This window comes from Nesoenas mayeri (assembly GCF_963082525.1).
Source record: "Nesoenas mayeri genome assembly, chromosome: 1".
NCBI classification, from domain to species: domain Eukaryota; kingdom Metazoa; phylum Chordata; class Aves; order Columbiformes; family Columbidae; genus Nesoenas; species Nesoenas mayeri.
This window is the reverse complement of record NC_137541.1, coordinates 42,278,253-42,391,088: the sequence shown is the minus strand read 5'-3', so window position 1 is coordinate 42,391,088 and position 112,836 is coordinate 42,278,253. Positions and strand designations below refer to the sequence as shown.

General features: G+C 45.5%; 21 protein-coding genes across 21 annotated transcripts; 11 read left to right on the top strand and 10 right to left on the bottom strand.

The window, feature by feature from the left end:
- Window positions 1-5,143: 5,143 nt before the first annotated feature.
- LOC308044428 (histone H1.01-like) lies at window positions 5,144-53,610 on the bottom strand (the record flags this gene model as incomplete). The annotated part of the gene is made up of 2 exons (XM_080351155.1): window positions 5,144-5,776; window positions 53,554-53,610. The coding sequence occupies 2 exons, from the start codon at window positions 53,608-53,610 to the stop codon at window positions 5,144-5,146; spliced, it is 690 nt and encodes a 229-aa protein (XP_080207281.1).
- Window positions 12,303-12,752, top strand: LOC308044571 (histone H4; the record flags this gene model as incomplete). Its single annotated transcript, XM_080351342.1, has 1 exon — window positions 12,303-12,752. The coding sequence occupies one exon, from the start codon at window positions 12,303-12,305 to the stop codon at window positions 12,612-12,614; it is 312 nt and encodes a 103-aa protein (XP_080207468.1). The 3' UTR covers window positions 12,615-12,752.
- Window positions 13,716-14,105, bottom strand: LOC308044520 (histone H2A; the record flags this gene model as incomplete). Its single annotated transcript, XM_080351260.1, has 1 exon — window positions 13,716-14,105. One exon carries the CDS (start codon window positions 14,103-14,105, stop codon window positions 13,716-13,718), a length of 390 nt encoding a protein of 129 aa, XP_080207386.1.
- Window positions 14,925-15,335, bottom strand: LOC308044478 (histone H3.2; the record flags this gene model as incomplete). Its single annotated transcript, XM_080351211.1, has 1 exon — window positions 14,925-15,335. One exon carries the CDS (start codon window positions 15,333-15,335, stop codon window positions 14,925-14,927), a length of 411 nt encoding a protein of 136 aa, XP_080207337.1.
- LOC308044512 (histone H2A) lies at window positions 16,608-16,997 on the top strand (the record flags this gene model as incomplete). Its single annotated transcript, XM_080351246.1, has 1 exon — window positions 16,608-16,997. One exon carries the CDS (start codon window positions 16,608-16,610, stop codon window positions 16,995-16,997), a length of 390 nt encoding a protein of 129 aa, XP_080207372.1.
- LOC308044581 (histone H4) lies at window positions 17,850-18,410 on the bottom strand (the record flags this gene model as incomplete). The annotated part of the gene is made up of 1 exon (XM_080351353.1): window positions 17,850-18,410. The coding sequence occupies one exon, from the start codon at window positions 18,408-18,410 to the stop codon at window positions 18,099-18,101; it is 312 nt and encodes a 103-aa protein (XP_080207479.1). The 3' UTR covers window positions 17,850-18,098.
- On the top strand, window positions 26,765-27,820 carry LOC308044438 (histone H1.03; the record flags this gene model as incomplete). Its single annotated transcript, XM_080351166.1, has 1 exon — window positions 26,765-27,820. One exon carries the CDS (start codon window positions 26,765-26,767, stop codon window positions 27,422-27,424), a length of 660 nt encoding a protein of 219 aa, XP_080207292.1. The 3' UTR covers window positions 27,425-27,820.
- LOC308044528 (histone H2A-IV) lies at window positions 28,444-28,833 on the bottom strand (the record flags this gene model as incomplete). Its single annotated transcript, XM_080351269.1, has 1 exon — window positions 28,444-28,833. The coding sequence occupies one exon, from the start codon at window positions 28,831-28,833 to the stop codon at window positions 28,444-28,446; it is 390 nt and encodes a 129-aa protein (XP_080207395.1).
- On the top strand, window positions 29,171-30,026 carry LOC308044555 (histone H2B 1/2/3/4/6). The gene has a single exon (XM_080351321.1). The coding sequence runs from the start codon at window positions 29,182-29,184 to the stop codon at window positions 29,560-29,562; it is 381 nt and encodes a 126-aa protein (XP_080207447.1). The 5' UTR covers window positions 29,171-29,181; the 3' UTR covers window positions 29,563-30,026.
- Window positions 35,884-36,928, bottom strand: LOC308044501 (histone H2A-IV). The gene has a single exon (XM_080351234.1). It carries the CDS (start codon window positions 36,598-36,600, stop codon window positions 36,211-36,213), a length of 390 nt encoding a protein of 129 aa, XP_080207360.1. The 5' UTR covers window positions 36,601-36,928; the 3' UTR covers window positions 35,884-36,210.
- On the top strand, window positions 36,937-38,113 carry LOC308044545 (histone H2B 1/2/3/4/6). The gene has a single exon (XM_080351295.1). It carries the CDS (start codon window positions 36,955-36,957, stop codon window positions 37,333-37,335), a length of 381 nt encoding a protein of 126 aa, XP_080207421.1. The 5' UTR covers window positions 36,937-36,954; the 3' UTR covers window positions 37,336-38,113.
- On the top strand, window positions 48,686-49,366 carry LOC308044421 (histone H1.11L-like; the record flags this gene model as incomplete). Its single annotated transcript, XM_080351143.1, has 1 exon — window positions 48,686-49,366. One exon carries the CDS (start codon window positions 48,686-48,688, stop codon window positions 49,364-49,366), a length of 681 nt encoding a protein of 226 aa, XP_080207269.1.
- Window positions 50,076-50,516, bottom strand: LOC308044537 (histone H2A-IV; the record flags this gene model as incomplete). The annotated part of the gene is made up of 1 exon (XM_080351280.1): window positions 50,076-50,516. One exon carries the CDS (start codon window positions 50,514-50,516, stop codon window positions 50,127-50,129), a length of 390 nt encoding a protein of 129 aa, XP_080207406.1. The 3' UTR covers window positions 50,076-50,126.
- Window positions 50,875-51,314, top strand: LOC308044563 (histone H2B 5; the record flags this gene model as incomplete). The annotated part of the gene is made up of 1 exon (XM_080351332.1): window positions 50,875-51,314. One exon carries the CDS (start codon window positions 50,875-50,877, stop codon window positions 51,253-51,255), a length of 381 nt encoding a protein of 126 aa, XP_080207458.1. The 3' UTR covers window positions 51,256-51,314.
- LOC308044457 (histone H3.2) lies at window positions 52,771-53,255 on the top strand. The gene has a single exon (XM_080351189.1). The coding sequence runs from the start codon at window positions 52,799-52,801 to the stop codon at window positions 53,207-53,209; it is 411 nt and encodes a 136-aa protein (XP_080207315.1). The 5' UTR covers window positions 52,771-52,798; the 3' UTR covers window positions 53,210-53,255.
- Window positions 53,611-53,791: 181 nt separating the features above from the next.
- LOC308044467 (histone H3.2) lies at window positions 53,792-54,276 on the bottom strand. The gene has a single exon (XM_080351200.1). It carries the CDS (start codon window positions 54,246-54,248, stop codon window positions 53,838-53,840), a length of 411 nt encoding a protein of 136 aa, XP_080207326.1. The 5' UTR covers window positions 54,249-54,276; the 3' UTR covers window positions 53,792-53,837.
- A 1,314-nt stretch (window positions 54,277-55,590) lies between these two features.
- LOC308044549 (histone H2B 1/2/3/4/6-like) lies at window positions 55,591-56,071 on the bottom strand. Its single transcript, XM_080351312.1, has one exon. It carries the CDS (start codon window positions 56,044-56,046, stop codon window positions 55,666-55,668), a length of 381 nt encoding a protein of 126 aa, XP_080207438.1. The 5' UTR covers window positions 56,047-56,071; the 3' UTR covers window positions 55,591-55,665.
- A 280-nt stretch (window positions 56,072-56,351) lies between these two features.
- LOC308044490 (histone H2A-IV) lies at window positions 56,352-56,765 on the top strand (the record flags this gene model as incomplete). Its single annotated transcript, XM_080351223.1, has 1 exon — window positions 56,352-56,765. Exon 1 carries the CDS (start codon window positions 56,376-56,378, stop codon window positions 56,763-56,765), a length of 390 nt encoding a protein of 129 aa, XP_080207349.1. The 5' UTR covers window positions 56,352-56,375.
- A 495-nt stretch (window positions 56,766-57,260) lies between these two features.
- LOC308044447 (histone H1.11R-like) lies at window positions 57,261-57,981 on the bottom strand. Its single transcript, XM_080351178.1, has one exon. The coding sequence runs from the start codon at window positions 57,974-57,976 to the stop codon at window positions 57,332-57,334; it is 645 nt and encodes a 214-aa protein (XP_080207304.1). The 5' UTR covers window positions 57,977-57,981; the 3' UTR covers window positions 57,261-57,331.
- A 23,005-nt stretch (window positions 57,982-80,986) lies between these two features.
- APOLD1 (apolipoprotein L domain containing 1) lies at window positions 80,987-81,751 on the top strand (the record flags this gene model as incomplete). The annotated part of the gene is made up of 1 exon (XM_080363069.1): window positions 80,987-81,751. One exon carries the CDS (start codon window positions 80,987-80,989, stop codon window positions 81,749-81,751), a length of 765 nt encoding a protein of 254 aa, XP_080219195.1.
- Window positions 81,752-87,922: 6,171 nt separating this feature from the next.
- On the top strand, window positions 87,923-95,743 carry DDX47 (DEAD-box helicase 47). The gene is made up of 12 exons (XM_080363627.1): window positions 87,923-88,023; window positions 88,738-88,831; window positions 90,251-90,439; window positions 90,635-90,706; window positions 91,220-91,338; window positions 91,838-91,909; window positions 92,013-92,129; window positions 92,287-92,433; window positions 92,733-92,870; window positions 94,255-94,325; window positions 94,863-94,992; window positions 95,087-95,743. Exons 1-12 carry the CDS (start codon window positions 87,928-87,930, stop codon window positions 95,204-95,206), a joined length of 1,365 nt encoding a protein of 454 aa, XP_080219753.1. The 5' UTR covers window positions 87,923-87,927; the 3' UTR covers window positions 95,207-95,743.
- The last annotated feature ends 17,093 nt before the right edge of the window (window positions 95,744-112,836 follow it).

The following is a 112,836-nucleotide window of genomic DNA, read 5'->3' as shown; positions in this document are numbered from 1 at the left end:
AACATCTTTGTGCTTGAACTAACATCATTCAGTCTTTTATTGAAGACTAGTTTCCAATTTCCTCTAACAAATGCAGAAACTATTTTATGTTATTATTGGAATAGTTTCACTTGAGATAAAACTCCAACTTTGATGTTTTTTTTCAGAAGTGAGCCTCTAAGAGAGACTTTTTATTGTTTTTCAAAGATACACTGAGGCCACGGAGAACAAAATCTTACTCTCACATGACAACTACAGAAAAAGACACAGAGACACACAAAAAGCACAGGAGTAATACTGTAACACTGACAGAGAACAGAGATAAAGAAATGTGTACAGAAATTACCTGATTTTGTGGTAAGCTGACAGACTATCTGGTTTTGTTGTGATTAATGCCCAAGAAAGATTCTGTAACCCCATAATACAAAAGTGTCCACCAGTACAAAGAGATTCATTTTTCTGTGAGGTAGTAACTTCAACAGAATTCTTGCCAGGTGACTGAGAGTTTCTGCTGCTATATGGAGAACTTTATCTAACTCAGAGATTGTTTTGCAATTATTTTCTTTCTCCATTCCTACCTTCAGGGCTGAAACATCACAAGCTTGCAATATCACTATTTACTTGTTAAGTAAATCTGTGAAATAAAAATCTGACCCCATGGAAGCAAGAACAAATGAAAACAAATCTTCCTTGTAATAATTTGAAATCCTGAAGCTCTTTTTTTGACCTTCCTCCTATTTTTGAGCAGCTTACTCAGGATTTTAAATTAAAATTAAAAAAAAAAAAGTGGATGCTTGTGTTTTCTGTCTTGGTATGGCTACTCAATATATACCAGCCTTTTTTGCCTCCTGTTAAGCCGTCTCCTCTTTGGCCACTAGCAGTTCAGTTCTCCATATCAAATAGTTGCACAGAATCACTGATCATTCTGATTCTAACACAGTTCCCAGGTCAGAACTATTCACAAAAGAGTGTGTTTAGTGCCTGAGATCCTGAAGCTCTGCTTGCTGTAATACTTGTGTTCCAAGCCGTGGTATTCACATTCCTTACAGTACATAGTGTGGGGATCTGTCCATCCAGTGTGGGCATTGTAGAAATTTATTAAATTCATGCCAGAACATGCGTCAGTCTGAGCACTTAGAAAATGTGGAGCAGGCTAGGGCCATGACATAGAGTATATAAAAAGTTCAATAAATAGATGCTGCATGGCCACAGAAACATTCTGTGATATAAAAATCTTGTTGAGATCTTATTTTGGGCTATTAATACAATCCCTGAATATGGTAAGAACTATTTGGGGAAGCTTCTACTCATTGGTTCTTAGAAGAGGACACTCAACTAAAAGAGAGACAGAGATAAGGGCATGATGGACAAGGAATATACCTTGGGTCCATGAACTGATCATCAGTACTTCAAGAAGACAAAACAAAACAACATAACATTAGGCTCTCTTAATTGTTTTGAGGTTTGACTTTTCATTAAGTTTGACTTTTCATTATGTGCACACATCCAAGTCTTTTCAAGCTGCCCTGAAAGTTTCATCATGGCACATCTTGGCAGATACTGAGCAGAGCTCACTTCTTTTCTTTCTTTGACTTTCATAACAGAAGAAAATTCATGCCCAGATATCCAAAAAAGATGTCATACAACAAAGTGAGATGAGATTCCTCTCCACTGCAATCATAAATCACACACTCGAACCTCAGCTTAGCAGGTTAATTAGAAAGTTGAACCATGTCAGCAGAATATAATCCTGATTTCTTTCTTAGGATATCTACTTTTCTTATAACCAGAATACAAAATTGCTTAAGTAGCCAAAGAGTGACCTGTTAAAGATGATATGGGGGCCTGGCAGAGACACATGGTGATCAGACACTGTGGCACTGACTCAATGATTTAACATAAGCTATTTCTGAGGGAGAATCGGTCTGGAGTTGTGCACATCCACCCCTATAACTGAGATGAGTGGGAATCCACGGTGCTGGCAGTGCACAGGCTGAGAGGAATCAGGAGGGGAAATTATTAATTAAGGTGCACTGAATAATATGCCAGTGGTGCAACTGGCATGATGTCACCCTTGTCCCTGCAAGCTTGTTTTCCCCAGGCCACTCTTGCACTGTACTCCTCTGTTCCAGCTGGGAAAAAATTTCCAGTAGATATCTACGTTACCCTGCCCATTTCAGCTTTACAAATTAAACAGATGCTTTTGTTGTGATGTTAATTTTGTCCCTGCACTTGACAGTATACCCAGGGCAGCCTATATAGCTAGTCCTTTCAGAATTCCTGGGTATAAATATACTTCCTTTCTGTAGTGTGGAACATTCTTTTACATTATTTGGCAGCTACCCCCAAATAAGGCCTATAAAGTCTATTCAGCTGAATGTGCAGCTATAATACTCTTCATTGCAGAATAAGTTTAATCAAACTCACCTTTAAAATTGTATTTTATTCTTTTAGTTGTATTATTTTGTTTGAATAACCTATTTTAGCATGAGCAGCTAAACTTGGCATGAGTGGCCAGGCTCACATATTGTGAGCCTGTCTTGACCTGCTTCGTTACAGGGGGCCTTGAAGACCAGTACCAGCAGACACTGCAAACCATCTAGAGAAGAACAGCAAAGAAAAACTGTCTGGAGAATGGAGAAAGAGAATGCAACAAGACACAAAGAAGCCCCCAGACCTAGAATTACTATTGGACCAAAAGGTGCATGGACTGCGCAGGAAGGATACATGAAGACCACACCACATAGATTGTGAAGGTTTAAAAGCCCAAGCTTCTTTGTCACAGGGTCCCTCCTCTTGAGAGACATCCAATTCAGACTGTTTCTTTGCTGTGCCTTTCACTTTTTTTTTTTTTTAATCTTATCTTTTGATTAAGTTATTATTTTAAGCACAAATGTCTGAGACTATGCTATGAGAAACCTAGGGTCAAGAACTTTTCTTTAACATTCTTTGCTTGTAAAGGTATTTTTGACTAGCGGCATTGTACTTTGGTTGGTGTTCTCCATCACCACTTGTGTTCAGTGATGTGCTGATCCTCTTAATCTCAATCACTGCAATATCTGGGGTGGGTACCTGCTCCAACTGATTTTTCTTAAAAAAACAGGTATAATAATTTGAGTTTTCCCTCTTACCTCTAAAAAAGGTGAAGAAGCAGCCTGACACCTCCCCAGGGTGAGCAGGGAGGGTAAGTTGCAACAGGACAAGAGTCAACTGCTGTCATTACAGGCTGAAATGTTTATTTCAGGACCATCTTGTAGAGCTCAATTCAGTTAGCAAGGATGCATGAGATACAGTTTTGTCCATGCTACTGTAATTGGGTTTTGCCATTTCAGGCTCAGCTGTAAAGAAATAAATTAAGTATGAATGTCATGTTTGCTATAGTAGCATACCTGCTGTTCAACTGTACCCAGCCATAATCTCCTCCCCTTCAACTATTTACAACAGGTTGGAAAAATCACAGCTGACCCACTCTCCTCAGGTGAGTGCACCTACTTGGGTGAAACCTTTTGAGAATTGGCAGGTGTAACTCCCAGTAACCTTTGCTTATGGCAACTATGAGCCTGGTAGGCACATCTCCATCTCAAACAGAAGCACAGGCATGTGAGGGCAGAAATTCAAGCTGTTGGGATGAAGGGATATATCCCGATAATTTCAGAAGAAGGAAAAAAAAAAAGAGAGAAAAAGAAGTGGGACGTGCATGCAGGTGTGTATTTTATATGCAGAGAAAGAAGTCATAAACCTGAGCAAGGAGTGAAAAATCGGATGTATCCTAAAAGCCAATGCAGACGAAAAGTAAGAACAAGAGGAAAAGAACGGTGTTTCAGGAATAGGACTTAAAAAGAGAGGCTATGTTTTGCATTTCTTTCCCTTTTAGTTCAGGGATTTAGGACGTGAACAGTCTTTGCAAAAACACGAATACCGATGAAATCCAATCCCACCACAGGGACCCCGTTTCCGGGTAGTCCCTTCAGATATAGGAGATTAACAGCTATGGAATTAGAGGTTTGTTGAGAGCTGAGTAGGCAATCCCACGAAATTCCCCGTCCTCCTGCCCGCTGGGAAAACTGTCGCACCAGGAATGTGACTAAAGCGAGGAAACAGCCTCTCCCCGCCGCTTCTCGGCTGCTTCTCCCCGCTGGCGCCCAGGCAGAGATAGCAGTGCCAAGGGCATCACTAGAGTGCAGTAGAGGCAAGGGAAGGAGGGTAAGGCCGAGTCACAGGGAAAACAAGGCGGCTGCAGGGTTAGGGGCGAGGGAGAGGCAGGCCGGGGCAGACGAGAGGGAGGCTCGAGCTCCGCGAGTTCCTACCGCGCCCGACGCTACCTTCGAGTTGTCGAAATGAACCCCCGGCACCCGGTTAAGAACGGGGCCCCGGGAGCTTCAGGGCGCAAGAAGTTGAGCATCGAAACTGAGGACCAGTGGGCAGCATCAAGGATGCTCAAAATACAGCTCCCATGCCTGTCAGATCCCATTCGCCCGACGATTTCCAGGGAACTGACATGTTTGCAAGAGACAGAACTGGACTGGAAGTGAAAAAGCCCATAGGACGGAAGGCAGGCACGTACCCAGGAAGTTCAAAAGCCTCTTCCGCTGACTGACAGAAAAGAAAAAAAAAAGAGGGGGGGAGGGAGGGCCTGTTTAACCCGAAAATTGCTGTGAGCCAGAGAAGGCCGAGAGTCGCGGCCAATCTACGAGCAGCGCGGGCTTTTCGAAAGCTGTAGAGCTCCGGGGAGAAGGCGGGAGCGCTTCCGAGCGCGGTTGTCTCCCGGCAGGGAAACTACGGGGATCCGCAGCACCCACTTACGCACTCCTGCCTCCCTTCCCTAGAACTGAGGTGCCGTGAACACTGCCCGATTTCCACGGGGACTTTGGGCTCCCATCGGTTTCTTGCAGCTAACAGGAAGCTATTTGCTCCTACGCAAATGGGATGTGCTGAACTGAGCTGCACCGCGGTTAACACTCCTGCGGTGCCACGCACCATCTGTGAAGAAAAGCGCTGAAATTTGTGCTGCTATCGGATCGACGCAATTAGGCAAAAATACCACCAAAGTGAAAATTACACAGAGACACAACACAAAAAGCGTTTCGGCTCTTCTTCGGGAAAGCTTAGGTGGCTCTTAAAAGAGCCGTTGGATTTATGTACAAGGCAAAATAATTTTTCAGGATTATTTCTTTTTGGGGGCTGCTTTCTTTGCCTTGGCTGCTTTGGGCTTGGCTGCCTTAGGCTTAGCTGCTTTAGGCTTCACCGCCTTTGCCTTGGCCGGGCTCTTCGCTGCTGATGCCACCTTTTTAGACTTAGAAGCCTTAGCTGCTTTCTTGGGGCTCTTAGCCGCTTTCTTGGCCGCCGTAGCTGCCGGCTTCTTGGCTTTCTTGGGGCTTTTCTTCGCTGCCACAGCTTTCTTAGGCTTCTTAGCGGTGCTGGCAGGCTTCTTTGCCGCTGGCTTCTTGGGCTTGGCTGCGGCTGCCCGTTTTTTGGGGGCTTTTTCCTTCACTTCCCCGGGTTTCTTGCTGAGTCGGAAGGAGCCGGACGCACCGGTACCTTTGGTCTGCACCAGGGTGCCCTTACTGACGAGGCTCTTGAGCCCCAGCTTGATGCGGCTATTGCTTTTTTCAACATCGTAGCCGCCGGCGGCCAGCGCTTTCTTGAGCGCAGCAAGGGAAAGCCCCTTGCGCTCCTTGGAAGCAGAGACAGCCTGGGTAATCAGCTCGGTGACGCTGGGACCCGCAGGCTTGCGGGCTTTGGAGGCGCCCGCCGCTTTCTTCGGCTTTTTAGCTGCCCCAGCCTTGGCCGGGGCCGGACCGCCAGTAGCCACATCGGGCGCGGCGACAGGAGCTGTCTCTGACATGTTAAGTTTTGCAGAGTCAACGCAAACAATAGCAACGCGGTTTCCGCGTCCCCTTTTATAGCAGCGCCGGGCGCACTGATTGGTGCAGCCCGCCCCGCCCCACCTCTCGCCGCGGCGCCCGTTGTGTTTCTTCCCGGTCCAAAAAGGGCTTTTTCCATGTGAAATTTACTGCCGATCCACCCCGTTTCTTCCCGAGCGGGGAGTGGGACGTCTCTCCTACCAGCTAATGGAGTTTCCCGTTGGAATGAGCAGAAACGAAGGAAAGGCAACCCCAGAAACTCCGCGGCGTGGAGCCGCAGGGACCTCGGCAGAGAGAAACTTTCGTTTTACCTTTTAAATTAAAATTACACCAGCAGCTAAATGGGCACAGCTGGCATGAAACCTTGTGCTTTAGAAGTTCCTCTCCAGACTAGGGCAAAAAACAGAGTAGTTTTAACCCTTGGTCTCAGGGTAAAATCATATTAAAGCCAAGGAAGTAACACAGCTGCGCGCCGTGATCCCAGACGCGTATGCACAGCTGGCTCCCACAACAAAGCCGCTTCCCTCCGAAATCACAGAAGCCCATTCAATGCCACTTCAGCGGCCACAGTATCTCTGCTAATGCCTTCTGGAGACACATTTATGATGCTTTAGCAGCGTATGTGAAAGCCGGTGTTACTTTCCGTCTGCTTAGGTGCTTCATTGGAACAAAAGCTACGCTCTGAAAGCTGATGTTACTGTCATTGCACTTCAAACGTTACGCTAACAAAGTCGCTTTCGTTTGTTAAGCTCAGTACTCAGAATAGCTGCAACTGCAATATATGAGATTTTAGTCTTTAAACGTGTGAAATTACTTGTCTTTGCATGGTCGTTTGTTAAAATTGATTGGGAAACAGACTTTGGGGTGAAACGAAATTTGCACTGGACAGGGGGTTAAACCTGAAAATTCGCTTCCTTGAGGGTATGTTCAATCGGGACACTATTGTGCAAAGCTGATGTTTCTGTTTTAATGAATGAACGTTAACGCTATAACTGTTTTTATTTGATGACTTCTGCTGATTCACCGCCTTTGCTTCTTCCAAAAGTAAGATAAGAATTTATATCTTTTAAGAGGCTTCCCTCCCAGGGTAAGTGGCAGCTCCATATTCCAAACAATGGATGAATTCTCACTTTCTTCCTTCGTTTTCAATGGCACGTTGCTTTCTTTTTTATACGAAACAGTTAACAGTCTACCTGCAATAATACTATGTTTCATTTACTAGATACCAGGCAGCTCCTTAAAACGGATGAGCAGATCTATTGAGGGCTAAAATAAATTGTAACAGGGTTAATAAAAGATGGTACAATGTGGGGTTCCCTCTGCCTGAGACCGTGAAAATATACAAATATGCTGACTTCAGTCTCCGTATGACATTTGACAAATGTCGTATTATTTTGTAATTGTGTGTGTTTAATGAATATTCTAAAGGACTACAATCAAAAGGAAAAACTAGAGTTACTCTACTAATTTAACATACCACTTTTTTTTCCTCTGCTTGGAAGTGAAATGTGGTAAGAAACATAAATTAATGTTTTGAGTGATCTGGCTGCAATAACGAGCATGACAGAACTGCAAAGTGTGAGACTGCAGAACTGTGCTTTCTGGATTGATTAAACACAAAAACTGGAAACTAATTTTAATGCCCATTTTGTCTGATGGCTACTTCCCATAATGGGGAACAACTAAGGTCTCTAATGACAGGACAACACTGTATCAGAACTGCTGACACCCTGAGGAAAAGATTTTTTCTAAACCAGTAGTAGTGACCCCATAGTAACAAGTAATTGAGATTTAAATTCCTCATAGAGTCAGTGCAGATAACATTTTGCAACTCCCTAGTCCATTGACATCTGTATATAAGTGGTTTGTTTGTGTCAAGATAGTCACATCTAAAGCTTTATATCAATTTTCTGGACACATACAACAAGGAATATTGTCATTCTTACCAGTCTTTGAAATATTCCTATTCATCTTTTTATTTCTCCCAGATTCTTTGAGGTGCAAACAGACTCTGAGGTTCCTGGAAACAAAACTAGAACATACACTTATTGCATTCTTGGTCATGATCATGTCTTGACATTTGAAAACTGGAAAGTGTTCAGAAGTTTGATTCTGATCTGTCCAACCCATCATTGCTCTATATAAGATATATTTCTGTACATTGGAAATTATCCCCATCTACTATGTGAGATATTTGTGACCAATAAAAGACAGATTGGTAGTGTTAGGCTGTGGGTTCTTACAGGAGAAAAAAAAAATAAACAAACAATAAAAAACCAGCAATAAAACACCGCTCCCCTACAATGTAGGTCAAATCAAAGATGAGCATTTGTCTCCCTCTGGTTCTTCTATTCAATTACATTTTACTTTTGGGTGTAAATATCATAATATCAGAGAACTAACTAACCAAGTATTTAGATTATAACCCAGTAAGTAGATTTTAATTTCCCAGTCACTATAGAATAAAGCTTTTTTTTTTTCTTTTTTTTTCTTTTTTTTTTTAGCCACTGTACAATATGAGTCAAAACAAAGAGCATGACCTCAACACAGCAACTTGATGCAGTCACATAAGTACAGCAGGAAGGCTTCTCCAGGCTTTGATATTCCATTATTTCTTCTTACACCATTCCATCCACTTCCCCTTCATTTTTAGAACTGACAAGTGTCAATAAAAATACTGAAATATTTTTCTAAAATGTTGTTACTTTCCTTCTAGGAAATCAACTCCAATAAATTAGCACAGCCCTACAGAGAGCTTCTACCCAGAATTTCTTTAAGATGTTCCTAGGAAAAAAATGAAACATCAACAGGAGAACGTGATGGGTTCAGGTTCTGCATCAAAACCCCACACCTGCTTTAGATCAATTAAACTTTATGCAAAATACTTACTGAAACTGGACACCTATTTTTGCTACCATTACAAAGAAGAACAGAGTAGGTAGGATAAAATGACTGTTGCCTTGTGTTTTAATGCCCTCTTTTAAAGCTATTGCTAAGCACAGGTGTTCAGTAAATCATGAATTCGTGCTTCCTTCTGCTTAAAAGAGTCACAGGCTTTGATTGTTTTCCTCTGTGCCTACCAACATTTATTTTCCTGAATAATCAGCAAATTAAAAATGTTCTATAATAAAAGTTGATGCAGGATTTTCATTACCACCATGCACAAATGCACAGCAGCAGATTTCTTCACTGTGAATTGTGGCTTCCACTATGGTGAGGCTCTTGGTTTGATTGTAAGGCAATCTCATTTTATTCTTTTGACAAGTTTCTGCATATAGGCCATAGCTCATGGTGAGACAGGGGCTACAAAATGTTCAGAAGAGTTCATATTCCACATTTGAAAGACATTTCTCTCTATATATATATAAAAAAATATATAGATATGTTTTGTTTTTTCATGCAGCAGAACATGTCTTATTGTCAGGAAATTGAACCATCTTAATGTAAACCACAGAAACATCATTCAAATACTACTTCTTTATCTTCCAGCCTATCTCCACTAGCACTCTTGAGAGGATGGATTCTGCATGCTGCTCAGCATGTAGAATCTCCAATGGACTGGAACTTTTATTTTCTATTTTTCTTTCATGTGAAGCAAGAGCAGTTTCTGATACAGCATTAGCCCTAGTTGCTGCTGCTGGAGCTGACTCAGTGGCACAAGGATGAGAATGATAAGGAGCAATTTTTGCTCAGTCAACAGTATAAATCTAATAATAAGCATGGGCTAGAAATAATTGTTTTCTGAGTCACGGATTCCCAAAGCTGATTGAAGACTGAGGTGACCTACAGTAGTTTTCTAAACACCATATTAGAGCTCCTTCCAGAACTCTAGGGTTAGGATGTGAATGGGGCCTTTTTCCCTACAAGCAACTGACAGTGTCCTTTGGAAACTTCAGATATGGCACAAGTAGATCAAGTTTTGGTGCAGTAGTGAGGATGTTTGCACATCAAGGATGTCTGCAAAACTCCTAATGCACTTCAACTTTTTTTTTTTTTTCTTTTCCTTTGTGTGTCAAAACCAGTACCTAGAGCTCCCAAACTCCACAATTCCAGTGTCTAGGTACTTCTGCATTGAAAGGATTGTGTCTCTGTCTGCTTCAAAGCCTATTAAATGAACGCTGTACTTTTAACATTAAAAAAAAAGTAACATAAGAATATTTGAAAGCATTTAAGGACATACATAGCAACAAAGGCCAGGACAGACACTTCAAAGTGATTTCTAAGGCTTGCTACAGTTAGGAGTTATTTTGAAATTCAATTTACAGCAGACATGCTCGCATTTCACATTTTCAATGCCGGTCTTCACTGATGAAATATAAAGAGGTCAATTTCTTTTTCATAACATATAGAATTTCATCCACATATAAAAATATTTTAATGCTCAATTTCTGAAAAAAACAAACCAAACACAAACAAAACTCCAAGCAACAACAACAACAAAACTCCACCAAAACAAAAAACACCAAACTCCAAACTGTGATCTCTAGACTGATGATTTATGAAGGTAAGAACAATTTAAATAGAGACAACCTAAAAGAATAGGGAGAAGAATTAAAGGGGGAAAAAAAAGTGCTTTCAGAATTTTCACAGATACTTATGTTAGCTATAGTTGTCCTATTGCTTTATAAATTATTAACAATTATTCAGTATTTTCAATGTAATATGTATTTCATTTCACATGGAATGTTATGTAAGAGAGTTCCAAGGTCTATGTAGACCCCAAACCAATATCTAAAGGTGACAAATGGGAGAAAGGTAAATAAGCATAATGTTTCTGATGTTCATATTCACTGTAAACTAGACCTGTTTTAGGTATTTTATAATGTTCTGTAACTTTCATTCCTTGTATACAATAGCCAGCATAAAAAGAAACAGAGATTGGGGTCAAGGATTTATTGCTATGCACAGATGAAAAGAAAACAAAATGTAAGATCTGTGCCCATTCATAGAAATAGTTAATGTTCACAAGTGGCAGGACAATCTATACACATATGTTGATATGTGAAAGGTAAGTATATTGTGCTGCATGTATTGCAATACAGTAATATTCAGAATATTAATGATAACGGTGTGAAGAGTAACAACAATTGAAAGGCCAGCAGATGCTCCTCACACTCATGTCATCTTGTCAAGAAAATAATGAGAAAATATATGGACAAAATGAAATGATGCCCAGCAGAGAGCAGGAGAGAATAAGACCAGTGAAGTCAAGGAATGCAGTTCCCAACACTTCTCAGCACTGTTGTCCTGGATGAGGGCCAGACAAAGACATAAAGTATCCGAGACAAAAGGTGCTGGGAAAGAATTACCTCATCATTATATTTTATACATAAGGTAAATTCTCCACTCTGGAATTATACTAATCTCATAGCTTCAGTGGGCCCTAAGTTAGAAAAAACAGAACAGCAGAAACAAGGTATAGATTTAAGAGCCGTGGTGACTGATTATCAGAGCCATGAAGTCGTACGAAAATAACAAAGAGAAATGTTTTCACTGGCAAAGTACATTGGTGAAAGGAAACAATACTATGTGGGAAAAAAAAAAGAAAAAAAGAAAAAAAGAAAAAAGTAACTGTCCACTCAGAATGATATCAGCCATTTGAAGACATGGAGGTACACATGCACACAGCTGACATAGCCATTTTTGTTGAGTTTTAGACATGCAGGACTAAATTTCATGCAGTTAGAAGACATGATGTAAATGGAAGAATGATTCTTTCTGAATATGCCAACTGGGATTTAATATGAAGCACCACTCCAGACACAGGCTAGTAAATAAGGCTCTTCCACACTTCTATACAGAAAAAGTTCTTTGCAGACTCGCCAATGATGCTATAATGCGAGACTCAGGCACAGCCAGCTTCCAGACAAACACACACACTTCCTTCTGGTATGAGAAAAAGGCATAGACTTGTTTTTCCTGATGCTTCACAGCACAGGTCAAATATGAGCATGAGGACATGAAGGTGACCTGTCAGCCCTTTCATTCAGCAGACAGTTCTCAATACGACCACGGAGTCTTTGCGATGTGAGCTCAGAACTAATGAGACATGATCAGCACGATTTCACAAGGGTCCGCGGAGGCCGCCGGCTCCCTGCACAGGAGCGAGCTCGGCCCCTCAGAGAAGGAAGGCCTGTGCGCCGCCGCCACGCCCGGAGGCGAAGATGCCGGGAAACGGCGCTTCAGGGGCACCGGGGCTGGGGGAAGGCGAGCGAGGCGGAGGCCGAGGCGGAGGCGGAGTCTGGCGCGGCGAAACCGGCCGAGGAGCCAGGGAGGAGCCCGAGAGCATCGAAAGGCGAAGGCCCCGCCTGGCCGCGCCCGCGGAGGGGGCTGGAGGCGCAGGCTCCGCCCTCGCCAGCGGTGCCCGCCCATGCTCTCAATCAGGTCGGACCTCTCGCCATAAAGACCGCGGCTCGGCGAGTCAGCGGCACACAGTTCTGAGAGGCAGGAAACGGAATCATGTCTGGCAGGGGCAAGGGCGGGAAGGGGCTCGGCAAGGGGGGCGCCAAGCGCCACCGCAAGGTGCTGCGCGATAACATCCAGGGCATCACCAAGCCGGCCATCCGCCGCCTGGCTCGGCGCGGCGGCGTCAAGCGCATCTCGGGGCTCATCTACGAGGAGACTCGCGGAGTGCTGAAGGTCTTCCTGGAGAACGTGATCCGTGATGCTGTCACCTACACCGAGCACGCCAAGAGGAAGACCGTGACAGCCATGGACGTGGTCTATGCCCTCAAGCGCCAGGGACGCACTCTCTACGGTTTCGGCGGTTAAAGCTTTTTGTTTCTATACCATCTAAATCAAAGGCTCTTTTAAGAGCCACCCACTTTTTTCTCTAACAGAGCTGTGTCATTGTAGCGGATTTGTAGTCCCTGTCAAGAGAGTTTTCCTCGTAGTGTCTAACCTCTTCCCGCTTCCCCTACCATACCCCTTTTTCCTGCTTAGGTGCAGTTGGACTGTGGCCTTGCAGTTGGGTTCTGTATGCTTCTTCAGTGCTTTCCTACTGCATCATCGACCTTCTTAGCTCTTGGGCCGTCTTTTTGTGATGGCCGCCTCTGGAAGAGCTTGCTGCGGCCTTCTGGTCTGGAAGGCAAGCAGCATGCCACTCTGACTCTTTCTGGGGCGTTAACCGATCCCAACTAGCAAAGGCGCTGAGACCCGAAGGGCAAGCCTACTTAGTTCTCTCTATCGGCTTTAGGGAAAGAAAAAAAAAGGTTCCTCTGTTGCAGCAGAATAAAAAGAAGGAAAAATGCCAAAGCCGACTCTGTCTCGCTGAGTTCTCTACCGCAGCGCGGCGGATCCTCCGTTTCCTCCTGCCCGCTCAAGACTGCAGGAGGAAAGTGCCGTGACTGCGCGGGGGTCGCTTCAGTCGGTGTGGCGTGGAAGGGGCCTCCTCGCTTCTGCGCAGGGCGGCGGAGGGGCCGGCCTGGCGGCCGCTGCACGCAGGCCGATTCTCTGTCGGCGACCGGGTTAAGCGCCCTCGCTCTTTCAAAAAGGCCGCGATGGTGACGATTGGCTCCGGACCAGCGCTCCGCTCCGCGGGTGCTCGCACCAGTAACCCCCACCACTCGACGGGGAGAGCAGCCCAGTGCTCCGCCCGCCGGTGACCGAGGCGGAAGCGTGGGCCGCACAGAGAAAAGGCGCATTTCACGGTGTGCACCTGAACTCTCCAGCATAACCGGGCCGGGACAACCGCAGAGGCGAGGGCCCCGCCCTCCGAGGAGCCAACCCTCCCCCTCCCCGGAAAAACTGACACACACTGCTCCTTTGCCGCCCGCTCTGTAGCATTTCAAACTCCTTCTCGAGACTGTGGGTGGCTCTGAAAAGAGCCTTTGGGTTTTGATTCTGTGCTCCGGGTGCTTCTCCGGGCCCGTTTTACTTGCTCTTGGCTTTGTGGCTGTCGGTCTTCTTGGGCAGCAGCACGGCCTGGATGTTGGGCAGCACCCCACCCTGCGCGATGGTGACCTTGCCCAGCAGCTTGTTGAGCTCCTCGTCGTTGCGGATGGCCAGCTGCAGGTGGCGGGGGATGATGCGCGTCTTCTTGTTGTCGCGGGCCGCGTTGCCCGCCAGCTCCAGGATCTCGGCCGTCAGGTACTCCAGCACGGCCGCCAGGTACACCGGGGCGCCGGCGCCCACCCGCTCCGCGTAGTTGCCCTTGCGCAGCAGCCGGTGCACGCGGCCCACGGGGAACTGCAGCCCGGCCCGCGACGAGCGCGACTTGGCCTTGGCCCGCGCCTTCCCGCCCTGCTTCCCGCGGCCGGACATCCTCACTCAGTCGCTCGCTACCTAGCCCCCACTGCTGCGCTAAAAACAACAGGCAGATTACCCGCGCCCTGAGGCCCCGCTCTTATATCCCTTCCCTTGGCGCGGCCGGCGTCTCCTGATAGGTCCAGGCGCCTGTCGGGGAACGCGAACCCAATGGCGGAGCGAATCTCGTTCTGACCAATAGCGAGGGGGGAAGCTTTGAAAGGCCTCTGCGCGCGCTCTCGAGTCCGCCAATGACGACGCGGGTTTCAGCAGCCGGCTCCGCCCGAACCGAACGGTCGCTCCCGCCGCCGTGACCCGGACCTGCGGGGGCCGCGCCGCCGCACTTTTGTTCCTATCTTAGTTTTTCATTTCAAGCAGCCGGGTCAGCAAAGCGCATCTTGGAAGCGCGGAGCTGAGGAGGTAGAGAGGCGGAGAGAAAAAGGGAGACAGCGTGCGTGCGTCAGTGAGTGGGACTAAAAGAGGGGCCGGGGGGATACAAGCAGAAGGGGATAGGTGGTACAGCTCTCACTATCCTGCTTTCCTAACTTCCAAAATTGTACACCCTTCCTTGCGTTGTACAACCACCGGAACTAGCACCCGCCTAAGCCACGACATAATCTTCAACCCCTCAATCCAGTGGGCAGCGCCATTTGGAAATCGCCTTGATACTCACTGCCTCACTATACCGAAGGCAATTTTATTTAGACTTTATGAATTAAGGTAATTGTTTAATACAGTAAGTGTCAACAGCCCTTTTTTTTGTTTATGGAGTGGCTCTTAAAAGAGCCTTTTTTGTTAAAATATTTTCTCGATTAGATGGTAATATTTTAAACTTGTTTATGCACGCTCGCCGCGGATGCGGCGGGCCAGCTGGATGTCCTTGGGCATGATGGTGACGCGCTTGGCGTGGATGGCGCAGAGGTTAGTGTCCTCGAACAGCCCCACCAGGTAGGCCTCGCTGGCCTCCTGCAGCGCCATGACGGCCGAGCTCTGGAAGCGCAGGTCGGTCTTGAAGTCCTGCGCGATCTCGCGCACTAGGCGCTGGAAGGGCAGCTTGCGGATCAGCAGCTCGGTCGACTTCTGGTAGCGGCGGATCTCGCGCAGCGCCACCGTGCCGGGCCGGTAGCGGTGCGGCTTCTTCACGCCGCCGGTGGCCGGCGCGCTCTTGCGGGCAGCCTTGGTGGCCAGCTGCTTGCGGGGCGCCTTGCCGCCCGTCGACTTACGCGCTGTCTGCTTGGTGCGCGCCATCGCTTTCAATAACGGCTGCTGAGGCAGCAGATACCAAAAACACTAGCATCCTGCTTACGGTAGAGGAGTATATATAGTACTGGTCGCTGCTCTGATAGGCGGATGGCTAGAAGCTAATTGTCATTGGTGGAATCAAATAATCAAAGTCCCGCCACTGGCTGGCACCACCCACATTTCTCCGCTTTTGTTCTTGCTTTATCCTGAGTGCAGCATAAAAAAAGAGCCATTTAGTGTTTTTAAAATATTATAGACTTTTTAGTGAGACACTCATTAGAGCTTTCTTTCACTGTGTTTTTTTTTTTCTTTATGGATATTTCCATACAGAGCTAAAATTTCTCTGGAATACATAGAAATTATTACTACAATATTTTGAAATACACCTGAAACACACCTGATAGTACATAAAATCACAATGGAAGGGGAAGAAGACGACCGTTGGGAAAAAATAGTACTTTAGAATCGTTACTGAAAGCTGCAATATATGAATCAACGAATCCTTATAGCCCGTATTATTTTAATATAAATACCTAAACTGTACTAACGTAGCGAGGTTCAGATTATCAGAATAGGAATCAAAGTCTATAGCTGAAATTTTGAATGTAATGAGATCGTGAGTGCAGAATCCGTGTTCAATTAGTGTCCCCGAATATGCATTGGGGTAGGGGTATGTGTGAGTGTGATAAAAGGGAGTGAGCTGTGGCGGTTTTACAGTTTTGAAAGGCAGGAAAGCTTTGGGCTGACCTGCTCTTAGAAAGAGGTTAAATCGGCCCATGGGGAAAAAGAAACCCTGCCGGTACCCGCCCGGCCCCCCTTTTAGTCCCACTCACTGACGCACGTACACTGTCTCCCTTTTCCTCTCCGCCTCTCTACCTCCTCAGCTCCGCGCTCCCAAGATGCGCTTTGCTGACCCGGCTGCTTGAAATGAAAAACTAAGATAGGAACAAAAGTGCGGCGGCGCGGCCCCCGCAGGTCCGGGTCACGGCGGCGGGAGCGACCGTTCGGTTCGGGCGGAGCCGGCTGCTGAAACCCGCGTCGTCATTGGCGGACTCGAGAGCGCGCGCGGAGGCCTTTCAAAGCTTCCCCCCTCGCTATTGGTCAGAACGAGATTCGCTCCGCCATTGGGTTCGCGTTCCCCGACAGGCGCCTGGACCTATCAGGAGACGCCGGCCGCGCCAAGGGAAGGGATATAAGAGCGGGGCCTCAGGGCGCGGGTAATCTGCCTGTTGTTTTTAGCGCAGCAGTGGGGGCTAGGTAGCGAGCGACTGAGTGAGGATGTCCGGCCGCGGGAAGCAGGGCGGGAAGGCGCGGGCCAAGGCCAAGTCGCGCTCGTCGCGGGCCGGGCTGCAGTTCCCCGTGGGCCGCGTGCACCGGCTGCTGCGCAAGGGCAACTACGCGGAGCGGGTGGGCGCCGGCGCCCCGGTGTACCTGGCGGCCGTGCTGGAGTACCTGACGGCCGAGATCCTGGAGCTGGCGGGCAACGCGGCCCGCGACAACAAGAAGACGCGCATCATCCCCCGCCACCTGCAGCTGGCCATCCGCAACGACGAGGAGCTCAACAAGCTGCTGGGCAAGGTCACCATCGCGCAGGGTGGGGTGCTGCCCAACATCCAGGCCGTGCTGCTGCCCAAGAAGACCGACAGCCACAAAGCCAAGAGCAAGTAAAACGGGCCCGGAGAAGCACCCGGAGCACAGAATCAAAACCCAAAGGCTCTTTTCAGAGCCACCCACAGTCTCGAGAAGGAGTTTGAAATGCTACAGAGCGGGCGGCAAAGGAGCGGTGTGTGTCAGTTTTTCCGGGAAGGGGGAGGGTTGGCTCCTCGGAGGGCCGGGCCCTCGCCTCTGCGGCTGTCCCGGCCCGGTTATGCTGGAGAGTTCAGGTGCACACCGTGAAATGCGCCTTTTCTCTGTGCGGCCCACGCTTCCGCCTCGGTCATCGGCGGGCGGAGCACTGGGCTGCTTTCCCCGTCGAGTGGTGGGGGTTACTGGTGCGAGCACCCGCGGAGCGGAGCGCGGGCTGGTCCGGAGCCAATCGTCACCATCGCGGCCTTTTTGAAAGAGCGAGGGCGCTTAACCCGGTCGCCGACAGAGAATCGGCCTGCGTGCAGCGGCCGCCAGGCCGGCCCCTCCGCCGCCCTGCGCAGAAGCGAGGAGGCCCCTTCCACGCCACACCGACTGAAGCGACCCCCGCGCAGTCACGGCACTTTCCTCCTGCAGTCTTGAGCGGGCAGGAGGAAACGGAGGATCCGCCGCGCTGCGGTAGAGAACTCAGCGAGACAGAGTCGGCTTTGGCATTTTTTCTTCTTTTTATTCTACTGCGACAGAGGGACCTCTTTTTTTTTTTTTCCCTAAAGCCGATAGAGAGAGCTAAGTAGGCTTGCCCTTCGGGTCTCAGCACCTTTGCTAGTTGGGATCGGTTAACGCCCCAGAAAGAGTCAGAGTGGCACGCTGCTTGCCTTCCAGAGCAAAAGGCCGCAGCAAGCTCTTCCAGAAGCGGCTATCAGAGAAAGACGGCCCAAGAGCTAAGAAGGTCGATGATGCAGTAGGAAAGCACTGAAGAAGCATACAGAACCCAACTGCAAGGCCACAGTCCAACTGCACCTAAGCAAGGGGTGTGGTAAGGAAAGCAAGAAGAGGTAAAAGACTTTGAGGAAAACTATCTTGACAGGGACTACAAATCCGCTACAATGACACAGCTCTTTTAAAGAAAAAAGTGGGTGGCTCTTAAAAGAGCCTTTGGTTTAGATGGTACGGAAACAAAAAGCTTTAGCCGCCGAAACCGTAGAGAGTGCGTCCCTGGCGCTTGAGGGCATAGACCACGTCCATGGCTGTCACGGTCTTCCTCTTGGCGTGCTCGGTGTAGGTGACAGCATCACGGATCACGTTCTCCAGGAAGACCTTCAGCACTCCGCGAGTCTCCTCGTAGATGAGCCCCGAGATGCGCTTGACGCCGCCGCGCCGAGCCAGGCGGCGGATGGCCGGCTTGGTGATGCCCTGGATGTTATCGCGCAGCACCTTGCGGTGGCGCTTGGCGCCCCCCTTGCCGAGCCCCTTCCCGCCCTTGCCCCTGCCAGACATGATTCCGTTTCCTGCCTCTCAGAACTGTGTGCCGCTGACTCGCCGAGCCGCGGTCTTTATGGCGAGAGGTCCGACCTGATTGAGAGCATGGGCGGGCACCGCTGGCGAGGGCGGAGCCTGCGCCTCCAGCCCCCTCCGCGGGCGCGGCCAGGCGGGGCCTTCGCCTTTCGATGCTCTCGGGCTCCTCCCTGGCTCCTCGGCCGGTTTCGCCGCGCCAGACTCCGCCTCCGCCTCGGCCTCCGCCTCGCTCGCCTTCCCCCAGCCCCGGTGCCCCTGAAGCGCCGTTTCCCGGCATCTTCGCCTCCGGGCGTGGCGGCGGCGCACAGGCCTTCCTTCTCTGAGGGGCCGAGCTCGCTCCTGTGCAGGGAGCCGGCGGCCTCCGCGGACCCTTGTGAAGATCGTGCTGACCATGTCTCATTAGTTCTGAGCTCACATCGCAAAGACTCCGTGGTCGTATTGAGAACTGTCTGCTGAATGAAAGGGCTGACAGGTCACCTTCATGTCCTCATGCTCATTTGGCCTGTGCTGTGAAGCATCGGGAAAATCAGGCCTATGCCTCAACCTCTTATAATTGGTCATGCTAAAGCCACACCCTAAAGCACGAAAAATGATAGATGTTATATCCAGGGAAAAGAATCAATAAAGAGGCAGGCGAAAAAGCCTTTCAAGGCTTCCAATTCAAATATATCCACTCTGACTCGTTGAATCCCTGGCCTACAAATCGCTAGGACCTAAGGGATCATTTTGATGAGACATCAGTTGTTGTTCTTACGCTCTTTTTTTCTGGCTTCTGTTACAGATGGGATATTGGCCCAGGTGGAAGTTTCCTGTGAGTTACCTGGTTCTTTCAGTATTACAATCTTAAGTCTCTGTCTGGAATGCAATTCAAAGAGCAGCACAATCTCAGGGCTGTTCTACTGAAATTGACCATACATTTCTTCCCTCTCTGGATCCATGGTGATATTCCTAATGGCAGAAACAAGTTCTGATACTACATTCTGTGTTCTTCCTCTGTCCTTCCAGATTTATGGCTTGTGTGTCCCTGATTCTGGCTCAATAAAACTAGTGTCTCTTTCAACACTCAAAAGACCATAACCAGGTGACCCTGGTGCCCTAGGGAAAAGGTGACAAAAAACAAACCAGAACAGAATGTAACAAAAAAAAAAAAAATATATATATATATATATAAGAAAAACACACAACAAACCAACCAAAACAAAACCACAAACAAAAAAAACCCCACACAAACAAAACAACAACCAAACAAAAAAAAAAAAAACCACAACAACCAACCCAGAGCTAAGACTATTCCCTCTGTTAGGATAATAAGGAAGGACCTTTTCACCCACTTAGGTTTTAGTTCTTTTTTTTCCTTTCTTTTTTTTTTTTTCCTTTTTTTTTTTTTTTTTTTTTGTCCATGAAGGATTTTTATATAAATGAGCATGCGTTAGTTCTCCAAAGTTAATACTAGTATTACACAAATGTTTACCTTATTGATCAGCAGGTCCTTTTCTCAACAGCTTTGGGTAATTTGGGCTATAAGGTTTATTTTCTTGTGTGCATATCCTATTGGAGTTTGGGTAAACCCAAGACTGCAGCTGTTTCCTCTACCTACCACCCCTGTACAGCTGGACATAGCTCCTAGCTGTTCAGTGCTGGTTTTGTGGGCTAGTTTTGTTAACCATACAATTAAACATAGGATATTACAAACTACTAACCTCAAACAGTACAGAAAAGTTGAACTTGTCATTCTACTCCTTATTTCATGTATGAATGAGCCAATTGGTTCCATTTTCTGTGTCCAAAACAGGGGAAAAAAAAAAAAAAAAAAGGTATGTCAGGAGGACCAAGATTTAGACTTAATACACTTACTATGGAAGCCAGTCCTTCTTTCTGGGACCAGATCATAAAATGCAAGTTGCAGGCAAAATAGGTGAAATGTATACTTGAATGTGCCCACACTGTATATGCATAATCTCATGAGCCTGTGAAGCCAGATTCCTGACTTCCTAGCTGTCTGATAGCAGTAGTGCTGAGTGACTGGCCTCATCTGTATATAGTGGGGAAACCCAGGCACCAGACACCTCTTCCACTGCCCCTGGCAGTCTGGATGACATCCTAACCTGGGACAGTGCTGCTCTGGCATCAGTCCATGGACTGCACAGCTGCAAAGCATGTACTGTAAAAAACATAAGCTACAGCACTCATACAGACTGAAAAACTCTTCAAAAGCTTTTTTCTCCCTTTTATGAGAAGACAGACATCTTACATTGCTGGCACTCAAGAGGTATCTTGACATACTCCTGCTCTAGAAAGATGGCACAATCAGTCTTTTCTGGGGCCAGTACCTGCTTTACCCCCACACCTCTGAGGATAACCAGCAAGGTAGCATCACCGAGGGAGAGTACCTCACATGGTGTGTGACACAGTGCTTTGGCTCTCAGCAATGGCAGAAGTCCAGCCAACACAGTGTCTGGGTGCCACCATCACTATTGTGCTGGTTTGACTGAAAACTAGCTAATTTTCCTTCATGCAGTTAGAAACCTTTAACTGGCATAACTGTCATGGTCATTGTTTGTATTTAGTTTGAGAACAAGAAGACAACACTCTGTGACAGAAATGAAATTTTTAATTGTTGCTGTCTGGGAGCCAAGAACATTCTGAACTCTCTGCCCACAGGTATGAGGCAGCTAGGAATGGTGACCTAGATGGGGTAGACCTTGACTGACATCCAGACTGATCAATAGGAATATTCCATGCCATTAGTGTCATGCTTCATATTTAAGGAGAGTTGGGATCTTCTGGCTAGGTGAGAGTCAGGAGGGAGCTGGGATGGACTGGTACAGAGACTTGTTCTGGTTCTCCTTCTGCTTTGTTTGGATGGAGTTCTGTTCCGGATTTTCTTTAATTTAACCTTTTGCCATCCTGCCATTTGCAGAAGCATGTGGGCCTTTCTGCCTTTTTCTCTCTTCTCTCTCTGGGATCAGCTGTTCAGGACCAGGGTGTTGCTTCCCAGACTGTCTGCTTGGTGTGGACGGATTTCATGAGGAATTGCATTAAGTGTATTTTATTTTATGTTCTTTTTCCATTTTCTATGTATTAGTAGTATTAGTATATTATTTTATTATTATTTATGTTTTATTTTTTTCTATTAAACTGTTTTTCTCTCAGTCCACAAGTTTCTCCTTTTATGATTCTCTCCCCTACTCGAGCATGAGGGGGAGGGGGATATGAGCAAGCAGCTATCATGGTTTTGTTGGTAGCTTGGCTTAAAGAATGACAACTACCTATGTGGTAAAAAAATGGGTTGCCTGCTAACCCAAACGTACCTGAAAGCCTGTCACATCAGGATCTGGGGTGTCACCAGCCAGGGAGATGGCAGATTGCAGACCAGCTGTGCATGCACTACGTGCCAAATAACACTTTGTCCCTCCATAGGTACCAAATGCGATTCTGGCTGGACAAGGAGGAGACACATAGATTGGTCACATTGCTTGCTCCCTCTTACCAGCATTGACAGTGAGTGGCAGCACACAAATAGGAAGGGTGGAGGGCAGAAAGCATGCAGAAGTGCCAGTGGGTTGTGAGGAGGAAGAGTGAGTTGCTCAGCATCGCTCTGTGTGAGTTGCTCACTGGTCTGAGCAGCCAGGTTTTGGTGCTGAAAGAGAGGTTGCTTTGAAAGGACAATGTGGTGGCATCCCTCCTTAGTGGAATTCTCTATTAAACATAGGTGAAAGAGAGGCAGTGTTGATTCAGGAGAAGATTATATCTTTGGGGAGCCATGGCTGATAGACCTTCCGTTAATGTTGTCTACCTTTCATGGATGGTTTGTCTCAGGGCCTGAGGTCCTCAACTGCTGTTTGATGACTGCATTCAAAGCATGCCAGGGTGGTCCAGAACACAGTTTGTGAAGTGCCTTAGGGTAGTTTTAGAAAACCAAAGTACTTCACAACATAGATAATTCTGTTATTTGATATCTGACTGACAGCGAGGACATTTTCTTTGCCTGTGCATGAGAAAAGTGAGAATATGTTAACCTTATAAACTCCCATACAGTACAGAACAAAGTGCATAATTTTTTCCCTCATTAGCTGTTCTGGGAAAGGTTTAGGTCCCCTGCATTTTTGCCCTTCCCCCCCCGCCCTCTCCCCCCAGCGCCCCCCCCCACCCCCTAGGGTGTGGTTTTGGGTTTTGACGGATGTTTTTTTTATTTGTTGTTTTGTTTGTTGGTTTGGTTTTGGTTTGGGAATTTTTTGTTTATCTGGTTGGATGAGATCTTTTTGTTTGACTTGTTTTTTGTTTTGGTTTGTTTGTTTGTTTCTTTGTTTTCTTTCTCAGGAAGGCTACCTTTCCCAGTGTCTCCTGGATATGGACAAATGCAGGTTTTGGACTACAGGTTTTCAATTCTCAAATGACATACCATGGCAATGATGAAGGAAGGCCACTACAGGTGCCCCAGGCCTTAACCAAGAGTACAAGGACGAGTGTGCAACATTCCAGAAAGCTGAGTCTACAGGGACAGTCATCTCTTGCCCTATCCTGTTTGTCCTGTCCATTGTAGATGCTTAGCCATACACTGGATTTAAAAGGTCTTGTGTGTCCTCGTTGCACTTCGGAGTCTTAACAACAGCGGCAGCATCTTTAGTACCATGTAGGCAGAGATTTGTTTGCTGAGCTGCAACCAGTTTGTAGTTTGGTAGGTACACTTTAAAATTGCTTAGCTGAGATATAAAAGCTGTTAAACTGTGCTGGCTGGTTTGATCACATGAGTTATTATGTTCATAACTTGGATGAAGTCACTGAGGGCAAGTAAGGTATGGGTGTAACACTGTAACAGCAGTGTAATCATGGTTGCAGGGACTATTTACACTTCTTTCCTGCAGAACATGTGTGCAGCAGTGCAGCACATAACATAAAGGCCCTCACCTAAATCTCTCTGGAAATTGTCACTTGAAGGAAGGACAGGGGCTGTGGTGCAGAGGCATGTCAGCTGTACTTCCTCCAGCTGTCTAACAATGGCTGAATATAGGACTCACCTACAGCAGGTAGAGCAGCCTATTAGCCACATTTGTGTGTCTAGCTTTCATGCTAATGACTTCTAACAAAATTGCCTGAGAAGGAGAGCTACTGTGCTACCTTTCATTATTGAAAACATATCCAAATATAACCCAGAGACCATTTTCTTAGGAACAAGTACTGGCAAGTCCTAAACCAGAGATGGAAATGTTTGACAGCTCTCAGATGCAGTGTCAGCTGTTGGCTGTGGTTCATGTATCTCCTTGCATGTGTCAAGAGGTCTTAATATAATAGATAACTTCAAAAGTTGGACACACCTGGGTACTGCAGGGAAATGACTTGTACAGTTCAGATTGTAATCCTGTGCAGGTTTGTAATGTAGTGTAGCCTGCTGGGGTGCCCATGAGGTAAGAAGGACTGAAGTCATTCAGATGTAGTAGACATAACAGTGATGGTCTCCCCAAAAGTATCTCTGGAGATCCTAGCGTCACTCTCCTCCTCTTTTAGTGAATGATGAAGTCTACCTCCCTCCAGTCTCATTGAGAAAGTCAAACTGTATGTCAGAGTTTACAGAATTATTTAATTCTCTCATTTGCTCAGCTGAAGATGAAACTGCTATTCCTGACCTTTATATAATCTTTCACTACATTTTTTTAGTCCGAGTACATCTGTTCATCCCTCCTAACCTATCTGCTCTGACTTAAAATTGCCAAGTGTACCTTAACTTTCCAAAATTTTGTTCCTGCATGTATTCCTTTCATGTAGAAAAGGGCACATGTTCCAAGCAGCAACTCTATATTACTAATGTTACATCTTTGCTGCAAAGCCATTAAAAAAGAAAGATCAGAGCTTCTGTGTCATGAAATTTCTGAAGTTGCTTCAGTTTATTTTAATATAGTAACTGTTGGAGATCAGAAGCTGCTACACACATTGTTAGCTGTCCCTCTTGTGAATGGGGAGAGGTGCAACTACTGGGAGAAAAGCCAGGCAGACAACTGGAATGGTGACCATTTTAGCCACCTCAATTTCAGCCACAAATAAATGTGAATCAGCACGCTGTGAAGCCACAACTGAGGGCTGGAGTATTTAAATCTCCTCCAGTGAAGGTTACTGAAGTAAACATATATAAGTTCAAAACAATAAGAATAGGCAACATGAATTTTCATTTTGCTGACATGGCACTAATGGTCTATGCTTTTCCTCTATGTGCTATGAAGGGTCTCGGTAGCTGCCAAATGCCACCTCCTTTCAATGCTGCTACTATGTAGTCAAGTCAATGGAAGGTCTCATTCATTAATCTACAAACACGTATAGGATATAGGCTTAAAATATATATATATATTTATTTTACCTCAGTTTTGGTAACTTCTTAAAGTGTATCTTCAATACCCACATCCACTAAAATACATTTAACTCCTCTATCCTTCTTTTATGTTACATAACTTCTACAAATAAGACCCTGAAAATCCCAATTTGATTAGTCCTTCTCTCAACTGCCTTCCTGTTGAGGCATTACAGAGCTCAGGTGCACTTTTTCTGCAACCTTTTGTGTGATTTTTTTTTTTTTTTCCTAGGGTGGAGGTTAATTTTTTCCCCTTCATTGCATTTATTCACTGTTTCATATTCACTAAACCCCAATTTTACAGCAAATTAAAATGTTTTCAAGTTCTATACACATTTAGTATTTACAAAACAGCCATTGCAATAAAGCAAGGAGGTGAAAATAGAATTACACTTACCTAAAACTGCCTATTCATATGATCTTAAATTTTCATTGCTAATTCCTTCTTAAATACTGTGTTTATATTAAATGTTATATCTGGCTATCTCAAAGGAAATCAGAGGGCAGGGCTAAAGTGTAGTCTTTGTGATTCTTCAATAACTTCAAAAGACTATGGATAAAACACCATTATAAAATACCTTTATATTCAGGTACAGATTAATGAGATATTTATTTCAGAGCTCTGTTCTGTTTAGCATATTACATCACCTTCCAGAAGATATCAATATTGATTGAATGCTTCCTGGTTCTTCAGGAATGCCTTATGGCCTACCTCCCCTTGTTAAAACTCAGGTTATCACAAAGACCTCTGATTTCTGTCCTGAAAGCATTTCCTCATTTCAGTAATAGCTCCAAATGCATAAGGAAGAATTAGGTGGATTATATTTAGAGTGGGAAGAGGATTCAGAATTTGCTTTAGATAATAAACCCTTGAGTAGATATACTGTGTGACATGAAACAAACAAACAAACAAAAAACCCCACCAAAACCAAACAATAATATGGTTTTAAGTTCTACTACCATAGAGAAAATACATAACGAAATAATAATCTCTGGGTAGTAAAAGCATAACTATTAAACTGCTATGCAAGCCCTTGCACATCTTAAATTAGTAAAGAGACAAAGATAATTTCAGTAAATACTACCAGAAGTTTAGGATGTTCCTTTCTTTCATGAAGCTACAGTATTGTAACATCAGATGTCTAATAAATGTTTAGTTAAAATTGAAATGCAACATGAAAAGCAAATAGCTTGATTTACTTAATAATTGGTACAGATATTCATATGGAAAACAAACAAAAGAAAGAAAACACCAAACACATGGAAGCAGGGGAAGTTTGCCTCCCTTCTACTAAAATTCCAGGAAGACTAAATAAAAAAACTGTATGTTCATAAATCTCCAATATCAATAAATTGCTTATGGCTATATAATAGGTGCAATAGGAGGTTGTACAAGACACTATTTCACTAGACTTTAGCGTTTTAGGAGGTAAAACACATGGTCAAAGGAACCGGTTCTTAATCCATATTCAGAGCTGAAAGAGGAGTTTGTGTTACTTCCTCCTCTTCAAAATCAATTTAAACTGTCAAAATAGCTTTAAAACGGCAGATTTCGACTTTGACCCCGAGAAAACCCTCTAAAGAATCAGAGTGAGGCGTTGCTGTAACATTTATGTCAAAAGGAAATTTTTAATTTGCAAGGAAAAACAAAAGTTTCTCTCTTCAGAGGTCTCTCAAGCAGCAGCACACGGGATTTATCGCTTCTCCTTTAACTCAGCTCGTGTGTTTGCGGCTGGAAACTCTCCCGAACGCAAGTACCTGCTCTTCTTCTCCCTCACCGGGGAAATGGGGCGATTTGGTGGTAGAAATTCCGGGGAAAATACACTTTTGTTAGTCCAAAGAAACACAAATCGAGCACACCGAAGGGCTCCCCGGCCGTGCAGCGGGGCGGGCTCTGCAACGCACCAATCACCGCGCGGCTCCTCTCTAAAAATACGAGCATCTGACCCGCGCCAGCCCAATTGTCTTCGTCTGCTCCGCAGAGGACGTTGCTGCGATGTCGGAGACCGCTCCCGCCGCCGCCCCCGATGCGCCCGCACCCGCTGCCAAGGCTGCCGCCAAGAAGCCGAAGAAAGCGGCGAGCGGCTCCAAAGCCCGCAAGCCCGCGGGCCCCAGCGTCACCGAGTTGATCACCAAGGCCGTGTCCGCCTCCAAGGAGCGCAAGGGGCTCTCGCTCGCCGCGCTCAAGAAGGCGCTGGCCGCCGGCGGCTACGATGTGGAGAAGAACAACAGCCGCATCAAACTGGGACTTAAGAGCCTCGTCAGCAAGGGCACCCTGGTTCAGACCAAGGGCACCGGTGCCTCCGGTTCTTTTCGCCTCAACAAGAAACCTGGAGAAGTGAAGGAAAAAGCTCCCAAGAAACGGGCAGCTGCTGCCAAACCGAAGAAGCCTGCAGCTAAGAAGCCTGCCAGTGCTGCCAAGAAGCCCAAGAAAGCGGCGGCGGTGAAGAAGAGCCCTAAGAAAGCCAAGAAGCCGGCGGCCACCACGGCGAAGAAAGCGGCTAAGACTCCTAAGAAAGCAGCTAAAGCTGGCCGCCCCAAAAAGGCAACGAAGAGCCCGGCCAAGGCAAAGGCAGTGAAGCCCAAAGCAGCCAAGCCCAAGGCGGCCAAGCCCAAAGCAGCCAAGGCAAAGAAGGCGGCGCCCAAGAAGAAGTAAATCGTACCAGAAAGAAGAGGCCTTCTCTACCCATTTTGCTATTCAACGGCTCTTTTAAGAGCCACCCACACTTTCCCTAAAGGAGCTGAGGCACCGAGGTCGGCAGTAACCTTACAGCAAGGATCCAGTAATTCGTAAGTCGTCAGAGGTCAATTGTGTCTTTTGTCCCCTGCGATTAACGAAAAAAAAAAAAGCTAACGAGCACAGTATATTGCGGTGGCTTTGGAGAAGTGTTAGACTTACATCTTTTGCCGAGTAATTGGCTTGATTATCGGGAAGCAAAGTTTTATAATAACGATTTGTTACAAAAAATGGATGTGCTTTTTTTTTAAGAAAATATTTTGTTACAAAAGTAATGCAATTACCAGGCACGCTACTACTGAGCCATGTCTAATCTCTTGTATTATCTCTCGTGTCTCCTTAAATGCTTTTATCTGTTTGGGGGAGCAGGGGTTTCCTTACTGACCCGAAAAAAGCCCTGAGCTTCCATTCCTTTTGTTCTCGATGAGAAAGAAAAGGATCTTGAAATATTGAAAAAGACCGCCCTGACTAAGGATTGGCCAGCAGAGAGTTCGGCCCGCTACCCCTCCCCCCCACCACTCCACCCCCCCTTTCCCAAAGAGGATTACGCCTTGAATCTCTGATGCTGTTCCAGCCACTCTCAGAGAAGAAAAAAGCGGAAGAAGGGGGAGGGACATGAGCTATCGCCGAAATACACTGTTACTGTTCCCATGTTCTCTGGCGTAAAGAGCTAAACAGAAAATAGCTTTGGGAAGACGTTTTGGCACGACTTCTTGTTAACGAAAACATAGAAAGTGTCGCTATCAGTACCAAACCAAAAATGTTGTTAATAAAAATTGAGGAAAAAAAAAAAAGACAAAACACGGGTTGAGTAATTCATATAAAGCAACATAACTGTAGTCCAGATGACTGAGCTCTTTCTATGATGTCGTGGGTGGCTCTGAAAAGAGCCTTTGGATTGTTTTTTCGGACGAGACACAGTGCCACTTTTCCCTTGTTCACTTGGCTTTAGCCTTGTGACTATCAGTCTTCTTGGGCAGCAGCACGGCCTGGATGTTGGGCAGCACCCCACCCTGCGCGATGGTGACCTTGCCCAGCAGCTTGTTGAGCTCCTCGTCGTTGCGGATGGCCAGCTGCAGGTGGCGGGGGATGATGCGCGTCTTCTTGTTGTCGCGGGCCGCGTTGCCCGCCAGCTCCAGGATCTCGGCCGTCAGGTACTCCAGCACGGCCGCCAGGTACACCGGGGCGCCGGCGCCCACCCGCTCCGCGTAGTTGCCCTTGCGCAGCAGCCGGTGCACGCGGCCCACGGGGAACTGCAGCCCGGCCCGCGACGAGCGCGACTTGGCCTTGGCCCGCGCCTTCCCGCCCTGCTTCCCGCGGCCGGACATCCTTACTCACTCGCTGGCTTCTCAGAGCAACCGGTATCACAGCGGAGAAACCAGCCGCCGCGCCTCAGCTATAGCCTCGCTTTCCAACGTCGCCCCTTTGCTGATAGGCTGAGAAGTAGGTCTCCTGAGAACAGCCAATGAGAAGGTGAATCGAATTCTAATCAATAAAAAATGTCTATGTGGGCGTTAGACTGTTGTCTTTTGACCAATGAGAGTAAGCAGAAGTAATTCCGTCCTTTGCATAAGGTGGCTATAAATTGGTGGCACACGGGTGAGTGCCATCAATTCGCTACTTTACTGTGTGGTTTTGTGGTGTCAAGAGCCGGTGAGAGACGCGCCTTTGCTGCGATGCCTGAGCCAGCGAAGTCCGCTCCTGCGCCCAAGAAGGGCTCCAAGAAGGCAGTGACTAAGACGCAGAAGAAGGGCGACAAGAAGCGCAAGAAGAGCCGCAAGGAGAGCTACTCCATCTACGTGTACAAGGTGCTGAAGCAGGTGCACCCCGACACGGGCATCTCGTCCAAGGCCATGGGCATCATGAACTCGTTCGTCAACGACATCTTCGAGCGCATCGCCGGCGAAGCCTCGCGCCTGGCACACTACAACAAGCGCTCCACCATCACGTCGCGGGAGATCCAGACGGCCGTGCGGCTGCTGCTGCCCGGGGAGCTGGCCAAGCACGCCGTCTCCGAGGGCACCAAGGCTGTCACCAAGTACACCAGCTCCAAGTAAATCGTGTTTGAAAATCTTTTTAACCCAAAGGCTCTTTTAAGAGCCACCTACTTTTTCATTAAAAGGGCTGTACAGTCTAACAGAGAAGAAAACTTGTCAATATCTTAATGTTCTTACTTCAATTATACTTTTTTTAAGTTCCTGTTTACAGTTGGTTTTGACAAAAAAACCCAGTTTTTGTATTTTATGTGCACAACAAATCTTTTTTTTTTTTTCCCTGGGTGAGCTAATTTATACTTAAGAGTTTCAACAGTTCTTATTTTGCATTACATTACTTTATAGTCTGGAAAGAATATTTTCACTAATGGAAACTTATCTTTGTGTATTGTTGTAAGGGCATCTACCACTTGATGGTGCTCCATCCTTTTTTTTAAATTATTTTTTTGCAGAAGTCAGAGGTGTTTACAATGCACTGTACTGGAAAAAATATTTATAGTAACTGGTAACTAGGGAAATTTATTGTAACAAGCTGCTACTAATAGACCAGTGATTAATAAAACAAATATTTTCTAAAACTTATTTTTCTTCAGTGATTTGCTTAATAGTTCTAGTGTGCATGTGATTTCTACTGCGGTATCTTGCATAGTTTTTGTGACTGCTTTAGGTTGAGAAAATTGCCCTCGTAACTAAAGGCACAAAATGAATATGGATATTATTTCTTACCTCTGACCTTTCCTGTATCATTAATTGTACTAAACCATTAAAAACTAAAAAAACAGCTGCTGTAGGCTGACATAATAAACTATGAAAGTTTATCACATAGCTACTAACCAGTCCTAAATTCTTTCAGCTAGAACCTGGGGGCTTCCTGAATCACTCTATCACATTCTTATGTAATTAGATGCACATCAAAGCCATTATCACCTTCTCTCAAAATAGATACGAATAATCCTGAGTTCCAAGCATATTCTTTGGGCTTGTTAACACACTTAATCTATACAGGGACCACAAAAATCACAAAAGTCACCCTCAAATGACTGTGAATTGCTTGGTAGTAGGGGTACAGAGGCAGGCACTGGTTCTCTCTTAAACTGGCAACCTATTTATCGGTTAATGTCAGCATAAAGGCTGATAAGTACCTCATGCATTTTATTTCTGTTATCCACGGGTTACAGGTGTCCTTCATTCTCCACTCTCCAGTAGCTTCAAGCATAGTTTAGAGAAATACTCGAATTGTCTTAGTGCAAACTGAGGCATAGTTTGTACATTCTGGGCCTCTCTGTATGTCCAGTACCTAAAAAGATGAGTAAACTATGGCGTACTCCAGTCTCTAGGATTTTGTGTAGTGGGACGTGTGGGCTGCTAGAAAGAGTCTCTAGAAAATATTGTATACTGAAAGTGTTCCTATTTAGACAGTGATGATGATCATCAGAAGAATTTGTCAGTGACTTTCATAATTTGTCATATAAAAGTCAAATTCAGTTACATTATCCTAAAATAGAAAATCCTTGTTCAAACTACAGCTAGCACAGGTCAGCACTGCTTCCTGAGTTACAGTAGGTTCCTAACAACTTGTAATATGGTAAATTTGATTTTGCCCTGGTAATTTTGGTTGCAGGCTGAATTGATTCTAATGAAGCATTACTAGTTCACGTAGCCACTCAATATTCATTGCTATAACCCTTGTATTCCTTACCCTCTGCATCTCCAATCTCTGCATGAATCATTCTAACTCAAGGCTAACCTAATTTTCCCTTGTATATTTTGTCTATGCAGTAATTAATAAGGTGAACTTTGCCATCAAACTTGTTGAACCTGTCAAATCACTGTTACCTCAATAAAACATTTTGCAGCTTCTCCAGTTTTAATAGAAAATAGTATATTTCAAAGCAATTAGCACAGAGAGAGGAAGAATTAACTGCAATTATGGAAAAATATTTGGTCTCATGTACACTTTGATGAATGCTTTTGGCCAGTAATGAAAATGTGCCTGTTTCAGATTGTAAAGGAAAAAAACTGAGTCATTGGGCTCCAGAAACCTGGTCTTGGAGTTGTGCTGTATCAGAGCACAGCACAGCTTAAGAAAAGACTCAAATGCTTCTGGAGAAAAGGGTTGGAAGTAACCCCTTCTCCCTTCCCAACTCACCTACAAGAAAGAAGATGTATTACAGTGATCAGGGCCAGCTCTCCAGGTCTTTCCTCAGGGACTGGGGGACTGGGGTCACAGAAATAGAGGCCTATCTAGGTTAAAATGCTTTGGTTTGGTTCTGTTGGGAAGTGGGTTTTGTTTGTAGTGGGTTTTTTTGTGGGTTTTTTGGGATTTTTTTTGTTTGTTTTTGGAGGAGGAGTGTTTTAATTTTGGTAAGGTTTTTGTTTTGTTTGGTGTGTGGGGTTTTTTGATGTTTTGTTTGTTTTTATTTTTTGTGGGTTTTTTGTTTATTGTTTTTTGTTTGATCTTTCTTTCTTTCTTTCTTTCTTTCTTTCTTTCTTTCTTTCTTTCTTTCTTTCTTTCTTCTTTACTTTGGGTTTCTTTGGTGGCTGAAAATAATTAACTTATTTGATTTGACTGTCTGTCCTGGTGGAGAGTTTGTTCCAAAAGCATTCCTTGTCAGAAATGATACAAAGTTTCTCCCATTCATTTTTTATCTTAGAAAACCCCAGAAAGCAATTCTGGACATATTTGCATTTTATAACTAGAAAATAAGTAGTTTGTGTCTGAAAGGAGTATCTAGGACAGCTTGGAATTTTCATCACCAGTAGAATCCATAGCCTTTTGGTACTTGTATGCCTACTTGCCTTACATGTAGATTTTGTTATTGAAAGGGTAATTGGAAAATGAAATAAATAATTCCTAAAATAAGAGGAGGGCACACATGGAGAATTATGGCTAAATTTGAACTTCAGATAGAGTAAGGGATCTTACACTACCTTTCCACAGAATCTGAGCTATGAAGAAATGCATGCATCTCCTGTATGCATCTCCTTTTCTTTTTGTAACAAGCAGCAGCCACTGCAATGTAAAACAATTTGAACACTCCACATGGTAAAGTTTTTTTGCCTTGTGCTCTTGGGACACAGCAAGATTAGCATATTCAGTCATCCCACTTAGTAAATGGAACAAGAATTACCATAGGAATGATGTATCCCCAATCTTTCTACACACTGAAATACGACTTTAAATAGGAATACCTCCTTCTCCCTTGCTCCAACCACTAGCAGACTAGACTGACTGCATGACAGGCAAACCCAGGTGCTTGGGCTCAGCTGAGCTGACTCAGGAAGCCCAGAGACTTTATCTGAATGAGTTCTACTTGCTACATGCAGGAGCTTTTAAACTCTTTCTTTTGAAATCGCTGGTAAAAATTCCATGGAAGAATTGAAATGGTCACATGGGTGTAAGGCATGGTTAGCTTCTGGAGTTTTAGCCTTAACTGCTATTTATATGTCACACAAAAATTCATGGGGTGTGGGAGTTGTACTTCAGACTTATAATGACAGCTTTTAATATTGCATTTATTGACAGGACAAAAAAATCAAACAATGAGGGTTTCTAAAACGTTGATAAAAACAGAGCTATGAACCCTTTTCAAAACACCTTAAAGGCAGAAAAGTCTTTCAAACTTTTTTTTTTTTTTTTCCATTTTTACAGTATTTTCCACCTGAGAACATTTGCATGAAACCCTATGTTTCTCAGCAGGAAATGTCACAGGCTATAAACACCAGTGCACATCAGGAAGCTTCAAAAGAACCAAGGTTCTTTTCATAGCATTTATCTGAACTAAAGTGTGGTTACCTCCACTTACCCTATGGGTTCATCTCCTGGCAATGAACGAGTTAAAAATGCTGTCGTTGATGAAAAACAAATAGCTTGCTTCTGGATTTCACATAACCGGGGCCCTGCTCTGTCCTTCCTAGTGACAGCTGACACTTTGCCATCTCCCCGCTGTTACCAGGCTCCTCTTGCAGCGCAGGAGGGCTGGAGGATGCCGTAGAGCAGGGTAGCCCACTCAGCCTCCAAACCCCGCAACGCCCCCATCCCCTTCTGCGCTGTCCTTCTCCGCCCATCCCGGCCTCCCTCCCTGCTTCTCTTCTCGAATCATCCCGTATTACACCGCACTCCGCCCCTCGACTAGTCCGTAATGGACCCCGGCTTCGCCCCCTCCCCCCGACCGCGGAGGCACCGGTCCTTAAATCCCCGTCTCTGGCACTGACTCGGGGAGCAGGAAAATCTCTGCTTGCCACGGTTAGACCGACAAACCCGGAGGATTTCGTCGTCTCTGAAGAAACAGGGGGTCTTGATGGGGACTGTCAGCTCCGTTATCCACCATCCGCTGCATTTATGCAGCGACATTTATGAGGATAACTCGGTTTCAGCGTGAACTCTCCTCCGTTAACCTTCACAAGATAAACTCGTGAGGCTGAATCACAGAGTAGAGCCAATAGGACTCAGAAGATATTAAAAGCCCTTTGAGTGTTTTTGTTATTTTTGTGCTTCCCTTGCTCAAGAAATTAAAAGCAAAATAAACAAACAAATAAAACCACCACCAGCAAAAAAATATTTGTAGGGGCGGCTGCCGACCTGCGCGGGAGCGGTCCGGGAATGGGACCCACCGTGGGGGCGGGGGATGTGCTGCTTTTTTCCAGGCCACCCGGGGTGCCATCTCGTCAGAGTTGCGAAGTGGTGCTGTTCACACCGGCTCAAGGAGGTAGATATCTTTTTGTCTCTTGATCACAGACGTTTTCACCTTCCTCTCCCATTCCGCTGTTGCAAAACCGAGTTAATGATAAAGAAATAACCGGGAATTGGTCTGTGCCTCGTATAGGAGAGAGCTGGTGTTCACACTTGCCTTGATAAGAAATATATTCCAAACTAACCTGTCCACTTACCCCAGTTTTGATAAACCACATATATTAATAATCTTCACGAAAGTATCTGGCTGTACAATGTACATTTGAGGCCTTGTGGCCCTTCTCAGTTTAGACCTCACATAATCCTGTCTTTTTTTAAGGCTTTGTTTCCCGGATCTATGATTTGAAATTAGAACTACATAATGCACAAACTCATTCTACAACAGGGAAATAAGAGGAATATCTACAAGGCTAGCAATGGATACTGTATCTTCAGTACAACTGCATTTATACTGTTGATACCAAAGCATTCGTTTGTAAGAGAAAGAAATCAAAAAAAGATTGTCCTCTTGGAAATTTCTACAGTTAAGAAACAAGAGTTTATTATAAAACCTATTACAAAATGTCGAGGTGATGTATATCTACCTAAGGGGTTTCACAGGACCCTTCTCATTTTTGCTACAATCTCCAGGTTCCAATATGAAGATAACAGTTTCATTATGTGGCAGAAAACAGATACAGAGAAGAGTAAATACTTCCCTTCCCTGCACTGAGTGAACTTAGTACCAACTCAATCTTACGAAAGCAAAACTCAGTGAATACCTGGTTCACAAATATGTTAGTCCACATCTCTCCTTTCCCTATACTGGAGAACAGAGATGGCAAAACTGTGATCATGTTGAAAACCGCTACTGTTGCCCCATGATCACCAAGACCATGTCCAGAGACTGCAGAAAAATAGCCCCAGGAAAGTCAAGCAGCTGGTGGCCTCTGTGATCAAGAGCCAGCACAAAACTGTAGGGCTCAAAAAGCAGCAAAGAGGCTCTCTAAAGCAAGACAGAAAATTGGAAGTAAGGGCAACACCAACAAAGAAAAAAGAGTTCATGGTAACACAGTGACCTCCTTGAACAGCTGCAGCTCTTCCAAGAACCACTTGCCATTTCCCAGAACGTGATGAGAAAACTCCGTGTACCTCATGGAGAAGAGGAGGCAATCCACCCAGTAGCATAAAAAAACCCCGACATTAAAATTGATAATGCTCTTTCCAGTGTAACACAGTCGCTGTCACATCAGTCATTTCACCGACAACACTGGTAACCCTGCCTAGCCTAAAATATTTCCCTAGTGCTCTACAGAGTTAACTCGGATACAGAAAACCAGTGGGACTCTCTCATATGATAGTATGAAAATGCAGCAAAAAATATAAATCAAGAAGGGGCCTGAGGCCGGGAAAATCCCTCCTCGAGAAATAATTGGTACAGGGTCACTGTTGGGACGGCGTGATTACTTCAGGGGAAAAAAAAAAAAAAAGCCCTGAAGTAATCACTCCCGCCCCTCCCCGCCCTTTCTCAGAGAACGTGAAAACTGTTTTCACAGAGCTGCAACAACGATCTGTTGGAATGATAGTAAGTTTATAGTGTTAACAAATACTGCATGGAGCAAGTAGAACAAAGCCAGGGTCTGCTTACTAAGAGGTAAAATGTTTACTCCAATGCTACAAAGCGGTACCTGCAACAGTAAAGATATCCAGACTTTGAAAAAAACATAAAAATATTTTATTAAGAATAAAATAGAAAACTATATGAACATATAAAAATGGACACCCTCAGTAGATAAATCAGATTTAACATGCAAGGTTTGAATACTTGCAGTATAACCTCTTACCAAAAAGCTCAGGCAGGCAAGAACGAACAAGAACATAGCTAACGCAAACACTTTAACAAAATCAGCTTACATGTATCTGCCTGCATCCAGCAAAAAAACTAAAACCACAGTGACTCAACTCTTTATGACCAATGTGGGTGGCTCTGAAAAGAGCCTTTTTAGTCTGTTTTCTCTCTTGTTTAGTCTTTGATGGCCTCACTTGGCTTTAGCCTTGTGGCTGTCAGTCTTCTTGGGCAGCAGCACGGCCTGGATGTTGGGCAGCACCCCGCCCTGCGCGATGGTGACCTTGCCCAGCAGCTTGTTGAGCTCCTCGTCGTTGCGGATGGCCAGCTGCAGGTGGCGGGGGATGATGCGCGTCTTCTTGTTGTCGCGGGCCGCGTTGCCCGCCAGCTCCAGGATCTCGGCCGTCAGGTACTCCAGCACGGCCGCCAGGTACACCGGGGCGCCGGCGCCCACCCGCTCCGCGTAGTTGCCCTTGCGCAGCAGCCGGTGGACACGGCCCACGGGGAACTGCAGCCCGGCCCGCGACGAGCGCGACTTGGCCTTGGCCCGCGCCTTCCCGCCCTGCTTCCCACGGCCGGACATTGTAGCGATTCAGCAATCAAAGGACAACAACAGCTCCGCAAAAAAAATAGAACAGCTGCTCTGTAGTGTGCCGGCCCGTTGGTTTATATACGGCTCGGGTGGAGCGTAAGCACCATCGCTGATAGGCTGAGAAGAAGAGGCTGTATCGGTAGCCAATGGGAATGAGAATCGAGAGATGTCCAATAGGCAAAGCTTAGTGCGGCGTGACGACTCGACCTGCAACACTCAACCAATAGCGATGCGGCGCTGTCCAGCCGTTGCTTCCTCGCTCCGCTATAAAAGAGACCTTGGGGAAGGGCGGCGTTATCTGCGGATCGTTGAGTCGTGTGGAGCGGTAGACGCGACTTCGCTGCGATGCCTGAGCCGGCCAAATCTGCCCCTGCCCCCAAGAAGGGCTCCAAGAAGGCGGTGACCAAGACACAGAAGAAGGGCGACAAGAAGCGCAAGAAGAGCCGCAAGGAGAGCTATTCCATCTACGTGTACAAGGTGCTGAAGCAGGTGCACCCCGACACGGGCATCTCGTCCAAGGCCATGGGCATCATGAACTCGTTCGTCAACGACATCTTCGAGCGCATCGCCGGCGAAGCCTCTCGCCTGGCGCACTACAACAAGCGCTCCACCATCACGTCGCGGGAGATCCAGACGGCCGTGCGGCTGCTGCTGCCTGGCGAGCTGGCCAAGCACGCCGTCTCCGAGGGCACCAAGGCTGTCACCAAGTACACCAGCTCCAAGTAAATCCGTGTTTGAAAACCTTTTAACCCAAAGGCTCTTTTAAGAGCCACCTACTTTTTCATTGAAAGAGCTTTAATTTCTGTATTTTGGTTATACTAATAGCACATTCTTTGGTTATCTTAGGGTCGTTATACCCTAGTAATCTAAAAGGCCTGGGTTATTTTAGTATATAAATATAAGTCATGTGTTTGTTCCCTGCTTGTAGTCGGTATACTTTATGGCTTTCCCCAGTCTACTGGACCCAGCCTTTACTAGTGAATCTTCACACTGCTCGTTGGGCATCTTCTCTGTGTTGTCTGTTTTCTGAGTACTGTGGCTCGACCAAAGTCTCTGGCACCTGAAATTGAAGAAGAATTAGTTATGTTGTTTGTTCTCCACAATCTAGCCCGATTTCAGCCCTGGTAATTTTTTTATCCATGTTTTTGCACCATGAATTTCTATATTTTCAGTCACAGACATAGGCTAACATAGATTTAAAGTGTCTTTGAGCATTTCCTTACTAAGGAAACTTTTAGCACTTTATTTAATTGGTCTTACCTATTTAGGAAAAAAAAATCATCCGTTTAAAAGGTATGCCTTGCGGATTATTTCAGCTTTTTTTTTTCTATTGTTTTTTCTAAGGTTTCTAGCACAAGACTGTTAATATTGTTTCAGAACAGACTAACATTCAGATAAATAAGGTGTAATCGAGCCTTAACCGCTGCGATTTCTTTACTTCTGCTGTCCCCTGGTGGGCGTTTCTGAAGTTTCTGTCACTTTACGCTTTACAGCAGCAGATTAAGAGCACAGAACCGGAGACATAGGAAAAACTGCAACAACCGATGAAAAAGTGGTCCCGAAGGAAAGTATGCAAGCTAGACTTCCAGAAGTTAAATAGCTGCCCGAAAACTCCGGTGACAAAGCCAGCGCGGGTCCCTTTTATAGCGGCACTGACAAGTCCGCTGGATGAAGCCTCACCTCGTAAGGTATTATTGATTCAAACCAAAGAAAGGGAGGAGGGGGAACTGTCCGCCCGGATGATGTGCGCTTTGATAGGGAATACGATGGTACGATGGTAAGAGTTGTGGTATTCCAGAGCGATGTGTGCTATTTTGAGGAGATAAGCGACGTGTTTCTCAACGCCACAGAGCCATATCCCCGGCCCTCTGTGTATCCTGGGAGGAAAGGGATGTGGTTTCACTTTGCTAGTATTGCTTGGCTCTGAGTGAAGTGTGATCCATCGATACAGGGCGATGGGAGTCTCTTCGGCGAACAAAGGGATATGTATTTCCTTTAGCGATGAGCGATGCATGTAGCGGCGCGATTTATTGCCGCCAGGCACAGAATGCCCTGTGTTTCAGCACTTGCATGGCACTGTCTGTGTCGGGCCTTAAGGGTAATGTGGTTTGTAGGGTGCAGAGAGACGGCTGTGTCGTACAGAGGGACTGTATGTGTGCATTGCGGGGCGCTGAGCGATGTCTGTGTCCCTCAGCACAGCAATATGTTTCGGGAAGTGTGTGTGTGTGGGGACGACGACGACGACAACCCAGCACTATGCCCTTAAGCAGTCCAAACTCTCCTCCCACCCTACACAAGGGGCAAATTATCCTGAAAGAACAGACCCCCTACATCCCATTCGTTCAGTAGCACATACACTCATGTACACAGATTTGCCACGGAAATCACCCCTCACCTAGTTAAAAGCTATACTTCAGTAATCACTGATTTTTTTCTTTTTTTTTCTGTGCTATCCTTTAGCTGTCTAAGAACAGCTTCATACAGTCCCCTCAGAATTGGAACAGTTAACAACCACGCCGAGAGTATCTTGGCATGAGCTGGGGATAAAGCTTCCCTTTGCAGTGGAGGGATGAAGCCCCTTCTCTCCTCAAAATAATAGCAACCACCACTGAGATAAACAAATGTTTTACCAAACCACACTGCATGGTTCCAGGATTTTTATAGTTGTGTTTTTTTCTTTTCTTTTCTTTTCTTTTTTTTTTTTTTTGAGATGAAGAGCATCTAAATTAAAGCCCGTTGGATTTTTGCAGATGTGTCACCTCTGTGCCATTTTTCGCCTGCTAATATCTTCCCCCTCAATAGACAATGACAGTGTATTGTGGATTGTTTGGGAAAGCAAGCTAAGTGCTATGGAAAAAGATAGTGAGAAACAGCTGGAATTAGCATCAGAATGGATGGTTAAAAAATAAATAAACGAATTACCACCTAAACAGCACAAATCAGTTTTCCTTTGGGAGTTCCTTATTAAACTTCACCTGGAAGCCGCAAGCGTAAGAATATAAAAACATACGAAACACAAAGGTTAGTTTGGTGTCTTTCTAGACAGGAGCTAAATTGTATGGAGAGCTGAAAACGAGTAAGCTGAACTCATTGCTCAGAGTGGATCTGTCAACCTGATGTTAAAAAGGAAATGGGAACATATGTAAGACAAAGAAAAAATTTGCGCATGTGAAAACAGTGGGTTTAGCACCGTTTTGTTCTTGCAAAGCACTATCTTTCCGGCAGGAACTGCCCACAGGCATACTAGGCCAGCTTTTGCCTCTCCTAACTTTTTGTGTGCTTTCAGATTTCGTGGAAGAACTGATTGCCTGAACACAGACTGACATGTGGAAGGGAAATTTCGGGCACCGGTTCCACGTGATATAAAATCGGACCCTGGGCTTGGCGATGTAGAGCAAAAAATGCCTTATTCATCATGTTAACTGTGTACAGACAGATTTCATTGCAGTTCTGCTTCTACTTCTGCATCAAATCAGACTCTGTTCCCACAACGAAAACAACCTCCTTGTTGCTGGGACCTACTTTCTTCCTTTCACTTTGCCAGACTTGAAGGTGACTTGTTTGAGGACTTCTGAAGATCTCACCCTCCACACATTAGTTTTAACTTCTTGGCTTTGGGGTAATATTTGGGCTTGGGCTTTACCTTACATGCTGTGCCTGTACACCTGTGACTCCATTGGCTGCACTTTCCTGGCTCGACCTTGTCCCAGCCTTGTCCACACAGACTTGCCAGTGATCCAGGGCTATGGCTGTCCCCAGTCACTGACACCATCCCTCACCCTCTTGCCATGTGCAGGTGCTGCAGGGCTGTGTTCTTGTTGGTGAGAGCTGCCCTGCTGTCCCTCTCATCTCCCAGCTCAACTGCCCTTGTGGGGCACCCCCTCCTACTGCTCTCCCACAAACTTTGTTGAACTTCGTTGAACTTTGTTGAACTTGTTTGTTCATTTAGGAATGTATTTACTGAAGTTAAATTAGGTAATATAAAACCTCCTACCGTTTCAAATAGCCATCATTTATACATATCATGTGTTAGTGATAGTAGCACAAATATAAGGTTTGAAGTAAAAATTCAGCCACTTCCAAGCTGTTCCTGAGGTATCAGCCTTCACTGTTGATGCTGCACTGATCACTTTTTCTAGCTCAATATGCCATCACCTCCTCAAATACCTGGTGCTGGGATAATATGAGGTTCCCCTTGGTTTGCATAAAGATGACCTATTGCTGACTTGGAATGGCAGTTCAATATTACATCTGCTCCTATGAATATTGGCCGAAAAGGATCATAGGTGTCAGTAATAGTGACCATTGGCCTATTCTATCTTTTCTTCCTCTTTCCTTCTCTTGTCCTTTTTCCTATCCACCTAACCCACCTGAATGTGCCTCCTGTCCATCATTACCCTTGTTCCAAGATATCAGAACTCTCCCATCTCCACTCCTCTTCCTAGGGAAGAACCATTTCTTCCTTACAGTATGCAAGCAATGCCTGTCATTATTGAATATGTAGCATCTGCCTCTTCCCTGTCTTGATTCTGGGTTTGTGATGTTGGATTGTGGGTTTGAGCTGTAGCAACTCAAATAAGGAGTGTGCTGAACGTTGCTATGGCTGGCCTAGATAGACAGCAGAAGCTTGTGGTGGATATTCTTAAGTACTAGAGGAGACAGACTTCATCCAATTGAACAGAGAATGATTACCACCCTCACTATCTTGTTTCAGCTGTTTGTGTGCAGTAAGGCACTAAAGACACGGACAAAGGAGAGAGCTAGTGGCAGAGGTGACATAGTGATACAAATGCGTGATATCCTGAGGAGAGAAACACATCACAGGGAACCTGTGAATCAAAGGTGAGTTGCATTGACTACATGCCTCAAGTACCTGTATGTCCTAGAAGTAGTTGGCAGCATCCTGTAGGGAAGTACATTCTGGTTGGGGCCCCACATTTTCCTCTACAGTGTTCCTACTGACAGATGAGGCAGCCAAGGTACTTATGAGCCAGGTGAAGAGAAGGAATAATCAAAAATTAGAGGTGTCATAGGTACATCCCACTGATTTTGCTGATCTCATTCTGTGAATGAAATTCAGTTATTCCATGAACACTGGGCTGCATGCAGAGCAGTCTTCTCAGAGCAGCTTCCAGAATAATCTGCAAGGCCTATAACACTTTTTTTAAAAATATTTTTGGAAGTGGGGTGGGTGGCTGAAGTCTGGAGGAAACAGCACTTAGTGATAGTAGCAAATAACCAAAGTATCTCCTAGGAGCAAAAAGACCACCATGGCTTCCTGGGTTTCACCTGGCAGGAGAGGAGTGCAAGCTCTTCAAAATGTCTGTGAAGGACCTATGGAGATCAGCTTTCTGGAATCTCAGATTTCTTCTCAGCACTCACCTGCAATAATCTACTGGTCATTTATCACAGCCTACAAGGAGGAAGGGTAGCTTAGATGTCTTCCACATACTGAGGTACTGCAGCTGATTGCACTCTTCCCATCTTTGTAGAATTGCTTTCTACCATCAATCACAGGTCTTCTGAGCCAAGGCACCAGGCAGGAAGGAAATGGCTCAGCTAACCACCCAGTTTCCATGTGAACTGTCTGCAGCTTGTAGGAGACTGTACAGGACTGTTAAGTTCTACAACAAGGTCTACTGTTACATGTTTGTCACTTCTTATTTCACCCTGACAAAAAACCAATCAAACAAAATGACACCACCACCACACACACACAAAAAAGCAACCACCAAAACCCAGACTCACACTGCTGCAGGGGCCTGGCAGGAGTCAAAACTAATATTTTGTTCTCACCATCTTGAAATGCAAACGAAAGCTTGAGCATGTGATGCAGCACTCTTGCTGAGGCTGTTTGAGGTATGGGTGGTCTAGGAAAGAGATTGCCGCCTTCTTCCCCAGAGCAACCCATGGTGAGAAGCTGTTCCCCAGTACACAGAGCAGGCAACATCAGTCCAGACCTGCTGCACTGGGAGACCCCAGATGGCAGGCACAAAGTGCGTAGCAGCAAAGAAATGTCACATTCATGTGGCATTGAAATGCACTATTTCACAATAAAGCATTGCTGTTTCCCCCAAAAGATCTCGCACATTTCCTTGAACAATTAGAAATATTGAAATTACTGATACCCAGACTTTCTATTAAACATATACTTCTGATCTCCACCTTATGTGCATATTTTCCAGACACAACATATTTTGTGTACTGTGTGACCCTCCCAGCTTGCTAAAGGAATGACTTAGGCAGAAAGGAAGATTGGTGACTGGCTGCTTTTTCTCTACTTGAATTCACATTCCCTACTGGCAAAATTAGGCTTTTTACTAAACCATTAATATACACACATACATTCATATGGTACAGTAACATTTTCATATATATTATATTTATATCACATTGAAGCATTAAATACTACACAAGGAACTTTATAATATGGCTGCTTGATTAATTGATCTGAATGGATTCTTGGAATTATCCCTTAACTGAGTGTGGAAGTTACTGAAAACTATGTGGTCTGGAATGATCCAGGAGTTATTTCACTCTTGCTTTGAACCAAAATAAAGCTTTAAAATAATCCGAATATGTTTGCAATGAGATAATGTTAAGAAAAATGAAGAAAGCTGTATCTATGGATATACTTGTAACAACTAAATTTTCTTCCTAATGCCTACCATAACTCTGGTCATGGATTTCTAATTTTAAGAGATGACTGATCTATTGGGGGATTTTAAATCTATCTGAATACAAAAAATCTTTTATCATAGGGAAGAGTCCTTTGCTGGAGACTGAAGAGTATGCCCTTGTAACCCCGTTCCTATTGAGATATCAGGTTTTCTTACTCATGTAACAACATGTCATAGTTTAGAAAATCATGATAAATCGGTTTTTAAATGAAATCCATCATCCATGGACAAAAAGTATCTCCCAAATCATCCGAAGTCTGCCATTACATCAGATTTGCATTGCCTTGAGTGACTCTGTGACTTTTTTTTTTTTGTTCCTGTACCTGGAGCACCCATAAGTCAGTACTAATTTAGCTGGATCACATATATTAGGTATGAATGCTCAGCAGCACTGGCATCAGGAAGGCCTAGTTGCTTAAGAAAATATTGAAGACACTGTGCAGCCTTAGGCAGCCCAAAGTGAAAAACATATTATTGGTGCTTTGCATCTATAGGCTTGATGCATGATCTTGATCATTTTGTTAAAAATATGCATACACGTGCTACAGTCCTGCCACCTCAGCTGCATCTGTGAGATGGATGCCTCCACCTGTCTTCCTGAGCAAACACAAACACAGTCATATTTCACTTGGTGGGATGAATCACAAGACTGGACTGCTGCAACGGATAACTATAAATAGTTCAGAAAGGACCAGCAAGGAAGGAGAGGCAAGGGGGTGGTAAAAAAAAAGGTAAAAAAAATTTGATGTATTTCACTGAGCTGTCTTAGAAAAACAGTTGAGAAATTATGGGTATAAATTAGAGGCCAGGCCAATGAACCCCATGGTTGGTATTTACTACGGGCTACCCCATCAAGTGGAGGATGTCGACAAAGCTTTTTGATTCAGCTACAGTATCACACTTTCAGGCTCTGATCCCGCTGGGAGACTTCAATCAACCTGATGTCTGCTGGAAAAGTGGTGCAGCAAGCTGTAAGCAGTCCAGGAAACTCCTGGAGTGTGTTGAGGATATTTTTTTTAATCCAGGTGAAAGACAGTCCAAACAAAGGAGAAACACTATTGGATTTTGCTCACCAACATAAACTAATTTGAGAGGTCAAGACTGGTAGCAGTCTGGACTGCAGCCTGTGCCCAAGGGATATGGGCCAGGCAAAAAGTAAAGGCAAAACCTTTTTTTACCAGAGCAAACCTTCAGATGTTCAAGAAACTAGTGGATGTGACTCCCTGGGAAACTGCCCTCAGGAATCAAGGAATAAAACAGAGCTGGCAGCTATTTAAGGACATTTTTCTTAGAGAACAATTGCTCTCAATTCCCATATGTAAGAAATCAGGCAAGGAAGGCAGCAGATGAGGATAGCTGAGCAGGGACATTCTGGTTGCAATGAAGCGCAAGAAGAAAATGCACAAGCACTGGTGGCAGGGACAAGCATCTTGGGAAGAATACATGAATGCTGTCCAGGTGTGTAGGGATGGGATCAGGAAAGTTAAGGTCTATCTGGAGCTGAATTTGACAGGGGATGTGAAGAATAAAAAGAGCTTCTGATGGTATGTTGATCAGAAAAGGAAGACTAAAGTAAATGTACTCTCCAGTAAATAAAACAGGACAACTAGTGACAACTGACATGAAGAAGGCTGAGGTACTCAACAGTTTTTTTGCTTTACTTTTCACTGGAAATGTCTTTTCCCACATCTCTCAAGTCCTTGAACCTCAAGCTAAACACTGGGGGAACAAAGTCCCTTGCATCCTTGGAGAAGATCAGATCTGAGACCACCTGAGGGACCTGAAGACACACAAGTCCATGGGACTCAGTAAGATGCATCCTGGAGTCCCAAGGGAACTGGTAGAGTTGCTAAGCCACTCTCCATCATATTTGAAAAGTCATGGCAGTCAGGTGAAACCCACAGTGACTGAAGGGGAATTTTTTTTTTTTTTAAAGATAAAAAGGGAGGCCCTGGGAATCACTGACCAGTCAGCCTTACCTTGGTGCCTGGTAAGATCCTGGAACAGATCCTCCTTGAAGCTGGAAAACATATGAAAGACATGGAGGTAACTGAGGGCAGGTATGGATTTGATGGATGGACTGTTAGATGGATAAGGACTTGGCTGTATGGCTGCATCCAAAGACATACAGTAAACAGCTCAAAGTCCAAATGGAAACCAGTAACGAGTAGTGTCCCTCAAGGATCTTTTCTGACACCAATACTGTTTAATATCTTAATCAATAACATAGATAGTTTGCAAGTTTGCAGATGACACCAAACTGAGTAGTGCAGTTGATACACTGGATGGAAGGGATGCCATCCAGAGGGACCTTGACTAGCTTGAGAAATGGGCCCATGTGAATCTCATGAAGTTCAACATGAGAAAGTGAAAGGTCCTACACCTGGGTTGGGGACATCTCCAATAGCAGTACAGTCTGGAGGCTAAATTAATTTAGAGCATCCCTGCAGAGAAGGACTTGGGGATACTGGTGGATGAAAAGTTGGATAAGACCTGGCAATGTGCACTTGCAGCCCAGAAAGCCTGTCTTGTCATGGGCTGCACAAAAAGAAGCATGTCCAGCAGGTCGAGGGACGTGATTCTCCCTCTCTGCTCTCATGAGACCTACTGGGAGTTTTGCAGCAACATCTGGGGTTCCCAAACACAATGAAGACATGAGCCTATTAGAGTGAGTCCAGAGGATGACACAAAAATAATCAGAGGACTGGAACACCTCTCCTATGAAGAAAGACAAAGATTTGGGATTGTTCAGCCAGAAGAGAAGGGTGTGGGGAGAAATTATTGTGGCCTTTCAACATATAAAGGAGGCTTATGAGAAAGATGGATATTTTTTTACCAGGGCCTATAGTGGCAGTATAAGAAACAACAGTTTAAACTGAAAGAGGGTTGATTTAATTTGGACGTATGGAAGAATTTTTTTTATTATTATGATGGTGGTGGAAAACTGAATCAAGTTGCCCAGAGAAGCAGTGGATGCACCATCATTGGAAGTGTTCAAGATCAGGTTGGATGAGGCTTTCAGCAATCTGATCTAGTGGAAGATATTCAGGGAGGCTGGACTAGATTTTTTCCAACTCAAACCACTCTATGATTCTACAGCCATTATCCAATGCCAGAACAGGATAAAAATGGGTCCTTGTATTTCTGCCTAAAGTTCTGAAAAGTTTCTGTCGCATCCAGATATTGCAGTTCACCATGAACACTACTTTCTATCTTTTCAAAAATCACTTATTTTAATAAATGTTCTGTTTGTTTGGCTATTCTTTCCAGGGACATACAGGCAGTGGAAGTAATTGTGTCTTTTATTGAATACATCATTTTACAAAGCTTTATATTAGAAAAAAAAAGTTAAGATAATGTTTGAAATAAGATTTTATTTTTAATAAGCTTGCCCATTAAATTAAAGGAGCTAAAGGACACTTGACAAAATATTTCTTACTTTCTCTCCTCCATCTGATAACTTCTGCAAGATTTCTTTGCATTTTCTCCTTTGCTGAGTCTAAAAATATCTACGATTATAAAAAACAAAATTTAGAAGTCCAACTATGTGGTCAAAATATTGAAGCACCAGAAAAAAGAGCTTTTAGAAGAGCATATAAACTGTTCTAGGACTCTGTTGCTACATCAGGTGTTTGGAAGAAGGATAGAGGCCTAGCTTAAACCTAGGAAAATGCATTTGCAGAGGATCAAAATACTTTAGAGGTAAAGCTACCAGGGGTCTGACTCTGATAGGAGTGAATAGAAGGGTGTAAGATACAGCATTTGAAGGAGATATGTATGCTACAGAACTAACCCACGTAAATTTATCCTCAATGGTATGTGTCATTGCCAACAGAATCATTTTGTGACAAAGTAGTTCACAAACCACCATCCACAGCAGGGTCAGCAGGTGAAGCCACCATGAAATTTAGCATCAGTACAGGCATTGGCTCCAAATCCACATGATCTTCTGTTTTTATACTGTCACATGTGATGTCATTCTGCTGTTTGTCTTCCCTAGACAAAAACCCCTCTGAAATGCTACCACATCTCTTGGGAGTTTCTCGCACTTGTAGGTGCACCCTAGTCATGGTAAATGAGCACCACTAACAAGCTGTTAAAACTGGCTCTCCATTGCCAAAACTCCACAAGACAGCGTGTGAAATTACATTGTCAAAATTAAAAGTGAAAGAAGTTGAAGAACTGCATTGTCAATCATATCAAGTAATCCTCAGGGTCTCCTATTCTTTCCCACGTTGTACTACATATTTTTGCACATGACACTATTCTAACTCATCTCAAGAAAAAAATAATCATTTGTATGTTCATTTATTCCACATTGCAAAACTCATGGGTTGCAAAAAGCCATGCCCTGGTTTATCTTGGCACTTCTGAGGTGTTTGATTAATTATATTGATTTATATAACTTTATTAAAGATATACGTGCAGCTTTTTAAAAAAGAACACATGAATTTTATGCTGCTGATTCTGGCTGACAAAATGCCTAAAGTACAATGTAAAAGCAAGCACAAAAAGATAAAAAAAAAATAATTAAAAAACCACCTTTCTTAAAATAAGAACATAGAAATGAATGTGTTTACCTATTGTGCTTAATCAAAAGAAGTACTTTGGAGAAGAAATTGGAATATAGTTCACTGAAGTATTCATACAAAGCTGCAGAAAACTGCAGGAAACACTGAAAGAACTTCTATATGTTCTTATGAGACATGGAAAGTACCTGCTGATTTAAGAGAGATGTTTTTCACATTCACTTTTCCGGTGAAAACCGTCTTTCTTTTACTTTTTATTAGCTCTGAGTAGAGCTAAACAGGGTACTATGTCGAAAGGTTTCATTATTTTTAAGAGATGAAGCCGTATTATGTGAAACAACTTGTAACCCAGATACAGAGCTGAGCAGTTACTTTGTGTTACTTGTGTCTTTTCAAAGCTAATTTGCACCAAGAAAATGTATCGAGTTTACCTCCATTTTGAACTACTGTGATGAAAATCCGTCTCAGGAACATTAATCCGCTGCCACTGTGGTAGAGTTGTCAGAAGGAAAATTTTAATTCAAAAGGAAAAATAAAAATCTCACCGTCCAGCGGTGCATGCAATCCCCAAACTCGGGGATTATTGGCTTGCGTGAGATTCATTTTAAATCTCAGCCAAAAGAAATGCCGAAAGTCAAAAATATCTTCTGTCTCTAGCAACACTGCTAAGAATGGGGTGTCCTGGTCACGGTTTTTTAACAAAAAACGCACTTTTTTGAGGAGGAAGAAACACAAGCCAAACGGGAGAGCGCCGACAGACGGGGCGGGGCGGGCTCAGGAACGCACCAATCAGCGCCCTCAACGCTGATATAAAGAGGGGCGCCGCCAGCAAGTCTGCAGTGTCTGCGATTGTGTTCGCGCAGCGACATGTCCGAGACCGCTCCTGCTCCCGCTGCTGAGGCAGCGCCTGCCGCCGCTCCGGCCCCCGCCGCCAAAGCTGCCGCTAAGAAGCCGAAGAAAGCAGCAGGCGGCTCCAAAGCTCGCAAGCCCGCGGGCCCCAGCGTCACCGAGCTGATCACTAAGGCCGTGTCCGCTTCCAAGGAGCGCAAGGGGCTCTCGCTCGCCGCGCTCAAGAAGGCGCTGGCCGCCGGCGGCTACGATGTGGAGAAGAACAACAGCCGCATCAAGCTGGGGCTCAAGAGCCTTGTCAGCAAGGGCACCCTGGTGCAGACCAAGGGGACCGGCGCTTCTGGCTCTTTCCGCCTTAGTAAGAAGCCTGGAGAAGTGAAGGAAAAACCTCTCAAGAAGCGCGCAGCCGCGGCTAAGCCGAAGAAGCCTGCGGCTAAAAAACCCGCAAGCGCTGCTAAGAAGCCCAAGAAGGTGGTGACAGCGAAGAAGAGCCCTAAAAAAGCCAAGAAGCCGGCGGCTGCTGCAACCAAGAAAGCAGCCAAAAGTCCGAAGAAGGTTACGAAGGCTGCCAAGCCTAAGAAAGCGGTGACAGCCAAGAGCCCGGCCAAGGCACAAACGGCCAAGCCCAAAGCGGCCAAGCCTAAGGCGGCCAAGCCCAAAGCAGCCAAGGCGAAGAAGGCAGCGGCCAAGAAGAAGTAAGCCCCTGTGGAAGAAAACTTGCTCCGCGCTTAAACCCAACGGCTCTTTTAAGAGCCACCCACATTTTCTCAAAAAAAAGCTGAAATTACGGTTTTTTTAGTATTTCGTGTAAATAATTAAAACGGGTTTATAATTTTTGGGTGTACTCCCTATCAAATCTCATAAAGCAAGGCCTGTGCCTGTGAGGAACTTTACCATCTCAGGAACAGCCCTAGATGCTGCTGTAATCAGTACTTTGATGCAACGCTGGCGCGATCGTTAGTGCCTTTTAGGATGAACATTGATTGCTTCAGGATACTTAAGTACTTAAAAGACCTAAATGCAGTTTCTCTGGTTTTAAGCAGTCTTCTATATGGTACTTAACGCTCTCTTCTCCACATTTATCTGTGCGACTACGTGAAAGGGAAGCAGAAGGGAGGGGCAAGGACGGTTTTCACTTCTGTGTAAGATAGGATGGGACAGATTTTTTTCTTTTCTGCATATGTAACTCGAACTCTGCAATTCACTTCATTACACAACCTTAGGTTCTAAGAACTGATCTTACCTGCACATACAAAACATGTTTAGAATCATAGCATTCCAAAACTAGAATTCATTAATTTCATTTTCTTTTGTCATAAGAGGCAGCACAATACCTTTTTCCATAGGAATTTTCAAACCAAGTTAAAGCAATTTAGCTCTTTAGTGATATTGTGGGTGGCTCTGAAAAGAGCCTTTGGGTCTTTCTGGGAAAAACTTCCCCGGTGTTGCTCTTCGGTGTTCACTTGGCTTTAGCCTTGTGGCTGTCGGTCTTCTTGGGCAGCAGCACGGCCTGGATGTTGGGCAGCACCCCACCCTGCGCGATGGTGACCTTGCCCAGCAGCTTGTTGAGCTCCTCGTCGTTGCGGATGGCCAGCTGCAGGTGGCGGGGGATGATGCGCGTCTTCTTGTTGTCGCGGGCCGCGTTGCCCGCCAGCTCCAGGATCTCGGCCGTCAGGTACTCCAGCACGGCCGCCAGGTACACTGGGGCGCCGGCGCCCACCCGCTCCGCGTAGTTGCCCTTGCGCAGCAGCCGGTGGACACGGCCCACGGGGAACTGCAGCCCGGCCCGCGACGAGCGCGACTTGGCCTTGGCCCGCGCCTTCCCGCCTTGCTTCCCGCGGCCGGACATTGTAGCGATTCAGCAAATAAGCAGCTGCTACACCTTCCCAAAAAAAGAGCAGCTACTCTGTAGCGTGCCGGCCCGCTGGTTTATATACGACTCGGGTGGAGCGTCAGCGCCTTCGCTGATAGGCTGAGAAGGAGGCGTTATACCGTCAGCCAATGGGAATGAGAATCGACAGATGCCCAATAGCAAAGCTTAGTGCAGCGTGACGTCATGAAATAGAATTCCTAACCAATGGCGATGAGAAGCTGTCGAGTCGTTTCTTGCTCACCTCTGCTATAAAGAGGACTCGCGCTGACGAAACGCTGTTTATTCCATTGCTTTGTGCAGTTGTTCAGTTAGCGATAGTGGTGTGTCTGCTGAGATGCCTGAGCCAGCTAAGTCTGCTCCTGCGCCCAAGAAGGGCTCCAAGAAGGCGGTGACCAAGACACAGAAGAAGGGCGACAAAAAAAGGCGTAAGAGCCGCAAGGAGAGCTATTCCATCTATGTGTACAAGGTGCTGAAGCAGGTGCACCCCGACACGGGCATCTCGTCCAAGGCCATGGGCATCATGAACTCGTTCGTCAACGACATCTTCGAGCGCATCGCCGGCGAGGCCTCTCGCCTGGCGCACTACAACAAGCGCTCCACCATCACGTCGCGGGAGATCCAGACGGCCGTGCGGCTGCTGCTGCCCGGCGAGCTGGCCAAGCACGCCGTGTCCGAGGGCACCAAGGCTGTCACCAAGTACACCAGCTCCAAGTAAATCCGTGTTTGAAAACTTTTTAACCCAAAGGCTCTTTTAAGAGCCACCCACTTTTTCAATAAAAGAGCTGATCCAGTGGTATCTTTTTCTTTGTTGTTCCCGCTTCTTCTCGGAAAAGTAATAAGTGTGAAAATATTGCTGGTGATAAAGAGCTGGAGACGTATGTATTTAGCGGGAAACAATGCGTTCTCCCTTTACCTCAGTAGAGTGGAGAATGCTCGCGATACACTGAAAATACTTCAGGAGTCTTTCACTTTGGCGACCGGCTTAGGGTGAGGTTTAACAACCAAACGATGTAAGTGTTCTTAAATGCCCGAGAAAAAGTGTGTTCTGGAAAGGCCGTGCTGCTGGTGGTTTTTTTTCTCTCTCCTGGGTGGCTTTTTAGCGAAATGGTGATACATCGAAGACACAAACGGTTCAAGATGACTGTGCTCTTTTCTGTAAAATGCTCCAGGCTGGATCCCCGCACCGTTATTATTCTCGCGGGCTACCGGAGTCAGAAAACCTGAGTGCTCTTACGGCACTCTCATCCCTGAACCGCGCCTCCCCGCCTGTGGTGCCGAGCACAGCCTACCCTCCCAGCGCTCTCCCCCGCTCTCGCCCACTTCTCCTTTCACCGCCCTGTTCCCCCACGGCCCGTAAATCCCGCAGCCGAGCAGCCGGAGGGAGCAGGGAGCGGGCGGACCCTGAAACGCGCAGCTACCGGGCTCAGTCCGACCTGAGTGAGAACTGCACAGCGATCCCTCGCTACCGGGCCCGGCACGGCTCAGCTCCCGAGAGCGCAGTGATTGGTCGCGGAGGCTTTCGCGGTACGGAGCGCATCGCCGTCTCAACCAGGCGCGCTACGCCGAAAAGAGTCGGACCTTACACCGGGTCGGGAGGGTAGTCTGCAAACGTTCTCCTTACGCGAAAAGTCGTCTGTCATTCGCGCCTAGAACGTCCCTGCCACAGCCCTGAACCATGCTCGGTTACCGAACGGGAGCAAACAGCGAGCTCTCGAGAGACAGAGGCTGCCAAGCCAAGGAGCTTTAGTCAGCAGTCCCGATGCCAGGCGGAGGGAGGCAGTTAGGGGGACCGGCTTTGAGTACAGACCGAGCGCCAGGCGTGGGGTACGGGGGCTACACCGGCACTGCTACACCAGTCACCCACGGTGGTTCACCCCCTCTGTCCTTCCAAACCGCTGTTCCTGAAGACAGACTGCGCAGTCATCCTTAGACAGTGAGGGAACTGAGGCTAAATCATTCTAGAAGTCTGTAAAGGTGTAAGAGCAGGGCCGGGGCAGACTGTGGCAGGAGTGGCGGTGGGGAGAGAGGGCCGATTCAGCGGCTCTGGAGCCAAAGTGGGCGGAGCGAGGCGGGGGAAGGGCGGGATCTCCGCCCGCGAGACGCGGGCTTTTCGACTTGCTCGCGTCGCCCAATGGCAGCGGGACTCGTGCGGACGGCCAATCGCCAGGGCGCTTCGGCTATAAATACCGCCGCCTCGGAGCGGTTGCTGCCGCTTAGTTTTTATCGGGGCGTGAGAGCGTAGAGAAGAGAGCGAAGCGATGGCGCGTACGAAGCAGACAGCGCGTAAGTCAACGGGCGGCAAGGCGCCCCGCAAGCAGCTGGCCACCAAGGCTGCCCGCAAGAGCGCGCCGGCCACCGGCGGCGTGAAGAAGCCGCACCGCTACCGGCCCGGCACGGTGGCGCTGCGCGAGATCCGCCGCTACCAGAAGTCGACGGAGCTGCTGATCCGCAAGCTGCCCTTCCAGCGCCTGGTGCGGGAGATCGCGCAGGACTTCAAGACCGACCTGCGCTTCCAGAGCTCGGCCGTTATGGCGCTGCAGGAGGCCAGCGAGGCCTACCTGGTGGGGCTGTTCGAGGACACCAACCTCTGCGCCATCCACGCCAAGCGTGTCACCATCATGCCCAAGGACATCCAGCTGGCCCGCCGCATCCGCGGCGAGCGTGCCTAAAGATTTTGCCACAGCCTTTTCACGGTTCTGGCAGACTCTGGGACAAGCCCACACAGACCCAAAGGCTCTTTTAAGAGCCACTACTTGCACAATAAAAGAGCTGTTATCTGACTTCGGAAGTTTCTTGGGAACCCGTGATTTTGCTACGTTAGATCTGTCATATTTTTCTAAGTAAGCAAACCTAAACATACACATCTGTTACTTAGAGCAGCTATAGTAGCTCATCAAAAATGTGTTTCTGCATTTTTATTGGATAATAAAAGCCTAGAATTTTATCATATAAAGCAAAGGGTTGCTAGAAGTGTATTTACATACAATGATTCTCGTTAGAAACACTACTGTACGGCCGGAGCGGCGGCAGGCGCTGCCTCAGCAGAGGGAGCAGGAGCGGTCTCGGACATGTCGCTGTAATAAGAATTCCTGCATATGAAACACAAAATGAAGAACTGGTAAAATGCAATAAAGTAAAATACAGGAAAAAAAAAAGCGATAGATGTATAAAAATCATTTGATGAACAGTGATACAACTCCTTTTATTGTGCAAGTAGTGGCTCTTAAAAGAGCCTTTGGGTCTGTGTGGGCTTGTCCCAGAGTCTGCCAGAACCGTGAAAGGGCTGTGGCAAAATCTTTAAGCACGCTCGCCGCGGATGCGGCGGGCCAGCTGGATGTCCTTGGGCATGATGGTGACACGCTTGGCGTGGATGGCGCAGAGGTTGGTGTCCTCGAACAGCCCCACCAGGTAGGCCTCGCTGGCCTCCTGCAGCGCCATAACGGCCGAGCTCTGGAAGCGCAGGTCGGTCTTGAAGTCCTGCGCGATCTCCCGCACCAGGCGCTGGAAGGGCAGCTTGCGGATCAGCAGCTCCGTCGACTTCTGGTAGCGGCGGATCTCGCGCAGCGCCACCGTGCCGGGCCGGTAGCGGTGCGGCTTCTTCACGCCGCCGGTGGCCGGCGCGCTCTTGCGGGCAGCCTTGGTGGCCAGCTGCTTGCGGGGCGCCTTGCCGCCCGTTGACTTACGCGCTGTCTGCTTCGTACGCGCCATCGCTTCGCTCTCTTCTCTACGCTCTCACGCCCCGATAAAAACTAAGCGGCAGCAACCGCTCCGAGGCGGCGGTATTTATAGCCGAAGCGCCCTGGCGATTGGCCGTCCGCACGAGTCCCGCTGCCATTGGGCGACGCGAGCAAGTCGAAAAGCCCGCGTCTCGCGGGCGGAGATCCCGCCCTTCCCCCGCCTCGCTCCGCCTACTTTGGCTCCAGAGCCGCTGAATCGGCCCTCTTTCCCCACCGCCACTCCCGCCACAGTCTGCCCCGGCCCTGCTCTTGCTCTTTTCCGGCCTTCTAAAGGCTTTCGCCCTGGCTCCCTCGCTATATAAAAATGACCATGCAGACTTCCCTACAAACAGCCGTTTAGGAGGCAGGGGGAGTGTCGGGAGCCACCGTAGGTGACCGGTGTAGCATGTCCCGTCGCCCACGCCTGGGGTTCGGTCTCTACTCCACCCGGTTCCACTCACTGCCCCCCCACCCCTGGCACCGGGACTGCTGACTAAAGCTCCTTGGCTTGGCAGCCTCCGTTTCTCGAGAGAGCTCGCTATTTGTTCCCGTTCGGTAACCGCGCTCGGTTCAGGTCTCCAGCAGGGAGGTAGAAGCGTGTGGCAGTCGACTTTTCGCGTAAGGTCGTTTCCATGTTGCTGTCCCGCCACGGTGGAAGGTCCGTCTCTCTTCGGAGGAGCGCGCTTGGAGGAAGCGGCGATGTGCTCCGAACCGCGAAAGACTCCCCAACCAATCACGACCGTGCCGGGCCCGGCAGCTGGGGAGCGCCGTGCAGTTCTCGTTCAGGTCGGACTGAGCGCGGTAGCTGCGCGTTTCAGGGTCCGCCCGCTCCCTGCTCCCGCCGGCTGCTCGGCTGCGGGATTTATGGGCCGTGGGGGAACAGAGCGGTGAAAGGAGAAGTGGGCGAGAGCGGGGGAGAGCGCTGGGAGGGTAGGCTGTGCTCGGCACCACAGGCTGGGAGGCGCGGTTCAAGGATGAGAGTGCCGAAAGAGCCCCGGTTTTTCTCCTTCGGTCGCTCGCGAGATTGCTAACGGTGCGGAGCTCCAGCCTGGCGCGGCCGGATCTTCAGAACACACTTTTTCTCGGACATTTAAGAACACCTACACACCTACATCGTTCATTGTTAACTTTCACCCGAAGCCAGCCACGAAGGTGCAAGTGACTCCTCCTGAGGTATTTTTTAGGGTACTGTAAGCATTCTCCCCTCTAAGGAAAAGGGGGAACGCGTTGTTTCTCGTTAAACACATACATCTCAGACTCCTTGCAACCAGCAATATTTTCACATTTATTACGCTTCCGAGCAAAGCCCGGAACAACTAATAACATAATGCCACTGCATCAGCTCTTTTATTGAAAAAGTGGGTGGCTCTTAAAAGAGCCTTTGGGTTAAAAGGTTTTCTAACACGGATTTACTTGGAGCTGGTGTACTTAGTGACAGCCTTGGTGCCCTCGGAGGCGGCGTGCTTGGCCAGCTCGCCGGGCAGCAGCAGCCGCACGGCCGTCTGGATCTCCCGCGACGTGATGGTGGAGCGCTTGTTGTAGTGCGCCAGGCGCGAGGCCTCGCCGGCGATGCGCTCGAAGATGTCGTTGACAAACGAGTTCATGATGCCCATGGCCTTGGACGAGATGCCCGTGTCGGGGTGCACCTGCTTCAGCACCTTGTACACATAGATGGAGTAACTCTCCTTGCGGCTCTTCTTGCGCTTCTTGTCGCCCTTCTTCTGTGTCTTGGTCACCGCCTTCTTGGAGCCCTTCTTGGGCGCAGGAGCAGACTTGGCCGGCTCAGGCATTATTACCAATGACCAAGGCGCGTGCCACAGGAAAGTCACAGATGTGCACTAGAATAACTGCGAGCGCTCTCCTTTTATAGGGAACGTATGCAAATTACCGTTCCTCTAAGCTTAATTTTTATTGGCTGAGAAAGTTTTGTGCAGTCATTTGTTTTGTAGCTCATCGCTATTTGTTAGAATTCAATCCGCGTTCCCATTGGTTGTTTTCGCCATGTCACCTTCTTAGCCTATCGAAATTCGCGCCTTTCGCTGAAAGGGAATATAAGGGCGAGTTCCGAAGTTGCTTTTATTTCCGTAGAGTGCTTCGTTTCGACTACTGATTTACTGCGATGTCCGGCCGCGGGAAGCAGGGCGGGAAGGCGCGGGCCAAGGCCAAGTCGCGCTCGTCGCGGGCCGGGCTGCAGTTCCCCGTGGGCCGTGTCCACCGGCTGCTGCGCAAGGGCAACTACGCGGAGCGGGTGGGCGCCGGCGCCCCGGTGTACCTGGCGGCCGTGCTGGAGTACCTGACGGCCGAGATCCTGGAGCTGGCGGGCAACGCGGCCCGCGACAACAAGAAGACGCGCATCATCCCCCGCCACCTGCAGCTGGCCATCCGCAACGACGAGGAGCTCAACAAGCTGCTGGGCAAGGTCACCATCGCGCAGGGCGGGGTGCTGCCCAACATCCAGGCCGTGCTGCTGCCCAAGAAGACCGACAGCCACAAGGCTAAAGCTAAGTGAACACCGAAGAGCAACACCGGGGAAGTTTTTCCCAGAAAGACCCAAAGGCTCTTTTCAGAGCCACCAACAATTCCAGAAAAAGAGCTTGGATTTCATTTAGTATCAAGTAGTGCAATTCAGCGGTGTGTTTTAAAATGCTCGGCTGACTAACAAAAACTAACGGCCCCATACACGCGACCCCCCACCCCGCGTTGTTGTGCTGCCTGGTTGTGGGGGCGGAGCTGCGGCGGTGCTGACAGGGGTCCCGCCGGTAGACCGACCCTTTCAAAGCCGCAGCCAATCCCTGCGCTGTGCTGGCTATCCAAATACGCCGTTGCACTATTCTGCTCTCCTCGGTAATCAAAGGAGATTTTACATCCCCTCTGCCGTTGCTCCGGCCGCCTGTTCCCGCACCGAAGCAAAACACTCCCAGCAGCAAATCAGAAGCTGCCTGAAACCCTCCCCATCGCCGGCGTCCCCGATAGCGGCCATAGCCACAGTGTTTGAACCCTTTTAAGACAATGTGGGTGGCTCTTAAAAGAGCCGTTTGGTTTAAGCGCAGATCAAGCACTTTCTTTCACAGGCACTTACTTCTTGGGCGCTGCCTTCTTAGCCTTAGCTGCTTTGGGCTTGGCTGCCTTAGGCTTCACTGCCTTTGCCTTGGCCAGACTCCTCACTGCTGACGCCTTTTTGGGCTTGGCAGCCTTAACCACTGCCTTCTTAGGACTTTTGGCCCCTTTCTTGGCTGCAGTGGCCACCGGCTTCTTGACTTTTTTGGGGCTCTTCTTTGCCGTTGCTGCCTTCTTGGCTGCACTGGCAGGCTTCTTCACCGCAGGCTTCTTAGGCTTGGCCGCGGCTTCCCGTTTCTTGGGGGCTTTTTCTTTCACTTCTTCAGGCTTCTTACTGAGCCTAAAAGACCCGGACGCACCAATGCCTTTGGTCTGCACCAATATCCCCTTGCTGACAAGGTTCTTTAGCCCTACCTTGACACGGCTGTTATTTTTCTCCACATCGTAGCCGCCGGCGGCCAGCGCCTTCTTGAGTGCGGCGAGCGAGAGCCCCTTGCGCTCCTTGGAAGCGGACACGGCCTTAGTTATCAGCTCGGTGACGCTGGGGCCCGCAGGCTTGCGGGCTTTGGAGCCGCTCGCCGCTTTCTTTGGCTTCTTGGCGGCAGTTTTAGCGGCGGGGACCGCCGCAGCTGCCGCCGCTGCTGGAGGAGCTGTCTCGGACATGATACCAGGGGAGCACAGTGGGAGGCAGCGGCGGCTGCGCCCCCTTTATAGCAGCGCGTCGGGCGCTGATTGGTGCGGCCCGCCCGCCCCGCCCCGGCTCTCCGCGGCTCGGCTTGTGTTTCTTTAGGGGCAATAAAGAGGTTTTTTTCTAGTTTATCTGTCATGAAATTGCCCCTTTTCTGCCTCTGGGAGTCCGTGGAAGTGCCTATTTTCGCCTATCGGTGTCCTGTGGCAAAAAGAGCGGAGTTTGGGTAGAGAGGAGACAATAAATCCCGAGTCCTGGAACCGAACAGACCTTGAGAGAGCGAAAGTTTTGTTTTTCTTTGTAAATTAGGAATTCTGCTTTGAAGTTAACATGAGACGGGAAACTCAGTGTTAATATTCAGAGGGTCTTTTTCACATCAGAGAAGAAAGTGAGCAGTTAGAGTCTCATAATTTAAAATAAAATGGTTTCAAAGAGAGTGAGGTAGCACAAACTCCCACAAGACGTGCCTCTGCTCTTACTGAGGTTTATACCTCGGGCTACTGCCAAACACTCAATTATGGGGTTTAAATTTTTTTTTTTTTTTAGACTTCCAAAGCTAAAGTTTCTGGAGACTACACGTGAAATAAGAGGCAGCATATACTTTATTTACCTCAGAATGGGATACTTTCTCTGCAACTATTCGCTGTTGTTAAGATAGCAAAAAGCTCTCTAATGTTAATGGGATAAATTGAGACATGAAGACCAAAGTTGATGTCGAATGACTGAGCTTCATGGAAGTCTCTGGCATACAGAAACAGATTGTACTCTAAATAAAGCACATAGTGCCATTTCTGTAAAATCTGTGGATATGATTCAGTAACATGGAAAAAATTGGCAGAGATCAAGTCTTCAAGATATCTGAAAGCACTATTTTATTCATATTTTCCTGCCAAGCTAGGAATAGAAATCACCATTTTTGCTTACTGCTCTTTTGCCAGGTTACAGATTAAGTCACAGCAGCTTTTCTACATAAAACCTTTTTATCACAAAGTGATGCAAAGCTCTCTGTCCACAATGTAGTGACTATTCTATTCAAATGCACATCTCCTTATCAGCTAAAACTTTGTATGTATTTCTGTCTCTCTAGCAGGAGTTCCTAATTCATTTAACTTGAACTTTAGTAGCTGTCACATAGTTTAACACCATGGTATTGCTGCATTTCAACATGATATATACAAACTTCACTTGCACAGTTTACATATGGTGCTGACCAGATGATCAACTTCACCGTTTCAACAAAATACAGAATCTATGAGTGGAAAAATATCACCTCACTCCCCTCCATCATTCCACTACAGGGAAAACAAATGAACCTCTTGAAGCTTTTGAGTGACCCTTCATTTTCAATTAATTCATGAAGTCCCATTCTTTAAAACTTTGTGTAGGCAGTTTGACCTTTTCTTGTATCTTTACGGTAAAAAGGACTTCAGGAAAATGCAATAAATACATTCCTCTCTCCCACTTACTTTTTCTTTCTAGCTCTTCCTCATGACTGAGGTCTCACAGCTGAGAAGTTATCCCTGAGACAGGAAGCGCAAATAAAATGGCAAATTCCACAAATCTGGATCTGGGCTACCCAAGCTGTTTTAGAAGCAGGATGACTTATAGAGCAATACTCATGAGGAGTTTTACAAACGCAAAGGAACTCACCTGTAAGGAAGATTTACTTCATGTAGTAGCAGGGGGCATACAAAATTGAATAGTGAAATTACTAACATCTACTAAAGTTTCCCGAAGTCAAGTGCATGGCTGTATATCTGCTCTGTCCCATTTAGGTGTGGTAAAAGCCCTGGTGTCCTTTAAAAACTAAACTTGTTACAGTGCTTGTAAGCAGAATCTTTTTATACTCACCAACTCTTCTCACATTGCCTACACCAATACCGGGGTTGGAACAGAAACCTTTCTACCACAATAAAACAATTTCTCCCTTCTCTGCAACTCTTATTTTTGCAAGAGAAACAATGCAACACAATAGCATAGAGTCATAGAATAATTTCTTTTGGCAGAGACCCTTAAGATCATCGAGTCCTCCAGTCATAACCTAAATCTAGCACTAAACCATGTCCCTAAGAGCCTCATCTATGCATCTTTTAAACACCTCCAGGGATGATGACTCAACCGCTTACCTGGGCAGCTTGTTCCAGTGCTTCACAACCCTTTCCAGGAAGAATTTTTTTCCTAATATCCAACCTTGAACCTTCCCTGGCACAACTTGAGGCCATTTTCTCTTGTCCTATCACTTGCTAATCAGAAGAAAAGAGCAACACCCATCTCACTACAACCTCCTTTCAGGTGGTGGTAGAGTGCGATAAGGTTTCCCTTCAGCCTCCTTTTCTCCAGGAGAAATCTGTAATATGATATTCTCAAGACTGTTTTCCTTACACACACATAATCAGATGGAATACAGCCTTATAGCTAAATCCTGTATAGCAGTGATAACTACAGCACCATCTTCAGGGAAAAAGCCTCTCAGTGTGTGCCAGAGAAACACTGCAGTACGTTGTTGTAGTCCTTGACTTACTCCACTTTTGAGGCTATAGATTTCCATCAAATGTTAAATGGTCATTGTGCAACTTAAGACTATATTTTGTAATTATTTAAAGTGCTTCTCCTTATTTGATTTTCCACTTATGTGTGTACTCGGTTATTATCTTCCTTTGTTGTTAAGAAGAAAATACATTCTCATGAGCATCTCACAAACAAGCAGGCAATCCATGTGTATTAGTGAAGAGATGCAGAAGTACTAGAGAAAAATCAAGGCATACAAGAAGAGCTGAATACAGTGTCACCTCATTCTGTAATGAATACACAAGGACTGTGGTTTGTCCTCCTTTCCCAAATACTGCTATTCTTTGTTTGACTGGTAGCACAAAAAGCCTGACATTAAATAGAAGACGTCATTAGTCTAGCCATGATCAAGCTTAATAAGGATATATGGAAGTACTATGTTTCCCTTCAATGCAGACACAAAAAAGGAGCAGATAGGGAGGACACTTGCTGTGAAAGATTGTCCCTCCTTCTTATGCATTTGCCATCACAATTATAGCAAGCTTTCCTGCCTTGCCTTAGAAGAGGTGACCATCAAGAACAACAGGATCTCAGTGGTATTCTATGCTGTTGGTCTCTAGAAGCTCTGTCAGCATGGACAGAGATATCTGGTAGAGTAACAAAGATCTGCCAGCAAATCCTGCACAAAGTTTCTTGCCAGTGCTGTCAATGTGAGTCAGCTGAGACTGCAGGGCTAGATCTGGAAGCCTCTTTAGAGCTCTTCCCAGCCATCATGAAAAACATAGATTGTTATAACCAGTAACATTTGCCTACTAATTTGAAAAATATACAGTAATCCAAACCAAACTTAACGCCTGCAAGACAACCAGCAATTTTAACAAGATTAAGGTAATTTTCCATTTCTTGCAGTCCCTTTTGTGATACTTCACTTGACACTACATGACAAAACATAGTAGCCACCATAGATGACATTACAAGTCCTAAGAAGAGCACCTTAGAGAGTTCCAGTGTTCAGCTCTTTGTACACATAAGGAGGATAATTCTTCCTGAACTGTTCACTCCTTTTTCTCCCCTTCCTTATGACTTTTATACATGATAATGTAACTGCACTGAGTTTATTCATGTCACATTGCCACACCTTTCCCAAATGCATAAAGCCCATCCCCATTTTGGAGATGCAAGAACTGAGAGTCACTTAATCTGCATTTCTCAAAAATGCAGTTACTTGGATCCTCTGATTTCTGTCTGGTTCAGGTTTTGCAGCCTCCTCCTGCTGAGGCACAGCTATGTGTATTAATTCTCCCCATTTCCTGTCAGGAGAAAAACAGTTTAGAGATGATTCATCTAACTTCACAGGGAAAAAAACGAAACCTGCTCAAAATGTGATGAATTTGTTTGCTTTTTTTAACTTCCAATTTGTCACAAACCCCAGCTCTTTCCCTTACACACACAGGCCAGGGCATCTATCTGCAAGTGATGTCAGGATCAGGCCTGGTGAGGGGCTCTGAGGTGAGACACAGCCCCAGCCCCAGGCATCGAGCACCCTCTGGTGCAGTGGGGCCTTGGTCAGGCAGGGCTGGAGGGAGCTGGAGACCGGCATCCTTGCAGCATTGCTGTGATAGGGACAGACAGTCCTGACGAGGGAAGAAATAGGGCCCTTGGACCTGTGCATGGTGGGGACAGCCCAAAGGAAATGCTGGGCAGGGATAGTCAGGGCTAGTGGTGCCCTGACAGGACCTCTCCTCGGTGTAGCAGGGACTGCAAGAGACTCTGAAAGCTACTGTTTCAACATACCTCTAGATCCAGAGAATAAAGAGCAATTTTGGTCAAGTTGCATGCAAATGTTTGATTGCAGTCCTAGTACACAGAGAAGTGGACTTCAGTTATAACAACACTCTACTGCCACTTACACTTGTCACTGACATTGGATGTAGTCACCAGCTTTAAGATCAAGACAGCTGAGAACAACAGTTCTCACACTTTAGTTTAGTTATTCCTAACTCTTTTGTTAGCAAACACATCAAAATGTGAGAATGGTTTGGCTGACCTTGTATCGGGCCCAGAACAGTCAGCTGGATCTGTACCACCCTTCTACCTTCATTTCATTAAACCTCATAGGGAAACATCTCGAGAGGTTTTGAACTAGCAGCAGCCAGCTTCAGTTGCCAAACTGTCCTAGATAACAGCATTTCCATCCTCTCCAGCACAGTCACTCTTGTGACTGAAAGGGACCATTAGAAGGAGCCACTTGTTCCACCTTTTAGCTGCCATCTGGAGAAAATGCTGACCTACAGCTTTGTTCTGGGTGGCAATGTACATATCTCCCTACTAACTTCGGGTGGAAACTTCCATCCTTTCCCATCCTGCTCTGAACCATGACACTCATGTCACAGGAGTGCCTTAGCCAGTCTTACTTCCTCTAAGGCAGCTGGTCTCAAACTTCTGCCTGGCATTTAGCCATTGGGGCTCACCTGCATCCCAGTGGTGCCCACCTGAGCTAAGGAAAGGATAACTGCCTTTACTTGCTATCAACAGCTGAGCTTATTAGCTGTCTTCTGATTAATCTAGACACTTCAGAACTGTCTTTTGGAGACATTTCGTCTCTCTTGAGTGCTGTGATCCACAGTTTTGGAAAAAAACTGCTTGCGGAACAGCATTCATTGCATTTAGGCACCTCTGCATCCTTCATGTAAAGATACTGCATTACTAGCTTTGTTCCTTCTTTACTAACCAATAGCTTTGACTCTTCCCACTTCCCTTCTTCCACCATTAGTGACCCACAGTGCCCAGATACAACCTGCAACCCACTTTCTGCCAAGAAGCCAGGGAGACGAGCTACCACTTCACAAAAACAAGCTCACAGTGGCTCAGTATGGATGAACAATCATCCACCTCTTTGAGGGAGAAGGGTTTGGCCCCTCTCCCTGTGTTGCTGGAGGGCAGACACTGAAGATGATGTTTCCTGCACTTTTCCTAGAGGCCGCTGGGATGCAGAATTTGCAAAGGAAAAGAACAGTTTGGCACAGATGTCCAGCAGCTGGAGCGCTGCCCTGAGCTAAGTGCAAAAATAGCTGCTGGCATCACCGCACCTGTAAAAACAGAGGAGCTGCGTAGTGCTGGGCAAGCAGACAAGAGCTGGGGGAAGAGGGACACTTCTGGTGGCTTGTTTTGCCACTTTATTTTTTAGCAAATGTCAGGTATATTATGTAAAGTGCTTAGTTTTAGGACCTTGAATATATCCATGTCTCTTGTGGCTTTTCCACTAGACTCCTCTGGTAGTTTTGAGCTGACAAACAGCTTCTAAGAGGTTTTTAAAAATTACCTGCATGGAGCAATATTCTTTCCTTATTGCTGGCATGTATTCAAATGAGAAATTCCTATGATAGCTGTTCCACCACCTCAATATTCAGAAAAAAAAAAATGTCCTGGGGACCTTACAAGGGAAATATTCCTGTTGGCCTACTGATGCCTTTTTTTTTTCCCCAAGAAAAATAAATAAAAGAATGCTATGGCCTTGAAGGCTGAATCAGTTTTTGTCACATCAAGGTTTCTAGAATGAGAAGTACGATATATACTTAAAAATGGGAAAGTCACTCCCCAGTCTTGAAGAGGCCCAGAGGAAGGGAATTTAAAATCATGGTCTGATTAGTACTACAAAAGCTGTGCTAGGGTACAGAGTAGCCTCAGGGAGCAAACACTCACCTGAAACACTCCCTTTAACAAGGGAAAGTGTAGAGTCCTGCATCTGGGCAGGAACAACCCCAGGTTCCAGTATAGGTTGGGAAATTACATATTAGAGAGCAGTGTAGGGGAAAGGGACCTGGGGGTCCTGGTGGACAGCAGGATGACCATGAGCCAGCACTGTGCCCTTGTGGCCAGGAAGGCCAATGGCATCCCTGGGTGTATTACAAGGGGGGTGGTTAGTAGATCGAGAGAGGTCCTCCTTCCCCTCTACTCTGCCCTGGTGAGACCACATCTGGAATATTGTGTCCAGTTCTGGGCCCCTCAGTTCAAGAAGGACAGGGAACTGCTGGAGAGAGTCCAGCGTAGGGCAACGAAGATGATTAAGGGAGTGGAGCACCTCCCTTATGAAGAAAGGCTAAGGGAGCTGGGTCTCTTTAGTTTGGAGAAGAGGAGACTGAGGGGTGACCTTATTAATGCTTATAAATATATAAAGGGTGAGTGCCACGAGGATGGAGCCAGGCTCTTCTCGGTGGCAAACAATGACAGGACAAGGGGTAATGTGTGTAAACTGGAACACAAGAGGTTCCACTTAAATTTGAGAAAAAACTTCTTCTCAGTGAGGGTGACAGAGCACTGGAACAGGCTGCCCAGGGAGGTTGTGGAGTCTCCTTCTCTGGAGACATTCAAAACCCACCTGGACATGTTCCTGTGAGACCTCACCTAGGCATTCCTGCTCCAGCAGGGTGATTGGACTAGATGATCTTTTGAGGTCCCTTCCAATCCCAAACATACTGTGATACTGTGATACTGTAAATGCAGGTCACCTATATTCACTATTTGGTTCTGCCCATGAAGCACTAAGCAAACCACCCTTCCTCCCTACCTCTGTTTCCCTGCACATCAGGTGATAGCAAATACCTCCAAAGTTCACTGAGATTGTTGCAGTAACGCAAATGTGAATTGTCTGTAGCTTCATGTTGGTAACCAGAGGTCCTGTATCCAAACTGATGTGATTTTTGAGTGTACATCAGGAAATAAGTCAGCTACCATATGCTTTCTGAAATGTAAAAGGTGGTGAGAAGTAGGTGGCTTGATTATCAATGCCTACTACTGTGCTAAGGAGGAAAAAACTGCTGCTGCGGAGGAGATTTTAGTGGAAGAGATTGCTTTTAGCTAGGCTTCTTCATGACCACCCACTGTGTGAAGACCTTCCAATAGAATGGCTAAAGAAGAAAAAGTGTTTCAGGTGCACTGTTTGGTCTGTACTAAAGCTGAAAGAAAAAGAGTGGTCATCTTCAGACAAGTCTCTAAAGAGGCCCGAAATGGAGCAACATATTTGTTGTCTGATCCAGCTCCCCAACTGCACTGTGTTCGAGCAATGACTGACAAGAAGAGGCCATATCCACCCTCTCTGCCCAATTCCATTTCTCCAAGTCTACAGGGCTGCTTAAAGTGTGAAAACATTTTTTTCTAGCACTCTACTGGTCAGTAAAAAAATCTGATCTGTACAACCACTCAGTCTCTGATATGCTTCAAATATAAAATAATGCCCAGCCTAGAGGGGAGCTCTAGGATACTCCAAGAGATGCTATCATGTATAGTTCTGTTGACTTTTCTTTAAGTTTCTTTCAGAGAGGCTTTGTCAAAAGCCTTTGGAAATTCAGTCAGATCACATCAACCAGGTCACTCTTTCCCACATACTAGTTGATCTAGTTAAAAAAAATACAAGAAGTTTGTAAGGCAGGAGCTCTCTTTACACGGTAAAGCTATGCTGACTTCATTGAAAATCTCTGTTTATCCAGGAGGCTCTTCTGGGCCAACAGTGTGTCTGACACAGTCAGGAGTTTTACAGAACAAGAGTCCTATTGTCTGACAGGCTCTTGGGGAAAATTTTGGCTGCTGCTGAGACAGATGGAGGATTTAGTACTAGTTTTGATTTTTTAACTAGCCGATCTTCTAACCCCTTTTTGGACAGCTTGGGTATATTTTTATGCTTAATCTGCCAAAATTTGTGAGTTTTTTCTGTGCTTTTTACTCAAACACACCTACAGCTTTTTGAATGATCCTTTCCTACACTCAATCTCCCCTTCTGTTATCAGCACCTTTTCTGTTATCTTTCCTTTTTTTCAGGCCTTTCTGGGTGGGTGGTAACCCTATCACTGTGTCCCCAGTATGGTCATTTCAGCTTTCCCCACTCACCTGTGAGGATTTAATCCTTCCAGGTGTTCCTTTGAGTTTCTTTTTAACAAGCTCATGGTTTGCAAAGTGCTTCCCATATCAGTAAAATGTGCCAGTGCTCTTGTCTTGTTTCCCAGGCTTCAGGCTCTGACATTGAGAAAATCACAGCACTGATTTGGTTCCTTGGCCTTCTCTTTGAATGACAACCCTCTTGCTTTACTCTACGTCCTGATGTAACCTTCCATAGAGGATACAGAATTTGGTATGTCTTGTCCTTGGGAACTCTGTCCTGAAAAAATGTCACCACTGGATGGCTTTCCCCTACCCCTCAGTTTAAAAGGTCTCTGACAACCTCCTGCATGCTGGTAGCCAGAAGCTCATTTCTCTTTTGATCCAGATGAGGTTCATCCCTCCTGTGCAAGTGCTCTGTAGTACAGAAATCTTCCCAGCTCCTGCTGAAACCCTATTCTCAGCCAGGTTGTGAAACTGCCATCCACATCCCTCTCTGGTCCCAAGCAGCATACTGGGAGCTTTTCAGAAGGAGGTGAGCATCAACATTCTGTTTTCCATCTTCTTCCTCAGGAGCTTACACATTGCATCCAAAGCTTTTCTCCTTACTTTCCATATGACACAGATACTCAAGTAGACCATGACAATGCGTCCCCTCTCTGGCTTACCCTAGGACCCACCCATGTACCCTGTGAAGTTTGTCATCTTCAAGTCCTTCCCCAGAGCAGTGAGAAACTCCTCTGGCCCTCCAGCCTTAGTTCTTCCTCATCTGTGTCTCAAAACAGGGAGTTAGACTGGAAAGCTGGATGCTGGATCTAGAATGTGTGCACAAAGCAGGGATGGGTCAAGTGCTAAAAGAGCCCTGTTGGGGATACTGCAAGGAACATGCGCTGTAGAAGAGGATTCTGTATATGTGGTGTGGAGCAAGTGTGAGTCACAAAACCCAGTGTGCATGTGGGAACGGCATACTTCCGCCTGGCAGCTTGCTCCGGGGTTGTCCTTTGGACCAGTCCTCCCAAACCATATGGATGTGTCCTCTAATCAGGAAGAGAATAGGTAGAGTGAATGGGAGAGCTCATATGGTGAGGATATAAACTATAGAATAACCTGGGAAAAGCTGTCAACACCTAAATTAAACATGTAGCCAGCTGTAGCCTGTGAGAAAGAAGAGAAGATTGCCTTCCATACAAGCATCTCTTCTGCATAGTACTTGTATGGACCATGATCCAGATGTAAGCAGGAATAAGAGAAGTTGTCCTGGGCAATCTAATTCTTCCCTAGTGCAGGTTAGGGTTTCTCTTTCCCCAGAGCAGCAAATGTCATCAAGCACAAAGGAAATACTGTTGTTAAAATGTGTTTTTACAGAATATTCCTTCAATTTTTTTTTTTAGTCAGAGGAGAATCTCATCTCACCACAGCAATTTCCAGCTGCCAGCAAAGCATCTTCTGACAGTGAGAAGCAAAGTGTGAGAACCTCTTCAGGGTTGCCCTCAGTGACAGCAGGGTTTATCTTCTCTCCATCCAACCTGTGACGACACAAACAGCTTTACTGTCCTCTAAAAGTCTCATCCTAGGCCCAGCTCAGCTAGGCTCAGAAGCCAAGTGTCTCTTTACTGTTTGTGTCTGGGGTTGGTCAGACAAAATCAAAGAATAGCTAAGGAATTATTGTTGTTGTTGTTGTTGTTATTATTATTATTATTTTGTTTGTTTGCTTACTTTGTTTGGTTTAGAGGTGAGCTGGGTTTCTTTATATTACTGGACTGGTTTTTTTTTTTTTTTTAAAAAAAAGCATACCTGATCTTTTCAAGAGCTGCATTTGACCAGACGCTATTAGAGAGGTTTATTACCCCTCCAAGCCTTTGTACCTCCCAAAATGGTGCCACTTTAGAAAGTTTTTTTTAAAACTGCATGTGTTTGCAAACCAAGGGGTCTCTCAGCTGTGCCCTGCTGTTACAGCTGCTGCTAATTATGCAGGGTGTATCTGCAGATGCAGGGAAGCGCATTCTCTCCCAGGTTTCCTTTTCTCCCTCACATGTCCTGATCATTTGTTCAGAAAGGTGCAGGAAGCAGACTGAATCCACCCAGGCCAAAAGCATCTACTGACCATCCCTCTACTCTCATGAAATTGCTTCAGGGACGCTGGGCAGCCGAGCACTCAGGCACTGCATGCATCTGAACCAGGAGCCTGGGAGAAATGCCAAGTACTCATCCCCATCATGTCCTGGCTCTGCAGCTGGGCAGCCTCTGCTCTCCCAGAAATGCAGTCATCACGGGAGAGATTACTTGCTCCTGCCACATCTCCCATTAACAGATTGAGTCCTGTGCTTGAAAGATGCCCTCAGGTCCTTCACCAAACTACCGCCTCCTCTTCACAAATTTCCCTTCAAAGAGGTTTATACTACTGACAGCTATTCTTTCTGATCAGGTCTGGGGAATGTGTAATAATTTCTTAGTCCCTCGCACCAGGTTGTTAGGGAGTGGCTTAAAGATAAAGGACATGAGTCCATGGAGCAGTTGCACTATCAGAGTTTGTTCTAATAAGAGTTGTGTTCTGATAAGTTAATGGTTTGACATGATTTAGGAGCCTAGCATAACTAGGCCTCAATGCCTCAATAGGCCTCAGCAGAGACTGCTGATCATGAGGGAATGGCAAGGACACTGTGACCTTGACAAGTCTTGTAAACAACATCAGGGGGGTGGGAGTTGAGAAGGTGGGAAACTCGCATAGTTAGCTAACCACAAGTGGGAGGGTCATTGCAAATATCACCTTTGGATCTAAGCCAATCAGCAGGTGACAAGTATGCATAATTATCGTAATCTGTATAAATAGGTGTCATTAATGGCAATAAAGTTGAACAATGCGTTATCACTCATACTGGGCCGGCTTAGCTTGTTCCTCGGCTGCTCACACCAGGTTATGATTTAATGTTAATGTTAACGAGGGTACAAAAAGATCTGTCTGGCCTTTAGTGAAGAACCATTTCCCATTCTCCCTTAAGCACACTGGCAATAGGACAAAATGGTTTTGATTATTGTTCCGAACCCTGATGGGTTACCAAGAGGAGTCACTTTGCAGCTACCATGTTTTGCAAATGGAAAAGTGAAGACCTGGCCTGAAATTAAAAATTCTTTTTTTTTTTTTGGCTTGGGAAAAATAATAATTACTTTGGAGGGCAGGGGGTTTGTGTGTGCTTTTTTGTTTGGTTGTTGTTTGGTTTGTTGTTTTGTTTTCTTGGTTTTTTTTTTTTTTTTTTAGTATGTGTGTGTGTTTCTGTTTGTTTGGGGTTTTTGTTTGTTTTCATTCTGATTTGGCTATTTAAAACTGAATCGTAGTCCCCCTGGACCTAGAACAAACCATTAGGACCGTGATGCAGTGACGTTATCGATCATATGCTTTCTCCACATTCTAAGTGCAGCTCTGCAAAGCCTTGTATTCTTCTGTACATGTCTGGCTTGTATATGTCCCCTGCTAATCCTAAGAATGTGACTGATAAGTTGTCACTCACAAGCATGAGGGGGGACCATGTGTCCCACACCATGCAGTGCAAGATCACCAAACCCATAGAGAGGGGAAACGCAGAACTTTTATTTCCCAGGTCCCACAGAACTAGAATAAGGGTCACTCTCTGAAAGTAATACATTAACTGAAAACAGGCAAAATAAAATACCATGAACAAATGGGAACTTTTGGACTTTGCTGATCCAGGAGGCAGCGGAAACAGCTGGTGTCAGCAATGTGAAAAGGAATCGAATAAATCCATGGGCAAGAGAGAGCTGCTGATGGGCAGGTGTGTATGTCCACCACCCCTGGCCCAGGCCTGTGGGTGCTGGTGGGCTACACAGGGCACTGCAGAGAGCAGACAGGTTCCTGTACTCTTCCGAAATAGTATCTCCCACTGGCACCGTAGGACACTGAGCGCTGAGTTACAGGGACCATCTCTGTCCCAGAGCAGTGTTTGTGGGACAGGACATTTGAAATTGGAACACAAGCCTAACAAACCTGGAGGACATTGAATGGGAAGGGAGAGGGATAACGAATTGGTGTCTAGAATAAGTCATGTATTATAGAGCACGTGCCTGAAAGAGATGGACTGAACCAGCCTTTGGGGATGGCTGTTTCTTCTCCTATCTCTAGAGGGAGCTTCAGGGAGTGAATAAACGGGCTGGGTGACAACCTCTGCAGGGGGCTGAAATTAGGTGAGATACATTCCTACCTGAAGCTCAAGGTAAAAGTTTTTAACTTCTCCTGGACTTTTTAGGCCCTTATGTTTCTGCCATGTTTCTACAGTGCCAGATGGGAGAGTTAATAAATGTAATGAATTTCATGATTTTGTTTCCATGACAGTGCATTTTTTATATGGAATGTTTCCTGCTGAATCTTAATCCTGGCAGTAAAAGCTTAACAGTATGAAATTACTAAAATAAAATAAAATAAAATAAAATAAATCTATTTTAAACCAACAAAAACAACAACAAAGGTCTTGCCAGTGTTTTAAAAAACTGAGAGGAGACCTGAAAAATTTAGACAAGTCCAGGATTTAATCTTCCACCATAGTCAAAACCGCTTAACTTTTGGTTAATCTTCTTCTTCAAATATAGCACCAGTTTCTATGTGGACTGTGGATAAACTTTCTTATTTGATTATGAAGGAACGCAACAGTGACACATGACTGTGACCATCTCAGGACAAGTCAAATTCCCCTTTATGAAATGTGGAGGCTTTGAGCTGAATATTCCCTACACACATATTATGAAAAGTCAGCAGCATTGGTAAAATTTGTGTGGGATTAACAAGAAGACCTGCAATGCAGCCTTCATCTATCCAAGTCACTCTGTCTCCAATACCTAAATTTGCTTACAAGTTATCTAACTTATTTTTCAATTAAATGCTTGTGTATTATTATGAATATTAAATATCTCTCTTCACTTGCTGCAAATGATGTATACTAGAAAAGCTGGTTAATTTGAAGAAGCAAGAGAAGAATTACGGTTAAATAAAAAGCACAAATTCTAAAAACTTACTCTTTTTCTTTAATATATTTAAAAAGAAATACTAGAGTTGATAAAAATTGTTAAAAAAAAAAGCAAAGTTTTCTTTAAAAAATTTAAGTCTGTCAACGCACTGAGACTCCATATCATCTTATGATGTTTTGGTTTTATTTTTTTGCATTCTTGATTTGATATCAGAGCAGATGCCTTTTTTAGCACATTTGGAATCGCACTGCCCAGGTAGCTGGTAGGGAAGCGCACAGGGTTGCAGGGCAAACCCCATCACTGCAGCCTTCCAGCATTGGCCAGAGGCACGTACAGAAAAATGATCAGGTACTTTTCATTGTGCAAATACAGGATGAGACCAAAACCAATTTTCCTGACAAAGATACATTTTCCTAACCCTTCCCTCCACCATGACCAATTAGTGAATTGTTGCTTGGTGTCCCCAAGCCTATGAGTTTAGCTTTCCTAAGAACCTTCAAAGCTGAGACTTGTTACCTCACCAGCAGCCATACAAGAGCAATTGAGAGCAAGACTAGAGGAACAAGAGGTAGTGAGACTGTCTCTGTTAGAGATCATTAACCCTGACAGCAGTTTGCCACTGGCAGGGAGCAAATAGGGGAGCCAGGTAAAATCTCTGTCCTGTGCTGACTGATGGAAACACAGACACTCAGTTCCTAGCTAATAAAGGCTACGTCTACCCAGGAATCTTATCCTAAGGCTCCCAAGATGAGTTTTGGGGATTTACACCAGAGTCTTTTCAGCCTATTAGTTTTCCTGGTAAGGACGAGTTGTTGGTTCTACACTTCCCATCCAAGCTTCCCTTCCAATCCAAGCTGTGGTACTGGAAACACTGCCCAGACCCACCAGCATGCAGTACAGAAATGCCACCGAAGGCTCCTGCACCAGCAGCTCCTCCTCCTGCATTGGAAGACATGGACATCAGCCTAGCAGGGAGAAGACCACAAAGCAGTACAGGAAACCAAAGATTGGCTAAACACTGCAAGATTCACACTGGCAAAGGGGAATAAAAAACCATGAACATCTGTGCCTTGTGTTTCAGTTGCAGGACACAGGGATTTGTTTTAGCCTGGCTCCCTACAGAGATGAGGGTTATGGAACAGGGCAGTTGGGAGGTTTTTTTGACCAGTAGCTTTTGAGCTTCCTAGGTAATCTCAGCCAGAATTTGACGAAGCAGTCAAGGTTTCAAAGACTGACTTCTTGCAAGTTTAATGAAAATAAGTAGTTTTGCAGGTGAGAAGAATCCAGACTCTTGTTTCCTCTGAGAGAAATGTTGCAACATGATCTCAGTTATCAAGAAGGCCACCTAATTTCTACTTTTCACCCAGCTACTAGGTTTCTTTGCAGTTCTGGAAATATGGTAATGATTGTCTATTCTCTACAGTGCCTGAGGGTACAGGTAGCCAGATGTGCTCATTGTGGGTCTTCTGCTGCTACCGCTGAGACACTGAACAAAGAAAAGTCCTCCAGCAGCAGGAGTCTCAGCAAAACCTGTATGTGGCCGCAGTCATTTCAGCTGTGCTACAGGCAAGGCTGGAGGCATATGGGCTAAGTGGAGAATTGGAGTTTTTTTGTGTGTTGGAGAGCCCTAGGCCATACAGCCTGCACTGAAACATATACCTAAAGATGGCAAATGGCAGTATAAGCTGGGCTGTTTAAGTCCATTGCAGAAATTCACTCCAAATAGATGTCCACAGTATCACAGTATCACAGTATGTTTGGGATTGGAAGTGACCTCAAAAGATCATCTAGTCCAATCCCCCTGCTGGAGCAGGAACGCCTAGTTGAGGTCGCACAGGAACATGTCTAGGTGGGTTTTGAATGTCTCCAGAGAAGGAGACTCCACAACCTCCCTGGGCAGCCTGTTCCAGTGCTCTGTCACCCTTACTGAGAAGAAGTTTTTTCTCAAATTTAAGTGGAACCTCTTGTGTTCCAGGAGGTGCTCCACTCCCTTAATCATCTTTGTTGCCCTACACTGGACCCTCTGCAGCAGTTCCCTGTCCTTCTTGAACTGAGGGGCCCAGAACTGGACACAATATTCCAGATGTGGTCTCACCAGGGCGGAGTAGAGGGGAAGGAGGACCTCTCTTGATCTACTAACCACCCCCCTTGTAATACACCCCAGGATGCCATTGGCCTTCCTGGCCACAAGGGCACAGTGCGGGCTCATGGTCATCCTGTTGTCCACCAGGACCCCCAGGTCCCTTTCCCCTACACTGCTCTCTAATAAGTAATTTCCCAACCTATACTGGAACCTGGGGTTGTTCCTGCCCAGATGCAGGACTCTACACTTTCCCTTGTTAAATTTCATTAGGTTATTCCCCTCCCAACTCTCCAGTTTGTCCAGTTCCCGCTGGATGGCAGCACAGCCTTCTGGCGTGTCAGCCACTCCTCCCAGTTTAGTGTCATCAGCAAACTTGCTGATAGTACACTCTATTCCCCCGTCTAAATCGTTAATGAATATATTGAATAATACTGGCCCCAGTACTGACCCCTGAGGCACTCCACTAGATACTGGCCTCCAACTAGACTCTGCACCATTGACTACCACTCTCTGGCTTCTCTCCTTAAGCCAGTTTGCAACCCACCTCACTACTCTATTGTCCAGACCACACCTCCTCAACTTAGCTGTGAGGATGCTGTGGGAGACTGTGTCAAAGGCTTTACTGAAGTCAAGGTAGACCACATCCACCGCTCTGCCGTCATCCATCCACCTTGTTACATTCTCGTAAAAGGCTATGAGGTTGGTCAAGCATGACTTACCCTTGGTAAAGCCATGCTGACTGCCCCTAATAACCCTCTTGTCCTTGATATGCCTTGAGATGGCACCAAGGATAAGCTGTTCCATTATTTTCCCAGGGACAGAGGTGAGGCTGACCAGTCCATAATTACCCGGGTCCTCCTTCTTGCTCTTTTTGAAGACTGGAGTGAGATACTTGATCTCTGCAGGCACTGGTGGCAGTGTTTTGACAAGGCAATTTAGGATGGTATTTTTGTTACATGAATGCTTGCTCACAAGGCACAAACAGGCACAATTAATGCACTTGGCTAATATCATACTTAACTGGAACTAACAAGACATTTTTCTGTCTCACAGGCTGTCCTGTTCCACTCTGCCCTGCTCTTTGTAGCTTTCTCCAAACCCAGCTGAAGGCGCACACACACACACCAGTGACCAGAGCCAAGAGCAGCCTCTCTCATTCTGGAATGCTTTCAAAAAATTAATTTGGATCTACTGATAAGATTACTAAAAGCTGATGCAGCCCTTTTTGTTCTAATTTGCTTTATTTATTTTATTTTTGATCTATTCAGGTTTCCACAGAATCACAGAATCACAATGTCAGGGATTGGAAGGGACTTCAAAAGTTCATCTAGTCTAATCCCCCTAACGGAGCAGGAACACCTGGATGAGGTTACACAGGAAGGTGTCCAGACGGGTTTTTTTTAATGTCTCCAGAGTAGGAGACTCTACAACCCACTTGGGCAGCCTGTTCCAGTGTTCTGATACCCTTATTGAGAAGTTTCTTCTCAAATTTAAGTGGAACCTCTTGTGTTTCAGCTTGAACCCATTACCCCTTGTCCTATCATTGTTTGTCACCGAGAAGAGCCTGGCTCCATCTTTCTGACACTCACTCTTTACATATTTATAAGCATTAATAAGGCCACCCCTCAGTCTCCCCTTCTTCAAGCTAAAGAGCCCCAGCTCCCTCAGCCTTTCTTCATAAGGGAGGTGCTCCACTCCCTTAATCATCTTTGTGGCCCTACGCTGGACCCTCTCCAGCAGTTCCCTGTCCTTCCTGAACTGAGGGGCCCAGAACTGGACACAATATTCCAGATGTGGTCTCACCAGGGCAGAGTAGAGGGGAAGGAGAACCTCTCTGGACCTACTGATCACCCCCCTTCTAATACACCCCAGGATGCCATTGGCCTTCCTGGCCACAAGGGCACAGTGCTGGCTCATGGTTATCCTGCTGTCCACCAGGACCCCCAGGTCCCTTTCCCCTATGCTGCTCTCTAATAGGTCATTCACCAACTTACACTGGAACCTGGGGTTGTCCCTGACCAGATGCAAGACTCTACACTTTCCCTTGTTATATTTAATTAAATTTTTCCCCACCCAACTCTCCAGCCTGTCCAGGTCTCACTGGATAGCAACACAACCTTCTGGCATGTCAGCCACTCCTCGCATCTTGCTGTGAAGAGTTAAGATCTGTCATCCATTCAATCGACCACAGGAAAAAGAAAAGAAGAAGTAAAAAAAAAGACACCTTTTAGCCCCAGGATCCAGCAGTTAAGGTTGAAAGTACCAAACATGACATAAATCCTCTTAAATAGATGATATTTGAATGTAAATTTACTTTAATTTACTCAATTATTTTATCAAAACAATGTTAATAAGGGAAGCGTGTCTTTGAAACTCCAGCTTCAGAAGTTACACGTTTACATTCAAATGTAACATTGCAGTAGCTCCAAACAGCTTCAGAATAAGCACTTCTGCTATATACCCCTTCTGCTGGAGAGAACAGGAGCAGAAAGACCAATCCTTTCTGCCAAAATCCACTGGAAGGAAGAGAGCTGAGGCAATGAAACATCCTTCCTTCCCCTTGTTGGTCATCTGCTCCCACAAAATGCCTTCAGGGCAGATTTTGCATGGATCTGGCTTCTGCCCGTTTTAAGAGGATGTGGCTAGATAGGAAAGGGTGGAGTAGAGGGACCATTTTTGGCCAGGGTAGTTGCAAAACACCTGCTGTGCCCCTTCCACAAGAATGAAGAGATGGCAGCAGTAGAGGGGTTGGGTGAAAAGATGCAGCAGCCAGGATGGTGGGGTCCCCACTGGTTTGCAGCACTGCCCAGTGAACGTCAGACCTGCCCCACAAGTCCTGAGATCCCTGGTAGCTAAGATTTGCTCTAAGCGGGCCCCTGGGACCTACTTGGTGACTTGGCAGACGCGCTCACATCTGGGTGTGTGTGCTAGAAGCACTGAAAGCCTTTTAGTCCCTGGGCGGTGCTCAGAGAAGATGCTACTCTCCCATCCTGTTTCCATTCCCACCTGCTCACGTTGCTGGAGGGGGTCGTTGTAATTATCAGTGGAAGAGAAGACCAGAACTCTTACCATAAGGGTGCTTCTGAGAGTGTCAACAGGGTCAAAAACGAATCACAACATACTGCTGTAGGGTAACTTCCTAGGTAATAATGTTTCTTGTTCTAATACACATTTATTTTAAAAAATAAAGTTGATATCTGTAGTTCCTCATGGGATGTCCTTATTTTCTCAATATGCATCTCATTAATGCAGTGGGTTATGGGGAAACATTCCCTTTGGATGGTGAAGGAGCCCAGGAATGATCCCTATGAAAAATCATCTAAGCCTGAATCCAATATCTTGTCTTGTGTGAAGTGCAAGTCTCTCAACAGGCAAGAAACTCTGTGAGGGGATACTATAAAATAAGTGAATTATATCCTCTGCACTGAAAACATGTCCTTACCCACACACTGAGCAACACAAGGGTTTATGGCAACTTTTTGCAGCTGAATGTATTGAAAGAAGAGCCCTGGGAAAGGGAGAAGAAAAAGCAAAACACTGTAATCTTCTCAGGCTCATTCTAGACATTTTTTAAAATTTTCTTTTCTTTGTTATTCCATTCTTACCAAAACTCACTGTTCTAACAAGAACATCTCTGCTGGCACAAGTCCTAATGTAGATGCAGTTACATTAAAAAGTCTATTCTATTTGGGAACGTGTGAAAGAACTCTTATGTCTATCAACTGCAAACCTTCGCCAAGGTAGTTGGGCTCCAATTCAAGCACATGTTTGCTAAAACAAAGGGAAGGGCTAAAGTGCAATTTCCTTCAGTGTCAAAATGCACCTTCCTGTTAATGTGCAATATGTACAAAGTGTAACAGACCAAAATTGCTTATTTAAGTGTCTTCAAAACAATATTTTATCTTTTCAGTTTTGTGGCAGGTTGAAGTAGCTTTTTAATGCTATTTATTCATTTGTTCATGTCCCATCTCATGCAGGTCCACTCTGACAATACACTTGACATACTATTTCACAGTCATTTTAAGATGATGTAAACCTGATCTGTCATTGAAATGAACAATCTCAGCCTTCTCCTCTCTCTGTATTCTCTGTTCCTTCCTAGGGTCAGCTCCAGCAATTGCATGAATATACATCTCACACATTCAATAGTGAAGACTCAGAACTCAGTGACAGCTAGGTAGCTTTCAGACTAGCCAGGCCAGGGGTACACCAGGGCACAATCAGAGGTTCCCTGTCAACAAACAGACCCAGAGAGTAAGAATCCACCAAACAAGAAAGTAGATGACCCATCTTCAAGCACAACTACTCTAAACAGATGCCCCTCACAGCACAGGCTGGAGTCAGTAAGAACACACGTTGCTTTGGTTTGAGGTGGGCGACACCACTTAGTGTCACCAAATAATCCTTTTTTTCTTGGAGCCATCCAAAGTATCTGTCTTTGATTGAAGCTGTTGCTCACTCAGTGTGAAAGGCAGAGCCAGGAATGTCACTTAGGCTGTTCTTCCCCAACACCTTCATCACTTCCTCCCTCTGTCCGCATCTGTACGTGGACACAACTGCCAGGCAACAGCAGGCAGCAAAAAAGAGAATCTCAATGACTCTCTTGTTCTAATCATTGATTGCTGGGCAGGCACCTTAGGAAAACAACATGATTGTTTCTCAACTATCATGGTGCACATGGTTAAGAAATAGCGCAAAACCACCCCTTTTGGAGGATGCTGTATAGTTTTATCTTCTCAAAGGAGAAGGGGTGGGAATTCAGAGCAATAGTCTTGCTGCTTCCCTTTTATGGCGCAGAGCACAGCTCCAGCTTTCACACAGCACTGCTGTGCTCCAGCCAGTCACATACTTGATTGTCCCAAAGAGCTGGGATTTTAAAAGTACACTAGTCGTGAATGAAGTAGCTGGCTGGCTGATGCTCCACTGGCTTGAGACGTGTGATGGGGGGAAGCTTCAGTCATCAAGCAATTGGCGGCTTCAGCAGAGAGTAAAGTCAGTTGCTATTTCAGGGAAAGGCAATGGTTCCCTTGGGGGAATGACTGCACTAGCTCAGCGCCAGGAATAGGCTGAGATTTTTTTTACGATTTTTTTCCCCCTACACTTCAGGAAAAGCGAACACACAATGTTCATTCGCAGGGGTCGTTTCCTGAACATGATGTGTGCTCGCTGTCCCGCAGGTCATTTTCCAGTGTGTCACATCCTTCTGCACAAGGGAGAGCAGGAAATGGCAAACTCCCAGTATGAGGCAAAGCATTCCCATCGCAGCAATTGGTCCACAGGAGCTATAAATTGGTCTCCTCCAGAAACAGATCAAAACTCGTCTTTGGGGAAGTCTGCTGGAAACTAAAGGTAAGTTTGAACAAGCATTTTTGGAGTCTCTCTGAGTACTGTATTAGGAAAGTGTCTGCAAGTTTTCGACTAATGTATACCTTTATTGTCGGGGATATTTTTTCTCTAAGAGCAAGAGTTGTTGGGGTTTGTTTTTTTGTTTGTTTTTGTTTTGTTTTTTGTTTATGGTGACATAAATCAGTGTATACAAGAGACATGCATCACTATATGGTTTATGCTATATATTGAATGACTGTTCTACTAACTGCAGTGAGATGGCCACTGTTATTAGCTGAGACTGTTCTCAGCAAGCAAATCTTCAGAACAAATTGTTAAGAGGCTACAGGAATTGATATATTTAATGATCATCATATTGATCTGTTGTTGAGTTATTGATGAAATGCTCATTGTTCATTTCAATGCCAGTATGCATTTAGTTTAGTGTTAGTCCTCGTGCTTTCGGTTTCATCTCTGACTATAATGTAAAAAATCAGAGGGCACCGCCTCCAGCTACTAAAAGCTCAATGTACTAAGTGGCACAAATGGTGCAATGATACCAAGAAAGACTGGGGTTGTTGTTCTGAAGGGCATAGAGGGATGTCCTAAAGGATTCTGCATGAAATGGATTAAGACAAATAGAAGGGAGAAAAATTACAGTGAGAATTATTTTCATATACACTTTAGAATGGAAAGACCCTTATTGGTAGGAGGTTTCCTCCTGAAACATAGGGATTCTGCAGAATGAAAGCCCCAAGGATCCTAACTATATAGTATGCCTGTGAGAGGGATGGGGCATCTCCAGTTCACACAGTACCAAAGACTTAGAAAAGGTGGCTGCAGCAATGTATAGTTTTGCTTAGTTGGCTCTAGGACAGGGTCTGTCTGCTACAGAGACTTCTGTTGGCTATGAGGGCATTATGGACTGCAAACAGCTGCTTAGCTCTATGTCTAGACCTTGCTAGGTGCAGAGGCAGCACAGCCTTGTGCACAGTGCAGTACTGTGGAGCACAAAAGCTCTGCTCCCACTAGACAACTGGTGATGCTACATCACTCCTGTTGCCTCCTTTGCCTCAGTTGCCCTATATGTAAGCAGGATTAAGGATGCTGCCTTCCTTTGCAATGCACTTTGCAGCCCTAGAGTAACCTTCAAATTGGAACATTTCTTTCTACCCTTGTGACAAAGACCAGAGAAAGCAAAGAGAAATCACCTAGCACCAAAAGCCTGTAGATTCACCCTCTAGAAGGAAAGACATTTTCTGCTGTCTTGTGAGGGGAGGTTGCCATAGCCAGCAGTTTTCAAGCCTTTTCTATTCACAGCACCCCCTGTATTTCCTCTGTTCTCTCATGCTCAAGGGATTATGCACTGAAGGTGGGCTTGCTTTTCTGGTGTGCCCTTCATGAACCTTTTAAACAAGGTCCATAGGTCTCCCTGTCACTGGGGATCCATCACCAGAGGTTGGACTAAGCACCACAGAACAATGATTCCCGTCTTTGTCCAGATCCTGACGCCAGGTTACAATAGGAAAAAAATGTGGCAGGTCCTTGAGTTGCTTAGGCATAAAGAAAGGAAGGATGTTCACAATACCCGTCTGAGGCGTCAATGAGCTTCTCACCTCCTAGATAGAATAGCCAGACCTTGACTCCCCTCTGCAGCTTCCCTCTGTCCTCCTTTAATGGGAAATGACCCCTAAATAGCAACCTGGGATGGGTAGCTTTCACCTCCTCAGAGCCTGGCCTTTCTTGTGAAAGATGCCCTTGAATATTGCAAATCCTCTGAATGCCACCATAAGGACAACACATTAGTTCCGGCAACATTTCTACTCTGGGCACCAAGTCACTTAATCTTAAAGGAATTTATGTCCCCAAGGTTGGAAGAGACATTTTGTGTCTTCACAGAGGTAATAACAACAGTACCTCTGACCCCAGCCCTTAAGATATTTTAGTTTTCTCAGGGAACAAGAAAAATATTTAAAAGTTGCTCTGTTTGAAAGTTACAGTGGAAAATGGTAATTAAATGTCCATATATGTATGTGCATGCGTGTGTGTGTATGTGAGTGTGTACGTGTGTGCAGACATCAAACCTTTCATGAAGCAAGGTGAAGGAAAAAAAAATTGGCTGGATGCCATCCCTGAAAGGGTGGTCCAGATTTATCATGTCTCATGTTCGTTGTTTTTTTAACATAAATCCCAACCAATTTTTTTCTGTTTCTGGACAGAAACCATGGAGAGAAACGGTGCTGCCTTTCCCCAAACACTAGACCCCACGCACCACTTCCACATAGAACTACTGGATCAGAGACGGAAGCTGCGTGGCCAAATTGCTCACCTTCACAAGGTAGCTCGTAAACTCAACAAGCTCCGCAAAAAGTCCCTGATTGCCAACGTCAGTGGGAGCACCCTGACTGCCGCAGGAGCAGTCACAGCCATCGTGGGGCTGTCCCTCAGCCCAGCGACGATGGGGGCCTCTCTCCTGGCGTCGGCTGTGGGTCTGGGTCTGGCCACTGCTGGAGGGGCCATCAGCATCAGCTCCGATCTATCCTTAGTGCTCTGCAATTCCCGAGAGGTGAGGAAGGTGCAGGAAATTGCAATGACTTGTCGGAAACAGATGAGGGAAATCCTTGGCTGTCTGGAGTTCCTCCGACGGGGGCAGGGCCCGGGGGACCCCATGCTGCGCCAGTCAGAGAAGAGAGCCTCCATCTCCTTGTACAACTCCGTCTGCTTCATGGTCTTCTGCGGCTCCCACAGCTTCCTCGTGCCAGAATACACAAAGGAGGTCACAAAAGTGAGCCAGGCTGTGCTGAAGGCCAAAATCCAGAAGCTGGCTGCCAACCTTGAGACCTGCACCAGGGCAATGGATGAAGTCTGTGAACTGCTTGAATCTAGGACAGAGTTTTCCCCACAGACAAGGAGGCTCAACTTGGGTGCTAAAACCACTGCTGAGACCCCCACGAGCATCCAGCTGAAACAGCGTTTTCCACTTAATTAAAACTGGGCTTGGAGACTTTACAGTATTGTCACTGTTAGTACTGTTACCTCTTGCTGTTGTGATATTGGTGGTGCTCACCCACACAGGTGTGCACATCTCTCGTGTGCCTTATTTATATCCGAACACAAACTCCTTCATGATAGGAAGCTAAAGCTTACACATGTACATACCCCACATCACCTCACAGTTGCCACTTGATTCGAGCTGGAGGTTATGATGGATGCATGGACTTTTGGCTACACAGCAGCAGATCCCAGAACCTGCAGGCAGGGTTATGCGGATGTTCCTTAAACCCATGTTTCCCCAGCCATCTCCCCATCTCTGCTTCCCGAAGGCAGGAGGCTGTTTGAATCCCTGCAGTCCTGGTGCCGACCTTGGACTGTAAACAATTTACCAACTTATGAATATTAGAAGAGCTGGGGTACTCTCAAGAAGCCAACAGCTGCCAATTTCCAGTAGAGTACAGCCCCATTACAAAGGTACATCTGGAAAGGCTGTTGAACAAAGCAGTTCCAGATATGACGGACTGTATGGAGGGCTCATCATCCCAGGGTGAAACAGTGAGGCCAGAAATTGTTAACCCTTCTGAAGAAAACTCTCCAGGCTGAGAACTGTGATGTTTGTGTTCTATTTATTTACACAGGATTATTTTACATTTTTTAATATTGTATTTAAAGATGTATATTTTTTTTCTTTTAAAAAGGAGGACTCCAAAGGAATGCAGCTGTTCTTAGAGGCAAAGAAAGTCTGTGGCATGTGAGAGCAAGTTACCTGTTCTTTGGCTGTGAGGGAGGGCAAGTCCTTGTAGGAGAAGGAAAGTATGACCTGAATGCTGGTAGATATAAAATAGATTAAACATGGTCAACCAGTGACAGATCTTAGGAACCAAAACAAGGAGAAGGACACATCAGTGACTCTAGTACCAGAGCCTGCCTTCAGTGACTGGTGGAAGAAAGCAGTTGTACCTCTGGTAGCAGGGAAGGAAGCGAATGTTGGTGTTACTGGCCTGAGCTGGAGCCCAGCTGTGATGGGAGCACACCTGGTGGATATGCTGCTTTCCATGCAGCTGAGCAGCCTGTGAGACCCACGGAGTTTTGTCTGTGAGGGTGGAGGCAGCATACATGGAGAGCTACACATACTCCTAGCAATGCTTCCCAGAGAAGGCTTTGTGTTAGCAAAACATATACTGGTACTAATACTCAGGAGGGGTGCAGAGGAGTAGGATGATGCAGTGACAGAGCACTTACATAACAGGAAGAAGGACTGGGACCCTGTTTCAAGTGCCTGTTCTGCTAAATATATCCTTTGTGATTTTTGATGCCTTGGTGTCTCTCCTCTGTCTAAAACCAGGGATAGTAGCACTTCCCTACCTCACAAGGATGTTTCTGGAACAAATATTGCAAATGCTCAAGTACTGTGATGATGGGGATCATGTCAGTACCTCAGAGAGGTACAAGGAAGAGACCCCGGAAACTGTCTTGAGACAACTAGAGGAGTTACTGCAGGGCTAATTCCACCTCCACAAGTATGCTCCAGTGGTAAGGGAAACTTCCCTGCAGATGCATGAATCAAAATCATCAGAAACCCACTCTAATTGTGTAACACCGAGCGGACTTTTAGGAAGGGCAACACTCTATCTCAAAAAGCTTGAATCCTTGTCCTTTTTCTCTCCTCATGACATCAACATTTGTTTTTGCACATAAGAACAAAAGCTTTGGTCCCTTAGAATGTGACTCAGATGTTTGTAATGCCCATGCCTGTTTGCCAGAAATGAGCAAGTACACTGCTGATTTGATTAAATGAATATGAAGCACTTCTGTGTCAGTGTCTCTTTGTATATTTGCATATGATCACATTCGTTCCCTCTGTCTGACCCTGCTTGATTTCATGTTCCAGGCACTGGAGCCAAGGAATCGATGGTAGAAAATGGATGTGTTCAAAATGGGAGAGTGAAAAGTGAGGTGATTAGTTCTGTGCCACACAGCTGGCATTTGTGTATGAGTGTATATGTTTATGCCTCTGTGAGTGCATACCCTGGTATGCACATTAGCCCACGTACACTGTGCAAACATAGAGGTGCATGTGTATAAGCACATAAGTGTGGTTTTGGAATGTGAACTGCACACTATGCAAAGGCAGACACGATGGTAAATTTATCTTAGTAATCTAGTATAGCACAGCTAACTCTACCAGATGAGTTATGACTTCATCATACTTCTGAGATGGCTGGTTTTACCATCACAGAGAAAGTTATACAACTTACATAGTTCTCCTACCTCCTCTTCAGTTTTCTAGTAATGCAGCTTTGTCCACATGCCCACACACAGGGAACAACATAGGGAAAACAACAGATCTGAATGGGCTGACCTGACTGGCAGAAGGATCTGACTTCAGTAGTCCAGAGCTCCATGAGGGCTGGTTTGCTCTGCTCAGCACAGCACAGCACAGCCCTGCACTGCAGTCACAGCCACTGTTTCAGCCGCTGGAACAAAACAGAAACTTTTCCTTCTGTTCTTAGCCACACAGGCAAAAACCCTCCTGATTCAGTCCTGTTTTTCCCTAGATTAACCCTTCACTCGAGGTCAGGATTTGGGTTGCTGTGCAGTGCTGCTGTGCAAGTGTGACTGAGCCCAACATACCACAATTTTCTGGACAGGTCTCAGCTACTCTCCTCTCCAGATTTCTTTGCTAGAAACGCAACAGGAGGGTCAGGCAGAGAGTGGGAACTGCAGGCTGGAAGATCTGTAATCCTATACAAGACACAGGAGCTGTGTGAGTTAGCTCCAAGCTCTTGGCCACCTTCTAAGGTAGGTGGTCCTGTGAATCCAAGTCTGCACCCTCATACTTCAGCTTCATTAATCTAGGAGCTAATAGACAGGGCAGGAGCTGATTGGATCCTCCTTTCCAGTTCCAGGCATGCTGTTCTGTTTCACCCATGCAGCCAGCACTGGATCTCATGTGACACCCTGGAGAAACAGCTTTGGGAGTTGTGTTGGCAGAGATCTACCATATTTGGGAGGAAGATTCAATTCCTACTCTTTTTTTCTCCCTGAAACAGCTCACTGATGGGTCAGATAAGCACCAGGGTTAGTACCAAGAAAGCAGCAGAAGCATGTGTCATGTCCTTCTGCACAAAGCTGGGACAGCGGTGGACCTACTCCAGCATTGCCTTAGTTCCAATATTGTGGCTCCCTTAGAATTACAAGCAACATTTGGCAGGAGTGCTTTGATAAGCATATTTTTTTCTTTTTCTATTTCTTTCTTTCTTTTTTTTTTTTTTTTTCTTTCCTAGCAGTTATGTTATTTTCCCTTCAAATTAGGTGTGTAGGTGGAACCCTTCCTTTGGTTGCTGAGCAAAGTGGGGACAAAGGTCCATGTGTGATTTGATGTTTAGCCTGGACTGGCAGATATGAAGCCTGGCCTCCTGAGGCCATTTTTACTTCCCTTTTATTGAAACAGTTGAAGGGAGGAGTGATTCAATGGTGAAGCAGCAATACAAACATAATTTTAACACAAAGTCCCCTAGTATGTTTTGAAAGCATAATAAAAGATGCTTATGGCAAAGGAATCTGAATACAGTCAGGGAGTCAGGATATCCCAGTAACCTCTTTCTGGGCATCCCAGTGAGTAGACAGGACCATTTCTCATTAACTGTGACCTATTATACACACTGTCCATCTTGTCTTATTATGTATCCCTTATGAAACAGTTGGCATTAGCTGCAGTAAAATTCATCTGCTGGTGTTGGTCCCACCCTGTCCCCTCTAAGGAAGACTGAGCTTGTATCATGCAGTAGGGTTAGGAACATAACTGGTCAAAAGCAAAGTCTAAAAACCTGGGAGTTAAGTTTTCTAAACCCAGTATATCTGCAATGTCCCGTGCTGAAAAGCACAAAAACGGGAATCACCATTTAGAAGTGAGTGCTTTCCAACAGCAGTTTAGGACAGGAGGGAACTTTTGTTCAAATACATCTACTGACAAAAGGGAATTACCCAAACTGGATTTTCACCAGTATAAATTGCTCCAGCCTGCTCCCCATGAGTACAGAACATACTACATTATACGGACAATGAGTTCAACAAAGAATCACTAGCAGTGACTTCCTGTCACATCCCTGACTCCATTTCCTGAGGCATCCCAGTGGCCATTACAAGGGTTCATGTCTAAGTACTGTCCAGGCTTAACCTTCAGCACTAACGATATATAGCAAGCTCATGGCTCAGACTGCTGTAATTTTTGAGGCATATGGTCATAACAAGCATCTACATTGGGTGTTTCTTGGGTTTATTTATCTATTTATTTATTATTTTAAATAATTTCTGCTGGACACAGTGGGATGCAGTGGTTTCATTTCCACTGCTGCCCAGTGAATTGTTTCAGGTTTCCTCTCCTTTCCCTGTCACGCAGAGAGCTTGTTCGGATTTCCTCTCACTTTCCTCATTGTTCTGGGAGCAGAGGAAATGGCACGCTTGGAATCCAGTGACAGATGCTCAGGTACGTCAGCATTTCCACTGTAAGCACACCCAGGCAGGCTTCCCAACCAGCAAGAGGGAGGTCTGCTCAGAAATGCAGTCACAAGTTCCATTTTGCAGTCAACTCTGCTGTCTTTTTGATGCCCAAGCTCTTCAATGCATTAGCATCCTTTCCACTAAAACAGAGGGTGTTCATCCAGCTGCGAGGTTGCCCTGCTGCAATCAGTATCGTGACTGCAGATTAAAGAGGCCACACCAAGACCAGATGGAAAAAAATGAGCTCAGGAACTATCATTATGACATAATATTTTGACACTGTTGTCACTTCAATGGTATTAAATCCATCACCATTTTCACCTCTTATTGTGCACTTGCAGACTGCCTGCCCAGGTCACAACAGCAGCAAAGACAGGTAGGGGGTGTTTGCATCCACTCCCATCTCCTGTTTTCTGATTTCATGCTGTGAGATGCCACAGTTCAGTTTACTTTATGTGTTTCTAACACTTCAGTATTACGCCGCGGCTATTACCATAGACTGGAGAACAAGGTGGACAGTTCTTGACTTTTTTTCTTTCCCCTACACGGGTACATCAAAATGTTTCACACCAGCACTTCTGAAAAAGCTAGTTTGTTCTTTATATGCTTGTATTTTTGTGATCAGATAGCCTATTTTCCCTTGTTCTTTCACAGCCACAGAATTTAGGGGTATGAAAGAATTATACATCCCGCACACTGCCCGAGCAACGTAACCCCTGAGCAGCCACTCAGAGGTTTAGCCATTTGCAGTTATTGCCAAGCAGGCAGGTTTTCAGACAGCTGATGCAGTGTGCTCTTAGCCCTGTACGGGCAGCTTTAGCTCTGTAACTCCCACTTCCCTGGAGAAATAAGTGACCTCATTAATGTTTATAAATATATAAAGGGTGAGTGTCATGAGGATGGAGCCAGGCTCTTCTCGGTGACAACCAATGATTAGACAAGGGGCAATGGGTATAAACTGGAACACAGGAGGTTCCACTTAAATATAAGAAGAAACTACTTCTCAGTGAGGGTGACAGAGCTCTGGAACAGGCTGCCCAGGGGGGTTGTGGAGTCTCCTTCTCTGGAGACATTCAAAACCCACGTGGACGCCTTCCTGTGTAACCTCATCCAGGTGCTCCTGCTCCGGCAGGGGGATTGGACTGGATGATCTTTCGAGGTCCCTTCCAATCCCTACTATTCTGTGATTCTCCAGAGTTCAGTGAAAAACCTACCCAGAGTTCTTAATTTAACACATAAAATGCTCTGCCGTGCAGAAGCACAAGCCAAATGAGTTTAAAGAAAACAAGCCTCGAACACGTTTAGAAAAATGATGCCCTTGTGCTGAGTCAGGATGCTTCCCCAGACACGGCAACTCCACTGACATCGCCTCCCCTACACCAGGAGAGTAAAAAATGTCTGCGTTTGGCACCCCAAGCATTACACCCTGCCCAGAGGTCTGAGCTCTGAAGAACTCCGGATGCAGAAGACACTTTCTGACCTCAAGAAAATGCGGCCGCCGGTACCTCACGGCACCGCCGCCCGCTACCAGGCGCCGACGGGCGCCACGAAAGGAACGGCCCCAACGGGCAACCTGGAGCCCCGCCCGCTCCCATTGGCGCTTTCCTCCGAACGGGGAACCACAACTCCCAGAGTGCGCTGCGCTGCCGCAGAGGGGGACGGTCCAGAATGGCGGCAGGAGAAGAGAACGGGCAGGCGGCGGAGCCAGAGGCAGCGGTGGAGCCGGAGGCAGCGGGGGAAGAGCCTCGGAGCTTCAAGGACTTGGTGAGGCCGGCCGGGAGCTGGTTCTACCCCGCTGCTCCCTTCCCCGTCCCGAGGAGCACCCTGCTGCTCATCCTCACACCAGGCCGGGCGTGGGGCGCTCCTCGCACAGCGCCGTGTGCCGGGCCGTGCCCCGCGCCGCCCCGCCGTGCTTGTCCCCTCGTGGCGCGGCCTTGGGCTGCGGCCCTGGGCCCGTCGGAGCCGCCGGTGCACGGGGGGCAGGCAGGCACGTCGCTGCTCCGGCCCGCGGGCCTGGGGCTGTGTTGGGGCGGGAGGTCCGGGGCGTTGAGGCCTCTGCTTCGGTGCGGGTGGCGTTTCCGCTCCCATCCACGCTCCTCAGCCGGCTGCGTGTTTTCACTTGTGTGAGTTTGCCCAGGTGTTTTCCCTTTTTCGTGCTAATGGGATGCCCCCGGAGAGGAAGAAAGACAGCTATGTGTGTGAAGTTGCTTGTGCAAACTAAGGAAAAAGGTGACTAGTTTTTTAGTGATCACAGTCACCGCTTACAGTTCTGAATGAATCTACAGAGTTACTAATGGAGGTGGGGATCATTGTGAGCACCCTGCCCTTTCATATAGTTGCACTGAGGGCCTGATGGGGTTTGTCTGTGCTAGAGACAAGCATGGCTCTGTTGCAGCATGTATTTAACTTAAGCCTGTCATTTAACTTGGGTCTCCTTGGTGATGTGTATTTCCCTTTTCTCTTTTCACTAATGTTCAGGGAGTGACAGATGTCCTGTGTGAAGCTTGTGACCAGTTAGGATGGAAGGTCCCAACAAAGATCCAAGTTGAGGCCATTCCAGTGGCTCTCCAAGGTGAGCAGTGTGCTCTGATCCCAAATCTGGGGATGCCCCAGAAGCTCTGTTGGAATGAATTTTGCTGAGTGAGAAGTGGCAGAGATGAGAGTTTTTGCTGCTTCATCATGGAAGGCCTTTGTCTTGAACTGGTTTCTGTGTTCATTCTTGTGTCCTTCCCAGGGGGAGCTTGGAGTGCTAGTTTCTCCTGTAACACTGCTTGTAACTCCAAACTTTCCATTGAGTGCATACCTGAGTTCTTGAGTATTCACTGCTGTTGTGTAGTTCTGACACTCCACATTAACTAGAGTTGTTATCAATCATTTGAGCTGCTAGTCTGCACTGACCATTTTACTTCTGAAATACTCAAGGATGCACAGAAAACTTCTGATAGATTTAGGACTATGCCTCTTCTGGTAGAGACCTTCAGTGTGTGTCTGCAATTGGAGATTGCCGTGACTGATTACATGGCCTGTATAATCTGCCTTGCTCTATGCCGGCAATTCTTTGAAGTTAGATTTCTGGAGTGAGTAATAAATGAACCACAGTGCCTTTCTGTAAACATCATGGAATTACAGGAAAACAAATTACTGAATTCAGCAAACATTTCTGCTTCTAGAATATTTGGTGGTTTAGTTTGTTTGTTTTAAACAAATAAACCCACTGAAAAAGGAACAGAACGATGTGACAGAATGGGAATAAACTTTCAGTGTCACTCTGTCCTGGTACTTAACTGTTGTCAGACTCTTTTACTCCACATGTAAGATTCTATTGGAGGAAAAATAAAAAGATTGTATTCCTGAGAAGTTGTCTTTAGTTTAAGTCTTGTTGCCAGAGTGTTCTTCTCTGCTATAGAAGTTTAGGACGCCAGAATGGATTCTAGTGTTGAATTCTACACTGTTACCTGCACTGGTTTTGGGCAAAGAACTTTCTGTCCTAATCCTTCCTGCCACAAACCAGTTTAGATGACTCCTAATGGCACAAAATTGATCCTGGCTTCTGTAATGTGAGTTTGGTAGTGCTGTTGTCTTGTAGTTAGTATGACCTAAGTCTCAAACACAGACAACAGTTGGTCTAGGATACTTACCCAAATAAAAGCAATAAGCTGTAAATTGACAAACAAATTTGAGAAATAATAAAGTAAAGCTGCTTTTGAACCTGAAGTTTGTACGAAGACCTGTATGTTGACAGAAGTTTGATTAGAGAATGGAAAGGGCCGAGACTGTATTCAACAAATGAAGCCACACTCTAAAAATACTGCAGAGATGTTCTGAAATAGTTTGTTTTGGTCTTTTGTGCTTCTTTACCCTTTGTGTGTTTCTTTTTTTTTTTTTTTTTTGTTTCCTTTGGAAATTCTTGTCCTTTATTGCACAGTGCTTTAAAGATTTCTTTCTGTGGTTTGGATGTATAAGTTTTTGTACTCCTTGCTGCTCCTTGTAGGCAGAGATATCATTGGACTGGCAGAAACTGGCTCTGGAAAAACAGGAGCCTTTGCTTTGCCAATTCTTCAAGCACTGCTGGAAACCCCTCAGCGATTATTTGCTCTTGTCCTCACACCAACAAGGGAGCTCGCCTTCCAAATCTCAGAGCAGTTTGAAGCTCTTGGATCCTCCATTGGTGTCCACACTAGTAAGTAGCTTTGTGAGATTGTATGGCTGAAGAGGCCTGGGAAGGAGAGATGTGCTAAAATAAAGCAAATTCTCATAAAGTAGCCTTTCATTTGTACAGAGCTGTTGTGGGTGACATGGAGTAGGAGGAGGCACTATGGTGCCAGGGCCTGGCTGGTGCTACACTGAGATTCACTATGTTCTGTTTGTCCTGCAGCGGTTATTGTGGGTGGAATTGACGCGATGTCTCAATCTCTGGCCTTAGCCAAGAAACCACATGTTATAATTGGTAAGTTAATGTGCTGGGGGTATGGATTATGAATATTATCACCCTGCAGTTGTTCAGAGAAAGAGTGCCAAAAGGTTTTGTGCATTTGAAGTAGAAGTGTGAGTACATCCTTCATTTGTTTTTGTCCTGAGATACAAGTGCTGGCTTGTTAAATATATACCAGTAGCCTTGTTGCTACAAGCTCATTCCAAAGCATTCTTGCTAGACTGCCTTTGTCTTGCTTTTTGTTCTTCTCAAGTATTCAAAATGCTGGTCTCATCCTTCTCAGTACAGCTCATGTACAGTCGGGCTTTTTTAGGGGGGAAAGGAGGGCATTCTTCAGAAAGTCTGACTCCATTAGTCTTATTTCAAAATACTCTGAAAATATTCCATGAAAGAGTCCTTCCCATAAAGCAATCTGCCTCTACTTCTCTTGGGCAAAGAATCCTGTTTCTGTGACAGATGGCTCTCTTGCCTCTTTGGATCGTTTCCTTTGCTTTCATTCTAAATTGGCTCTCGGGATTTTGTTGGTAGCAACCCCTGGACGTCTTGTTGATCATCTGGAGAACACAAAGGGATTCAACTTACGAGCTCTGAAGTACCTAGTGATGGATGAGGCTGACAGGATCCTTAACATGGATTTTGAGACAGAGGTAGGAAACTGCTAAAAGAAGAGTTTGTAACAGCAGATGAGTCCCTTTAAAATTGCTTCCTACAGTCACATAGTAAACACTGAGCTGTTCTGTAGAAGTGAATAGCAAACTGTAACTAAGATCTAATAACTGTACAGAAGTCTATGGTAGGAGCAGAACTTAGCAGAGTTCTGCAGAGCACTAGCAAGACAGTAGGATGCATTTTGTCTCTGAAGTCTCCTGGTTTCTCTGAAGTGCCTGACTTTGACATAGTTACTGTAGGAACACGATCACACATACATTCCTGCAGGAAAACTGCACTGCTGGAGTTCACACTGCCAAACTGTCAACAAGCTATCAGCCTATGATTTTGCTTTAGAAGAGGGGAAAATTGTTCCTGCTCTGAGTCTAAGTTACACAAGTGCATTACTCTTCATTTGGATGATCATTGTGTTTGGAAGTGGCTTATGTTGTGATTACTGTTGTGTTCAGCATTTCCGTTTTCTTTCTGTTTTTACAGGTGGATAAGATATTAAAAGTGATTCCTCGAGACAGGAAGACATTCCTGTTTTCTGCTACCATGACCAAGAAGGTGAGAGCAGAGTACTCTGCCTTATTTGTCCTTCCATCAGCCCATATTGTTTAGGCTGTATGAGATGGGTTTCTGACAAGATCACTTACATTGATCTTCCCAGGTTCAAAAACTCCAGCGTGCTGCTCTGAAGAATCCTGTTAAATGCGCTGTTTCTTCCAAATATCAGACAGTTGAAAAACTACAGCAGTACTACATTTTCATCCCCTCCAAATTCAAGGTAGTGCCACTTCTCTTCGTTCCTGCTTCTGATTGTGTCTTGTCTTGCTGTTCCAACATGTGCCAGGTATCTTGTCATCTTCTCTGACTTATACTTACTCATTCAATGTGGCATATGTGATTTTTTTTTTTTTTTCTTTTTTTTTCTTTCTTTCCAGGACAGCTACCTGGTTCATATCTTGAATGAATTAGCTGGGAACTCTTTCATGATATTCTGTAGTACGTGTAACAATACCCAGAGGACTGCTCTACTGCTCCGCAATCTGGGGTTCACTGCCATTCCTCTCCATGGGCAGATGAGTCAGGTACGGGTGTACTCCACAGAGTGGAGTACACAGAAGATGCGTTGCTTGGGGAGTGGGCTGCACCGTGCTAAGTGACAACTACCTTGAAGAAGAAGTATTTCACAGCTAGTGGACTGGACTGATCTCTAGAAATTTAACTATTGTGAATGCTGCCACTGATTACGTAATAGTTCAAAAATAAATTAGAGAAGTGAGACTTTTGAGTTTCTCCTCCAGTTCTTCTGTACCAGCATTTCAACAAGAGCATATTAATCAGAATGAGCATTATTCTCTCATTCCCTTTTTGTCCTCTTTTCCAGAATAAACGCTTGGGCGCTCTAAACAAGTTCAAGGCAAAGGCACGTTCTATTCTACTGGCTACTGATGTTGCAAGCAGAGGTCTGGACATCCCACATGTAGATGTGGTGATAAACTTTGATATTCCTACGCATTCTAAGGTGAGCTCAGTCTGTGTGCTGGCTGAGAACTTCTGGTCACTAGGAGGCATAGTGAAGCTAGACAAAGGGACAAAGACAACTTTTCTCTGTTCTGCTGACTGGAAGCCTAGTTTACACTTCTGTAGATTAAAAGACATAGTTCAGCCTTTGAAACTGAGAGTTGGTATCTCAGTTTGGTTGGGTGGCCTCATCTGGACTGTAGAACCGATCCCGTAAGCGAAGAGGGGAAATGAGGTGTTCTATGCTTGCATTTCTACTCAGAGTATGTGTTTTACCATATTACATTAAAGGGCTTCTAGACTTTGAAAACAGTCGTAACAGTACTAGTTTCAGGTAGTCATCTCTATTCCTGTGATCCAGGCCTGCCTTCACATTTTAAACTGTGTTTTTAAAAAAGTTAAAATTCTTCCATTATGCTCAATGAGGATTTGATCAAGAAAGGTGTCTTTGATACATTTCATCTTCCTATCACAAAAGTACAGTGAACTGAAAAAAAAAAGTGACTTACTAACTCTCTACTTTGTAGAAAGTATAGTATTGTCTTAGGTGTGCGACTTTGTTTCCCAGCCTAGTTTCAGAAAGCATACCGTTAACATGCATTTCAGGAACTGCTATTGTTCCTTATGATGATCAAAGATACTGCACATTGCAGACAGAGGAAAGTATGGTGGTTCTTTTGAAGATGCTGTCTTTGACATTGTTAAAGGATGTAAGTTAAAATAATGGTGGCAGCAGCATCTTGAATGATGTTACAGTTTTTGTTCCCCTACCTCTAGTTTGTGTCATCAAATGCATCCTTTTTCATGATGCTTCCTTTCTTCACAGATCCTGCATGGGGAACTGAGTATTTTAATTTCCATAATGCAGTATAAAAGCTGGAAAGCAGCCTAGAACCATATAAACAGAAGACGCTCAATAGATCAGACGCTTCCAAATTGTTCTCATTCATCCTTCCTTTCAGTGTGCTTGCCAAATTTAAATCTACCTGCCGGAGAGTTTGTCTGGAAGACAGACTGTATAAGAGCACTAAATCCCAAAACTGAAAATGCAGGCATTGGCTCACTTTAAATATTAGCTTTCCAAGGAAGTGGTAGTTCATTAGCAAAGTCTTGTATCACCAATTTTGTCCTGCAGTCTTAAATAAGTGGAGGTGGTCTTCTCCTTTAGCAAGAGAAGACTTCAAATGTTAAAACCAAAGAAATGCCTCCACAAGCCAGCATCTTCTCAAATCCTAATGCTGCACATGGTCCCGAGTACTTAATTGTGGCTTTATTTTCTTGCCGTTTTCTTGTTCTTTCCTAAAGAAAAATTATATGGACTGATTTCCTGTAACTACTTTGTTTGGTGCACATATCTTATTGATTATCAAGAAAATTGTTTTCAGGATTACATTCATCGTGTTGGGAGAACAGCTCGAGCTGGGAGATCTGGCAAATCTATCACCTTTGTCACACAGTAAGTGTTAAAACGTGGAAGACTTACTCTTTCCAGCTCTATTTGAGTGCAGAAAACATCTGACCTCATCCTGGGTGAGAAGAAAATACTACTTTCTGTTTTGAGGTGCCAGCTAGATTTGTTTAGTTAAAGGGGAGAGAATTCAAGGCCCAGGGTGGGGAGGGAGAAAGATCTAGGATAAATTCTAGAAGTCTGCATGTAATGAGCAGAACTAGGTTTTTATAACTTGATTGTATAATATGCATACATTTTTATAATATATAATGCAGGTTAAATATGTGTTTTTGATAAATACTGAAGTATTTGTCTAAAAAAAGTCTTTGCCGAATAACTTCTGAACTGAGATGAGCTGAATAAATCAGTAAAACCATCCTGAACAATGGCATCATTTGGATGAAATTAAAACTTGCTTGTGAGACCATCAGCATAAGCTAACAATATCTGTGGGCTGGAGATACGGGGTGATGTCTGTGGGTGGTGACAGCCAAAATATTCTCAGGAGGACTGACTGAAGCTGGTGTCATGTCTTTTTTTCAGGTACGATGTAGAGCTGTTCCAGCGCATTGAACACTTGATTGGCAAGAAGCTGCCAGCATTCCCCATGCAAGAGGAAGAAGTTATGATGCTGACAGAGCGTGTGGCTGAGGCCCAGAGACTAGCTCGAATGGTGGGCACTGGCTTTTTGTCCCTCTACTTGCTGTTGTAGTTTGAATTTCCTCAGGTGCTAGAACCTCTTGGTCAACCTCTTGATTGCATTGCAGGAGCTGCGGGAGCAAGGGGAGAAGAAGCGATCTCGGAATGATGATGATGACACAGAAGAAGCTATTGGTGTCAGGAATAAGGTGGCAGGGGGAAAAAAGAAGAGGAGGAAAGCCTTCTAGTGCATTATTTGGACAGACTTTTAAAATTTTCTCTATGGCTACATGAGCTTGGCAAAAGCAGTCTACCAAGCCATCTTCAATGTTTTTTTTTGTTTTTTTTGAGAACTACTTAAGAAATTTGGCAGTCCACCTGGAAAACAACTTCTTCTCTTCTGCTTCACTGGTTACAGACCAAGCTTGGCCCATTCTGGTACGCAGGGACCAGTCATCCTTTCAGAGACACCAGACCATCACCTATGGACCTGAAAGCCATTGTGGTCTGGCCCTGCTCATTCACAGAGAGGTGCAGTGCGAGTGCAGCTTTCCCGCCGCTGCAGCCTGTCTCATTGCCCAAACTCAACGAGTGCATCTGGGATCAGCTAGGTCTGTCAGAAGAAAGAGGAAAAAGTTAATAGAACCGACTGAATTTCCACAGCAGATGGATGATACCCTTGCCTTAGTGAAGAGATGTGATATGAAGAACTCCAAATATATTTTGCTTAATTTTAAAGCTGCCTGGCTTTCCTTGTCTTACCATTGACCTGTTCTCATTTTGAATATTGGCTCTGCCAGAAAGTTTTCTTCTTAGGTCAATCTTAGTGATTCAGGTGTGACATCAGTACCTGAGATGTGTCATCTGAACAGTGGCCCAGCACAGAGAGAACCTGTTTTGGCAGGATTAGGCTATTCACAACCTGGAGTTTGATCCAGAATCTGTAATGATTGGTAAGATCAAGGAGAGGTCTGTGTTATGGGGATTTTTTGTTGTGGCTGATTCGTGTATTACTTACAAATCAACACAAGAGGGTGGTATTTACATAGAAGAGCAGCTCATGAGCTGCGTGGTGAAGAAAAGCAGGTCTTACACAGCCTCTGTCTGTGTTTCCCTATTTATTTCTCTGTCTTAGGCAGAGTTCAGTGCCATATAAATAGACTCTTGCAAGAATGAAATAAATGTATTTATCTTCATTTCAAAGCAGAAGGTTAGTGCTAGTTCCCATTGGCAATAAAAATTTTCACATTGGACATTTCTTCTGGTGGGCAGAGAAGGCTGAGAACCTTTGATGTCTGTTAGAACCACTCATACAGTAGATTTTCTGCTACATGAAAAACAATGCTCAAATTATTTTTTTCTAAATGGAAATTCTTTTTCTAAATGGAAAGCAGAGACTACTGCAGCAGTCAAGGTGAGCATGATGGTTACTTCATAGTGTCAGCATAAATCTAATATATGTGTGTATGTTGGTCAGAATGCTCTTTCTTATACTTTTGGGGTAGCACATTTTGCAAAATTACAAAAACCACAGTATCTTTAACAGGGAAACATGTTTTGTTTTTTTTTCTTTTTTTGATTTAAAACAGCTCTGTCTTAAGGAACAAACATACTCTGGTGTGAGAAGAGTGATAGAGTACTTATTTTGTCCTTTTTTTTCTTTTTTTTTTCAGCAATTTACTTAAGTCTCCCAAATACTCATCTTCAGGTATGATAGCTCTAAAAAAGCTGAAGATCAGTTGTAGATAGGTAAGGGTACAGATCTTAGGTGTGTTGACTGCTAAAAGCATTCTTACGAAGCAGGAAGAGAGTTTGCATCTTCCGTGGGTCCTAGTGCTGAGAGGCAGGGTTGGAAGCCCCATAATGAGAACACATTAATTCTACAGGGCCCTTTGGCAGGAATCCCTACAAGTAAGAGGAAATAGCCCTAGAATGCACCAGAAGGAGAGAAGAAAATGAGTGGGTGTATGGGTGGAGATGCAAATGATTGTTCCCTGTGGAGCATGGGAACTCTCCTGACTGATCTGTCCTGCTGGATGCTTGAGCAACATTTCTTATACTTCACAAGCAGGACAGGGTTGGTTGCACCATCAGCAAATGAAGGTTAAAACCCTCTGAGGCTACTGAGGCTCAGGAAGACCTCTCAGTGTTATTCCCAGCTATGTAACAGGTGGCATGCAGTCAGCCCTGAAACAGTCTTGTCAAGTGATATGAAGGGTCATTATATTGCTGGAGGTGTATGTAGGGCAGCATCATTCCTTTCAGAAGTAGTGTGAGGCTTTCTTTAATAGACTGGTAGAGTCACTGGCATCTTTCTGCAGTCTTTCATGTGTGGAAGGCTGCAACAGCAGAGGGGGTCTGTCTTGCCCTTTGACAGGATCAAAGATTCTCTCCTTTCTCTGCAGTTCTGAGAGTAACAGAGAAGTAGAGTTGCTCCTTGTAAAAGGGTGCAGAATGTCCTTGGAGATGAGCGACTCCTAGACAGCTGGCCACCTCCCTTGATTTGGAATTACAAACTGTAGAAACACTTGGCACTAGAAAAGCAAGGGTTTCACCACACCCACATATTCTCACTGGTGCCTCACCTGCCACAGGTATGTGTGTTCAATTTCAACTAAAAATACTTCAATGGGTTGGAAGGGCAGGAAAGAGAGTCTTACACTGACTATGCCATGAGGGCTTGGTCAGAGTGTGTTTGTATAACTGAAGTGGAATAGGGAGTGTCTGAAGATACATTTGGTCAAAACAGAATTTGTAGCCAGGCTAAAGCAAGATCTGTAGCTGATCTAATGAAACATGAGGGGAAAAGAATGGAGTGAGACCTGTCTTTCTCTGCATAAAAGTTCAGAAAATACCTGCACTGGTATGTGTGTGGCGGCATACTTTTGTACAACAACTGATGGCAGCGTGTTTGTTCAGTCAGGAGGACTCTTGAGGGACAGTTCTGAAGCACGCCTCTCTGCACAGCAGGGAGCTTAAGTGGAGGATTAACTTCAGTGTGACGTAAGGTAAGGTTGGGCTAACACAACCTCTCATTTTTTTGCGGCTGAAACTCAAGTGAAGTTTCGACAAAAGCTGTGTTTTTGAAAGATGTTCAGTGGGGATGTTTGTGTTTTGAAATTATTCTGCGCTTCCCAAGTCCATAATGAGAGGTGATTGTTTATACACTTGTAATATGTATTTTAAATAATGTTTTGTAGTCTTGATTTTTAATACTGCATAGGCAGTAAAGAGTGGGGATATAGTGTCTTTCATTTAAATTATCTAGAGCTAGGAGAAGTGGGACAATCCTTTGGAGGAGTAAAATTAAACATTGATGTCAGTGTCAATAATTGACTTCAAGTGTGGATAGCAGTCTTTGCAACCATACAGTGGTCCAGAGCAGAAGCTGGGCTTAGCTGCCCTGTCTGAAATGGATTTGGCCATCTCAGTTCCCCAGTGCCATGCACCTGCTACCCAGGGGCTGCAAGGGAAGACATGAGCAGGAAAGCACAACTGGGAACCAGGGTGGGGAATCCAGGTTTTTTGGTTTTGTTTTGGTTTGCTTTTTTTTGTGGTAGCAGGCTGAACATAAGTCTGCTTAAAATAATCACAAGGGACACAGCTTGTCCTAAGGAGCTGGCAGCCCACCTTCTCCCTGCCCTAAAAAACTAGAGATCGCCAAGAGGGAGAGCTTAGTATGATGACTTTATAGAAACACATTAACTTGTGCTGAGAAGAGGCTCAGTTTAGGAGGGAACTCGCAGAGTAAGAAGTGGTTTGGAATCTGGAGGGCCTTAGTTTACAAAGCAGGACTGAAATTAGTAAACATTCCTAGTTTAGCCAAGCATAGAAATAGGAAAACATCCAACATACTTAAAAGCCCTTGGAAGTACTTAAGAAGGAATGGAATTGATAGCATGACCTGTGAAAAAAAGACACAGGCATTTACCAAGTATTTTGATGTTGTATAAATGTGAAGTTGTGGTTTGCCTGCAATGGCATGTGAGAAGCTTCTGTAAACATTCAAGTGAGCAATTCATTCCTGTAAATTTTGCAAAGCAAATGCTGTAAAAATCCAGCTTTGGTGCCAGAAGTAGTCCATGTAGTCATTCTGAATTTTTACTGCTCTTGTTTATGCACTTACCAGTAGAGTTTTGGGGGAAAAGTACTGTCACTGTGTAAACATGAATCAGAATATGACTTTCTGACAGGTTAACTCCTGAGTTCTTAAAAAAAAAAAAAAAAAAAAAAAAGACTCTTTCTTAGTCTTCAAATGGCTTTTTTATTTCCTGGTCTGACCATGAAAACTCCTTCTGAATAACAATATTTAAAAAGGAGAACTAAGGAAGTTTCATTCCTCGTGCACCTAAGAAATGAGAATGGTTGCTTGTTCTCTGGTCCAGGGATAAATACAGCCATGCCTCCAGTGCTCTGTCTCTTCCTGAGGACCCTTCAGGAATGGGAACTTATGATGATAATAGCACTTTGACTCACCTTCCAACGCCCACCCAGGACACATGCCTTCCTGAACATGATGATCAAGTATATGTCATGTTTCATGGTAGGATGTGTGTTGGACTGAGCCAAGGTCGTGCCCAGTTGTGCAATAGGAGACAGTGGCACTCAGCAGTCTTCAGCTATTGACATTGTAGGTACTCAGGGAAGGGCGGATGCCCTTGGAGCTTGTTCAGAGCTTTTTCAGGGAAGCATCTAGAAGCCTGAAGCTGTGTTTACTAAAGGTTAACACAGGGTAATTTTGCATGCCCAAAGGGAAGAGGACTGTTTTTATATTTGCCTTCTCTGCTGGAGAATCCTCATTGTTGCAGAGGTGTAAATGCTACTATGTTGCCTCTCCCTCAAACAAAGTCTAGGGGTAGGAATCTGTCAAAAGTTTCTGCCTTCTCTTGGACTTGGTGGTTGCTAAGGGTTTTGGAGGAAAGGGAGGGCAATGCAGGCTTTCTGTGCAAAAAAGGGGAAAATGTTTTGTCTTCCATTCAAGTCCTAGCAAAGGCAGAAAAAGAACCCCACTGAGAGGCCTCTCGCAGAGACTGTTCAATGTGTCCATCACTTCCATCTCCCTATTTGATATTATCGAGGAAGGCATTTTTTTTTGACATGTTTCCTATTTGGACTGACTTAAGTCCCCTTTAATCCTCCTCAGGCCTTTCACCCACAAAACACATCTCTGTGTAAAGAAAGGCAAATAGTAAAAGTTGCTCTGCAAGTTGTCTGTCTGAGTTAGAGGAGGGTTGCCTTATAAGGTTGAATTGCTTGGGTTGTGCTGGCTTTCCAGAAGAAAATGATTCCTTTGTGTGGTTCTTTGTATGCCATGAACAGGACTAAAAATGAAATTTCTTGGCTTTGGTGTAGGTAAAAGTCTTTTGCACAAAAAGAGTTGGAGTCACAAAAGTACCTTCTTTCCTTCAGTAGAAATATAAGGGGGCCCAGGATTTGTGGAGCAAGCCTGGGAGAGAATGTGTGAAGGCTCATTCAATTTTATTTAAAGCAACAGAAATCAAGGTACCCCAGTCAAGCATGTGATTTGATATACTTAGTCTTCTGCTGTCTTTATTGTAGCTTAGTTGAAGGGAATTTATAACAGGAGATACCAAACCTGATCTGTCCTTGCCAGCTTCTGTGCTTGATGTATCATCAGGAGGAAAGTAATACTTCTTTTCTCTCAATATGTAATCAGAATGATAAATTTGCCTTTAGTGAGTAATTTCCTATTACTGCTGCCCATGTGCATGCTTACAGGTGTCTTAAGCCTTTATCTTGGTGCATGTCAGAGGCTCTCTTTGTTTTTTAAGGACTAGTCTTCAAACACAGTCAACAATATGAAGCAGGCAGCCTAGCAGACTCATTTGACAGAGCTGGAGCAGAATCAGCTTTCTATCTCTGCAATTGTGTATCCTGAGATGCCTCTTAAAGGTTTTGTAGAGCTATGGGCTCTTTTTCTTTGAATACACTGAAGTCATGTATGTGCATCATAGTTTAGTTCATCTGTTGTTAAAATTGTTTTAGTATTAACTAGGAATCCTGGAATTGCCTTTCCAATTTTCAAGAAAAGTTTAGATAAATTGCAGAAAAAAAGAAATGTAAGAAACATATTTGCTTGTCTGCTCTCTCTCTAAGACAGCCCTGCTTCTGCCTGTGCTCAGCTCTCTGGCTGCAGCCAGGCTGGCTCATCTCAGCTGAGTGTGTTAGAGCGCCATTTCTTCTGAAGCATGCTAGTGGTTTGTGTCTCTTTAGTTCTAACACTCCCACTCAGATATGACTTATTTTACTCCAGCTACTCTGCCTCTATCTAGTTCAAAGGATGACTTTTTGAAGATCCATCCTCTAAATGCAGGGCTACCTCTCGTCTTTGAAAATGCCAGCACTGCTTTTACAAGTCAGATGCTGTCACCCAATCTGGCTGATGAACAGCTCTTTGTGATTAGTGAGGAATCTTCCTCTCCATCAGGGTTGTGTTAAGCTGGTGGAAAGAGAATTGCTGTTACTGGTCTTGGTCTTGTATTTGCATGGACTGTTTGTGAGTGTGTGCCTGCCGTGTTCCTTTGAAAACCCTATAGGAGACAGTTGTGAGTCTCTTGAATTCAGCAGAAGCAAGAGATGTAGAGGAAGATGTGGCTAGTGCAGGGCCCTGTTAGCCTCCTTCTGTTGATAAACCTGTTGTGCAATGGGAAGGCAGCTTGCTGGAGGGCATAGTATAAATGAAATCTTTATTAAGTGTCTTTATTTCTGTATCTTGCACAGTAAATCAGGTTTTCTTTTTTCTGGTGGTTTGTTTTGTTTTTTTGGTGGTTTTGTGTGTGTGTGTGTGTTTTGTTTTTTGTTTTGTGTGTGTTTGTTTGTTTTGTTGTTTTTCTTTAAAGACAACAAAACTAATTGCTCTTTGCCTTCTTGGAGAGGAAGGCAGAGCCTCTGAACCAGCAGTGTTCGCTTGTCCTGTGCCAAGCCAGACACACAGATAAAAGCTTTGAGAGCTCTCCTCCTTTGCCATGTTCTTTAACCACTCCTGCTGGGGCCAGGGCAGCCTCCTGGTGAAAGCCATGTCAGCCCTTTGCTTCTCTGATCACCTGAGAACTACAAAACCGCGTATTACCAATTGACATGGGTAGCCCAGAAAATGCACAGGGGGTAGATGCTTTTCTGGCTCAAAGAGTTTGTGGCTCAACATCCAAAAATAGGATGATGTCTTTGCAGTAGTTATTGGCATGTGAAGATATAAGGATAAAGAGGAAGACTGATGGGGGAGAAGTCCCTCTACACATGAATGAGGGGTTGCAGGAAGGTGTTACCTCTCTCGGTGGGGAAAGACCTTTGACAAGTAGAGATCTAAAGTAAAAATGGTTGGGTGACCTTGCCTTAAAGTGCCTTCTGTGATCTGGACTCTCATCTCCTTGGCCTTCACAGTGATGGGACAAATCTGTCAGTTTCTGCCTGCTTCGCCTAAAGTGAGATAACTGCACCAGAAGCTGTGCTGAGCCTTAAAATGAATCCTGGGTAGAAGGAAACAGCTTGTGAGCTTGTGCACTGGCCCAGGTCCTGCATGAGCTGGCAGGCTTTTCTCTGTGACTGAACTGGGCAATGGGCTGAGCTCCGCAGCAGGAGCCAGGACTGACTGACATACATGGCTGTACTGGTACAGCAGAGCAGGTTAACCTGTCTGCTCAGCACGTCAGCAAAATCTTGCCGCCCAGGTAGGCAGAGTTTGCATCTTTCTTGCTCTTCTGCATTGTTGGCAGAATTGCATAATTCCTCAGTCCACTCCCATAATTTGATCAGATAAAGGTAACTGAGGGACTCCACTAACCTTTGGAAGCATTCAGTGACCGAGATCTTGGGGCAGTGATGTCTGCAGGGGCACATAGCTGGGAGCCACCTCTCCTGTGGCTGAGGGAGAGGGAATCTCCCTGCATGGCCTGGTGCAGGGGACTCCTTCCACCCACCAGTGCCTGGCTGCAGCCTCCCTCCCTGCCTTCGGGCCTCTGCATGGACTGACTTATTCCTTTGAAAGCATCAGCCAAGGTCTCCCTTCATATACTTAACTGGCAACACTGTGCTCAACTCCTGCAGCTGGTACAGGCCTGCTGACTTTTGCTGAGATCCTCCGCAAGCAAGATTTCCTTGTGCTTAGCATGCCCCAGGATGTGTTGCATTATTAAGCTTCCATTATTCAGTGCTTGTTTTGGGTTGTCTCATCTTCTCCCCAAACCTTTAGCCATTCCTACGTGTCTGATTCCCAGCCTTCACCAAGTAGGTCTCGTGCATGCATCCCTTTTTCTAAGCACCTTCTGCACTCTGCCCTGCTCACCTGTCTCCATCCTCGCCCCATCAAGCAGCCTGCAACCAGGTCCCCAAACAGGCCAAAGGCTGGTTCTTTGCTTTGCTGTTCATGCTGCATTGCAATATGGTCCTGCAGGCTCTTCTCCTGGCTGATGGACAGGTGTCTGCACAAGCTGTTTGTTTCCAGTGCTGTCTTCCTTGTGTTTTTCAGTGTGCAGGGGAGATATGAGCTGCCTCAGCAGTTCACCCATGGCTCTCCTAGACTTGATGTCATTTTAGGAGACACCTCTGTCTTGAAACCTCTTGCCAGAGGAGGCTACTACAGCCCCTGTGCAGGTGGAGATCCCTCCATTGCACACCTACAGGCATATCCCACCTCAGCCATTTGGGGACTGACTGGGATCTACTTTCACAGATGTTCTAGAACAGGGGTGTCAAACTCATTTTCACTGGGGGCCACATCAGTCTTGCAGTTGCCTTCAAAGGGCCAAAAGTAATTTTAGGACTGTATAAATGTAACTAGTCCTACAAAGCAATGAGGTAAATGATAGAAAGCAATGGAGATTCTGCTGGGAGATATGGGCAAGTCTCTCATTGCTTAATATTGTAGGATTACCTGTTAGGAAGAGACGGTTCATTTATATTCAACAACTTATTTCAACGCAATTGTATTTGTCTTAAATTATTTTGATGAGTATAGGGAAGGATGATTAGATCTAGGGCAAGCGTGTCAAAATGTTGTGCTGTCCTGGAAGGTTACGATACATTGTAACCAGTAACACACTAAACAATGTTGTTTCTCTGCTTGATGATTGTAGATGAGTAGTTAGGAAAGTCAGATTTCAATTGGCCAGCGGAGGTTTTAACCATGTGTAAATCTAGATTAACCACTCCGGAGATTGGGGATTATCAACTGTTACGTAATAGCAGACATTTTTTTAATTGGAACAGGAATGCAACAGATGCTCTGTTTACTAAAGAAGCCAGACAGTCATGTAATCCATCCAGAATGTCTGTTTCATTTGGCAGAATCATGCACGTGAATTTTCACTTTCCTTTGTCTTTACCACTAGTAAAACCACAGTGCTGATCAGGCAGGTGAATCATTATAGGTTGGATTTAGTTCTTGTTTGAGTTGTCAGTTAAGAACTGAACTTGCCTTAGTTCAGTTCCAGTTCAACACAGCTTCAGATCTACTGTGTCAGTTCGGTTCTGGTTGTGGAAAAGCTAACCCCATGTAATGTAAGATCTTATGGTAACTTCAACCCCTATGTATATCGTGGCCCTGTAACTTGATAAAGTCCTTGGAGGTAGCAATAACATTGCTCAAATCCATAGCACATGTGAGATCCCTTCATTCACATACAGCATAGGCATTTGTTTTTTTTTTTTTTCAAGAATATACCTTAGTTTATCCCACACATGGTGGGATGTGCTGTGTGCCAAGCAGTAAGTCAGAGCCCAAATTTGCAGTGGTTCCTTTTGCCTTTTAAAATGTAAGCACAAAGGCAATGAATTTTCTGTCTGATTAAATGAACCTGCCTGCAGGTCCTGGAGATGGGGTATTGTGTGCTTGCTGAAATGTAGCGGCACTGTCTGGTGCCCAGCAGTTGCTAGGTTTTACCCTGGGGTGAGATTCCGTCTGCAGCCAGGGATTCCTGGAAAAAGCATTTTATAGCCTTTTGGGGAGAGCTGCTTATGTGCCAGTTGGTATTTCGTTACTGCAAATGAAAGTCTGTTATGGCAGTTTGTTAATAATGAACAAAGAAGGGATTATCAGGCAATGCAACAACCCAGCAAGAGGAGAAGAACCTGCTGTGGGGAGGCTGAAGCTTTCCTTTACCATGTCATGCACACACTAAGAGTCATCTCTCATCTCTGAAGCTTTCCTGGATTGTTCATATGATTAGCTGAAGCTTCATTTGCATTTCTGAAGAGGTTAATTGGCAATTAAACCCTTTCCTGGGTCGTGGCCGTCACTTAGAGGGTGTCACTTTTGTTTACCAAGCAAAACAGCCAGGGATGCTGGGTCTGGAGAGCAGCAGGGAGTGCAGGGCCTTCCCATGGGAGAGCTTGCTGGTCCTTCCCACCCAGGGACCAGCTAAGTGGGAGGAGAGGAGCACAGAAAGGACAGAAAGGGGCTCCTTAGGTTGAAGTTACTGGTCCAAATTGAAGCACGTGCTCTCTTTCTCTCCATAGTGCAAGACAGAAGCTTTGTAAACCTTCTTCCTTCCAACCAAGTCCTCTTCATTTGGCTACTAACAATGGCTGCACATTGACATTCTTCCCTCTAGCTTGTCAGGAAGGTTGGAAGAAAAATAATTAATGTCAGAGACTTGGCAATCAGCTTTATTTTCTGTATAGTTCAGACCTTACCTCCTCGCAGCACAGCATCCAGGCTGGAAGTTTCTGGAGTACAGAAGTTTCTACTTCACATTTGACAGTGTAATGCTCTTTTCTAACCCAGCATCACTGCTTGTTTAGATCTGTGCAAACGTGGCAAGTTTACAATCTCTTTAGTGGCCATCAAATGAGATCGCAGATGTCCCCACAGTCCTATTTGAAATCACGAGGGAAGTTAAACGAAGGCATGAGGTGAGACAGAGAAATTATCCCAGCAGCAGATCAAGAGACACTTTGAGTCTTACCAGCTGGTCTGAATCATTAGTGGAAATTTCCATTTGAACTTTCAATGGAATAATGCATTTTTGGCTACAGGAGTGAGGAAAAGTGTGTTCGTCCGTATATATTTGACTGTGTTTATGACTGCATATTTGAAGAGTTATTTTTTCTTTGCATTAATCAGAAGACTTAAAACAATAAAAGCAGGAATTTTATGCACAGGCTGCATTTTCCAGTCAACTCTCCCTTTGAGATTTCCACTCTTTATTTCGATAGAATTAAAGAGAAAATGATGAAATGGATTACATTAGGGCCTCAGCTTCATTTCTCAAGTACTTAATCTCCCTGGCTAGGATTCAGATCTATGGCCTCAAGTGCTCCATCTTTAGAAAGCGCACCCAGTCAACTAGACAGCATTTAAGGAGTGCAGATCTTTCAAATCTGGTTTCACAAAGAAAGCAGAGGTGTCCTATCACAGTGCAGCACATGCTAAACATCCTGCAGTTAACTGTTTTCAGTAGTTCTCCTGGCTTGCAACTACCCGCTCTCTACGTCAACCTGCTGGCCACCACTTTCACCAATTCACAACTTGCAAGTCCCACATTTTTAACTAGTTTTAATAGATATTGCAACAGAAGCAAAAGCGTGGCAGTCAGTGCTTGCCTAGGTGCGGCCAGGCTGCTGTGTGTGCGTGCTTGCACACAAGTATGTGTGTTTGTGTGTGATTATGTGCCCACCCAGATCAGGCAGAAACTGCAAAGAGATGCATCAATTTACAGCTGGAGCAGGAATGCTATCAGACTTCTTAAACACACCGATTTAAATTTCTGCCTTAGTCAAGCAGATAGAGTAAGGCACTGTTTCCACCCTCATTTTCCCTAAGTACAGGTATTTGAATGTGTATCATTATGTCATAGATTTTTATGCTGCTTAACTACCAGGTGCAGCAGATGTACACCAAATGGACATTGTTATGTCCCTTAGGGAGCTTAATGTCACTGCTGATATTAGGAAGTTTGAGATGTCATCAAGCATCAGTTGTGATGAGCATGTACGACAGGAGGAAACTGGAAAGGCCTTCATGTTGATGCAACAACTGATCGCTGCTGGCAAATATTGCACTTAGAGAATCACTTAAGAAAGGATTTTGGTGGGAGGAGTGAAGAGCTTAACTGCAGTCCTGGGCCTCTAGTGAGGCAGCATCAGGACACTTACGTGCCCATGTTCTCCTTGAAATTAGAAGAGCAGCCCATTCACCTTAATGTACATGGTGGAAGAAGTAGAAGGAGGCCTGTATGTGTTTTCTTGTGCCAAGTCAAAGAAAGGTACCCAGTAATGTGCTGGCCTCTTACATGAAGGGCACCAAGTTCTGTTGCCCAGCTAGTGCCATAACCTCCACCCAGCTTGAGTGTCCTAGGCTACCACCTGCATTTCCCCTGCCATGGTGTGACCTACTGCCATCTGTGCATGCCTGAGGAGCACCTGACCTCCAGGCTCCCAGGGCACACCATTTACCTGTGCCAGAAACCAAGTGCTTCTAGGCTGCTGCTGTCTGCAGAGCAATTCCCATGGCTCCTGGGTTGCCAAAGAGAGGAGAGACTTGAGGATTTGAGTGAAAAGGCATTTTGTGCATGCTGAAAGCATAGGCCTAGCCCTACCCTGATGAATTGCATATTCTGATTTATTCCCATTCCATCTTTGAATGTTTGCAAGGCTCCATAAGCCTTTTTGGCACATGTACACTGAGCTGGGGAAGGTAGCATGGGCTGAGATTAAACTCCCCTCATGGTTGCTGACATGAGGGCTTGGGCTGCCCTGAAAGTCATCTGAGGAGTTTTTATGGTTATATATAAACATGGTAAAGCAACAAACTTTATCTAGAGTGAACTAGCAAGCAGAACTGAGGCGTTGGCCTTATAGACTATTTATAGTTATAACCTGGCAACTATTACTCACTGGCATTTCTGCCAGGTCAGCACTGGCATGGCACTTCCAGCAGTCTCCAACTCAAGCCCAGAGGAATACAGATGATCTCTCCTGAAATCACAGGGACACACAGACTGTAATGCCTGTGGCTGCTGGGAGAAGGCTGTGTCTGTGGCTAGAAGCCCCCACCTCTGTCTGCCTGAGCTTTGCCACCAAGCACCTGACACCCCAGAAGATGAAACTCTGTGGAAGAAAAGTTCCTTCTCTCAGGAATGTAGTAAGACATTCTTTTATCAGGGCTAGCACCAAAGCTTTGTGTGTTATCATGTTCCTCAGTTGCATTTCCTTGAAGCCTGACTGGGTTTACCAGGGACCTACATGACTCCTCAGCAATTCTCCAGCTCCAAGAGGTGACACTGGGATTTGTGGCACACAGAGATCAAGAGCTGCCTGCCTTGGGGACTTCTTCTAAACAGCAAGAAAATATTCAGGAGTAATAGGCTGTGAACTCAATTACTTGACCTTACCTTACAATTATTCCTTATATTTTTCTCCCCCACCACCCATTTCCTTCAAGAAAACTCACAGCATTGATTAATGATTAGCCTTCATTGGATAGCACATAGTGACCAAAACTGTAGTTCTGTAGTCAGTAGCTGTCAGTAAGCTGTAGTTCTGCAGTCAGTAACAGAGTTGGGTACAGCCATATTATTCAATAGGGTGTATCTGATTAAGATTAAATATGTAAATACAATTGTATTTTTGATAATTTAGCCAGGACAGACAATATTGAGTTTATGCCAGCTTTTATGCTGTGTGGTAACACAGATCTGTACCAACATGAAGCTTGTTGATAAAAAGAAAAACAAAATTTATGAACACTTTTTTTTTTTTTTTTTTTTTTTTTTTCTGGTGAAGTCTAAAAGGGAGGAGAGATTTATGTTGGATCTCAGCTTTGCTTTGTGTCATTGCAGTGGTGTTTGATCCAGGAGCAGTACAGCAGAATTTTCTATATCATTGAGAAGGGAGATTTTGTGTGCAGCCTGATTCCCAGGAATGTTTCTGGCACAGCAGCAGTCCTCTGCAGAGCTTCTTACCCAGGGCGCTGCTGGCAGGAGAAATCGGCCTCAGACTCCAGGGCAGGATGGCTGTCTCAGAACATCTATTGCCAGCAGCCACCCATGCAAGAGAGTGCCTAATCCTCTCTCAGCAAGAATCTCAGCCATTCTTCTCAGCCCTGCAGTGTGGAGTGGAAGGGGAGAGAAAAAGGAAAACTGCTCCAGGCACAGTGGGCAAGCAATACCGAAAGGAATGCCGTTAGATGCCGGGCAAGGGTGCCAAAGCAAGGACTGGCACACAGGGTAAGCAAAGGTTGGCTCCTCCTGGAGTGTTTTGCTGTAAGTCTCTCTATCAGGTTTCACCAGCTAAAGATGCCACCAGACATCCCCTCTCTCCTAAATCATTTCCCCAGCTTTGGAGTCAGCCTTGCTGGGAGAGAGGAAATACAGGTAATCCTGGATCTCCCTTGATATGTCTTCCTTTCTGGGGCTATCAAGCAACACCTCCACCAGTTGGTATGTTTTCAGATCCGTTGTTTCCTTAGAGTTATACACTTATCCACAAACGTCTGTGTACATACAACGCACACTCATCCGTCAGTGCAACTTGCTGTTTTAGGAACACATCAGCATGAAATCAGGTGAGGTTAATGCCATAAAGGAAGACTGGAACCTTCTTAGCTGCTCTGTTAAGTGGATAGGCACAGGATACCTCCAGGAAACTACATCTAGAGGAATTGTTCAGTTGTCATATCAGCATGCTGTTGAAAGCCCTAAAGGAGGTGATAAATCTATTTCTTTTTAACTTGCTCATAACCTTCAAGAGCTCCAGTTTTGTTACATGAGAAAAGCTCTTCTTAGACAAAGTGTTCAACAGCCACAGGTGCTCTTAGCTGCTCTCCACTTATTTCTGCCTGTTCTTGCTCCACCTTCCACACTTGAGCAGTATGAAAGACAGTGTGACACCTGCCCCTGTGGGATAGGAGCAAGTCTAAGGCATGAACTCAGGACAGTTTTGGCAGGTGCTCCAGGAGCCACACCCTGTCTCTAGGTTTCCAGGTACTAGGCTGGCTGTACCTAGGATTGCATACAGAAATGATCCCGTTTGCAGCACAGCAGAACATTGTGCTCCTAGTGGAGGACCAGCAAGCCTATTTCTATTACATTTCCAGAAGTAGGGTCTTCTCACCAATTAGAGATGCTCTGGCAGACAATTCACAGATTTTAAGGTCTCTGTTTATAGGACATACTCGGAAACACAGATTTCAATATTTTAACAAGTCTCCTTGCCCTTTTCTTGCCCAAATCTCTCCACCTCCTGGTAAATAATCACTCTGTAACAGAAATAAGGGCATTTAGGAGCCAGGAAGAAAAAGGGCTTGGCCAAAACCTACTCATTTGAAGAAGGAAGCTTCCTTCGGAGGCAGCAATCAGCAGTCCCTGGCAAAGAAGCGCATCACTGTTACATACTGGAAATGTTTATTTAGTATCTGAAAATGAAAATGGAAGGGAGCACAGCATGCAGTTTAGAAGAGCTAATGGCCACAGAGAGAAGTAACAGCTCTGAAGGACACCAGTATGAGAGGGTTTTTTGCAGTATTTTTTAGAAAACATTTACTTTTTGTTTCCACACCTTTCATTTCCAATGGAAAAGGATTTGAGCCTTAGATGAGGTTTTTGCTAATCTTTGGATACATGCTTTCAGAACCACAACACAGGGGATTCAGGGACAGGGCCCCCAGGAAAAAGCTCAGTGCTATGCAGAGGTGCCACTTGTCCCTCTACAGAAATGACCCTCACCTGCCCTTGTCTTTGCTCCTCTCCAAGGCAGAGGTGCTTCAAGCCGGCTGCCTCAACTGAGGACCTGTCACCTCTGTGCCACGTTGTTTCCAAGGGTGTCATAATGTTTATACCTCTAACATATTGAAAGATGAAGGAAATTGATGGGGCCCGACAGGGTGGAGGCTGCTGTAATGTTAGCTCAGTATGACTGTGATAAGTGCTGGCAGGGGGCATTTCTTAGGGAGTGAGGCTATTCTCATGTTACTGATGTACTGCACAGGTAGCTAAGCAGAAGGAATGACACAAGGATATTCACAACACAGCCAATATCAGTGACCAAAAATAAACATGTTATTTAGACACATTCCAGAGCGCCAAGCACCGTCTCTCCCCAGGCGTCTACTTGCTTTATTACTTGGCTTAATAAAAAATACTAAGCGCCTGAACCTCACAGACGTGCTCTCTCCCCCAGACCTGGCTGAGCTGAGAGGGGCTGCAGTGCTATGCCCTTTGCTGGAGGCTCAGCCCTACAACACTGCCTCCAGTGTTGCAGGGCTGGCCGGTGACAGCATGGGCAGCACTGGGCATTGGCATCCCACAGGAGGGAGCAGGGCCAGGCAATGCCAATAACAAGAAGAGGAAAGGAGCAGAGCTGACACAAAGGGAGAGTCCAGCCCTCCTCCTCCACCTCATCCTGCTGCCTGAAAACTGGAAGGGGAAGTGTGGGTAACTGCTGCCTGAAGGCATCAGTCCCTGCTGCCATCCCTGCCTCTCCTTGTCAGCCATAGCCACTGCTCCTTCCCATTCACCAGCAGTCAGCTTGCCTCTCTGGGGCTGTGGTATGGCCAAAGCAAGCTGCTTTGCTACCAGCAGCCTCCCACCCGATGTTATCAGCATTTTGCTACTCGACTGTGTTGAATTTATTTTGGAGACTTGCTATGCAATTCAGCTGACAAGTGTAAAGGTCTGTATCTGAATTCATTATCTTGTCTCCCTTCACCTCTGTTGGAGAGAAACAGGTACTTCTCAGGGGTGATTTGGTTAGTCATGAAGCAAGTCAACTGCAACTCCACTGAAAGTGCCTCTTTCCACCAGCTATAGTGGCAATCCAGATGACTGTCTCTGATGAAGGAATTCTGCTCTGTACCCTGTTTCCCCAAAAATAAGCCCTAGCATGATTTTTCAGGATTTTTGAGGTTGCTTGAAATATAAGCTCTTCTCCAAAAATAAGCCTTAGTTACAGTTCATTAGAAAAGTCAATTTAAATAGTGTCCAGGTAGCTATATATGTAAAAAAATTAAGCATCTTTTGGAGCAAAAATAAGACCCTGTCTTATTTTCAGGGAAACAGGGTAAATATCTAGGAGTCAATTCAATTGCCCACACACTGGTGCCTAGGACCATTTGAGATCCTCTGGGTTATTCAGTGTGAGCTGATGTCCCAGAAGGGTAGTTTCCCACGCTCTTCTATCTTATATACCATCTGTGTGCTGATGACTGAGCTAAAGTACCTTCGATGGACTATTTGTCTATGCTGATGCAGCAGGGCAACAAAGATGATCAAGGGAGTAGAGCATCTCCCTTATGAGGAAAGGCTGAGGGAGCTGGGTCTCTTTAGCTTGAAGAAGAGGAGACTGAGTGGTGACCTCATTAATGTTTACAAATATATAAAGGGTGAGTGTCAAAAGGATGGAGCCAGGCTCTTCTTGGTGACAACCAATGATAAGACAAGGGGCAATGTGTGTAAACTGGAACACAAGAGGTTCCACTTAAATTTGAGAAGAAACTTCTTCTCAGTGAGGGTAACAGAGCACTGGAACAGGCTGCCCAGGGCGGTTGTGGAGTCTTCTACTCTGGAGACATTCAAAACCCACCTGGACACCTTCCTGTGTAACCTCATCTAGGCGTTCCTGCTCTGGCAGGGGAATTGGACTAAATGATCTTTCGAGGTCCCTTCCAATCCCTAACATTCTGTGATTCTGTGAGAATGAAATCTCTGTGGTGGACACCTACATCTAGGTACCTACATATAAGATGGGCATCTCAGCTCTGAAATATCCAGTGGAGATTCAGCACTGAGTCCATTTACTCTTACAAAGGTGATTTGAGATGCCTGAAGGTATCCAAAACATCTGCACAGGACTGCCAGATCTGATACAGGAGGTGTGGGAGACCCATGTGCTCCTGGAGTGGTCCCTGGAAGTTGGGCAGGATACC

What these genes read in the sequence shown, in the direction of transcription:
- LOC308044545 (XM_080351295.1), top strand. Translation starts at nt 36,955, where the DNA reads ATGCCTGAGCCGGCCAAATCTGCCCCTGCCCCCAAGAAGGGCTCCAAG.
- LOC308044549 (XM_080351312.1), bottom strand. Translation starts at nt 56,046, where the DNA reads ATGCCTGAGCCGGCCAAGTCTGCTCCTGCGCCCAAGAAGGGCTCCAAG.
- LOC308044501 (XM_080351234.1), bottom strand. Translation starts at nt 36,600, where the DNA reads ATGTCCGGCCGTGGGAAGCAGGGCGGGAAGGCGCGGGCCAAGGCCAAG.
- LOC308044457 (XM_080351189.1), top strand. Translation starts at nt 52,799, where the DNA reads ATGGCGCGTACGAAGCAGACAGCGCGTAAGTCAACGGGCGGCAAGGCG.
- LOC308044555 (XM_080351321.1), top strand. Translation starts at nt 29,182, where the DNA reads ATGCCTGAGCCAGCGAAGTCCGCTCCTGCGCCCAAGAAGGGCTCCAAG.
- LOC308044467 (XM_080351200.1), bottom strand. Translation starts at nt 54,248, where the DNA reads ATGGCGCGTACGAAGCAGACAGCGCGTAAGTCAACGGGCGGCAAGGCG.
- LOC308044447 (XM_080351178.1), bottom strand. Translation starts at nt 57,976, where the DNA reads ATGTCCGAGACAGCTCCTCCAGCAGCGGCGGCAGCTGCGGCGGTCCCC.
- DDX47 (XM_080363627.1), top strand. Translation starts at nt 87,928, where the DNA reads ATGGCGGCAGGAGAAGAGAACGGGCAGGCGGCGGAGCCAGAGGCAGCG. An exon ending in CTCCATTGGTGTCCACACTA is followed by an intron (nt 90,440 to 90,634) that starts GTAAGTAGCTTT and finishes TTTGTCCTGCAG; the next exon opens with CGGTTATTGTGGGTGGAATT. An exon ending in ACATGGATTTTGAGACAGAG is followed by an intron (nt 91,339 to 91,837) that starts GTAGGAAACTGC and finishes CTGTTTTTACAG; the next exon opens with GTGGATAAGATATTAAAAGT.